This window comes from Pleurodeles waltl, chromosome 6 (assembly GCF_031143425.1).
Source record: "Pleurodeles waltl isolate 20211129_DDA chromosome 6, aPleWal1.hap1.20221129, whole genome shotgun sequence".
NCBI classification, from domain to species: Eukaryota; Metazoa; Chordata; class Amphibia; order Caudata; family Salamandridae; genus Pleurodeles; species Pleurodeles waltl.
Genome location: NC_090445.1, coordinates 883,595,019 through 883,739,197, shown reverse-complemented (window position 1 = coordinate 883,739,197; position 144,179 = coordinate 883,595,019).

Here is a 144,179-nt window from a genome sequence, read left to right as displayed (position 1 = left end):
CCTATTACACCAAGGGCACACTCAACCAGAAAGAAGGGTGCTACCATGGCCTTTCTAGGAAATATTCCAATGAACGAAATATGTAAGGCAGCAACATGGTCTACGCCTCATACATTTACCAAGCACTACTGTGTAGATGTGTTAACTGCACAACAAGCAACAGTAGGTCAAGCTGTACTAAGAACATTATTTCAAACTACTTCAACTCCTACAGGCTGAACCACCGCTTTTGTGGAGATAACTGCTTACTAGTCTATGCACAGCATGTGTATCTGCAGCTACACATGCCATTGAACGGAAAATGTCACTTACCCAGTGTACATCTGTTCGTGGCATTAGTCGCTGCAGATTCACATGCGCCCACCCGCCTCCCCAGGAGCCTGTAGCCGTTTAGAAGTAGATCTTAAACATTTGTACATTTGTAAATATATTACTTGAAACTTCATTATGTACATACGCATTCACTCCATTGCATGGGCACTCTTACTAGCATACACAACTCCTACCTCACCCTCTGCGGGGAAAACAATCTAAGATGGAGTCGACGCCCATGCGCAATGGAGTCGAAATGGGAGGAGTCCCTCGGTCTCGTGACTCGAAAAGACTTCTTCGAAGAAAAACAACTTGTAACACTCCGAGCCCAACACCAGATGGCGGGATGTGCACAGCATGTGAATCTACAGCGACTAATGCCACGAACAGATGTACACTGGGTAAGTGACATTTTCCATATATATTGTGTGTATGTATGTTGGATGGCGTGTAGCTGCAGATACACATGCTGTGCACTGTTCCTGCCATCTAGTGTTGGGCTCGGAGTGTTACAAGTTATTTTTCTTTGAAGAAGTCTTTTTGAGTCACAGGACCAAGTGACTCCTCCCTTTCGGCTCCATTGCGCATGGCGTCAACTCCATCTTAGATTGTTTTCTTTCCGCCATCGGGTTCGGACCTCTTCCTCTTCGCTCCGTAATTTCGAATCGGGAAACTTAGAAAACCATCGAAAATTTGTCTGTATTGTTTACGTTCGGCACTGGTTTAGTTTCATCACATCGGCACCGACATCAAGACCGCTTCGGCGGCCCTTCGGGGCTTCCGCACTTCACCAAGGCGTGCTCGGCCCCACCACACCCGTCGTCGAAGACGACTGGACTGGACCCCCTTCCGTTTCTGTCCTAAGTGTCACGCCAAGTATCCTTATACAGACCAGCACCGGGTCTGTAACCTGTGTTTGTTGCATGAACACAGAGAGGATACCTGTGAAGCCTGCCGAACGTTTCGATCCAAGAAGACCTTAAGGGATAGACGCTCAAGACGACTACAGATGGCGTCGAAGCCGAAACAACATCTCGAAGTCGAGGAAGAAGAGATGAGGATATCCATCCAAGGATCGGACTCGGAGGAATCCGACGGTGACCGACCTTCGACGGCGCGGCAAAAAGTGAGTACACCGTCCCCATCCCACACCCAAGGTCACACCAAAAAACTAAAGGCCACGGGGACGCCACTGCCAGAAGGCGACGGCTCAACCCACAGAAAAGAAGGTGACCAAGTAATATCGGCACTGAAAAAGGCCAAAGATTTGCCGAAGACTTCCGACTCCGGTCGAGAAACAGGCACCAAAAAAAGTCTGCATTGAGTAATCGAATCGAATCGAACAAGCCTTGAAAGAGCTTATCGGAACCGAAAAAGACAATTTTGATGGGAATTTCGGTACCGGAAAAAACGGCTTCTGGGCCGAAACGTTCTTCCTACACTGAAGAGCAAGGGCTTTCTCTGCAGCTCAAACAAAGGCACAGAAGATTTGAGCAGGAACTGGATTTAGAAGAACATGACCAAACACAGCAAAGGTTAGAAATCCAGAAAGACACAGGTAAGATACAAACCATCCCTCCACTCAAGACAAAAAGAAAAATGGCTTTTCACGAGACTGAGATGCAACCAAAAGCCAAAGTGGTTAGAGAAGAGTCACCACCACCACATTTCTCACCACAAACATCCCCACTGCAATCACCACAGTTGTCACCAGTGGGTACACCAATGGCGCAGTCACCCACACATACTGGGATGACTCAAGATGATGTGGATCCCTGGGATCTATATGACCCACCTATATCGGACAGCAGCCCAGAGAGTTATCCAACTAAGCATTCACCGCCAGAGGACAGAACAGCCTACACGCAGGTACTAGCCAGAGCAGCAAGGTTCCACAACTTAACAATGCACTCGGAACCGGTGGAGGATGACTTCCTGTTCAACACTCTGGCATCCACGCATGCATCCTACCAAAGTTTACCAATGTTACTGGGCATGCTTAAACACGCACAACAGGTCTTCCAAGAACCTGTAAAAGGCAGAGCCATCACGCAAAGGGTCGAAAAGAAATATAAACCGCCCCGTCAGACCCAGTGTTTTACTCAACAGCTCCCTCCGGACTCCATGGTTGTGGGGGCTGCAAGAAAAAGAGCAAATTCACAATCATCCGGGGATGCGCCACCCCCTGACAAGGAGAGTCGAAAATTTGACACGGCGGGGGAAAAGAGTGGAATCGCAAGCAGCCAATCAGTGGCGTATTGCCAACTCGCAAGCCCTACTTGCCCGCTACGACAGGGCGCACTGGGACGAAATGCAAGACATCATCCAGCACTTGCCCAAAGAACACCAAAAACGTGCCCAACAAGTGGTCGAAGAAGGAGAGGCCATATCAAACAACCAAATCCGGTCTGCCCTAGACTCTGCTCATACAGCAGCACGGACTGTCAATTCAGCAGTAACAATTTGAAGGCATGCATGGCTGCGAAGTTCTGGGTTCAAACCAGAAATACAACAGGCGGTATTGAATATGCCATTTAATCAACATTAGCTATTTGGGCCGGAAGTAGTTAACGCAATCGAAAAAATGAAAAACGTCACGGCCAAAGCCATGGGCGCGCTCTTTTCTTACTCACAATACCGAGAAACATTTAGGAAACCACAGTTTAGGGGAGGGTTTAGACAACAGCCATCAGAACCATCCACCTCACAAACAAAACCCACCTACCAATCTCAGTACCAGAGAGGGAGGTTTTGTGGTTCCTACAGAGGACAATTCCCAAGAGGAAGAGGGAAATTCCAGCCCTCCAAGCCAAGCCCTAGCAAACAGTGACTTCAGTGTCACACTTCCCCAACACATATCGCCCGTGGGGGGGGGGAGATTAACCAAATACAACCACCATTGGACACACATTACCTCAGACATGTTATCCAACATGGTTATTGCATAGAATTCACAACATTCCCTCCAGATGTTCCCCCAAAACCGCACAAAATGTCTCCACAACACTTAGACCTATTACAAATAGAGGTCCAAGCACTGCTACAAAAACAAGCCATAGAGCTAGTTCCCTGTCACCAGAAAGGAACAGGCGTTACTCCCTGTATTTCCTTATCCCGAAAAAAGACAAAACGTTAAGGCCTATCTTAGATCTCAGAACACTGAATCTCTTCATCAAATCATATAATTTCCACATGGTAACACTTCAGGACGTAGTTCCCTTACTAAAACAAGGGGAATATAAGACAACACTGGATCTCAAGGATGCGTATTTTCACATACCCATCTATCCATCTCACAGGAAATACCTCATACCTTGGTAAAAACATTACCAATTCAAAGTGTTGCAGTTCGGAATAACAACAGCCCCCAGGGTATTTACAAAATGCCTAGCTGTAGTAGCAGCTCATATAAGGAGACGTCACATGCAGGTATTCCCATATCTAGACGATTGGCTAATAAAAGCCAACACTCAACAACAATATCACGTTCACACGCAATACGTAATAGATACTCTACACAAACTAGGGTTTTCTATCAATTACCAAAAATCTCATTTACAACCATCCCAAATACAACAATATTTGGGAGCAACACAACACACAGAGCAACTGCCACTCCAAGCCCACAAAGGGTACAGTTGTTTCAAAGTATAAAATCAAGCATGCAACCAAACCAACAATACACGTTTAGGTTTGTGATGAAACTATTAGGCATGATGTCCTCATGCATAGCTATTGTTCCAAACGCAAGACTACACATGCGGCCCTTACAACAGTGCCTAGCAAAACAATGGACGCAGGCACAGGGTCAACTCCAAGATCTAGTGTTGATAGACCGCCAAACACACACTTCGCTTCAATGGTGGAACCATGTAAATTTAAACAAAGTGCGGCCTTTTCAAGACCCAGTGCCTCACGCCAATCACACAAGACGCATCCATGATTGGGTGGGGAGCACACCTCAACAATCACAGCATACAAGGTCAGTGGGACAATCAGCAAAAACAACTCCACATAAATCACTTAGAACTGTTAGCAGTCTTTCTAGCACTAAAAGCCTTTCAACCCCTTCTAGCCCACAAACACATTCTTGTCAAAACAGACAATATGACAATAATGTATTATCTAAACAAACGGGGGGACACACTCGTCACACCTGTGTCTCTTTGCACAAAAAACTTGGCATTGGGGAATTCACAACAACATTCGCTTATTAGCACAATATATACCAGGCATTCACAATCAGTTAGCTGACAATCTCAGTTGAGATCACCAACAAAGTCACAAGAGGGAAATACATTCACAGATCCTACAACATCACTTCCACCGCTGGGGGACACCAAACATAGACCTGTTCGCCACCAACCACAACGCGAAATGCCAAAACTTTGCGTCCAGGTACCCACACCCTCAGTCCAAGGGCAGTGCTCTATGGATCAACTGGTCAGGGATATTTGCTTACGCTTTCCCCCCTTTCCCACTCATTCCATTTTTGGTCAACAAACTGCGTCAAAACAAACTCTTACTTACAGCACCAACGTGGGCACGCCAGCCATGGTACACCACACTGCTAGACCTGTCAGTAGTACCACACATCAAACTCCCAAATAGGCCAGATCTGCTGACACAACACAAACAGCAGATCAGACACCCCAATCCAGCGATGATCAATCTGGCTCCTGAAGTCTTAGAGTTTGGCTATATAAATCTTCCACCTGAGTGTATGGAAGTCGTTAAACAGGCAAGAAAACCTACCACCAGGCAGTGTTATGCTAACAAATGGAAAAGATTTGTTTTCTACTGTCAAGCAAAACACATAAGACCTTTGGATGCGTCCATACAAGACATCGCAGGGTTATTTACTCCACCTACAAAAAGCAAATCTAGCTTTTTCATCCATCAAAATACATCTCACAGCAATTTCTGCTTATTTGCAAAAATAAACATACCAAATCCCTATTTAGGGTACCAGTCATTAAAGCCTTCATGGAGGGATTAAGACGAATCATACCTCCAAGAACTCCACCAGTACCCTTGTGGAATCTTAACATTGTACTTACACGACTTATGGGTCCACCATTTAAACCCATGCACTCTTGTCAGATCTAATTCCTAACTTGGAAAGTAGCATTTCTAGTGGCAATCACTTCATTACGAAGAGTTGGTAAAATACAAGCATTCACTATTGAAGAACCCTTTATACAGGTACACAAATAGAAAGTTGTACTTCGCACAAACCCTACATTTCTACCAAAAGTCATCTCACCGTTTCATTTAAACCAAACAGTGGAACTCCCAGTCTTCTTCCCACAGCCAGACTCAGTGGCAGAAAGAGCACTGCATACATTGGATACTAATAGAGCTCTAATGTATTACATAGACAGAAAAAAATCATTTAGTAAAACTAAACAGTTTGTCGCATTCCAAAAACCCCATACTGGTAATCCTATATCCAAACAAGGTATAGCCAGATGGATAGTGAAATGCATAAAAACTTGTTACCTGAAAGCTAAAAGACAACTGCTCATTACGCCAAAGAAACACTCCACTAGCAAAAAGGGAGCAACAATGGCATTTCTGGGAAACATACCAATGACAGAGATTTGTAAGGCTGCCATTTGGTCCACACCTCATACTTTTACCAAGCATTACTGTTTAGATGTGTTAGCAACACAACAAGCCACAGTAGGACAGGCTGTACTAAGAACATTATTTCAGACAACTTCAACTCCTACAGGCTGACCACCGCTTAGGGGAGGATTACTGCTTTATAGTCTATGCATAGCATGTGTATCTGCAGCTACACATGCCACCAAACGGAAAATGTCACTTACCCAGTGTACTTCTGTTCGTGGCATGTACCGCCGCAGATTCACATGTGCCCTCCCTCCTCCCCGGGAGCCTGTAGCCGTTTAAGTTATAATTTAAATTTGTACATATGTATATAAACATACCTTAATTTAAACTCTGTAGATACATCTCTATTCCATTGCATGGACATCTCTCTCTTTACACTCTATCACTCCTACCTTACCCTCTGCAGGAAAACAATCTAAGATGGAGTCGATGCCCATGCGCAATGGAGCCGAAAAAGGAGGAGTCACTTGGTCCCGTGACTCGAAAAGACTTCTTCGAAGAAAAACAACTTGTCACACTCCGAGCCCAACACTAGATGGCAGGACCTGTGCATAGCATGTGAATCTGCAGCGGAACATGCCACGAACAGATGTACACTGGGTAAGTGACATTTTCCATATATATATACGTTCGATGGCATGTGTAGCTGCAGATACACATGCTGTACATATCCCGCCATCCAGTGTTGGGCTCGGAGTGTTACGAGTTGTTTTTCTTCGAAGAAGTCTTTTCGAGTCACAAGATCGAGGGACTCCTCCCATTTCGGCTCCATTGCGCATGGGCGTAGACTCCATCTTAGATTGTTTTCTTTCCACCATTGGGTTCGGACGTGTTCCTCTTCGCCCCGTGTTTCGGTTCGGAAAGTTAGTTAAATCTCGGAAAATTTGACGGTATTGTTTGCGTTCGGTATCGGGTTAGTTAACGCAGATCGACACCGATTTCAAGAAGAGCTCTGGTAGCCCTTCGGGGCTTCTACCCCCGACGGGGCCTGGTCGGCCCGACCACGTGCGTCTTCAAGGCTCATGGAACGGACCCCATTCCGCTTCTGCCCCGAATGCCATAACAAGTATCCATACACCGATCAACACCTGGTCTGTAATTTGTGTTTGTCCCCCGAACACAAAGAGGATACTTGCGAGGCCTGTCGGGCATTTCGGTCGAAGAAAACGATACGGGACCGGAGAGCACGAAGGCTTCAAATGGCGTTGGCGCCGTCAGGACACCACAACATCGAGGAAGAAGAGACTTTCTCCATCGCTGACTCGGACGAGCCCGAAACAGAACAGACGCCGAAAACCATGAGTAAATCAGCCCCGGCCAAAACTCACGCAAAAATCATGAAGGCCCAGGGTACGCCACCGCCGGCAGGCCATGGCTTAACCCGTAAAATCAGTGACCGTCCATCGGTACCAAAAAAGGGCACACACGTGTCGAAGTCATCCGACTCCGGTAGAGATACCGGCACAGAACATACTCGACACCGAGACCCTGGTTCTGACCAAACTCGACATCGAGATACCGAGACCAAGATAAGTCTGCACCGAGAGATCGAAACACCCAAACTGAAAAAAGTGGCTTCGGAGCCGAAAAAGACTGTAGAAAAGGTCTCGGTACCGAAACATCCAGCTTCGGAGCCGAAAGCATGCTCCTACTCCGAGGAACAAGGCCTCTCAGCACAACTGCAAGGCCATAAATTTGGACAAGAGCTAGAAGCGGGGGAGCCAGAATATACACAAAGAAGGCTCCATATTCAAAAGGATACAGGGAAGATAAGAACTCTCCCTCCTATAAGAATGAAAAGGAAACTTGCTTTCCAAGACAAAAACAACCACAAGCAAAAGTGGCAAAAGCAGTAACTCCACCTCACTCTTCGCCACAACCATCGCCACACTACTCACCGCAACTGTCACCAATTGCAACACCCCCATTGATGCAATCTCCAACACACACAGGGATGAGCCAGGATGACCCAGATGCATGGGATCTCTATGATACGCCTGTATCAGACTATAGTCCTGACTGCTACCCAGCAAGGCCATCACCACCTGAAGACAGTACGCCCTACACACAGGTGGTGTCCAGAGCAGCGGCTTTTCACAATGTGGCACTGCACGCTGAACCCATTGAGGATGACTTTTTATTTAATACTTTGTCGACACACAGTCAGTACCAAAGTCTCCCAATGTTACCAGGGATGCTGAAACACGCAAAACAAGTATTTCAAGAACCCGTCACAGGCAGAGCCATCACACCTAGAGTGGAGAAAAAGTACAAGCCTCCCCCTACAGACCCCGTGTACATCACACAACAACTGACACCTGATTCAGAAGTAGTGGGCGCAGCACGAAAAAGGGCTAATTCTCACACCTCTGGAGATGCACCACCACCCAACAAAGAAAGTCGAAAGTTTGATGCAGTGGGAAAGAGAGTTGCAGCACAAGCGGCCGATCAATGGCGCATTGCCAATTCACAAGCTTTATTGTCAAGATATGACAGAGCTCATTGGGATGAAATGCAGCACTTCATAGAACATCTGCACAACAAGTGGTAGAAGAGGGCCAAAGTATCTCAAACGACCAGATACGATCGGCGATGGATGCAGCGGACACAGCCACAAGAACTGTGAATACTGCGGTCACTATTCGGAGACACGCATGGCTACGCACCTCCGGGTTTAAACCAGAGATCCAACAGGCTGTGCTTAATATGCCTTTTAATGGACAGCAGTTGTTTGGGCCGGAGGTGGACACAGCTATAGAAAAGCTGAAGAAGGACACTGATACGGCCAAGGCCATGGGCGCGCTCTACTCCCCTCAGAGCAGAGGCACATTTAGGAAGACACAATTCAGAGGGGGGTTTCGGGCCCAAAGCACAGAACCCACAACCTCACAAACCAGACCCACATACCAGGCCCAGTATCAAAGAGGAGGATTTCGGGGACAATACAGAGGCGGACAGTTCCCTAAAACTAGGGGAAAGTTCCAAAGACCCCTCAAACTAAACAGTGACTTCACTGTCACAAATCCCCAACACATAACACCAGTGGGGGGGAAGACTCACAGATTATTACCAGAATTGGGAGGAAATAACAGACTCGTGGGTCCTAGCCATTATCCAAAATGGTTATTGCATAGAATTCCAACAATTACCACCAAATGTGCCTCCAAGAACACACAACATGTCCAAACAGCACTTACATCTATTACAAATAGAGGTTCAAGCGTTGTTACAAAAAGACGCAATAGAACTTGTACCCAACCATCAAAAAGGAACAGGTGTTTATTCCCTGTATTTTCTAATACCCAAAAAGGACAAAACTCTGAGACCCATCTTAGATCTCAGAACACTAAATCTTTACATCAAATCAGATCACTTTCTCATGGTGACACTTCAAGACGTAATCCCCTTGCTTAAACAACAAGACTACATGTCAACTTTAGATCTCAAGGATGCGTACTTCCATATACCCATACATCCTTCACACAGGAAATACTTAAGGTTTGTAATCCAAGGAGTACATTACCAGTTCAAAGTGTTACCATTCAGGATAACAACAGCAGCAATGGTATTTACAAAATGCCTTGCAGTAGTAGCGGCACATATCAGAAGACAGCACATACACGTATTCCCGTATCTGGACGATTGGTTAATCAAAACCAACACTCAAGAACAGTGTTTTCAACACACAAAATACGTCATAGAAACCCTTCACAAACTAGGTTTCTCACTAAACTACCAAAAATCACACCTACAGCCGTGTCAAATACAACAATACTTAGGAGCAACAATCAACACAAAAAAAGGGATTGCCACTCCAAGTCCACAAAGGGTACAAGCATTCCAAAACGTAATACAAAGCATGCACCCAAACCAGAAGTATCAGGTAAAATTAGTGATGAAGGTACTAGGCACGATGTCCTCATGCATAGCCATTGTCCCAAACGCAAGATTACACATGCGGCCCTTGCAACAGTGCCTAGCAACACAATGGACACAAGCACAGGGTCAACTACAAGATCTAGTGTTGATAGACCGCCAAACACACACCTCGCTACAGTGGTGGAATCATGTAAATTTAAATCAAGGGTGGCCTTTCCAGGACCCAGTGCCACAATACGTGCTCACAACAGATGCTTCCATGATAGGGTGGGGAGCACACCTCAACCAACACAGCATCCAGGGACAATGGGACACTCAGCAGAAACAACTTCACATAAATCAGCTAGAACTACTAGCAGTGTTTCTAGCGTTTCAACCGCTAATAGCCCACAAACACATTCTTGTCAAAACAGACAACATGACAACAATGTACTACTTAAACAAACAGGGAGGCACACACTCATCACAACTGTGTCTCTTAGCACAGAAGATTTGGCGTTGGGCGATTCACAATCACATTCGCCTAATAGTGCAATACATCCCAGGAATTCAAAACCAGTTGGCCGACAATCTCAGTCGAGATCACCAACAGATCCACGAATGGGAGATTCATCCACAGATACTACAAACCTACTTCCAAAACTGGGGAACACCGCAAATAAACCTATTCGCAAACAAAAGAAAACGCAAAATGCCAAAACTTCGCATCCAGGTACCCACAGCCTCACTCCAAGGGCAATGCGTTATGGATGAGTTGGTCAGGGATATTTGCTTACGCTTTTCCCCCTCTCCCACTCCTTCCGTATCTAGTAAACAAATTGAGTCAAAACAAACTCAAACTAATACTAATTGCACCAACTTGGGCATGACAACCTTGGTACACAACACTACTAGACCTGTCAGTAGTGCCTCATATCAAACTACCAAACAGACCAGATCTGTTAACTCAACACAAACAACAGATCAGACACCCGAATCCAGCATCGCTCCTGAAGTCTTAAATTTGGACACCTAGACCTTACACAAGAATGTATGGAGGTCATCAAACAGGCTAGAAAACCTACAACAAGATATTGCTACGCAAATAAATGGAAACGATTTGTTTATTACTGTCATAATAATCAAATTCAACCATTACACGCGTTCGCTAAAGACATTGTAAGCTACTTACTACACTTACAAAAATCTAACTTAGCTTTTTCGTCCATTAAAATACATCTCACAGCAATTTCTGCTTATCTGCAAATTACACATTCAACTTCACTATTTAGAATCCCAGTCATAAAAGCATTTATGGAGGGTCTAAAAAGGATCATTCCACCAAGAACACCACCAGTTCCTTCGTGGAACCTCGATATTGTATTAACGCGACTCATGGGTCCACCATTCGAACCCATGCACTCTTGTGAAATGCAGTACTTAACTTGGAAAGTAGCCTTCCTAATAGCTATCACATCTCTCAGAAGAGTAAGTGAAATCCAAGCCTTTACCATACAGGAACCCTTTATACAAATACACAAACATAAAGTGGTTCTACGCACAAATCCCACATTTTTGCCAAAAGTTATACCATCGTTCCACTTAAACCAAGCTGTGGAACTCCCAGTGTTTATTCCACAACCAGACTCTGTAGCTGAAAGAGCATTACATACATTAGACATAAAAAGAGCTCTAATGTACTACATTGATAGAACTAAACAGTTTCGCAAAACAAAACAATTGTTTGTAGCTTACCAAAAACCTCATACAGGGAATCCAATATCCAAACAAGGCATTGCCAGATGGATAGTTAAATGTATTCAAACCTGTTATGTTAAAGCTAAAAGAGAACTGCCTATTACACCAAAGGCACACTCCACTTGAAAGAAAGGCGCCACAATGGCCTTTCTAGGAAATATACCAATGACAGAAATCTGTAAGGAAGCCACATGGTCTACGCCTCATACATTCACTAAACATTACTGCGTGGATGTGTTAACAACACAAGCCACAGTAGGACAAGCAGTACTAAGAACATTATTTCAAACAACTTCAACTCCTACAGGCTAAACCACCGCTTTTGGGGAGATAACTGCTTACTAGTCTATGCACAGCATGTGTATCTGCAGCTACACATGCAATTGAACGGAAAATGTCACTTACCCAGTGTACATCTATTCGTGGCATGAGACGCTGCAGATTCATATGCGCCCTCCCCGGGAGCCTGTAGCCGTTATAAGTTGATTAAAGTTAAACTTGTACATTTGAAAATTTGTAAATATAACACTTTTAGTCACATTATGTACATACATACTTACTCCATTGCATGGGCACTATTACTATATACACAACTCCTACCTCACCCTCTGCGGGGAAAACAATCTAAGATGGAGTCTACGCCCATGCGCAATGGAGCCGAAATGGGAGGAGTCCCTCGATCTCGTGACTCGAAAAGACTTCTTTGCAGAAAAACAACTTGTAACACTCCGAGCCCAACACTAGATGGCGGGATATGCACAGCATGTGAATCTGCAGCATCTCATGCCACGAACAGATGTACACTGGGTAAGTGACATTTTCCATATACATTGAAACACACATCTATAATATATACGCATAAATACACATACATACATTTAATTGAAGTAATATATACATTTGTTAAACATGCCTAAAGAGTATGTATATATTTTAAGATAAAATAGTTATTAAACGGATTTGTACAAAGTAATAGACATATCTAGATACATACAAATAATCCAATAACATTTACGTACACCGGGACAGGGGTGTGGAATTTATTAAAATATCTACTTGTCCAGGGGACAGGTTGCTTCTCAAATCTACTTGTCCTGTAAAAAGATCTACTTGTCCCTTTGGTGCCATGTATTGTGGCGACAAATTATGGCAGCAATCTCATTATGTAAGAGCTCTGATAATAGCCTCTCTGATTATGCCAGGGCTACTACCATAGTAGGGCTTGAATACTTGCAGTTTCAATCCCTACTGTAGCAATTTCCTTATTTTGCCACCTTTCTGCAGATCTGCATACTGGGGCTGGAGGAAGCAGTAAGCAATAGTTCCAGGGCTGGAATGCCTTTGAGTCTGCAAACCTACTAACCTGCATGTTTTAAAGATTTTCACCAGCTTCTCTCTAATATTTTCCCATAATAAGAAAGGTTGGACATTTACTCCTGACAATGGCAGAATTAGAATTTCTTCCACGGTTGGGAAGAAAGTGGCCGGAGGGAAAATGAACTTGCAAATGCTCAATAGATTTTCACATGAGCAAATCTACACATGCATATTTACCCATGCTAAAATACAGTTCACAAATATTTTATAGGGGTACGACATATACCATGGGTGCACTTTTGTGACTTTCTTTAAGAATTTGGGGCCACATGTAGGTAGGTTCAGATTTGCGACCCGCAAATTGCGAGTCGCAAATCCGAATGTAGGATGGTGTCCCTGACACCATCTGTGATTCGCAAGGGCTTCGCAAATGCCCACCTAGTGAATAATCATGAGGTGGGTCGCAATTTGCGACCCCCTTGCGAATAGCGGCCCTCACAGGGATGGTGGCCTGCTGGAGACAGCAGACCACCATGTCTGTGACTGCTTCCTTAAAGGAAAATGAGATGCATTACAAAAACGAAAAATGAAATGTTTTCGTTTCATTTTTTCCACTGCCTGCTCTGAAAAAATGTTTACAGTGACCCCTTCCCTTTTGCGAAAGTGTTAGCACCCATTTGAAATGGGTGCAAACTGCGATTGGTTTGCGCCCGCTGTCACAAAACAGTCCTACATTGCACTGCGAGTCGCAATTAAGAAGGGAACTCCCCTTCCTAATTGTGAGTCGCAAACCCGTTTTGCGATTCGGTAACCAGGTTACTGAATCGCAAAACTGGGTTTGTGCATCGCAATGTGCTTTTTGCACGTCGCAAACAGCGAAAGTCGCTGTTTGCGACATGCAAAAAGCTACCTACATGTGGGTCTTGGTCCCTAATTAGGTCTGGTGTTAACAAAGGCATTTTGGTTTTATTAAACTTCTATTTCTCTCTCTTTCGGCTGGCTTTACTGTGAGTGATCGCATTCTGCTCTTCCACAAGGAGCATATTGGCACACAAAGTAGTTTTGTTCAGTGTCGGGAACTACAGTGGCAATTAGTGACGTAACGAAACTGGAGAGTGCCCCTTTGCAAAGAACATGGAGGAGCCCCCTCTCCAGACTCACTCAGGGCAGGTGCTGTGCTGGAGGGGCCCCCTGGAGGGCGGCTGCAGGGCCTTTGTTATGCCACTGGTGGCAACGTGTGCTTTTAGAGTTCAAAAACGTTGTTTTTTTTTTTTGCCAGTGTTTGTTACAATGTTGAGGGCCTGGTAGCTCCCACAACAATAAAGTGTTACAAAAGCCATGTCAAAACAAGACACGCATTGATGAAACTAAAAGACTTATAAAAATATGTCAGACCAGTTGGCTTTGTCAGTGTTTGTTTATTTTCAAGCTTCCCATATTCGTGTTGAAAATGGTTACACTGATTTTCCATTAGAAATATTTTTGGGAAATACTAGCATCAACACATTTTACTAAATGACACTTCATTTGCATCTAATCAGAGAGCATTCTGGGAGCATTATACTTAGCCTCATAGCCTAAACCTTTCAAACATGTGTATACACGTTTTTTTTTTTTGTACTGGAACCAACGTCAGTAGTGAAGTGTGACCTTAAAACATTTATTTACAGCACTCACCCTAGTAATGAAGGCTTTCAAATAATGAACCATAAATGCAAGTTGGAACAGCATTAAGTTTTGGAAACACATTACCTCAACTGCAGAGAGTTCCACTCTCTGTAAACAGGCAGCCAAAGGGTGTTTGTGCTGCAGAGGGTTGGGCCTACTTGTCCCAAGGACAAAGTAAACATAAAAACTTGTTGCCCTTGACCCCAAACAAGATGTCCCGGGCATCGGACAATAGGAATTCCCCATCCCTGCAGGATATGCAGTCCATTGCTTTTTGAATATGGAGGTTATGTAGGAAAGAACCAACTCTTGCGTAGTATTCTGAAGATAAGATAGTTATCTGTGGATCTTATATTTGGGGGTAATGAATTCCATAGTTTGACCGCTTGAACAGAGAAAGATGTACCACCTATTGTTTTTTTTTCTTATATGGTAGTGTTTTGAGGCGCTGTGCCAATCTTGAGCGGAGGTTTCTTTGTTGAATGTCTTTGGTGAATTTATTCCTGATGAAAAGCGTTCCTGTTCCATGTATTGTTTTGTGGGTGATACAGAGCAGCTTGAAGGTGGATCTTCTGGCAACTGGTAACCAATGTAAGGCTCTCAAGGCAGGGTAGATGTGGCCTAGTGGCTTTACATTATGTGTAGTCTGGCAGCCGTGTTCTGAATTCGTTGTAGTTTTTTCATAGTAAATAGAAATTATCCATGGTAGAGGCTGTTTGCGTAATCCAGTTCATCAGATTTGTTCCATAAAGTTCTCAACACTCTATTGGAAGTGAAGAAAGCAATATTTTGGATACAGTGAGAAATTCTGCCCCCCCTCCCCCCCTTTCTTCTTAAAATTGTGTCAGAACTCCACATAAACCAGATCGTTACTTTACCTTTCATTTTTTCCCCATTCCAGTGACACAAGCACAATGTTTCCAGCACTCCTTAGTTGCAAGAACTGTTCTTCACTTTAATCTGGCCAAAAGACAGACCAGTTATGTATTAACTACAGCACGGTTCAGCAGGGTTTGCAAACACAAAACAAGCTTTTGCCAGACAGACTCTGGTATACATTTCAATGCAGTGCCAGTTAGCACCGCCAGAAATGTCCCTCTTGCAGACATATGTAAAGCAGCCAAGTACATTCACAGTGTAATATTGCTTTGATTCATATTCAGAGCCTGATTTTAAGGTTGGTCAAGCCACCTGGACAGATCTGTTTTGTTAACCAGATAACATTCTCAGCAATGTTGAGTGATTTGTACATCTCCTCTTCCTTCTGCCCAAGAGCCATAGTTCAAGATTGGCTTGTAGTTTGATAGTTAACCATAAGAATAGACTAGCAATGTAGATCCTATGGTGCAGAAGAAATGGTTACTTGTTGTACTGGTTTTGGATCATAGGAATCTTCACCGAAGTCCTGAACTAACTTCCTTCCTGGCACACTACTGTCTTTTGCATTTGAAATGGCAGTTGTGCCAGTCAGTTGGACAAGTCACATTTATAAATCCATTAAACCGAAAAAGAGAGTATGTGCATCAGCAAGTTAGATTACACTATACACAAAACCAAGCATAAAATTGGTTAAATGAGTTCACAGATATTTAAGGTTAATAAAAATCTTCTCACAGTACAAATAACATCTAAAAATTGCATATCAAATAAAAATCGTATAATTGTCAAGCGTCAGTGTCATACTTCATTAAAACATGTTTAAAAAAAAAAAAAAAAACTTTGTATTAAAGAATGTAAAAAACAAACCATCCAGCATTGGTACATTCATGCCTTTCCCAAATGTACAAATCACCTCCTTTTTTTTTGTAGGAGAATTACCAGCTCCGGCCTGGTGTAAAAGCATTTAAGCCAATTATAAATTTTAATATTGCATGCCGCATTTTGGATTAGGAGAAGGTAAATATATGGAAATACCATGTCTGCTTGCCACAAGTGTTTTACAGATATAAGCCCTCATGACGACCCTGGCAGTCTGAAGACCACCTGGGCCGCTGTGGTGGTGTCACTGCCGGTGGTGAATACCGCCAAATTAGGAGTTTGGCGGTTTGGCCGAAAACAAACCGCCGAGCCCCCACCCTTCCCGCCATATTACGGCGTTCCGCCGGGCTGGAGGTGAGCACCTCCAGCACGGCACATGGCGTTGTACCGCCAGGGGTATTGCGAAACAGGCAACCGACAGCATTTTCTGGCGGTCACATCACCAGAAAAAAGCTGGCAGTCTTGCACCATAGCAACAGGAAAAAGCGTTCCTGTCACCAGGATACACTCGCACACATGTCTGTATGCCCACACACATGCACTCACACACTTCTACAAACACACTCCCACGCAAACGCAACATACACACCCATTCATACTCACAAACACCGCACTCGCGTTCACTCCCCCTCCCTATGTGCAGAAATACATTCACACCCCCCCCTGCACCGCATACAAGCACTCACACGCTCTCCCCATCCACTCCCGCACTCAACCCCATCAGGGTCCACACACACTCATCCACCCACAAACACTCCACCCTACACACACACACACACACACACACACACACACACACACACACACACACACACACACACACACACACACACACACACACACACACACACACACACACACACACACACACACACACACACACACACACACACACACACACACACACACACACACACACACACACACACACACACACACACACACACACACACACACACACACACACACACACACACACACACACACCACCACCCCCCCCCCCCCTCCCTCCTCTACACCTACCTACCCTCCCATCCTCCTCAACTGTTGGACGATCCACTTACTTCGTTTGTCGAGGAGCTTGTCTGGGAGGGGACCGGTCCTCGCGCTTCCACCACCAGCAGCGCCTCACTATCTGGACACCGTCACACCGTATTACGGGTTGTAATACGGTGTGTGCTCTCTTTTTGTCATGTTGGTACCGCCTCTGCACTGCCGACCAGCAACACGACTGGTCTTGGAATTCCACTTGATTTCGGGCGAAAGTTAAAGATCAGTCGAATTAGGGCGGTCTTAAGACCGCCACCACTGGTGGTATTTCGGCATCCAAGGCTTCGGTGGTCTTTAGAAAAGACCGCCGAAGTCCTCATGAGGGCCATAGTTTAATTCTTCTTTGTTAAATAATTCAAAACATTTTTGTTAGAAACAACTTCAACCTTGGAACACAATTAGAGCCTTGAAGTTTACAATTTTGTATTTGCAGCATAGTTGTACAATGCCGTAGGTTAAGCTGTTTTTTACTCTTATTGATTGCACCATTGAAGGTTTAGGTAGACTCAGCAGAATGTTCAAGCATTGCTGTTAAATTGAATTCCAATCGTTTGTTTTTTTTGTTTTACTCGAGTAGGAGAATCTCCTCGCCATAAAACGTTTTGTTTTTCACAATTGTGTCAAAGGCAGTTTAAACTTGTGATAAGGGCTCCCGAAATCTCTTCTAAATATCCCTAAAATGGTTGATAATCCTTGGGATTTAAAAATACTGGTATGCATATTCCAAACCAATTTCGCATTAAAATGTATTCCCAAATTTTGTAAGGTGAGACATCCCCCACTTTAGTTTCACCAATGTACCAATGAAAGACTTTCACCTTGGCTCCAAACACCATTGCTTTATTTGTAACAATTTTGCAGTAGTTTTAAAACTCTAAAATTTCCTTTGGACGTCTGTTGGTGTCATGTCCATAAGTAGAAGGTAGTCTTCGTACTGAAAACACGCAACATACTACCTTCCAGTCTGGGTAAAAAGGAAGCTGTTCTTAAAAGGGCAGTGGGAAAATTGAATTGACCAAAGTGCAAATATTGTGGGGGCTAAAACACAGCCTTGATGTCGACTATTCAAAACTGGAAATTTATTTTAGACAAGGAGCCACTTAAATCTAATTCCACACTAAACCAGTTCCCTCTGTGGAGGTCTTGCAATATTGATAAGAAACCTCCGAGTATTTTCAGTTCCTTTAATGTCTTCCAAAGTATGTCACGGTTGAAGAAATCAGATGCTGCATATAAGTCGTCAAGTAAAACCAAATGCCTCCGATTTCCATCAACTTTCTCTGAATTGTCCATAAGTGAAAGCAGTGGTCCACTTTGGTCCACTGTTGAATGACCTGCTTTAAACCCATCTGACTCAATGAATGTTAACTCATGAGTCTAAATCCAATGTTTTTGAAGATTGTACGTTTGCATAAATCTTTGCACCCATGTCTATAAGGCATTGAAGTTGATAAGTTTTTGAGGCAGAGGGATGATATTTCAATAAGAATTGGTTTTTAGAACTGCCCCTCGGGTAATGCATAGTAAATAAATGCACAAAAATCATTGGCTACCGGTCACAGTGGATTTACAGTAATTATGATCGCTGAAAGACTGGGCCAGCTGCTCTGGAAAGGGTGAGAGAAAAGATAATCTTTTATATATATTATTGGAAATACTGTTAAACATTTTTTTTTATCACATACAAATTCAGTTGATGGGGATTCCGAGTTCTGATTAGTATAAATTTCTAAGACCTTGCAATTTACTGTGATGTTTCTTACCCATGCCATGGTGCACAGGCCTTCAAAACCTAATCCTGTCAGTTATTTCATCTGAAAAGACCATCTTTTTCCAGTTGCCCTTATAGAATGCCTATTTTTTTCTTTTTTTAACAGAGACTTCTATTGCAATTGTAACCAGAGAAATTTCTCTTCAGGTTGACCTTTTCACAGGCTATCCTCATCGTATGTTCCTTACAATTATTATTTGTTTTTATATATTTTCCTTGGCTGAACATGTCTGTTTTGTTCAATTCGACGTTTAATCAGATGACCATCTCTGTTAATACTCCATTACACCAGCCAATAAAACCACTGTGCCACATCTCCTGATTATTCAAATGCATACTTGCCTGGAGGTGTAAAGCACTGCCAAGAGCTCATCTCTTCAGTCTGACACCCACCTTGGAAAATTCACATGATGAGCAAGCACCTTTTGATGTAAACAAGTTACTTAGAGTTGTAGTATCATTCTTAACGTAAGGGGATCACTACCTTCCATATCGACAACCTGCATGTCTGAAATCAGTCTACAGGGAGTGCAGAATTATTAGGCAAATGAGTATTTTGACCACATCATCCTCTTTATGCATGTTGTCTTACTCCAAGCTGTATAGGCTCGAAAGCCTACTACCAATTAAGCATATTAGGTGATGTGCATCTCTGTAATGAGAAGGGGTGTGGTCTAATGACATCAACACCCTATATCAGGTGTGCATAATTATTAGGCAACTTCCTTTCCTTTGGCAAAATGGGTCAAAAGAAGGACTTGACAGGCTCAGAAAAGTCAAAAATAGTGAGATATCTTGCAGAGGGATTCAGCACTCTTAAAATTGCAAAGCTTCTGAAGCGTGATCATCGAACAATCAAGCGTTTCATTCAAAATAGTCAACAGGGTCGCAAGAAGCGTGTGGAAAAACCAAGGCGCAAAATAACTGCCCATGAACTGAGAAAAGTCAAGCGTGCAGCTGCCACAATGCCACTTGCCACCAGTTTGGCCATATTTCAGAGCTGCAACATCACTGGAGTGCCCAAAAGCACAAGGTGTGCAATACTCAGAGACATGGCCAAGGTAAGAAAGGCTGAAAGACGACCACCACTGAACAAGACACACAAGCTGAAACGTCAAGACTGGGCCAAGAAATATCTCAAGACTGATTTTTCTAAGGTTTTATGGACTGATGAAATGAGAGTGAGTCTTGATGGGCCAGATGGATGGGCCCGTGGCTGGATTGGTAAAGGGCAGAGAGCTCCAGTCCGACTCAGACGCCAGCAAGGTGGAGGTGGAGTACTGGTTTGGGCTGGTATCATCAAAGATGAGCTTGTGGGGCCTTTTCGGGTTGAGGATGGAGTCAAGCTCAACTCCCAGTCCTACTGCCAGTTCCTGGAAGACACCTTCTTCAAGCAGTGGTACAGGAAGAAGTCTGCATCCTTCAAGAAAAACATGATTTTCATGCAGGACAATGCTCCATCACACGCGTCCAAGTACTCCACAGCGTGGCTGGCAAGAAAGGGTATAAAAGAAGGAAATCTAATGACATGGCCTCCTTGTTCACCTGATCTGAACCCCATTGAGAACCTGTGGTCCATCATCAAATGTGAGATTTACAAGGAGGGAAAACAGTACACCTCTCTGAACAGTGTCTGGGAGGCTGTGGTTGCTGCTGCACGCAATGTTGATGGTGAACAGATCAAAACACTGACAGAATCCATGGATGGCAGGCTTTTGAGTGTCCTTGCAAAGAAAGGTGGCTATATTGGTCACTGATTTGTTTTTGTTTTGTTTTTGAATGTCAGAAATGTATATTTGTGAATGTTGAGATGTTATATTGGTTTCACTGGTAATAATAAATAATTGAAATGGGTATATATTTTTTTTTGTTAAGTTGCCTAATAATTATGCACAGTAATAGTCACCTGCACACACAGATATCCCCCTAACATAGCTAAAACTAAAAACAAACTAGAAACTACTTCCAAAAATATTCAGCTTTGATATTAATGAGTTTTTTGGGTTCATTGAGAACATGGTTGTTGTTCAATAATAAAATTAATCCTCAAAAATACAACTTGCCTAATAATTCTGCACTCCCTGTAAAATGCCAAGCAGGCTTAAAGACAATCAGTTGGGTAATTCTGCTTACCCTGGACAAATGTTTGCGATGCTGTTATATCGGACCTAAAATGACCATTCATGCACAGTAATCCCAAGTTTGTTTTGCATATTACAAGGAGGCTTAGATATAAGGCACCTTGTAGGATATTGTAGGCATATAGTGACTCATTCTGGTGTAAATGCTCCAACTTCGAATTCAGCCCAAGATTGAAATCACCCATTAGAACATGCAAACTATTGAGGTCCTCACTCACCATTACACACACACACATCGTTGCTTTAAAAACATTGTTTCTATCTGTAAAACTTTGTTTTAACGTCCCCCCCCCACCATATTTTTTTCTGAGATGAAACTTGAGCCCTGTGCTCAATATCTACTGTATACTATGGATGACTCAGTGGCTACATTCCGCTCTGATTATGTAAAATTCTCATATGCACAACAAAAGGAATTAGATTACATAGTGATTATTACAAACCTTTTAGTATGTGTCTTTCATGTGGTGCACATGGATTTCACAGAAAGCAAGTGATCTATTTAAAACAAAAATCTATGACCATTTGGACCTTGAGAAAATCCTGTGTGGGGCGGGTTGGATATTGGCTGTAATTAATGTTTTCATCCATGTTTCCTTTGGATGGAAAAGTACAATAGCGGAATTCAAATCAGACTTAAGTGCAAGAACTCTTGAAAATATTACTTTGATGGGCTCACGTTGGCTTGAAAGCACTGAGTGTATGAGTCTTGCTGAGTGCACACAAATGAGCTTAATACACTGAAATATTCTGACACATTGCGTCAGCATTTGGGAGTCTCCAGTATATGACCCTACATGATTGTACCAGCGTTGGTTGCTTTCTAAGTGTATGACAAATATGAGGGTTATCTACTTCTTTACATTGTTTGATCTTATCTCTAAATTCTTTTTTAAAACTCTTGTGGTTCAAATCGATTGTTCTTTTAGTTGGCTGTTTTCTTCTTTCAAATACAGGCAAATGTAACTTCAACATTTATCAGTGTGGTTGTTTAAATGATTTAACTTACTGTTTTTCAATTCTTGATTTGGAATGATTTCAAATCCATAGATAGTGAGCTTTTGCTCTTGCTCAGTGTGGAGTATCAGCGATTTAACCAACTGGGTGATAGGGATCTTTGTAACGTGCTATCCCATTGATTTTCATTACATTACTAGTTTCAAATCAGTAGATGAAATCACATTTAGGGAAGCAGAGTTATGAAGTATCTGCAAAAGGCATCCTTGATTTAGTGGTCTCAATTTGTTTTTACTTCTTTTGCCTGATCTGGCTAGGTCTCAGTACACCCAGAGACTATTCTACTTTACCTTATCCTGCTGCAAAAATATCTTAAACTTTACCTTATTTCCTTTACTTGTGGAGGGCTGTTGGATCTGTATATCTGTTGCTCCTTTTCCCTGCACCTTATTCTGTCTAGCCAAATTCTTTTTTGTTAGCATCTTAGTTTGAACGGTACCACAGCCCTGTGCCCCCCCCCCACTCACCCCTAATTTTGCGAGAGATCTCCTACAGAGTTAACTGAGAAACGTGTATAACTGCTTCTATAGAAACGCACTCCCAGGTCTATATGAAACATAAACTGACAACTTTTGAGCTGGTATTACCAGAGAAAAGTGTATTTTTTCTGCCACAGAAAATGATTCTTCCTTGGGTAACCAAGTGGGCGCACCTTGAAAAGGTAAGGGACCTTATTAAGAGTCACTGGTAGGTAAGGAACCTTATTAAAAGTCACTGGTAGGTCATTTCTCGGGACTTAGCTGTGTCTGCAGGAGAATGCTACTACTTTGGTAATACCAGGATACACATTTATTTTTATGCCTCAAGGTGATGAACGATGGAGAGCATCAGTCACTGTACTCCTAAAGAGACTGAAAACACATTATTTATTCATTTCTTCATGGTCAGCGGTGATTTAGTTCCTGGTAAAATTAGGCTTATACAAACATAAGGTTTTATAACGTAACAGATAAGCGACCTCATTTAATCAAGGCTTCTTGCAATTGGAAACATTTCCAGCTCCCCAAAACTAAAGTGCAAAGCAAAGCAGAAAAGATGAGTTTGCTTTCTTCCACTGTCAACACAGGATGAAAAGTACTGCACTAAGGGCCATATGTACGAACACTTTTTCCCATAGACACAGAATGGGGAAAAACCTTTGCTACATCTGGCCCTAAGCGACTGCTTTCCGACCTCTTAACGTGCACTCACATGCCACTAAACTCACCCAGACTGCTTTCCTTCACGTACCCATCTTACTGTGCTCATTTCTACACCTCAGCCTACATTCACACACCCCTCAAATACAACTATTCACGATACACACCACTCAGTTTCTACTCTCGCACTGCTCATTCCCAAACCTCACAACCTCAAGTCTCACACCACTAATCCTGGAAAGAGCATTCAATAATCAATTTAGGGCTTCTGTGAAGCTTCTTGATGTGCTAGATTAATCTTAATCTGACGTTCACATTGTCCACAACGCTGGTACCAGTGATATACAATTTGCTTAGATTTGCCTACAGGGTAACCACTTGGTACAAGTAGATCTTTAAGCCTCTTTTGACACTTTCATGGGAGGCTAAGTATCAGATTGAGGGAGATAGAGGTTCAAGATTTGGCTTCAAAATGGCTCATGAATTTACTGACTGGGAGAGAGCAGTCCATATGACTGCCCTCATTTCACTCCGAGTTCACGGTTCTGATGAGGCGTGCCACAGGGTTCATTCACAAATTATGCCACTGACTGACAACTGTCAGTCATGATTCTTGGAAAAAAAAGAATCAATCTGGAGTATGTGGAATTGCCAGTTTTTAAGGATTTTTTTTTTAAGCAACAGTAGCTGCTTGGATGCTCCAGTATGAGCCAAAGATCACACCAGCTATCAGGACTCGAGCAGTTGAACTTCAGTCCCACACTGGACTAAAAAAGCTGTTTGCACGGTGAATGGCTGAGAACCGTTTCAAACTATGTGCTTATCAATTTATACACAGGCATTTTTAAAAGTAACTGAATATGCATAGTTGAATGCAGGCATGAAATACCCTTGGGGGGGGGTGCATGTGTATATATATATATTTATATATATATATATATATGTTTGATGGCATGTGTAGCTGCAGATACACATGCTATGCATAATTCTGCCATCTATTGTTGGGCTCAGAGTGTTACAAGTTGTTTTTCCTCGAAGAAGTATTTTCGGAGTCACAGGATTGAGTGACTCCTCCTCTCGGTCATACTGAGTGTAGGAAGTTGGCTCTGTATGTGCTATTTCAAAGTAAGGAATAGCATGCACAGAGTCCAAGGGTTCCCCTTAGAGGTAAAATAGTGGTAAAAATAGATAATACTAATGCTCTATTTTGTGGTAGTGTGGTCGAGCAGTAGGCTTATCCAAGGAGTAGTGTTAAGCATTTGTTGTACATACACATAGACAATAAATGAGGTACACACACTCAGAGACAAATCCAGCCAATAGGTTTTTGTATAGAAAAATATCTTTTCTTAGTTTATTTTAAGAACCACAGGTTCAAATTCTACATGTAATAGCTCATTCGAAAGGTATTGCAGGTAAGTACTTTAGGAACTTCAAATCATCAAAATTGCATGTATACTTTTCAAGTTATTGACAAATAGCTGTTTTAAAAGTGGACACTTAGTGCAATTTTCACAGTTCCTGGGGGAGGTAAGTTTTTGTTAGTTTTACCAGGTAAGTAGGACACTTACAGGGTTCAGTTCTTGGTCCAAGGTAGCCCACCGTTGGGGGTTCAGAGCAACCCCAAAGTCACCACACCAGCAGCTCAGGGCCGGTCAGGTGCAGAGTTCCAAGTGGTGCCCAAAACACATAGGCTAGAATGGAGAGAAGGGGGTGCCCCGGTTCCGGTCTGCTTGCAGGTAAGTACCCGCGTCTTCGGAGGGCAGACCAGGGGGGTTTTGTAGGGCACCGGGGGGGACACAAGTCCACACAGAAATTTCACCCTCAGCAGCGCGGGGGCGGCCGGGTGCAGTGTCGAAACAAGCGTCGGGTTTGTAATGGAAGTCAATGAGAGATCTCGGGATCTCTTCAGCGCTGCAGGCAGGCAAGGGGGGGGTTCCTCGGGGAAACCTCCACTTGGGCAAGGGAGAGGGACTCCTGGGGGTCACTTCTCCAGTGAAAGTCCGGTCCTTCGGGTCCTGGGGGCTGCGGGTGCAGGGTCTCTCCCAGGCGTCGGGACTTTAGGTTCAAAGAGTCGCGGTCAGGGGAAGCCTCGGGATTCCCTCTGCAGGCGGCGCTGTGGGGGCTCAGGGGGGACAGGTTTTGGTACTCACAGTATCAGAGTAGTCCTGGGGTCCCTCCTGAGGTGTCGGATCTCCACCAGCCGAGTCGGGGTCGCCGGGTGCAGTGTTGCAAGTCTCACGCCTTTTGCGGGGAGCTTGCAGGGTTCTTTAAAGCTGCTGGAAACAAAGTTGCAGCCTTTCTTGGAGCAGGTCCGCTGTCCTCGGGAGTTTCTTGTCTTTTCGAAGCAGGGGCAGTCCTCAGAGGATGTCGAGGTCGCTGGTCCCTTTGGAAGGCGTCGCTGGAGCAGGATCTTTGGAAGGCAGGAGACAGGCCGGTGAGTTTCTGGGGCCAAGGCAGTAGTCGTCTTCTGGTCTTCCTCTGCAGGGGTTTTCAGCTAGGCAGTCCTTCTTCTTGTAGTTGCAGGAATCTAATTTTCTAGGGTTCAGGGTAGCCCTTAAATACTAAATTTAAGGGCGTGTTTAGGTCTGGGGGGTTAGTAGCCAATGGCTACTAGCCCTGAGGGTGGGTACACCCTCTTTGTGCCTCCTCCCAAGGGGAGGGGGTCACAATCCTAACCCTATTGGGGGAATCCTCCATCTGCAAGATGGAGGATTTCTAAAAGTTAGAGTCACCTCAGCTCAGGACACCTTAGGGGCTGTCCTGACTGGCCAGTGACTCCTCCTTGTTATTCTCATTATTTTCTCCGGCCTTGCCGCCAAAAGTGGGGCCTGGCCGGAGGGGGCGGGCAACTCCACTAGCTGGAGTGTCCTGCTGGGTTGGCACAAAGGAGGTGAGCCTTTGAGGCTCACCGCCAGGTGTGACAATTCCTGCCTGGGAGAGGTGTTAGCATCTCCACCCAGTGCAGGCTTTGTTACTGGCCTCAGAGTGACAAAGGCACTCTCCCCATGGGGCCAGCAACATGTCTCGGTTTGTGGCAGGCTGCTAAAACTAGTCAGCCTACACAGATAGTCGGTTAAGTTTCAGGGGGCACCTCTAAGGTGCCCTCTGTGGTGTATTTTACAATAAAATGTACACTGGCATCAGTGTGCATTTATTGTGCTGAGAAGTTTGATACCAAACTTCCCAGTTTTCAGTGTAGCCATTATGGTGCTGTGGAGTTCGTGTTTGACAGACTCCCAGACCATATACTCTTATGGCTACCCTGCACTTACAATGTCTAAGGTTTTATTTAGACACTGTAGGGGTACCATGCTCATGCACTGGTACCCTCACCTATGGTATAGTGCACCCTGCCTTAGGGCTGTAAGGCCTGCTAGAGGGGTGTCTTACCTATACTGCATAGGCAGTGAGAGGCTGGCATGGCACCCTGAGGGGAGTGCCATGTCGACTTACTCGTTTTGTCCTCACTAGCACACACAAGCTGGCAAGCAGTGTGTCTGTGCAGAGTGAGAGGTCTCCAGGGTGGCATAAGACATGCTGCAGCCCTTAGAGACCTTCCTTGGCATCAGGGCCCTTGGTACTAGAAGTACCAGTTACAAGGGACTTATCTGGATGCCAGGGTCTGCCAATTGTGGATACAAAAGTACAGGTTAGGGAAAGAACACTGGTGCTGGGGCCTGGTTAGCAGGCCTCAGCACACTTTCAATTGTAAACATAGCATCAGCAAAGGCAAAAAGTCAGGGGGCAACCATGCCAAGGAGGCATTTCCTTACACAACCCCCCCCCAAACGAAAGAGGATGAGACTAACCTTTCCCAAGAGAGTCTTCATTTTCTAAGTGGAAGAACCTGGAAAGGCCATCTGCATTGGCATGGGCAGTCCCAGGTCTGTGTTCCACTATAAAGTCCATTCCCTGTAGGGAGATGGACCACCTCAACAGTTTAGGATTTTCACCTTTCATTTGCATCAGCCATTTGAGAGGTCTGTGGTCAGTTTGAACTAGGAAGTGAGTCCCAAAGAGGTATGGTCTCAGCTTCTTCAGGGACCAAACCACAGCAAAGGCCTCCCTCTCAATGGCACTCCAACGCTGCTCCCTGGGGAGTAACCTCCTGCTAATGAAAGCAACAGGTTGGTCAAGGCCATCATCATTGGTTTGGGACAAAACTGCCCCTATCCCATGTTCAGAGGCATCAGTCTGCACAATGAACTGCTTAGAATAATCTGGAGCTTTGAGAACTGGTGCTGAGCACATTGCCTGTTTCAGGGTGTCAAAGGCCTGTTGGCATTCCACAGTCCAGTTTACTTTCTTGGGCATTTTCTTGGAGGTGAGTTCAGTGAGGGCTGTCACAATGGATCCATATCCCTTCACAAACCTCCTGTAATACCCAGTCAAGCCAAGGAATGCCCTGACTTGAGTCTGGGTTTTTGGAGCTACCCAGTCCAGAATAGTCTGGATCTTGGGTTGGAGTGGCTGAACTTGGCCTCCACCTACAAGGTGTCCCAAGTAAACCACAGTTCCCTGCCCTATCTGGCATTTGGATGCCTTGATAGAGAGGCCTGCAGATTGCAGAGCCTTCAAAACCTTCCTCAGGTGGACCAGGTGATCCTGCCAGGTGGAGCTAAAGACAGCAATATCATCAAGATAAGCTGTGCTAAAGGACTCCAAGCCAGCAAGGACTTGATTCACCAACCTTTGGAAGGTGGCAGGGGCATTCTTTAAACCAAAGGGCATAACAGTAAACTGATAATGCCCATCAGGTGTGGAGAATGCTGTCTTTTCTTTTGCTCCAGGTGCCATTTTTATTTGCCAGTACCCTGCTGTCAAGTCAAAGGTACTTAGAAATTTGGCAGCACCTAATTTATCAATGAGCTCATCAGCTCTTGGAATTGGATGAGCATCTGTCTTGGTGACAGAATTGAGCCCTCTGTAGTCCACACAAAACCTCATCTCTTTCTTTCCATCTGTGGTGTGAGGTTTGGGGACTAAGACCACTGGGCTAGCCCAGGGGCTGTCAGAGCGCTCAATGACTCCCAATTCCAGCATCTTGTGGACTTCCACCTTGATGCTTTCCTTAACATGGTCAGACTGTCTAAAGATTTTGTTCTTGACAGGCATGCTGTCTCCTGTGTCCACATCATGGGTACACAGGTGTGTCTGACCAGGGGTTAGGGAGAAAAGCTCAGGAAACTGTTGTAGGACTCTCCTACAATCAGCTTGCTGTTGGCCAGAGAGGGTGTCTGAGTAGATCACTCCATCTACTGTACCATCTTTTGGGTCTGATGACAGAAGATCAGGGAGAGGTTCACTCTCTGCCTCCTGATCCTCATCTGTTACCATCAACAGATTGACATCAGCCCTGTCGTGGAAGAGCTTAAGGCGGTTTACATGGATCACCCTCTTGGGGCTCCTGCTTGTGCCCAGGTCCACCAAGTAGGTGACCTGACTCTTCCTCTCTAGTACTGGGTAAGGGCCACTCCATTTGTCCTGGAGTGCCCTGGGAGCCACAGGCTCCAGAACCCAGACTTTCTGCCCTGGTTGGAACTCAACCAGTGCAGCCTTTTGGTCATACCAAAACTTCTGGAGCTGTTGGCTGGCCTCAAGGTTTTTGGTTGCCTTTTCCATGTACTCTGCCATTCTAGAGCGAAGGCCAAGTACATAGTCCACTATGTCCTGTTTAGGCTCATGGAGAGGTCTCTCCCAGCCTTCTTTAACAAGGGCAAGTGGTCCCCTTACAGGATGACCAAACAGAAGTTCAAAGGGTGAGAACCCTACTCCCTTCTGTGGTACCTCCCTGTAAGCGAAAAGCAGACATGGCAGGAGGACATCCCATCTCCTTTTGAGTTTTTCTGGGAGCCCCATGATCATGCCTTTTAATGTCTTGTTGAATCTCTCAACCAAGCCATTAGTTTGTGGATGGTATGGTGTAGTGAATTTATAAGTCACTCCACACTCATTCCACATGTGCTTTAGGTATGCTGACATGAAGTTGGTACCTCTGTCAGACACCACCTCCTTAGGGAAACCCACTCTGGTAAAGATACCAATGAGGGCCTTGGCTACTGCAGGGGCAGTAGTCGACCTAAGGGGAATAGCTTCAGGATACCTGGTAGCATGATCCACTACTACCAGGATATACATATTTCCTGAGGCTGTGGGAGGTTCCAGTGGACCAACTATGTCCACACCCACTCTTTCAAAGGGCACCCCCACCACTGGAAGTGGAATGAGGGGGGCCTTTGGATGCCCACCTGTCTTACCACTGGCTTGACAGGTGGGGCAGGAGAGGCAAAACTCCTTAACCATGTTGGACATATTGGGCCAGTAGAAGTGGTTGACTAACCTCTCCCACGTCTTGGTTTGTCCCAAATGTCCAGCAAGGGGAATGTCATGGGCCAATGTTAGGATGAACTCTCTGAACAGCTGAGGCACTACCACTCTCCTAGTGGTACCAGGTTTGGGGTCTCTGGCCTCAGTGTACAGGAGCCCATCTTCCCAATAGACCCTATGTGTTCCATTTTTCTTGCCCTTGGACTCTTCAGCAGCTTGCTGCCTAAGGCCTTCAAGAGAGGGACAGGTTTCTTGTCCCTTACACAGCTCTTCCCTTGAGGGTCCCCCTGGGCCTAAGAGCTCAACCTGATAAGGTTCAAGTTCCAAAGGCTCAGTTCCCTCAGAGGGCAGAACTTCTTCCTGAGAAGAGAGGTTCCCTTTCTTTTGCTGTGTTGCAGTTGGTTTCCCAACTGACTTTCCTGTTCTCTTGGTAGGTTGGGCCATTTTTCCAGACTCCAGCTCTACTTTTTCACCCTGTGCCTTGCATTGTGCTCTTGTTTTCACACACACCAGTTCAGGGATACCCAGCATTGCTGCATGGGTTTTTAGTTCTACCTCAGCCCATGCTGAGGACTCCAGGTCATTTCCAAGCAGACAGTCCACTGGGATATTTGAGGAGACCACCACCTGTTTCAGGCCATTGACCCCTCCCCATTCTAAAGTAACCATTGCCATGGGATGTACTTTTCTCTGATTGTCAGCGTTGGTGACTGTGTAAGTTTTTCCAGTCAGGTATTGGCCAGGGGAAACCAGTTTCTCTGTCACCATGGTGACACTGGCACCTGTATCCCTCAGGCCCTCTATTCTAGTCCCATTAATTAAGAGTTGCTGTCTGTATTTTTGCATGTTAGGCGGCCAGACAGCTAGTGTGGCTAAATCCACCCCACCCTCAGAAACTAGAGTAGCTTCAGTGTGGACCCTGATTTGCTCTGGGCACACTGTTGATCCCACTTGGAGACTAGCCATACCAGTGTTACCTGGATGGGAGTTTGGAGTGGAACCTTTCTTGGGACAGGCCTTGTCTCCAGTTTGGTGTCCATGCTGTTTACAGCTATGACACCAGGCCTTTTTGGGATCAAAGTTTTTACCCTTGTACCCATTGTTTTGTGAAGAGGCTCTGGGCCCACCCTCCTGTGCAGGTTTTTGGGGGCCTGTAGAAGACTCTTTACTATTTTTAGTTTTGGTTGTCTCATCACCCTTCTGCTGGGGAGTCTTTGTGACCCCTTTCTTTTGGTCACCCCCTGTTGAAGTCTTGGACACCCTTGTCTTGACCCAATGGTCCGCCTTCTTTCCCAATTCTTGGGGAGAAATTGGTCCTAGGTCTACCAGATGCTGATGCAGTTTATCATTGAAACAATTACTTAACAGGTGTTCTTTCACAAATAAATTGTACAGCCCATCATAATTACTTACACCACTGCCTTGAATCCAACCATCTAGTGTTTTCACTGAGTAGTCAACAAAGTCAACCCAGGTCTGGCTCGAGGATTTTTGAGCCCCCCTGAACCTAATCCTGTACTCCTCAGTGGAGAATCCAAAGCCCTCAATCAGGGTACCCTTCATGAGGTCATAAGATTCTGCATCTTGTCCAGAGAGTGTGAGGAGTCTATCCCTACACTTTCCTGTGAACATTTCCCAAAGGAGAGCACCCCAGTGAGATCTGTTCACTTTTCTGGTTACACAAGCCCTCTCAAAAGCTGTGAACCATTTGGTGATGTCATCACCATCTTCATATTTAGTTACAATCCCTTTGGGGATTTTCAACATGTCAGGAGAATCTCTGACCCTATTTATGTTGCTGCCACCATTGATGGGTCCTAGGCCCATCTCTTGTCTTTCCCTCTCTATGGCTAGGATCTGTCTTTCCAAAGCCAATCTTTTGGCCATCCTGGCTAACTGGATGTCCTCTTCACTGGAGTTATCCTCAGTGATTTCAGAGTTGTTGGTCCCTCCTGTGAGGGAACCAGCATCTCTGACTATTATTTGTGGAGTCAGGGCTTGAGAAGCCCTGCTCTCCCTAAGTAGGACTGGAGGGGGGGAATTTCCCTCCAAGTCACTATCTTCATCCTCTGAGTTGCCATCCTCAGAGGGGTTGGCCTTTTCAAACTCTGCCAAAAGCTCCTGGAGCTGTACTTTGGTAGGTTTGGGGCCCATTGCTATTTTCTTTAGTTTACAGAGTGACCTTAGCTCTCTCATCTGTAGATGGAGGTAAGGTGTGGTGTCGAGTTCCACCACATTCACATCTGTGCTAGACATTATGCTTCTAAAAGTTGGAATACTTTTTAAGAAACTAAAACTGGTTCTAGAATCTAATTCAAACTTTTAACAAACTTTTAAACTCTAAAAGAAATGCTAAACAGGATCTAACACAAGGCCCTAGCAGGTCTTTTAAGAATTTAGAAAACTTTTCAAATTGCAAAAATCAATTTCTAATGACAATTTTGGAATTTGTCGTGTGATCAGGTATTGGCTGAGTAGTCCAGCAAATGCAAAGTCTTGTACCCCACCGCTGATCCACCAATGTAGGAAGTTGGCTCTGTATGTGCTATTTCAAAGTAAGGAATAGCATGCACAGAGTCCAAGGGTTCCCCTTAGAGGTAAAATAGTGGTAAAAATAGATAATACTAATGCTCTATTTTGTGGTAGTGTGGTCGAGCAGTAGGCTTATCCAAGGAGTAGTGTTAAGCATTTGTTGTACATACACATAGACAATAAATGAGGTACACACACTCAGAGACAAATCCAGCCAATAGGTTTTTGTATAGAAAAATATCTTTTCTTAGTTTATTTTAAGAACCACAGGTTCAAATTCTACATGTAATAGCTCATTCGAAAGGTATTGCAGGTAAGTACTTTAGGAACTTCAAATCATCAAAATTGCATGTATACTTTTCAAGTTATTGACAAATAGCTGTTTTAAAAGTGGACACTTAGTGCAATTTTCACAGTTCCTGGGGGAGGTAAGTTTTTGTTAGTTTTACCAGGTAAGTAGGACACTTACAGGGTTCAGTTCTTGGTCCAAGGTAGCCCACCGTTGGGGGTTCAGAGCAACCCCAAAGTCACCACACCAGCAGCTCAGGGCCGGTCAGGTGCAGAGTTCCAAGTGGTGCCCAAAACACATAGGCTAGAATGGAGAGAAGGGGGTGCCCCGGTTCCGGTCTGCTTGCAGGTAAGTACCCGCGTCTTCGGAGGGCAGACCAGGGGGGTTTTGTAGGGCACCGGGGGGGACACAAGTCCACACAGAAATTTCACCCTCAGCAGCGCGGGGGCGGCCGGGTGCAGTGTCGAAACAAGCGTCGGGTTTGTAATGGAAGTCAATGAGAGATCTCGGGATCTCTTCAGCGCTGCAGGCAGGCAAGGGGGGGGTTCCTCGGGGAAACCTCCACTTGGGCAAGGGAGAGGGACTCCTGGGGGTCACTTCTCCAGTGAAAGTCCGGTCCTTCGGGTCCTGGGGGCTGCGGGTGCAGGGTCTCTCCCAGGCGTCGGGACTTTAGGTTCAAAGAGTCGCGGTCAGGGGAAGCCTCGGGATTCCCTCTGCAGGCGGCGCTGTGGGGGCTCAGGGGGGACAGGTTTTGGTACTCACAGTATCAGAGTAGTCCTGGGGTCCCTCCTGAGGTGTCGGATCTCCACCAGCCGAGTCGGGGTCGCCGGGTGCAGTGTTGCAAGTCTCACGCCTTTTGCGGGGAGCTTGCAGGGTTCTTTAAAGCTGCTGGAAACAAAGTTGCAGCCTTTCTTGGAGCAGGTCCGCTGTCCTCGGGAGTTTCTTGTCTTTTCGAAGCAGGGGCAGTCCTCAGAGGATGTCGAGGTCGCTGGTCCCTTTGGAAGGCGTCGCTGGAGCAGGATCTTTGGAAGGCAGGAGACAGGCCGGTGAGTTTCTGGGGCCAAGGCAGTAGTCGTCTTCTGGTCTTCCTCTGCAGGGGTTTTCAGCTAGGCAGTCCTTCTTCTTGTAGTTGCAGGAATCTAATTTTCTAGGGTTCAGGGTAGCCCTTAAATACTAAATTTAAGGGCGTGTTTAGGTCTGGGGGGTTAGTAGCCAATGGCTACTAGCCCTGAGGGTGGGTACACCCTCTTTGTGCCTCCTCCCAAGGGGAGGGGGTCACAATCCTAACCCTATTGGGGGAATCCTCCATCTGCAAGATGGAGGATTTCTAAAAGTTAGAGTCACCTCAGCTCAGGACACCTTAGGGGCTGTCCTGACTGGCCAGTGACTCCTCCTTGTTATTCTCATTATTTTCTCCGGCCTTGCCGCCAAAAGTGGGGCCTGGCCGGAGGGGGCGGGCAACTCCACTAGCTGGAGTGTCCTGCTGGGTTGGCACAAAGGAGGTGAGCCTTTGAGGCTCACCGCCAGGTGTGACAATTCCTGCCTGGGAGAGGTGTTAGCATCTCCACCCAGTGCAGGCTTTGTTACTGGCCTCAGAGTGACAAAGGCACTCTCCCCATGGGGCCAGCAACATGTCTCGGTTTGTGGCAGGCTGCTAAAACTAGTCAGCCTACACAGATAGTCGGTTAAGTTTCAGGGGGCACCTCTAAGGTGCCCTCTGTGGTGTATTTTACAATAAAATGTACACTGGCATCAGTGTGCATTTATTGTGCTGAGAAGTTTGATACCAAACTTCCCAGTTTTCAGTGTAGCCATTATGGTGCTGTGGAGTTCGTGTTTGACAGACTCCCAGACCATATACTCTTATGGCTACCCTGCACTTACAATGTCTAAGGTTTTATTTAGACACTGTAGGGGTACCATGCTCATGCACTGGTACCCTCACCTATGGTATAGTGCACCCTGCCTTAGGGCTGTAAGGCCTGCTAGAGGGGTGTCTTACCTATACTGCATAGGCAGTGAGAGGCTGGCATGGCACCCTGAGGGGAGTGCCATGTCGACTTACTCGTTTTGTCCTCACTAGCACACACAAGCTGGCAAGCAGTGTGTCTGTGCAGAGTGAGAGGTCTCCAGGGTGGCATAAGACATGCTGCAGCCCTTAGAGACCTTCCTTGGCATCAGGGCCCTTGGTACTAGAAGTACCAGTTACAAGGGACTTATCTGGATGCCAGGGTCTGCCAATTGTGGATACAAAAGTACAGGTTAGGGAAAGAACACTGGTGCTGGGGCCTGGTTAGCAGGCCTCAGCACACTTTCAATTGTAAACATAGCATCAGCAAAGGCAAAAAGTCAGGGGGCAACCATGCCAAGGAGGCATTTCCTTACACTGAGCATGGGCATCGACTCCATTGTTAGATTGTTTTCTTTACGCTGTCTGGTTCGGACGTGTTTCCTCTCGGTCCGAGATTTTGTATTGGAAACTTCAGAAAACTCACTCAATTGTCAGTATTGTTTCGATCGGGTTTCCACCTAGCCTCGAACAGATAGTACTGTCAGAATCTAGATTTTCGCCCTTCTGGGCACATGCGCACGTCTCAGGCCTACTGCATGGAAGCCTGATGGATCAGACTCCATTTCGATTTTGTCTTCGGTGCAACGCAAAATTTCCCTACACAGACCAACACCTTGTTGGTAATCTGTGTCTTTCTCCTGATCACAAAGAAGAAGATTGTGAGGCTTGTCGATCGTTTCGATCCAAGAAGACCCTGCGTGATTGGAGAGCCAGAAGATTAGAAATGGCGTTGAAGAGTACAGAACATCTCAACATCATGGAGGAAGAACAGGCGCAGGCAGCCGTCTCCATCCGAGACACTGACTCCGAACAAGAATCGGAAGAAGATAGGCCTGTCACTGCTGGACAGCACGTAAGTACGTCTGTCCCTACGCCCACATATATTTTAAAAAAAACATCTAAGGCCTTGGGTACACCACTGCCAGAGGGCCAAGGTTCAACCTGAAAAAAGACCCTCGTCGACCGACCTTCTGGTTCGGCGCTGAAAAGGGCCACTCCTCTGTCGACATCAAGGTCGAGTAAATCTGTAAATAGTTCTGCCTCGGACTCGAGTAAGCGTGCTCACTCCTCTGAGTCAAAGCCTCGATGGCCTGCTTTGAAGCCAAAACACCGAACTCCATTTCCAGGACTGAAAAAGCTTCCATCTTATTCAGAAGAGCAAGGACTTTCGAGCCATCTCCAACAGAGTTCGAAATCACTGCATGAACAATCTTATAGACCTTCTGATGAGGACACTGAGATTCAGCCTATCCTTGAGGTTATGGATGAGAGACAGTCCAGGATTTACATCCACAAAGAGACTGGCAGAATAGTTACTGCACCTCCTCTGCAAACCAAAAGGAAGCTGGCCTTTCAGGAACAATTAGACACTGCTCAACCACCAGCAAAAATGTATAAACCGAAGGAGAAGCCAGCACCTGCCCCTACTTCTCCACTCATTCACCACAGCTTTCCTTTTCACCTCCACCCACTAGCCCACCACCTTTACCTTCACCAACGCATTCGCAGTATTCACATGGTGATACAGTGGATCCTTGGGATCTATATGACCAAGATCCTATTCCTGACAATGACCTTGATTTAAACCCCACAAAGCCATCTACACCAGAGGACACTACTGCGTACACGCAGGTTGTTTCTAGGGCAGTTGCTTACCGTGTGCTTATCCACACTAAACCCCTAGAAGAGGATTTCCTGTTTAACATTCTATCCTACACCCACTCTAGATATCAGTGCCTTCCTATGTTACCTGGTATGGTTAAACATGCAGATCAAATTTTTAGTGAGCCAGTCAAAGCTAGAGTAATTGCTCTGCGTATTGACAAAAATTACAAACCTGCTCCTACAGACCCTGATTATATCACACACCAAGTTCCTCCAGACTCAGTGGTAGTGAGTGCGGCCAGAAAGAGGGTTAATAGCCTATCAACAGGGGCTTCCACCCCCGCCGAATAATGAAAATAGGAAATTTGATGCTGATGGCAAGAGAGTGGCCACACAGGCGGCCAACCAATGGAGAATTGCAAACTCACAAGATACGATAGAGCCCACTGCGTCGAGATGCAGGAACTCCTACAGCATCTCCCAAAGGAACATCAGAAAAGGGCACAGCAGATTGTAGAGGAGGGTCAGGCTATAAGCAATAATCATATACGGTCTGCCCTTGATGCTGCAGATACAGCAGCCAGAAGTGTCAATACTGCCATTTCATAGATGGCTACGTTCCTCTGGTTTTAAAACAGAAATCCGGCAAGCATTACTCAACATGCCTTTTGATAAAAAGCATTTGTTTGCCCCTGAAGTTGATACGGCCATAGAAAAACTGAGGAAAGACTCAGACACTGCCCAAGCAATGGGAGCATTATACACAACACCGTATAGAGGCAAAGCAAGGACAGCGATCGGTATTTAGAGGATCTTACAGAGGCCAATAATTCAGAAACAGAGGCAAGTTCCAAACTTCAAAACAAGCCACTACACCATCTAAACAGTGACTTATTTACCATCCCTTAACCCCACACCTCTCCTGGTGGGGGGGGGAGGGGAGAGACTGCAGCACTCCATTCCCATTTGCAAAACATCACCACAGACAATTGGGTGTTGTCAATTATCTGCAATGGCTATTGCCTAGAGTTGATTTCTACCCCTCCAAACATACCTCCACGTTACCACAGGCTGTCCCCGAAACACAATGTTCTATTACAAGAAGTGTTATCACTACTACTAAAACAAGCAATAGAACTGGTCCCACATTCTCAACAAGGAACAGGAGTATACTTGCCATACTTCCCTATTCCCAAAAAGGATGGCACTCTCAGGCTCATCCTAGACCTCAGATGTCTAAATCTATATATCCTGTCAGAACACTTTCACATGGTAACTCTCTGCAGGATGTCATTCCACTACTCCAAAAACAAGGTTACCTCAAAGATGCGCATTTCCATATATCCATCCATCAACCTCACAGAAAATACCTCAGGTTTATCATAGCAGGAAAACATTATCAGTTCAAAGTTCTACCGGCATAACAACAGCTCCAAGGGTATTCACAAAATGTCTAGCGGTAGTAGCAGCCTACCTAAGAAGGCAACACATACATGTCTTTCCATATCTAGATGATTGACTAATAAAATCAAGCAACTTTATACAATGTCAACAACGCACTCAATACGTAAGAGAGACCCTACATACACTAGGGTTCACTCACCACTACCAAAAATCTCATCTTCAGCCAGCACAGATACAACCTTACCTAGGTGTTCTTTTAAATACGCAAAGAGCTCTAGCATATCCGAATACACAAAGGATAGATGTTTTCCAAAATCTCATACCACAAATCCAGCCAAATCAACAATACACTGTAAGATTTATCATGAGAATCCTATGAATGATGGCATCCTGCATAGCAATAGTACCACATGCAAGACTTAACATGAGAACAATACAACAGTGCCTCTCACAACAATGGTCTCAAGCACAGGGTCAATTGCAAGATCTAGTGTTGTTGGACTGCCAAACGCCCAAGTCCCTTCAATGTTGGAATCTCAGCAATTTAATGAAGGGGCGGTCATTTCAAGACCCTGTGCCTCGGACCACAATAACAACAGACATATCAGTGATAGGTTGGGTAACTCATCTTAACCTTACCATTCAAGGGGAATGGGAGTCGAAACAGAGAAAATTTCACATAAACCATTTGTAGGAGGCTGGCCTGGCTTGTAGTGGGTACCAGAGGTACTTACACCTTGTGCCAGGTCCAGTTATCCCTTATTAGTGTAGAAGAGGTGTTTCTAGCAGCTTAGACTGATAGAAGGTAGCTATGGCAAAGCAGCTTAGGCTGCACTAGGAGACATGTAAAGCTCCCACTATACCACTGGTGTCATATGCACAATATCGTAAGAAAACACAATACACAGATATACTAAAAATAAAGGTACTATATTTTTATGACAATATGCCAAAAGTATCGTAGTGAGTACCCTCAGTATGAGGATGAGTAATATACACAAGATATATGTACACAATACCAAAATTATGCAGTAATAGCAAAAGGAAGTAATGCAAGCAGTGTAAAGTTACAATAGATTGCAATAGGAGCACATAGGTATAGGGGCAACACAAACCATATACTCCAAAAGTGGAATGCGAACCACGAATGGCCCCCAAACCTATGTGAGCTTGTAGAGGGTCGCTGGGACTGTAAGAAAAGAGTGAGGGTTAGAAAAATAGCCCACCCCAAGACCCTGTAAGGTAGGTGTAAAGTGCACCTACAACCCCCAGAGAGCACAGAAGTCGTGATAGGGGAATTCTGCAAGGAAAACCAACACCAGCAATGCAACAACAGTGGATTTCCGGACCTGAGTACCTGTAAGACAAAGGGACCAAGTCCAAGAGTCGCAACAGTGTCGAGAGTGGGCAGGAGCCCAGGAAAGTCCAGCTGAGGGTGCAAGGAAGCTGCCACCGGATGGAAGAAGCTTGGTGTTTTGCAAGAACGAAGAGGACTAGGGACTTCTCCTTTTGGAGGATGGATGTCCCACTTCGTGAAGAAGCTTGCAGAGGTGTTCCCACGCAGAAAGACCGCAAACAAGCCTTGCTAGCTGCAAGGGTCACGGTTAGGGTTTTTGGATGCTGCTGTGGCCCAGGAGGGACCAGGATGTCGCCACTTGGATGAGGAGACAGAGGGGGTGCCCGGTAAGTCAGGGAGCCCTCACAGAAGCAGGCAGCACTTGCAGAAGTACCGGAACAGGCACTTAGAAGAGGAGTGAACCAGAGTCCACGCGAAGTCACAAAAGGGAGTCCCACGACGCCGGAGGACAACTCAGAAGGTGGTGCACTGCAGGTTAGAGTGTCAGGGACCCAGGCTTGGCTGTGCACGAAGGAAATCCTTGAAGAGTGCCCAGGAGCCGGAGCAGCTGCAAATCCCGGGGTACCCAGCAATGCAGTCTAACGGGGGGAGGCAAGGACTTACCTCCACCAAACTTGGACTGAAGAGCCACTGGACTGTGGGAGTCATTTGGACAGAATTGCTGAGTTCCAGGGACCACGCTCGTCGTGCTTAGAGGGGACCCAGAGGACCGGTGATGCAGTCTTTTGTTGCCTGTGGTTGCAGGGGGAAGATTCCGTCGACCCACGGGAGATTTCTTCAGAGCTCCTGGTGCAGAAAGGAGGCAGGCTACCCCCAGAGCATGCACCGCCAGGAAACGGTCGAGAAAGCCGGCAGGATGAGCGATACAAGGTTGCTAGTAGTCGTCTTTGCTACTTTGTTGCGGTTTTGCAGGTGTCCTGAGCAGTCAGCGGTCGATCCTTTGGTAGAAGGTGAAGAGGGAGATGCAGAGGAGCTCTGGTGAGCTCTTGCATTCGTTATCTGAAGAATTCCCCAAAGCAGAGACCCTAAATAGCCAGAAAAGGAGGTTTGGCTACCTAGGAAGGAGGATTGGCTACTAAGAGAGGTAAGAGACTATCAGAAGGAGTCTCTGACATCACCTGCTGGTACTGGCCACTCAGAGCAGTCCAGTGTACCAGCAACACCCCTGTTTCCAAGATGGCAGAGGTCTGGGGCACACTGGAGGAGCTCTGGGCACCTCCCCTAGAGGTGCAGGTCAGGGGAGTGGTCACTCCCCTTTCCTTTGTCCAGTTTCGTGCCAGGGCAGGGCTGGGGGAATCCCTGAACTGGTGTAGACTGGCTTATGCAGAGATGGGCAGCATCTGTGCCCATCAAAGCATTTCCAGAGGCTGGGGGAGGCTACTCCTCCCCAGCCATCACACCTATTTCCAAAGGGAGAGGGTGTTACACCCTCTCAGAGGAAATCCTTTGTTCTGCCCTCCTGGGCCAGGGCTGCCTGGACCCCAGGGGGGGCAGAAACCTGTCTGAGGGGTTTGCAGCAGCAGGTGCAGTGGAGACCCCGGAAAGGCAGTTTGGCAGTACCCGGGTTCTGTGCTGGAGACCCGGGGATCATGTAATTGTCTCCCCAATGCCAGAATGCTTAGACATGTTACATGGCCATGTTCGGAGTTACCGTTGTGATGCTATAGATAGGTAGTGACCTATGTATAGTGAACACGTTTAATGGTGTCCCCGCACTCACAAAGTCCGGGGAATTTGCCCTGAACAATGTGGGGGCACCTTGGCTAGTGCCAGGGTGCCCACACACTAAGTAACTTTGCACCCAACCTTCAACAGGTGAAGGTTAGACATATAGGTGACTTATAAGTTACTTAAGTGCAGTGGTAAATGGCTGAAATAACGTCCACGTTATTTCACACTCAGGCTAGACTGGCAGGCCTGTGTAAGAATGGTCAGATCTCCCTATGGGTGGCAAAAGACATGCTGCAGCCCATAGGGATTTCCTGGAACCCCAATACCCTGGGTACCTCAGTACCATATACTAGGGAATTATATGGGTGTACCAGTATGACAATGTGAATTGGTGAAATTGGTCACTAGCCTGTTAGTGACAATTTGGAAAGCAGAGAGAGCATAACCACTGAGGTTCTGGTTAGCAAAGCCTCAGTGAGACAGTTAGTCATCACACAGGGAACACATACAGGGCACATACTTATGAGCACTGGAGCCAGTGACACATAGACTAAAACAACATATATACAGTGAAATGTGTGTGTGGGGGGGGGGGGGGGGGGTGGTAACATGCCAGGCAAGATGGTACTTTCCTACACCATTTAGAATTATTAGCTGTGTTCCTTGCCCTAAAAGCATTTCAATCCCTTCCCAAACACAAGATTGTTCTGTTAAAAACAGACAATATGACGACCATGTATTACCTGAAAAAAACAAGGCAAGACACATTCATCTCAACTGTCCCTTTTAGCCCAGGCAATATGGAAATGGGAAATTCACAATCACATTCATCTATTAGCAGAATACATTCCAGGAATACCCAATCAGCTTGTGTATCTCCTAAGCAGGACCCACCAACAGACACACGAATGGGAGATTCACTTTCAGGTACTTCAAAAGTACTTTCAAAAGTGGCGAACACCAGAAATAGACTTATTTGCAACAAGCAAAAACGCAAAATGTCAAAACTTCGCATCTAGACACCCACATCCTCTATCCAAGGGCAATGCTCTATGGATCAACTGGTCAGGGATATTTGCTTACGCTTTTCCCCCTCTCCCACTATTTCCCTTTCTGGTCAACAAACTACATCAGACATCTCTCACCATGATACTCATAGCCCCAACATGGGTGCGACAACATTGGTACACCACACTTCTAGACCTGTCAGTAGTACCTCACTCAAACTTCCAAACAGGCCGGATTTGTTAACACAAAACAAAGTTCAAATCATGCATCCAAACCCCAGTGCTCTCAACTCTGCGATTTGGCTCCTGGAGTCACAGAATTTGGATACCTAAAACTTCCATTAGAATGCACGGAAGTGCTCAAGCAAGCATGTAAACCTACCACTAGACAATGTTATGCTAACAAATGGAAAAGATTTGTTTACTACCCCTAATCTAAAAATACTGATCCACTTACAGCATCAATACAAGATATTCTATGGTATCTCCTTCATTTGCAGAAATCAAGTCTAGCTTTCTCTTCCATTAAAATCCATCTTAATGCAATATCAGCATACTTGCAGACTATTCAACATACCTCTCTATTCAGAGTTCCAGTTATAAAAGCCTTCATGGAAGGATTAAAACTTATTATTCCAACTAGAACGCCACCTGTTCCTACTTGGAATCTAAATATCGTACTCACCAGACTCATGGGTCCACCTTTTGAACCCATGCATTCTTGTGAGATTCAATGTTTGACATGGAAGGTCGCCTTCCTAGTAGCTATTACTTCATTGTGAAAAGTTAGTGAAATCCAAGCATTCACTCTTGAACCTTTTTTCCAAGTACACAAACATAAAGTTGTATTTATAACAAATCCCAAATTTCTGCCAACAGTGGTATCATCTTTTCATATAAACCAAACAGTGGAGTTGCTAGTCTTCTTTCCACAGCCAGACTCAGTTGCAGAAAGAGCCCTTCATACTCTTGACCTCAAAAGAGCTCTAATGTACTATGTAGATAAAAGTCAAGAATTTAGAAAAACAACTTTTTGTTGCCTTTCAACAACCACATAAAGGCAATCCTATCTCTAAACAAGGATTAGCTAGATGGATTGTAATATGCATACAAACTTGTTACATTAAGGCAAAAAGACAACTTTTGATCACACCTAGAGCAAATTCCACTAGGAAGAAAGGTGTGTCTATGGCGTTCTTAGGAAACATACCAATGGCAGACATATGTAAAGCTGCCACATGGTCAACTCCTCATACGTTTACGAAACATTATTGTGTAGATGTATTTTCAAAGCAACGGGCCAATGTGGGCCAAGCTGTTTTAAGAACATTATTTCAAACAACTTCAACTCCTACAGGCTAGCCACTGCACCTTTTGGGGCAAGTAACTGCTTTGTAGTCTATGCATAGCATGTGTATCTGCAGCTTAAACATGCCATCGAACGTAAAATGTCACTTACCCAGTGTACATCTGTTCATGGCATGTAGTGCTGCAGATTCACATGCACCCTCCCTCCTCCCTGAAGCCTGTAGTTGTTGCAGTTTTATTATTTGTACATATGTGGATACGTTTGCATGGACATCTATTTTTACTTACTAATTTTATAAAACAGTTATATTCTTACACTCTATCACTCCTTCCTACACCCTTTTGTGGGAAAACAATCTAACTATGGAGTCGATGCCCATGCTCAGTATGACTGAGAGGAGGAGTCACTTGATCCCGTGACAACGAAAAGACTTCTCCGAAGAAAAACAACTTGTAACACTCTGAGCCCAACACTGGATGGTGGAATAATGCATAGCATGTGAATCTGCAGCACTACATGCCATGAACAGATGTACACTGGGTAAGTGACATTTTCCATATATATATATATATATATTTATATATATATATATATATATATACATACATACATACATACATACATATACATACACACATATACACACACATACACACCCTTTTTTTAACAATAGAAGTCACAAATATGTAGCGACCTTGTTCTTGAACATGTAAGCTGTTTACAACATTTACGACAGGACTAAGGAAGATGTAATTCAGTGCCCATTGCCCAGGATCACACCATGCGGGCAAGTATGGATAAGAAGACGTAATTTCTGAAGCCACAGTGAACAACTTAATCGTTCTGTCACCCTGGGAAGTACAGCTCACACAAACATTTCAGCAGCTTCTGAGTTAACTGGCCGTGATTGACATGCCAGGCTATTATAAAGCACATATATTTTTATACCCTTACTTATCGACTGCAATGTTCATTTTTCAACAAAATTGAATCGTCTTTTGCTGTAGTGGAAAAGCTGCCAATAATTGTAAGAAATTATATGTTCCACGTCGATGAGAAAAATTGGGTAGTGGTATTTAAGTGTGATCAGAGATACTTGGTAATTTCCCGGGAGCGCCTGCATCATTCATTTAAAAAAAAATAAAAAAATGTTTTTCTACTACTTTGTTGGTAATTGTACTGCTGGCATGATATTATGAACACGGTCATGCTAAATGATCTATTTATTACCCAGATGCCTTGAGCACCATTATACTCGTAATAGTAAAACTCCTTACTTCAGTTTGCGATGACAGAATTGTAGAAAATTAAATCGTGGATGAACGGTGTAGAATTTGTGCCTTGATGGAGCGCTTCAAATATTAGAGGTGAACTTGTGCTTATTAGTTGAACAGCGGATAAATAGTGCAGAATCGACTGTTTAGCCAGCTAGCTTTCTAAGTAGGGTATCTGGGTTATTTCACAGGGAATCCAGATAAAAAAAAAGGTTGTGCATCTTTGGTATTTAACCCAACGCAAAACTAATTTTGAATCTGTGCTGTTTTTGGAGGACATTTGGGGGAAAATACTGCACAAGCTGTGCTGTTTAACAGAACGTCCGGATACGTAGTGCGGAATGTGTGCTGTTTAACAGCACCTCTGGACGAGTAAGGCACGAGAAGGTTCTGTTTAACGGGACATTGAGATAAAAAGCCGTTACTAAGTTTAATGACTCGGAGGAGAAGGATGCATGGTGTTTATGTTGATTTTTAAGTGCTATATGTGTCTCTGGGCTGTATGACGCTGTAGGAAGAACACAACTGCAATCTGAAGTTGAAAGTTAATGATGGAAGGAGGTGGGTGCTGGAACTAGAAAACAGCCTCACTTTACTCCTCCTATCTATGCTAGTGGCAGAGAAAAACAAGCACACAAGTTATGTCCTTACCTGAGACAGTTTAACAGCATTACTGTGCCTTGTGTCTGCTCCTTGAAAGATCTTGCTACATTCAGTTGTAAGCATGATACCTCTCAGTGAGCCTTCTCTAGACAGCCATTCTGCTGCTGGCTCAACCTGCTGGATAAACACACAAAATATAAAATTAATCACAGCTATGTGGAGGACCAGCATTCTCCCTAAAGCGTATCACTCCTGCCCAGTCAAAGCGTATATTCCTAGCTACCAAACATGTAGGGGGATCCAAAGCCCCTCTCTGGTACTCCTGGGCCCTTATTACACATATGGTGCACTTTCCTATTTGCGCCATGGGGCACCTTTAAATAGGAGCGCCATGCACAAACATGAAAAGGGCACCCTTTTACAGAGAATGTTCAAAGTTAAATATGGAGCAGCTGCAGTTTAAAAGCTGCTTGGGGTTTCACACTGCAGGCGGCAACCTGTCTGCACTTTGAAGAGGGATTAGAGATTCCCTTACAGGCGGTTGCAGTGAGTCACTGCACCCGACTGCAAGTGGAGGTCTAGGGGTCCATCGGCCCCATTTCTATTGCACCAGAGGGCTACTTTTAGGAGGTGACCTGAAAGTGTGCCACCTGTATGTGGCACACTTTCATTACACCTCCTAAAGACATGTTTGCCTCTGCACCCACGTCGGTAATACAGAGAGGGATTGCACCAGTCTGCAACGGGATGTCTGGGGAGTCCATGGGGCCCGCTTTGCTCCCCTTCCCCCCCCCCAGAGGGCTGCCATAGGAGGGGGGGAGAGGGTGCACAGACAGGGCTCCACCTTTTTGTGGTGCACTTTGTGTGCCTCCTTACAGCATCTTTGCCTACGTGCCCATGTCCATAAAATGCTACTGCATTCTGCGTGAATCTGCTCTACACCACTCTAAACCATTCTGCATCACTGCACTCTATGCCACTGCACTCTCCCCTGCACCACTCCACTGAAACAGTCTACGCCACTGCACTCTAAGGCACTCTACTCCACTCTACTCTACTCCACTTTACCTCACTGTAATCTACACTGTGTCAGTCCAAGCCACACTACTCTGCACCACTATACTCAACGCCACTGCACTCTACACCACTTCACTTAAAACAAATGCACTCTATGCCTCTGCCCTCAATGCCTATCTGGTCTGCATCACTGCACTCTACGTCACTACACTGCGCAGCTGCAATCTATGCCACTACACCATTGCACTGTCACTACACTCTTCGCCACTGTATTCTACTCTGCACCACTGTACTCTTCGTCACTGCAGTCTACTCCACCTTGCTATACACCATTGTACTCTATGCCACTCTACTCTGCAACACTTCACTCCACGACACTCTACTTCACTCTATGCCACTCCAGGACACTCCACTCTACGCCACTCCACTTGAATCTACTCCACTAACTTTTAGCCATGCTGAGCAGCAGCCACGCTGGTGCACCACATGGGTAAAACACATTGGCAAAGCCAATAACTTTATGCATAAACGAGACCTATTGGCCTTGCCAGTGACTATCCACTAGCTTCCCTCGTTTCACCGTTTGGTTGGTCATGTGATCTCCAGATTTTCTTCTGCTTCCCCAGAACCTTTTCCTGGGGACACTGGTGACAGCAGCACACTTTCCTAACCGAAAATTGGTTATTTCTGGACCCAGCAACAGTTTCTACCACCTTTGCCTTAAACATTTATACTTTTGGTGACCCGTAAGCGTATATATGTTTATATATTTGGCAAAGCAATATGTAAACTCCCAATTACAAGCCATCCCCTTGCCCGCCCGACCACATCCTATTCTTTTGCAACCTGGTATCAACCGAACCCGACTTTCACTTCTGTTTACAAAGACTCTCGTTTGATTTGCTTCTGCTTCAGTAAAAAGGTTTAGTGTGAAACGCTTTTCCGCTTGGAGATGGGTTGATATTTAAAAAAAAGAAAAAAAAAAAAAAAAGTGACACGCATACACGAGAAATGGAGGAAGAATAAGGAAAACGTGAAGCAAAACATGCCGGACACAGTCAACCCAGTTTAATTTCTTTAAACAATCATATGCTTTTAGGAAGAGAAATGTATTATGGGCTTGTTTTAATACTTCAGTGTTATGTCTACATTTATGTATGTTACACAGTTAACTACTTCATGAGTACATCTTCCAGGATGCCACGTTAGTTTAGCATTGTTCGTATTTCTTCACTATTTGTTGTGTTAACCGAAGACAACGACCTTAGACGACTGAGCTAAACTTTTTTTTTTTAACCTACAACTTCCTATTCGCTATTTGGAAGCAAATAGGTGGTGAAAAGCATGCTGGTCTGCATAGGTCTTATATTGCATTATTCATGCTTTCCTTTGGTCGCCTCGGTGATTTAAGAGTGCCACCTCGTGGCCAACAATGGACGCACAATCACATTTGCGAATTAATTAATCACATGTACGGATAAATTTTAGAGCCGAAGTTTCACTTTTCAGGTCAAAGCCGTCTGATTCGCTAGCGACGCTTTTGAGACAATAGGGAAAGCTTCTAAGTGAAATACATTTGGTCCGTTGCTCACTATTGGCTTTTTGATTTGTAACTTACAATTTCTTGCTATCTGCTGGCTTTATTTGTTTTAGGCTGTCCAGCTCTAGCGTGTCCCTTCCTTTGCCCAAACCTTACTTAAAGTATCCTACAGAGTGCTCACTTTCTGTAAACAGGCATTTAAATCTTGTTCTTATCCTGACATATGTGCTGTATGACAAAGGTCAAATGTCATGTTCTGTCTTCTGAGAGAGCTTGTTTTTAACTTTTCTTTCTCTGACTTAAGTTTGAGACGATTTATGTGACAATCATGCTGGCTACTGGGGCTATTACTGCAGTGTGGCGGAAACAAATATTTTTATACCAGCAAAACAAATCACTATACTAGGTGGCAACATTTCTACATTATAGTTTGTGTGCCGTATACTTTTATCATTTATCACTAGAACTGTGTGTCTGTGCAAGTTTAATGGTCGTTTCAGTTCAAGGTGTGTTGTCTGTTATAGCAATGCCCTACCACACAATGCATACTCCACTTTAGCTCACTCCACTCTGCACCATTCCACACTATGCCACACCACACCACTCTACTCTATACCACTCCAAATTGGCACTGTCCTCTACTCTGCATCATTCCACTCTATGCGACTTCACCCTACACCTCTCTACTCTACATCACTCATCGCCAATGCACTCTACCCCACTCTACTATGCACCACTGCACTATTTGCCCCTTCACTCTACACCACAACACACCACTGCACTCTACACAGCTGCACTCTATACCATCTACTCTATGGCACTCTAATCTACTCTTCACCGCTGCACTCTGTCATTGAACTCTATGCTACTGCACTCTACCCTGTACTACTCCACTCTATTTTGCACCATTCCACTCTATGCCACTTTACTCTGAAACAGTATACTCTGCCTCACTGTACTGCAATCTATGCTGCACAACTCCACTCTGCGCCACTCTACGCCACTGCACTCTACTCAAACCACTGCACTCTATGCCAATGCACTTTATACCACTTACTCAAAAACAATGCACTCTGCCAATCTACTTTGCACCACTGCACTCTATTCTGCAACACTCTACACCACTGCACTCTACACTATTGTATTCTGTCACTGCACTCTATGCCACTGTTCTACTCTGTACCACTGCTCTCTACACCACTGCACTCTACATCACTCTACTCTACTACACTGTGCACCTTTTCTCTGCATCCCTCTACTCTGAACTGCTCCACTCTATGCCACTACACTGTAGGCCACTGGCCTCTCTCTACACCAATCCACTCTGTCACTCTAATCTACTTTGCACCACTTCACTCTACAACACTGTATTCTACACAACTCGATTCCACCCTACTCCATTCAACTCTAGGCCACTCTGCTTTACACCAGTGCACTTTACGTCACCTTACTCAAAACAGTACACTGTATGCCAGTGTACTCTAGGCCACTGCACTCTTCATCACTGAACTCTATGCCACTCTTTTCTACAATGCACCACTTTACTCTACACCACTCTTCTCTACATCAATGCTATCTACACCTCTGCACTCTACAACACATTATTTTGTGCCACTGCATTCTATGCGACACTAATCCTGTGTGCCACTGCACTTAATGCCATTTCACTCTACACCTCTCTACTTTATTCCGTACCAGTATGCCAACACACTCCACTTTGCTACGCACCACTGTACTCTAAAACACTCCACTCTAGGCCACCCCACTCTACACCACTCCACTCACTCCAAGTGCAATATCACTACTATACGCCACTCTACCATGCACCACTCCACTCTGTTCCACTTCACTCAATGCCACTGGACTCTGTGCTGCACCACTGTACACCACTCTAGTCTACGCCACTGCACTGTATGCCACTGTACTCTAAACCACTGCCATCTACCCAGTGTACTCTACACCACTTTATTTAAAACCAATGCACTACACTCTGCAAGGCTGCACTCTACCCACTGCACTCTGCAAGGCTGCTCTCTACACCACTGAACTATATGGTACCCTGCACTCTATGCCACTGCTCTCTATTTTGCAACACTCATCTCTATGCCAATGCACTCTATGCCACTACACTCTACAGCACTGTAATCTACTGTGCATCATTAAACTCCACACAACTGCACTCTGCGCCACTCCACTTTCCCCTGCACCACTTCTCTACTCTGAAACAATCTACTCTACGCTACTTCACTCTATGCCGCTGCACTTTACTCTACCTTGTGCTTCTCCTCCTTGTGCCATTCCACCCTGCGCCACTCCATACTATGCTATTTCACTCTAGTCACTGCAGTCTATGGTGTCATCCTACGCTGCACCCCTCTACTCCTATCTACTCTGTACCATTGTACTTAATGCCACTTAACTCTAGATCACTCTACTCCACAACACTCCACTTTATGATGCTCTAATCCATTAAAGTTTACTCTACTTCTCTATATGCCCCTCCACTCTACAACAGTCTGCTCCACTCTACAACACTGCTTCACTCAGACATTCTACACAACTTTCTTCTACACCAGTCCGTGCCATTTTACTCCACTCTTATTCTGTGACACACTATTCCACTCCTCAGTCACTCCAGTACTCCACACACACTCTGTGCCACTCCACGACAATCTAAGCCACTATGCAACACTCTACGTAATTCCCACTATGCCACTCTACTCTACACCACTCCACAACACTATGCCACTTCACTCTGACACTCTACTCCACTCTCACAACTCAACAGCACTCAACTCCCTCCACAACACTTTATGCCACTCGACTCAACTCCATGACACTACCACTTTATTCCACTACACGATATTCTACTATGCTCTACCCCACTCCATGAGTCTCTGTGCCACTCCATAACACCCCCAGATATTACACAACACTCTACTGACACTCCACACCACTCTCCTTTATGCCACTAACCCTTAGCCATGCTGAACAGCTGCCAAGCTGAATTACAACATGGCTAAAACATATTGTCAAAGCCAGTAGCTTTTGCATAGGCAAGACCTATTGGTTTTGCTAATGCTTATTGTTTCCACTACTTCTTATGAGCCTCACACAGACCACTCAAACACACCATGGGCACATAACAATCTTAAAGAATCATAATTTAAAAAATCGCATATAAAGTGTTCAAAGAATATACTTACATGTTTATGCTGCATATGTTATTTGTAATGGACAGATTATGTACTAGTAATTAATGGTGATTATCCAAAAAGTGGTAAACTACTGATGCTTATCAGATACAGTACCGACACCCCTTGCTTCCCCTACTATGCAGTGTTAATGATCGCATGCGAGTCTGCACTCATGACATCACATCACTGCTTTTATCATAGTCATCACATATGACATCACCTCTTATAATATCACATATGACATTACCAGTTTTACCATAGATCACCTTAGCGGTGAGAACATGTAATGCAATCTAAATATGGTCTTTCCCTTATCCCCACTTGAAAACATCACGATTTTCGTTGATCACCATCCCTCTTCTCATTACACTTGTTGACGAAGAGTGAAAAAACAAAAATGTGACAAAATGTAATAGTCAAATGAGAGGCATGTAAAAGAAACATTACCTTCCATCAGGGGCGCAAGTAGACCCAAACTTCAGAGAGGGGCAGCTAACACGTAGACCATTGTGGGTGGAGCCATCTTCAGAGCTGAATCAAAATCACTTGTGGGGGCTCCATTCAGTCGTCTGGTACAATACATGATATAGTGTGGCTGTTCTCAGTGATACATGGCCAGTAATCCATTTTTCATCACACTTGGGCGTAATGTTGGTTTTCGGATGACAAGTTTTAATAACTATGGGGTTAGGGCTCCTCCTCAAGAAACTTCAGAGGGATTAATTACAAATGTTGCTTTGACTTTGTCCATATTAAGAAATTAGTCTTTGTAAATACAGAATTTCAAGTTCTAGTTTCTGACACAAACAGCCTCTAGTGGTGCATTCTGTAACATACTCTTCTATTTCCATTACTATCACCCTAATCAGTCTTGAAGCCAGTGTTTACTCCTTTGGGTTCTTGCCACCAAGTTAGGCTTTGCAAAAATGACACTTGTTATGCATAAGTTTGTAGTTATTTTTTCTGTTTATACTGTATTTTCTAGCATATAAAACATTATTTGCAGGACAGAAGTAAGTACATGAATGAACTCTGTTGTAGCCACAGTGGAAAATTCCTTGTGTCTGGCCTCGATAACACACAGAACGTAAAAAAAAAATGGACCCCACATTATGAAATTTGAAAATATTTTGATTATACAAACACTTGTGAGAGACAAAAAACGAGCACAACCTGTGATTTGTTGAGAAAAAAAATATCCATATGTATGTACCACATAGATATCATACTTTCGTTCCAATTCTCCTCCATTATCTGAATCCCACTAAGCTATTTATTCATGTGTCTGACCAAGCTGCTTGCTCATGTGCTCCACCTATCATTCACAGAATGGTTCCCCTTGACCACATTACTATTTTAGCACTGCCCCAAGGTCCCCGCTGACCTCTGACACCTAGGCCAGCTGTGCAAACAAACCTCTCCAAGCCATGTTAAGTTTAGCTTTGTCTTACACATTAAGTTCATCAAGTCAGGCCAACCTACAAGCAAGGTCACAGCTTCCTTTTGCCTGCAATCAGTCCACCTGTTGTCTGTTCACTTGTTTTTGCCCACACTGCATTATGCATAATTTTACTCTGTGGTCTTGAAGTTTGTGTATATGCAGCATTTCTAATTTGTATTAGCTTGCTGTTGTGGCCTTTCAACACTTACAAAATAGCTGGTAGTAAAAATGGGGATTGATGTATTAATACAAATATAGCTGGCAATTAAACAGGGGACTGAGGAGTAACTAAGTTATCCATATCATTAAGTTAAATGGTAGTGGCAAATTCTTTTGGAGAATAACAAGACCAAGCAGGCAAGCCTGTTTCAGAGAGAAGAAAACAATTTATGTTGTTTTAAAGGGAACCCCAGATAGAAAATATATATACATATACATAATTAAATGAAAACCTTCCCAAGGTGTAGCTTGGGAAACATTTTATCAGCTGGCATTGGAACACAAGGAAATGATTTTGAAATGTGCACAAACAAAATAACCTGTCATTGATCAATGGCTGTGTTTGAATTATGTGTTGATTAAGTGTAAATGTGCCTCTCTGTTTCATTGCAATGGTTCTTTGAATTATATGTAAAGTAGAGCATTACTGCATTAGAGAAGAAAAACTGTTTATGTTGTGTCTAAGTTGTCAACAGCTCTTTATTTTATCCATCTCTATATCCACCACTGCATAACAATTTTTTATTGCAGGATACAACTGTTGTGTTTCTCTTTCATGGTGTAAAATTGTGAGGGAAGGGCACAATGTACAGCGGCAAGTCTAAAGGAAACTTAATGGTGGTAAGCCCAGAATGCTGAAAAAGACTAAAAAGTTGTTTAAACAGCTGACAGGAGAGAGAGGTTTTAAATTAACACCAGGTAACTCTGCAGCTCAGGTTCTAGAAGCATCAAATAGTCTGGAATATATAATACCTTTCTGTGCGAAGTCTGGACTTAGACGGGGAATAACGGGAGGTGGCCTAGATTTGGTTCTCTTGAGATAGATGATATTGAACACTTGACAGACACTATAGAGTTACGGGGTGACCCGTCATGGGATTCACACTATATAAGCAATTGCTTGCAGCAGTGGGTTTCCATTACTAAAAAAAAAAAAAGGCCAGTAAAATGTCTCCATAGAGTCCAGAGACTGTTCTGCAGTAGCAGTGGTGAACAGGGAGTGTGAAAAACCCTAATGAAAAGGAGCTAGAACTAGCAAAGGATTGGCCTGCAACACATAGCCAATGTTTATTAGAATTAAGTAACTGTGCAAACAGAGCAGCATTTTTGTCACTATGTAACCACTGTGGTTTGACGACAGCTGAAGTAGACAGAGTTAAAGCAATACCAAATGCCACTACTTCTAGAAGGGCTGCTGCTCTGCTGTGTATTTTGCTTCACCTCCAAGTGTATACTGACATAAATAAATTGAACAAACTGTTTATCACATTGCCTTTATGTTAACCCCTTAAGTGCGGGCGTCGGCCACTGGCCGATGCCCGCACTACCTCCCTGGTGCGGGTCACGACCAGTGGCCGACACCGGGGAGGCAATTTGAAAATCCTTGGGTGCGTTGCACCCGATGATTTTCTTTTTTTATCCCCAGGAGACACGGAAGAACTTCCGTGTCTCACCCCCCCACTCCCCTTTGTGACGTCAGCGCCCCGCGAGGCGCGCTGACGTCACTGTTGTTTTCCCCATTGGAGCAGGAAGTGGCCGTAGGGCTGCTTCCTGCTCCGATGGGGAGAACGGCCCCAAACGGCCTTCCCCACGTTTGGGAAGGCCTCGTATGAAAGGGGAGATTCTCCCCTTTCATACGAGGCCTTCCTGAACGCGTTTCCTGGCCCCTGATCGCAGCACAGCTGCGGTCGGGGGCCAGGAAACGCCACTAGACGCCAGGGATTTCACTTGGGGGGTTGGTCCCCCTAGGAAAACGGCCAATTTGTTTTGTAGTAGTTGTAGGGTTTCCCTGGGGGCCGTTTTGGCCCCAAGGAAACCTACAACTACCCAAAGAAAAAACCCATAAATATATATATAGATATATCAATCCATGTAGATATGTCTATCTACATGGATATATCTATAGATATATCTCTATATGGGTTGGTGGGAAGAACAGATTTTGAATAACTCCCCCCTAGAGAAATGGAATGATAATATTGTCATGTGACTTAGATACATCGACGATATTTTTGTAATTTGGAAGGGTGATTCAACCGCCGCTGACAAATTTATCAAAGAAATCAATAATAATATGTGTAATTTGAGATTCACAGGCAAAGTCGATGCAGAAACAATTGAATTTTTAGACATAAAAGTGATCATCACAGATAATAGAATAGAGACAACACTATATAGGAAAGCCACAGCTGGAAACAGCATATTGCATGCTAAAAGTCATCATCCACAATCATTGAAAAATAACATCCCATATGGAGAGTTATTGAGAGCAAAACGGATATGTAGTACAGAACTGCATTATGCAAATGTAGAGAGTGAAATGATAGAAAGATTGCAACAGAGGGGTTATACCAATGAGATCTTAGAGAACACTAGTACAAGAGTGAAATCCCGTATGAGGGAACAGTTATTGTTCACCACCGCAAAGACCATGAATTTGTCAGAGTCTAAGAAAAAGAACAAACGAAAAGACACAGGGATTGTGAGATTTATTACCACATTTAACAGTGCCCACGACTCTGTAAGAAAGTTACTACAACAGCATTGGCATATGCTCAAGAGCGATCCAGTCATAGGCACACTAATAAGTAACAGACCCATGATAACCTATAGAAAAGCAACATCGATGAGGGATATTTTGGTCAAAAATGATGTGAGACTAGAGAAATCTTTGAAAATGAGTTGGCTAAAGACACAGGATGGATTCTATAAATGTACTAAATGCAAAGCATGTAAGAATGGGGAAAATATTAAAACGATTGAATACCCATACAAAAGAATACATACCATCAAAGGCAGATATGACTGCAAAAGTGATTACGTAATCTATATTCTCAAATGCACATGCCCTAAGCTATATGTAGGTAGTACAAAACTTCAGGTACATAAACGAATTTTACAACACCTAAGGGCTATAGTTAATAGAGATGAGACTTATCCGGTTGCCAGACATATGCATGAGTTTCATGGAGGTCGTGTAGAAGATGTCAAGTATAGTGTAATAGATGGCATCAGAAAGGACATCCGTGGAGGAGATAGGGAAAAACATCTGAGGAAATTAGAGTCCAGATATATATTGGCATTAGATACCAGAGAGCCAGGAGGATTGAACTCCAGTGAAGAGTTATATATTCATTTAGGCTGATGTGGTTGATTAATGTATAGTAATACAGCAACTAAAACATACACATTACATAGATACAGTCATTGTACGATTTTGCTAGTATATATGAGATTTAACTTATTTATGATTGTTCATAGCAATAATGTCTAATGTAACATCTATGCTTATTGATTGGACCGAGTTGGCCTCTCCAAGGAGATTTATTTTAAGATTTATACGTAATTAGTTTCCTTGTCATCAATTCTAATTTACTCAGATTTATAAAGATTTAGTTAGATTGGTAAATAACATTTTGTGTTTTAGCACTATACACTGGCTTATTTCGTTACATTAATTTATTTTGTTATATGTATCATATATATTTTTTCACATGTATGACATTACAGAAGTCAGTATGTTTGAAAAGGCAGTGTATCACTTTAAATGCATGGTAACACAAGGGATATATAAAGGGTGCCAAAATGGCGGCCCGCAGGTTGAAGAAGGCGGTTACGCCGAAACGCGTTCCTGTTTTGTTTATAATAAATCCTTGAAACCTTCGTGGAGTGCTGGAGCCTTAATGATTGGTTAAGGAATTCTGTATATTAGAAAGACGAGGTGGCGTGCGTCCCACTCCAGCACCATTGACGATTAGGTGCAGAGAGTAACGCTGACCGGAGTGTTAAAGATATATATCTATATATATATATATATATATATATAGATAGATAGATATATCTATATATAGATATATCTATATATTATTATTATAGATATATCTATATAGAGATCTCATATATATATATATATATATATAAAATCACTTTTCTCAGAGCACGTGTGGTTTCCCTGGGGGCTGCAATCGGCCCCCAGGAAAACCAGACCCACATATAAAAGTGATCTATATATATCTATATATATATCTATATCTATATATATATATATATCTTATATATATATTTGCCACCAATTGCCTTGCAGTTGCAGCTTGCGTCTTCAAAGCAGTGCACATACTTCAACTGACGCATTTCAACTGTAGCTTTTAGGCAGCAATAAAGAAGTCAAGTAAGTCTTGTGATTATGTTTCTGCTACAAAAGGATCAGACTTTTGTCTAGTGGCAGTTTTAGTGCCATAAAGAAGCGCAGAAGATTTATATGACTACTGCAAAGAGCAAATCTGTATTTTAAGTAAATAGCTGAGTACGTTAGTAAAGTCAGCCACTACCTGCGCTATAATACAAATGAAATGTATGTGCGGGGTGGCTATGGAGAGATGAAGAGCACGGTTGCTGGGTGGTAATGAGGGAATCCGAGGAGGAGGACATGGGAGTGGGAGCACCAATAATGATTGTTGGACTGGGCGCAGGAGGTGCTAAAGACTGTGATGAATGGTATGTGACAAGGTGTTTGAGTGTCTTGAAAGAACGTGCTGATTGAGGGAAGAAGCGCAGGTAAGGTGGCCTCTACTGGTGCACGTATCACACACACACACACCAGCAATTTTGTGACTGTCTATGTAGGCTAGTGTTTTAGAGCAAGAGTTTAGCCAATAGCAGAGATGGCATCTTGATGGATGACTGCTGCTGACGTCACTCTGGTTACAGAGGACAGATCTGACACAGGATCAGAGACTGAGACAGCAGATACTGAGACAGCATCTGAGGGATAGGACAATGGCGCAGACTCTGGGAGTGATTTTTCATTTGGAGCAGTCCCATTGGATAACTCCTTCCAGCAAATTGAGAGGGAGGTGATGAGGGCAGTCCTGTTGTCCCTTCGCAAGCACAGTCTGTGCAACCCAGACCGCATTCCCCTCTCTGTGGGTTAGCCCAACCCAGAGAAAGGGGAATGCGGGGGCAAGCACAGAGAGGGTGCTCTCTTGGGAGCTCCCCAGTTTAGTTCAGCCTGAATTCCACTGCCCAAATTGTATTGTGGAGACATCAAAATTATCTATCACAAAACAAACTGGTTTTGTAAGTCAGGCACCTGTGTTTTTGGTCCTTGGTTCGGCAGCTATATAGGGAAACATACTAAACCCAAACATTTCTGGAAACTAGATATCCGGGGGAGTCCACAGAGGTGTGACTTGTGGATTCCCCAAAGTTTTCTTACCCAGAATACCCTGCAAAGCTGAAATGTTGAATAAAAACTCTATTTTTCTTGCATTTCTGTCACACAAACTACAGGAATATGCTGCGATCCACAAAATTCCTACCACACAGTGATTCCTCACCTGTCCTGATAAAAACACTACCACTTGAGTGCCTATATCTAGTGCCTGCGTATGGAACGGATCACCCCAGGTTCAACAGTTGCCTCATGTAAGTACCAACATTGACCGTTGTGTGATCTATTCCTGTCGCGGGCACTAGGCCTACCCACACAAGTGAGGTACCATTTTTATCGGGAGACTTGGGAGAATGCTGGGTGGAAGGACATTTGTGGCTCCTCTCAGGTTCCAGAACTTTCTGTCACCGAAATGTGAGGAAAAAGTGTTTTGTTTGGCCACATTTTGAGGTTTGCAAAGGATTCTGGTTAACAGAACCTGATCAGAGCCCCACAAGTCACCCCATCTTGGATTCCCCTACGTGTCTAGTTTTCAAAACTGTGCAGGTTTGCTAGGTTTCCCTAGGTGCCTGCTGAGCAAGAGGCCAAAATCCACAAGTAGGCACTTTGCAAAAAACAGCTCCGTTTTCTTTGTCAAAATGTGATGTGTCCACGTTGTTTTTTGGGGCATTTCCTGTTGCGGGCACTAGGCCTACCCCCACAAGTGAGGTATAATTTTTATCGGGAGACTTGGAGGAACGCTGGCTGGAAGGCAATTTGTGGCTCCTCTCAGATTCCAGAACTTTCTGTCTCCGAAATGAGAGGAAAAAGTGTTTTTTTGGCCACATTTTGAGGTTTGCAAAGGATTCTGGGTAACAGAACCTGGTGCGAGCCCCACAGGTCACCCAATCTTGAATTCCCCTGGGTATCTAGTTTTCAAAATGCGCAGCTTTGGTAGGTTTCCATAGGTGCTAGCTGAGCTAGAGGCCAAAATCTACAGCTAGGCACTTTAAAAAAAACACATCAGATTTCAATGTAAAAATGTGATGTGCCCATGTTGCATTTACTGTTGTAAGCGTTAGGCCTACCCACACAAGTGAGGTACCATTTTTATCAGGAGACTTCGGGGAACACAGAATAGCAAAACAAGTGTTATTGCTCTTTGTCTTTCTCTATATTTTTCCTTCCAAATGTAAGACAGCGTGTAAAAAAGACTTCTATTTGAGAAATGCCCTGTAATTCACATGCTAGTGTGGCCACCCTGGAATTCAGAGATGTGCCAATAACCACTGCTTCTCAACCCCTTATCTTCTGCCCATTTCAGAAATACAAATGTTTTCTTGATACCTATTTTTCACTCTTTATATTTCAGCAAATGGATTGCTGTATACCTGGAAGAGAATGAAAACCCATTGCAAGGTGCAGCTCATTTATTGGCTCTGGGTACCTAGGGTTCTTGATGAACCTACAAGCCCTATATATCCCTAACAACCAGAAGAGTCCAGCAAACGTAATGGTATATTGCTTTAAAAAATCTGACATCGCAGGAAAAAGTTAGAGTAAAACGCTGAGAAAAATGGCTGTTTTTTTCAGCCCAATTTCAATATTTATTTTCCAGCTGTTATTTTCTGTAGGAAAACCTTGTAGAATCTACACAAATGACCCCTTGCTGAATTCAGAATTGTGTCTACTTTTTTCAGAAATGCTTAGCTTTCCGGGATCCAGTATTTCACACCTATTCCTGTCACTAACTGGAATGAGGCTGAAAGCACCATAAATAGTAAAAATGGGGTATGTCCCAGTAAAATGCCAAAATTGTGTTGAAAAATGGGGTTTTCTGATTCAAGTCTGCCTGTTCCTGAAAGCTGGGAAGATGGTGATTTTAGCACCACAAACCTTTTGTTGATGCCATTTTCAGGGAAAAAAACCACAAGCCTTCTTCGGCAGCCCTTTTTTCCCATTTTTTTGAAAAAAACTAAATTTTATGTGTTTTTTGCCTAATTTCTTGGTCTCCTCCAGGGGAACCCAGAAACTCTGTGTACATTTAGAATCCCTAGGATGTTGGAAAAAAAAGGCGCAAATTTGGCGTGGATAGCTTATGTGGACAAAAAGGTATGAAGGCCTAAGCGCAAACTACCCCAAAATAGCCAAAAAAGGGCTCAGCACTGGGGGGGAAAAGGCCCAGCAGCTTAGAGGTTAAATTAGGGGAAAGAGCAAATAATGAGCAAATAACTGGAAGTGCATTAACCGAGGAAGAAATACTGTTGTTAACAGAGTAAGAAAGGAAAAGACAGAGATTGGATGTAAATAGTGAATTCTATTCCTGGAGCGCAGGTAGAGATAAGAGTGAGAGCAGTTCCCTAACATTGGAACAAAGCATCAATTCTGCAGAGCCTGCTCTTCAATATACCCATCACTTTCAGGCCCCTACTTACATTATAAAAGAAATAACACACAAGCAGGCTCTGGGTCCAAAACCAGGCTTACCACGTGTCTCTTATTCCCAGATATCCCTGGAAGGTGATTTAAATGGGGTATCTGACAGAGAAGGGGGTGCCACAACACCGGTCCTGAATAGACACCTATCTTTTTTGGGGAAGGTGGGGGTGGGAAGAGTGGGGACATACTGCTTGCTTTTGAAACCCCTGCCCCAAATTCCACTTTTGGTCTAAGGGAGGATTTAAGGCTGAGTGCACAAGAGAAAAACAATGAGGAGGTATGCGAGCAGTTAACTAAGGTGAGAGGCAGATAAATTCCAGGACTGAAAGGGAGAAAATACAATGCTCCATTAATAAACTTCAGGATAAGATAGATAGCAGAGAACGGCTAATACTTGCACAGTCATGCACACAGGCGCTAAAGGGAAAGTGTGAGAAATCATATACTGATGATGACTATTAAACCCTAAAATGACTGCACCAAAAATAGTGTTGGGAGGGACAGCAATGTTAAAACCATTGACCCCCTTGGAAGCAGCTGAGATGGCTAAGGATGCCCCAGACCTATTCACAGCCAGCGTGAAATATTATGAATAGCTTCATAAAATATGCATTGCTTACACCCCACTTCCTAGAGAAGCAAAAGTGTTACTAAAACTAGGATATGGTAGCAGATGTCTTTGGTAAAGAGTGCATTCCAAATTCCACAGGAAAGAGTTTGGACAGTACTGACTAATAATATGGATGTCATAGAGGACAGATTGTTGAATTGGTTAGAGTCTGTCAGGGCCACAATACATGGCTTAGCAGAGAAACATGGTGATTAATTTCAAGTCACAGCCATGTTGCAGAAGTCAGGCAAGTCAGTGGCTGATTACATCCTAAGGTTCAATGAAGCATTGGATGATAATGCAGGGGTACTGAGCATGACAGAGGCATATCAGATATTGGCAACTCAGACACTCCTGAATGAATTATTAGCATCTGTGACCCTTTGTTGTAAACTGCGCCCCCCTGACTTGCCTACTAAAGGATATCAAGATTTGTGCACACTTCTGGCAACTCTGACAAGGCATGGTATTTACAAAGTAAAGGGCTCAGCTAAAACTTACAAAGAGATGATGTTGCTGCAAGTACAAAGAGAGGAGGAGCCAGAGGGGATGTACTGTCAGGGTGCACAGCATAGACAGGATGCAGGACAAGGATACCAGAGTCTAGACAAGACTAGTGGTCAGTGCTTTGTTTGCCAGAGGTATGGGCACTGGGGCTGAATTTGTAAAAGTTATAGAGGTAGAAGAGATAGAAATGACTGGTATGAGAGAAAAGATAGAAACAACAAGTATGACAGGTTTGACAAGGATGAGGTCCAGCCATCTGAACCACCCAGTCCTAGAGACATCAAGAAAACACAGCACTCCCTGAGGAACCCTTTTAGGAACAACATGGATCTGCATAGGACCATGCGGAGAGAGAGAGAGAGAGAGATGACCAAAGTAGCATTAAACTGACTAGCTCAGTGCTTTTTGATGAAGGTATCTGGCATACCTGAGGAGAATCCCATGCTCCCAATTAAGATATGAGGTAAGGAAACTGATTTCCCTATAGAGAGTGGTACAACTATCTCAGCAGTAAGAAACAAGTTGAGTCCCAGTAGTGGTGAAACAGTAACTGCTGTAGCTGTAAGTGGAATCCTGATGCATGAAGAGTTATCAGAACCCCTACCAGTTTCTGTTGAGGAATTCACAATGACCTGTCAGTTTCTCCTGTCACAATATGCACCCATCAGTTTGCCAGGAAGGGATCTCCTCTCAAGTAATGCATACAACATTATGTTTTTCACAAACTGGGATTTACTTACAAGTACCTGAGGACAGGTTAGAATTGGCTAATAGAGCGCCTACTGCTTGCACATTTAGGTGGTCATTCTGACCCTGGCGGTCTTTGACCGCCAGGGCGGAGGACCGCGGGAGCACCGCCGACAGGCCGGCGGTGCTCCAATGGGGATTCCGACCGCGGCGGTAAAGCCGCGGTCGGACCGGCACCACTGGCGGGCTCCCGCCAGTGTACCGCCGCCCCATTGAATCCTCCATGGCGGCGCAGCTTGCTGCACCGCCGCGGGGATTCCGACCCCCCCTACCGCCATCCAGATCCCGGCGGTCGGACCGCCGGGATCCGGATGGCGGTAGGGGGGGTCGCGGGGCCCCTGGGGGCCCCTGCTGTGCCCATGCCACTGGCATGGGCATTGCAGGGGCCCCCGTAAGAGGGCCCCTACATGTATTTCACTGTCTGCTGCGCAGACAGTGAAATACGCGACGGGTGCAACTGCACCCGTCGCACAGCTTCCACTCCGCCGGCTCGATTCCGAGCCGGCTTCATCGTGGAAGCCTCTTTCCCGCTGGGCTGGCGGGCGGTCTGAAGGCGACCGCCCGCCAGCCCAGCGGGAAAGTCAGAATTACCGCCGCGGTCTTTCGACCGCGGAACGGTAATCTGACGGCGGGACTTTGGCGGGCGGCCTCCGCCGCCCGCCAAGGTCAGAATGAGGGCCTAAGTGAAGATTCTGTCTTATAGCCAAACCCTGTCTCTCCCCAACACGCTACCAATGGACTCCGTTACAGGGAGATTTCTACAATGACGTGTTTCAAGAACTGTTTAAATACAGCCCTGACATTGAGAGTGACTTTGTGACTAAGTTAGTGTAGTTGACATTAGTACCTAGGCCCATACACTGTACTGCAGCATTTGTTTTTCCCCAGGCCCAGTGCCTGAAAGGTACACCTACGTGGCAGACGAATATTTGTACTGGACAGTGGAGTTGCATGAAGACATATTGTATATAGGCAAAGAAGGGTGTGCTGTGAACATTGAGCTTTGACCACAGGAAGAGAGGTTATTTCAAGTGTCAGCTTCAGAACCACACGTGTCTGTATCCGTGGCACCAGGATTATACCCAAAAGATTTGGGCCCCATGGTTAAACTCTCAGGGACTTACCAAGAACTAAAGATTTTACATTTCCTTTGGAAGTTGTGTCTGTGTTGGGAGATTGAGAAGGATAGTGTTGGACATTGTGTATGCTCCGAAACGACAGGGCTGCATTTTTTGACAAGCTTGAAAGGAATATGGCTTTACCGCTGACTAAAAACAAGGTCCTAGAACAAGTGAACTCAGAGGTTTTGGCAATACACACAAATGAGGCAAGATTGTTGAAAACATGCGCTCCACTAGGTGACACTTAAGGAAAATGCAGAACTTCCTTATATGCATCAGTATAGAATGTCACCTCAGGCAGAATAGGGAATAAAACCTGTGATTGAGTCTCTTTTACAACAGGGTATCATTAAAAAGACCAATAGCCCCTGTAACAGTCCAATAATTCCATTGCCGAAAGGCAACACAGGGCAGTATCGATTCATACAGGATTTATACCAGATAAACAACATCATGGTTCCTCTAGCACCTGTTGTGTCTGACACCAATACTATATTATCTTCTATACCTGCAGAAGCAAAGTACCTTTCAGTTATAGATCTTCCAAGTGTGTTTTTCAGTATTAGAGTCTAGCCAGAGAGTGAGTACCTCTTTGCCTTCACAATAAAAGATCCCCAGTTCACTTATACAAAAAGTCTCACGGTCTATGCATAGGCAGTAAAGAGAGACCTGGACAGCCCACACCTGGAAGGCAGTAGTGTCATCTGGCTGATGATCTCCTCATTGCATCTCCATTACTTGAGGCTTGTGAAAAAGACTCTGTGGCTCTGCTGAACCACCTCTAGGAGAGAGAGGGCACAATGCCTCATTGCCAAAATGTCAGTGCTACCAAAACGAGTTGACTCACCTGGGTTACGTGATATCCAAAGGTAAACGCTGCATATCACCTGACAGAATAAAAATGATTCAAAACATGCAGGCTCTGTCCACCAAGTAAGGAATGATGTCCTTCCTGGGGATGATGAACTACTGCCGCCAGTAGATCCCTGAGTACAGATCCTATCATGAAATCTTGAGGAAATGCACACTACAAGATACACCCAACAACATTGTGCGGACTAATGAACTTGCAGAATGTTTCAAGAAACTGAAAAGGAATTTGTGTACTGTGCCAGCATTGGGGCTGCCTAATTACAAACTGCCCTTCCACCTCTATGTGGTAGAGCAAAATGGCATTGTAAATGGTGTGCTGACACAGCAGCATGGCTCTGGAAAAAGACCTGTGACGTATTACTTTGTGACTTTGCCTTCAGCAGCAACTGGGCATCCAACTTGTTTGAGAACTGTGGCCGCAGCCACTGTGATGGATCACCCTTGTATTGTTTAAGTGCCATATTTGGTACAGTAGTTGCTGTCATCCTCAGCTACACAGTATTTTTTGGTGGCCAGGTGCACAAGTTATGAGGTCACGTTGTATCACAATAAAAAAAAAAAATGGCCATCTGATAATTTGGCAACATTATTACCTGCAATAGGTGATTCTGATGAGACCCATGACTGTAATTGTAATAGTATTTATATAGCGCTTATTAGCCCTGACGAGGCATTGAAGCACTTTTCGGCGAGTAGCATGCTACTCCGGAACCCAACAAGAATTAGTGATGGATTAGTATTGGGAAATATGAGTACAGTTTTAGTATTATTATGAGTTAATTTGAGCTGCAGATATGAGAGTTTGTTAGTTAGATTGACTGGAGTAATGGAGGGGTGGAGGAGGAAAGAATCCAGAAGGGTTAATTGGGAGTATATGGGAACAGGATTTAGGCTTGGGATGAGTAAAGGAGGATGGAGGAGGGAAGAGTCTGTGGAAGGGGTTAGGGAGATCATGGTAGCAGCGTGAGATAAATGAGAGCGAATTTAGTAGGGTTGTTTGGGAGGTCATGGTAGTAAAGTGAGGTTTGGTGAGTTAGATGTGGAAGCAGAGGGAAGAGCTTAGGCAGAGTTATTTAGGAGATGAAAGTAGTAGAATGGATTTGGGATGAGTCAGAGTGGGAATGGAGGATAGATTGATAGAGACATGACATATGATGACGCGTAGATAAGTGTGATACAAGATGAGAGCAGGGATTCAAAGATATCTAGTATAAAAACCCACCCAGGAGCCATGCAATGACTCACGAACATGCCAATCACAGAACAACATACACACACACACACATGAATACACACACATATGCACACATATGTACAGACAATACATATTTAGAACCATGGGTAAATATACTTATATATATATTTGCTAGTTAAACAGGTTTAAAGAGTGTGTGTGTAGTTTATTGTTATGACATAGTAGCGATACATATTTTCTAAAGAACTATACATAACTAGAAATATACACATAATCAGAAAAAAATATTTGTCAACATAGGCATATGCAGTCCATAGTTGTTAGAATATGGTGGTTATGAAGGAAAGAGCCAACTCTTGAGTAGTTTTCTGAAGACAAGAAAGTTATCTGTGGCTCCTACAGTTGGGGGGTAATGAATTCCATAGTTTGACTGCTTGAACGGAGAAGGATGTACCACCTATAGTCTTTTTCTTGTATGGTGGTGTTCTAAGGCGGGGTGCCAATCTTGAGCGGAGGTTTCTTTGTTGAATGTATTTGGTTATTTTGTTTCTGATAAAAAGCGGCCCTGTTCCATGTATAGCTTTGTGGGTGATACAAAACAGCTTGAACGTGCATCTTCTGGCAACGTGTAACGAGTATAGTGCTCTCAAGGCAGGGGAGATGTGGGCTTGTGGCTTTACATGTAATAGTAGCCTGGCTGTGGAGTTCTGAATACGTTGTAGTTTTTTCATAATAGATAGAGATGATCCATCGTAGAGGCCATTGGCTTAATCCAGCTTGGACAGTACAAGCGAGATAGGAGCTTGCACCTTGTGTGGAAATCCGAGGTGGGGGAAGATGCGTTGTAGAGTCTTCAAGGTGATGAAGCTTGTTCGTGCTAATTTGTCCACTTGGGCATTCATAGTTAACTTGGAGTCCATGGTGATTCCAAGGTTTTTAACTTTCTTGGATAATTGAGGAGGTGGTCCGAGATCGTCAGGCCACACGCACAGTGGGTCATAACTTTTCCAGTCACCACATATGAGTATTTTGGAGGTATTTAGTTTGAGATGGCTCCACGTCATCCACTGTTCAACGGCTCTGAGGCAACTGAAGATTTCTGAGTTTTCAATGTTTTTGGGGCATTCTAATTTAAGTAGTATTTGTGTTTCATCTGCATAGTTGTAGCATGTGAGATGAAAATCATTGATCAGTTCTGGTAATGATATCATGTAGATGTTGAAAAGCAAAGGTGAAATGATTGATCCTTGGGGGACCCCAGCTTTTGTGAGGTAGGGTTTGGACGAGAAGGGGGGTCGAGTGGATGGTATTAGATCTTTTTTTAAGATAGGAAGTAATCCAGTCGAGAGCAGTCCCTTGTATGCCGGCTTCGTGGAGTTTTTGAATTAGGGTGTCATGGTCAACCATATCAAAGGCAGCCGAGAGGTCCAATAGAAGTAGTGCAGCAACCCCATTGTGGTCAACTGTGTTTTTAAGATCATCCCAGATTGCTATGAGAGCTGATTCAATGCCTCTTCCTGGGCGGAATCCAGTTTGGAAGTCTGAAAGTATAGAATTGTCTTCAATGAATTGTGACATCTGGGCGAATGCTGCTCTTTCTATCAGTTTGCCTAGGAAAGGTCCATTTGTGATTGGTCTGTAGTTGTTGGGGTCCTGCGGCTCTAGGTTTGTTTTCTTTAATAACGGTCGTATGTATGCCTTTTTCAGGTCTACAGGAAAAGTTCCTGTAGTTAAAGAGTTGTTGATGATTCTTCTTACAGGTGTGGCAGCAGAAGTAGATAAAATAATGTTCTTGAAGATTTGTGATGGACAAGGGTCAGAAGGGCAACCGGAAGGCCTGCTTGCTTTGGCCAAATCCATAAATTCACCTTAGGATATTTGTTGGAAGGACTGTAGAGGCTGGGTTGGTTTATTCTTAGAGGGTATTTTAGGAAAGGGGTTGGTGCTGATTTTTTTTTCTGTTTTAAATAGGAGTCCAATGTGTCTGCCTTGGTTGTGTAATGAGTTGCCAGTTTGTGAAATCTTGAGTAGCGGGATGACTTCCTTCCATGCATGTAGGTTTTTGAAACTCATTGAGAGTTTTATAAAATTCCTTGGTTGTCGATTAAGCATTTTGAATTCTGTCTGAGTAGTACCTTTATTTTGCTTTTTTGATTGATGATTTGTATATTCTGTTAAGTTTGTGTAGCTGCAGTTTGTCTTGACTGTTGTTTGTTTTTGAGCCAGATCCGCTGCAAATTTCTGATTTTTAAGTTCTGTGTTTCTCCAAGGTGTTGTTTTTCTTTTATCGTGTTTAGTTTTTCTGAGTGGTATTAGGATATCAAAAGCTTCCTGTAGCCACTCATAAAGTTTTGGAAGCAAATTAATTGTATCTAGATCTGTGTTGGCTGTTAGTTGTGTTTCTAAGTCATCAACATTGAGTTTGCTCCATGGTCGATAGGTGCATGTATGTAAGTAGTTGTGGGGTGTGTTGATTTGTGGTGTTTTATGTTGGAAAATGATCAAATGGTGGTCTGACCATGTGATTGGCGTGATGTTATGAACGGTAACTAGTTCAGGTTTAGCAAAAATGACATCTAAGATGTGTCCAGCAATGTGGGTGGGATTGTGTACAATCTGATGTAGGTTCAATGCGACTAGGCCAGTGGTGATAGCTTTTGGATGGGGCATATTGGGATTGTCAAACCAAATGTTTAGATCCCCAAGAATGCATAGGTTGGAGTATAGTGTAATAAGGGTTGAGACTGTGTCTAGAAAAGCATCTGGGAATGTGGAGTTGTTAGGTGGAGGTCTGTAAAGGAGGAGAAATTTACAGGAGGAAGTTGGAGTAGGGTGGCTTCTGGTGAGGAGGGTTTCACAACCTTGTATGGAAATGTATCTGTTTTACTGAGGTTATTGCCTGTTTGAATATAATAGCTAGTCCACCTCCTCTCTTGCCTATACGGTTTTGAGTGATGGTTTGATAGCCTGGAGGAAGGGCTTCGTGCAACACTGGGGCCATGTCATCTCCCAACCAAGATTCTGTTATGAATAGTAAGTCAGGTTCTGTGTCTGTGAGCATGTTGTAGATGTGTGGTGCTTGTTTTTTGAGAGAGATCAAGCATTTATGAGCTGGCAGTTTAGTAAAGGTGTGTTAGTGGTATTGTTGTTTTGTTTAGGAGAAGGGAAAGCAGTATAATATCAGCTTGAAGCAGGTGTGTTGTGATAACTGTGTGAGGCTCACAATTGTCTTGCTTTTCAATATAGTGTTCCTCTTCCAGCAGGTTAAGGAGGCATTTTGTTGGGTCAGTGTGTGTGGGTGGTGGACTTGGTGGCTGAGAGAGACATGAACAGTGTACTGTTTTTTGTAGGGTAGTCTTATTATGTAATAGACAAGGGGATGCGAGGTTGTTAAGAGTGGCATGGTGTTTATTTTGTTTGCGTCTGTTTAGTGTGGATGGAGTAAGGGTTAGGAGTGGTGGAGGAGCATGTGGATCATGATGTAAGGCTCAAAATTGTGCAATGGAGGAGAGGCGAGTGAATGAAAGTTGCTGGGTTGGGGTGCTTGTGGTAGGTGTTTTTGAAGAGTGAGAAAGTAGGGGTAAATATAGGACCGACTTGTATTCTTTGTGTAGTCCTGAGGGTGGGAGTGGGTGTGACGATAAGTATAATGAAAGTTTGTGTTGATTTGATGTGCTGATGTGTGTGGTCTGGATTGTGTTTGTGGAATAGTGAGAGGGGATATTGATGTAGTTGTTTTTGGTGAGGGATTTCTATGTAAGTTAGTGCTGGTGAGTGGAATTAGAGTGTTAGAGGGGGTGTTGATGTGTTTTGGAGATAAATGTATGAGGTGTGTAAGGGGATGGATGTGTGTCAGGGGAGTTAGTGTTAGTAGTAATGACTGGAAGAGGTAATATGTGTGGTGGAGTGAAGTGTGGGGATTGTATGGTTGTGTGTAATTGGTGAAGAGAGGGGAAGGGTGTTTGTAGATTGTGTGTTGGAAGACTGGGTTTGGGCATTGTTATGATGAAAGGTGGTCTGTGTGGAGCAAACAGAGGATAGTGTTGTTGGTTAGTATGAACAGGGAGTGTGTATCTGGAAGGCTGAGAGAAATGTATAGTGTAGTTTTGTGTTGTGTGGGTGATGGCAGGTTGTGTTAGAGGGTGTGGACAGAGTAGTGTTTGTTGTGAGAATGTAGGTGTTTGACTGTTGTAGTTGTGGAGGATATGTGTGTATGTGTTGCTTGATGGGTATTGTGTTGGGTGATGGAACATTTAAATCTGTCTGCGGTCAGTTTGTGATGCATGAGTTGGATGTCTTTGCAGATAATGTGTTTGCATGTTGATGGATGTGTAGGGACTGAAATCATTCCTGGTCAATTGAGAATTGGGCAGCATTTCTGGCCCTAGGCCCTATTCCCTAGTCCCCACCAGGCCCAAACAGGCAACTGCCCTTGTCCTCTCCGCCCGGGCTGAGACGCCCTGAGTCCTAGGCTTAAATAGCCCTACTGGCCAATAGGAACCTAGTCCAAACCCTAAGTAATCAGATTTGTAACCCTGATTCAAATTACTAATGGGAGACCCAGCCCTAAGCACCATTCATACCCCTAATCCTGACCATCAATCACAGCCCCATCCCCAGAACCAGCAACCAATCAGAATCTCAGCCCTATTTATCAATCACAGCCCTAGAACCAGCAACCAATCAGAATCTCAGCCCTATCCACCAATCACAGCCCCAGAACCAGCAACCAATCAGAATCTCAGCCCTATCCACCAATCACAGCCCCACCCCTGGAACCAGCAACCAATGGAAAGTCCAGCCCCCAACAACCTATCACAACAACATATGCAACAACCAATAGGAACTTATATAAGGAGCAAGTTAACTGAAGTCCAGTCCCTGTGGGCAGGGAGGAGGCAGCTGCTGCTCTATTCAGAATCTCCTGGGATACAGACAGGCTGAATCCACACTTCCAAGCTAGCAGAGTCTACTTTCCAGGTAAGGGAGAGATTGTTTAAAAACAAACACTGGTATACTGCTTGTCGCGCACTCTGAAATGTGGCTTCTTAAGGAAAAAAACAGGGGAAGCAGACAGTTTCTAAACACAATTTAAATCACAGAAACAGATTAAACAGTCTCCTTAACACACACTGCAAGATGTATGTAGCCTTTTTTACTTAGAAAAGGTGGGGGTGGTGGTTATGAGGTCACGTGCCACAAACTAGAAAGGTAATTCACACAGTCATGGCAAAAATTTTTTTTTTAAAACACCACTTTAAAAGGTCAAGCTTCCTGAAACACAGAGAGTCTACAGTAAAACAGGCATGGGTAGCTGAAAAAAACACTTTTGAACAAATAATACTATTTACCCAGAAAAGTCTGGGGGCTCCTTACCTAGGTCTTTTAGCAATCCTTGAACACTGGGCTGTATTAGGACACAGGGAAGACGCTGAGGCTCACAAAATGGAGGTGGCTGTCTTGGGCTTCCCTCCACAAACTTAAGGGGCCAGAGCAGGTGTGAGCGGGAGGGCCCAGGTTGCCAGGGACTCAGAGAGCCAATCAGCTAAGTCCAGTCCCTGTGGGCAGGGAGGAGGCAGCTGCTGCTCTATTCAGAATCTCCTTGGATACAGACAGGCTGAATCCACACTTCCAAGCTAGCAGAGTCTAGGTCTTTTAGTCTAGGTCCTCAACTGTGTTGAGGTTGTAGAAACATGCACCACACCCAGACCAGATTTACAACAGACACCATTAGAAAAGGCAGACTGAGTGGAGCACTGTTCTTCCAGCAGACTAACAGACACTGATTACAGAGCAAGGTATGCTATAACAACAGTAGACACTATAATTGAAAGTGCAGCTCTGCCCTCTAGCACATCCGCCCAGCAAGCTGAGCTGTATGCTGTAACAAGAGCATGCATCCTAGCTGAGGGGAAAACTGTTAACATTTATACTGACTCACGTTATGCCTTTGAAGTTGTCCACGATTTTGGCCAGCTGTGCAGTATTGTGGTTTCATAACAGCTGCAGGGCGCCCCATTCAAAATGGCCTTCTAGTAAAGAACTTGTTAAAAACAATACTACTACCTAACAGCATAGCGGTCATAAAATACGAGGCCCATACAGAAGCTAATATCAAGATAGCCAAAGGAAATGCCATGGCTGACACAGCAGCAAGAGAGAGCATGTCACAGCCAGTACGGATAGTGCCCCTAATGGCAAAAAGCATTCCAAAAATGCAGCTCATTCAGAGACAATTTTTGCTAGCTGATGTGATGGAAGCACAATGGTCGGCAACACCAGGTGAGGAGAGAGTGTGGATTGATGCTGGATGTGAGCAAAATGATGAGGGATTGAGGGTCCACCAGGATAGGAGACCTGTGGTCCATGCAGTATGTCCATTACCCTTACAAGACTTGCTCATGGACCCACTCACATGGCACAATGGGGGGGGGATGAATGAGCTAATTAGACAGGAATGGTTTGCACCAGGGATAACAACCTTCACTGCACAATTCTGCTCCCAATGTCTGGTCTGTGCCTGGCATACTAAAGGCCAGTCCCCTGCTACACCTGATCACTTGCCAGTACCACAGGGTCCCTTTACCAACGTCCAAAAAGATTTTGCCTATATACCCCCAGTGAATGGATTCCAATATTTCCTGGTGTGTGTGTATCAATTTTCAAAATGGGAGGAGGCGTTTCCCACAAGGAAGAATAATGCGGCAACTGGTGGCAATGCTTGATGAAAGATAGCATACCCCGATTTGGGGTCCCCAGGTCATAAATAGCAACAGAGGGAGTGAACGTGTGGCTGCACTTGTCCAAATGATGTGTGAATGTTTGGGAATGGAGTGGAAACTGCATGTCCCTTACCATCCCCAAAGTTCAGGACAGGTAATGAGGATGAACTCCACAGTAAAAAAAAAATAGATTAGCAAAGACAGGTGATGCAACAGGCCTGAAATGGCCTGATGCGTTGCCTTTAGTGCTGCATGTCATAAGGGCAACACCATCCAAAACAACTCTTTTGTTCCCCCATGAGGTACTGATGGGGCGGCCTATGTCTGTGGGGTTGAGGTTGCCTCTCCCAGCATCTCAAGCTGAAAACATTTCTGGTTATGCTATAAAGTTGTCAGCAGTCTTGAGGCATCACCATCACAAGGTGAAAGAAGTTTAGCCCCATCTATCCTCAGAGCCCACACACCCTTTTAAAGCTGGAGACATGGTCATGGTGAGAAAAATAAAAGATGGTTCTCTTAGTTCTAGGTGAACTGGACTACACATCGTTTTCCTGGTGACGCGGTCAGTGGTGAAGGTACAGTGACGTCTTGAGTGGTCTCACTGCACTAGGTGGAGATCCACATCAACACCAACCGAGACAGAGGTGACTGCAACGGATGAGCACCTGCAACCTGTGGAGCAGCACAACATACCAGAAAAGGAGGAGGCAGACCAGACCATTCCTAGGAGCCACACTGAGGACCCCTCATCAAGTGTTGGGTGACAAGAACTGATGCAGTTGAGTGAAGCACACAACATAGTCTTGAAGAAAAGTGATGGTCGCACCTGCAGAAAAATAGACGGAAGAGGACACGGCAGGGTAGGTCCGTGAAACTGCCCCTGAACAAGACAACTGCAGACCAGGAAGAGAAGCAGAGGACAGCACGCTGCATGCCACTGCCTTACTGAGAAAGTGGCTTAGAACTGAGTAGCAGAAAGACTTAATATCCATATCTATATCTTTTGAAAAGAAGAAAGTGCATCAGATTGTACAAATAATATTTGTTAGTACCTTAATTTTTTGTGTGGTACCTATATTTAGACAACCCTCATTGCAGTACATGAGAAAGTAGCCCACGTCTTACATCATGAAAATTACTGGATGTGTAGAGAATTATCCAGACACCCCAATGACACCATTGGCTTACACGTTGACACATGACTATACTGAACTAGGCACAAGGAAAGGGATGCCTTATACCAAATGCAACTTGGGACTGTGGAGAAGGAAGGGTTGGATGGTACCCACATTGTACCATACTGCCAAATATTCAATATGAATACCCAGTGTCACCTATGGTGGAAAACAATGCAGAGGACAGTGCTTTTCCTGTATGTATAAAGCATCAAGTTTCAGGGTTTAACCCAGCTTCCCGATGCTTAGGATATCTAGCAAATAGCCTAACAGATTTTGATGATACCATGGATAACTGGATTGTAAGGGACAGATAGTTAAAAGGTAGGATTTGGACAACTAAGATACAAGGAAAAAAAGTTAACTACACTTTACATTACTGGAACATCACTATATATGGATAGACACTGTTGATAAAACATGATGGTCTTCTATATGTATGTATGTATAGTGTATTTGTAAAGCGCATTCCGGCCCGAGGGCATCGAAGCGCTAACTGGGGTGAGGTTGTGCTAAATCTGCAAGAAGAAAGAGTCAGAGTCTGGACTTATCATGGGAAAAGCCAGATCTTAACCCGTTTCCTAAAACTGAGATAGTTGTGCTCTCTCCTGAGTTCCAGCGGGAGTTAGTTCCAAATCTTTGCAGCCGCAATAGTGAAGGCTTTGTCACCCCATTTCACCTTCTTGGTGCGAGGGACTTGAATTTGATAGGTGCAAGCAGAACGCAGTAGTCTTTTAGGTCTATACCACTGTAATTTGGCCATCAAATACTCAGGTCCAATCCCGTGGGTGGCTTTATGAGTAATGCAGAGGGCTTTAAAAGAAATCCGTTGGGCTACCGGAAGCCAGTGTAGACTTTTAAGGCTCTCCTTAGCAGAAGCTGAACGTGGGAGATTCAATAGTATTCTGGCAGCTGTGTTCTGCATTAGCTGCAGTTTGTTAAGTGATCCTTTGTCCAGATTGAGCAAGAGAGCGTTGCCGTAATCCAATCTGGACAGGACAAGGGCCAAAGTCGCAGTGGTTCTCCATTGTTTCAGAATATATGGAAAGATTTTCTTCAATTTCTTCAGAATCCACATACAGGTTTTAACGGTCTGATTGACCTGGGGTTTAAAAGATAAGTGGTTGTCAAAGAGAAGTCCTAGATTCCTTGAGGTAGTACCCGGGATAGGAGGGGTGCCGCACTCTTTAGACCACCAACTAGAAGACCACTGTTCCCTTCTTGTGCCAAAGCAGAGAATCTCAGTTTTTGCGCAATTCAATTTTAACCAGTTGGCCTTCATCCATCTGTTTACAGCTAACATACAGGCATTAAAGCGAGCCGCGACTTCCTCCACATTTTTATTGAAAGGAATGATAAGTTGTGTATCATCTGCGTAGGAGGTTGGAATGAAGCCAAACAAGGGTATTAATTCTGCCTGAGGGGCCACGTAAACATTAAACAAAGTAGGGCTGAGCGACGAGCCCTGCGGAACCTCACATGGCAAAAAATAGGCAGGAGATCTGAAATCTCCACTGCTTACTGTAGACCATCTGATAGTTAGAAAAGATTCAATAAGCTTAAGGGCTTGATCCCTGACACCTGTGTGGTGTAAACGTTCTAACAAGATGTGGGTTGCAATGGTATCGAATGCAGCTGATAGGTCCAACAAAACCAGAAAGACACCCTGTCCCTCATCTACCAGTCTGCAGATAGTATCTGATGAAGAAATACGCGCAGATTCAGTACTGTGGGACTTCCGGAAACCATGTTGAGAGATATCTAAACCCCCTGAATCTAGCAAGAAATTTACCAGTTCTTTATTAATGTATTTTTCAAAAGTTTTGGCCGGATAAGGAAGCAGAGCTATTGGGCGTAAGTTGGTTAAATCATCATTCTTTCCAGTATCCTTCTTTTTTGGGGAAATAATAATGGTCTCTTTACATTCAGTTGGGTAAATACTGGTGGTGAGGACCTCCTGAAAAATGGGGGCTAACACAGATGCCGCCGACTCTGGAACCAGTTGAAGAATGGCAGGGGGGCAGGGATCTAGCAGGGAACCTGATTTACATTCGTGGAGCAGTTTACAAATTGAATCTTGAGAGGCAGTTTTGAACTTTGAGAGAGAACAAGGATTATTGAGGGTGGCAGTGAGTGAAGCAGAGGTGAGCAACGGCATAGCATCCATGGGGGAAGAGTTCCCCTGAGCCTTGTCCGAAATAAAACTAGAGTGAATGTTTAAAATTTTGCTTTCAAAGAATTTAGCTATTTTGTTGCAAAAGTCTTGAGAGTTCTCCAACTCAGATGTTCCTAGGGGAGTAGTAAGAGCATTAATAACTCTAAACAATTCTCTGGACGAGTTGGCCGCCTCTCTGATTCTTAACCTGTAGTACTCTGATTTAGCCATAAAACGAGCCTCTTTATAAGTATTTAAAGCGAGTTTTAAATTAACTTTTTCACTGGCACTAGGACTACGTTTCCAGCGGCGCTCCTACTGTCGATATTTCCTCTGAAGTAATTTAAAACCATGGTTGGCTAGGTTTTTTCCCAGTACGTGGAGCATAGACCTTCAGAGGGGCTAATGAGTCAATAGCCAAGGCGATTCCCTGATTAAATCGGGCAAGCAGCGTCAAAGCGGACACATTTGGATCCTTCCAACTGTGTTTTAATGCCGTTCTCAAGGATTCGGCTTTAATGCTTTTCCATTGTCTCATCATTTTATTCGGGGGTTTGGGTATAATGAAAGGCTGTCTTACAGTGAATTTAAAAATCAAGAGCAAGTGGTCAGTCCAATCTAACGGGGTAGTCGTGAGCTTTAGCTCCTCCTCAGGACGGGTGAAAATACCGTCGAGGTTATGGCCAGCTGTATGAGTAGCCGGACCCCCTTTTATGACCCAATCCAAAGAGGCCATAAGATTAAGGTATTCGGTGACCAGCAAATTACTCATATCATCAAAATGAATATTAAAGTATTATATGTTCCATTAACCCGATGACCGCCACGGATGTAATGGTTACATCCGTGGCTGCTCCTCTCAGCCTCTCAGGTGCCACGGACGTAACCATTACGTCCATGTACCAGCCCTCAGGGAAGCGCTAGCGCTCCCCCGAGGACCAAGGTCAGGGTTGGAAGGGGAATCGCTTCCCCTTCTGACCCCCCCCCCTAATATAATTAGGCCGATCTGACCCCAGGGGGGGTAGAAAACCCCTAGACACCAGGGATATGTGGGGAGTGACCACTTAGGCAAGAGATGTTCCCCTGGGGTGGGCAAATAATGTTTAGGCCATTTCTGCCCCCCGGGGGCAGAAACCACTAGACACAAGGGATTTTTTTTTTTAATATACTTACGCATAAGGGGAGCGGCCCCTTGGGCAAGAGCCGCTCCAGAGGGTGGCAAATTATTTTTAGGCCATTTCTGCCAGATCGGCAGGGGGGGACAGAAAACCCCTAGACACTAGGGATAATTTTTTTGGTGTTTTTTTTGTTTTTTTTTTATAGGTGGGGAGCAACCCCTTAGGCAATGGTTGCTCCCTGAGAGGCCAAATTATTTTTAGGCCATTTCTGACCCCCCTGGGGGCAGATCAGCCTAATGTAATTAGGCCGATCTGCCCCCAGGGGGGTCAGTAACCACTAGACACCAGGGAATGTTATTTTTTATATATTTACGCATAAGTCGAGCGGCCCCTTGGGCAAGGGCCGCTCCCCAGGTGGGACAAAATATTTTAGGCCATTTACCTCTAGACACCAGGGATATATATATTTTGTACTTGCTTTATGTTTTTATGTATGGGGAGTGACCCATTAGGCAAGACATTTTATTATTTTCGGTTTTGGTTTTACATTTGGGCCGTGAGAGCTTTGTAGTTCTCAAAATCGTCACACTTAGAATGGTGAGGGCTGCACTTTTTTGACTTTGGGACGCTGCCATGTAGAAAAATCCACGAGACCTAGACACATCTGAAAACTAAACATCTGGTTAATTCCAGGGTGGTGTGTTTCACATGCACCCCCCATCATTTTCTTACCCACAATGCCCTGCAAACCTCCAACTTTGTTGGAAATCCCACATTTTTCCCACGTTTTTGTGATGGAACCTTCCGGAATCTGCAGAAATCCACCAAATTCCTACCACCCAACATTGTCTCATCTATACTGATAAAAGTTCTGCTGCACTTGTCAGCCTAAAAATGCTTTTTTTCAAACTGCCTTTTTGGATCCGCTTTTGTTCCCCCTCAAGTTCGACATGTTTTTGGCTCTTCCCTGTCACAGGCACTTGGCCCACCTACACAAGTGAGGTATCATTTTTACCGGGAGACTGAGGGGAACGTTGCGTGGTAGGAAATTTTTCCCAGTGCGGTGATCCCACAGAGAAATGTGTGAAAAATGTGATTTTCTTTAGCTAAATTTGAGGTTTGCTGAGGATTCTGGGTAAGAAAACATTGGGGGATCCACGCAAGTCACACCTCCCTGGACTCCCTTGGGTGTCCATTTCTCAGAAATGTGTAAATGTGTGGGTTTGGTAGGTTTCCCTAGATGGCTGCTGAGCCCAGGACCAAAAACGTTGGTGCCCCCGCAAAAACAGGTAGTTTTGTATTTGATACATATGATGTGTCCAGATAATGTTTAGGGGCATTTCCTGTCACGAGCACAAGGCCTACCCACACAAGTGAGGTACCATTTTTATCAGGAGACTTGGGGGAACACAGAATAGCAAAACAAGTGTAATTGCTCTTTGTCTTTCTCTACATTTTTCCTTCCAAATGTAAGGCAGCGTGTAAAAAAGACTTCTATTTGAGAAATGCCTGTAATTCACATGCTAGTATGGGCACCCTGGAATTCAGAGATGTGCAAATAACCACTGCTTCTCAACACCTTATCTTCTGCCCATTTCGGAAATACAAATGTTTTCTTGATACCTATTTTTCACTCTTTATATTTCAGCAAATGGATTGCTGTATACCCGGTAGAGAATGAAAACCCATTGCAAGGTGCAGCTCATTTATTGGCTCTGGGTACCTAGGGTTCTTGATGAACCTACAAGCCCTATATATCCCTAACAATCAGAAGAGTCCAGCAAACGTAATGGTATATTGCTTTAAAAAATCTGTCATCGCAGGAAAAAGTTAGAGTAAAATGGCAGTTTTTTCACCTCAATTTCAATATTATTTCAGCTGTTATTTTCTGTAGGAACCCTTGTTTGATCTACACAAGTTACCCCTTGCTGAATTCAGAATTGTGTCTACTTTTCAGAAATGTTTAGCTTCCTGGGATCTAGCATTGGTTTCACACCCATTTCTGTCACTAACTGGAAGGCGGCTGAAAGCACAAAATAATAGTAAAAATGGGCTATGTCCCAGTAGAATGCCAAAAATGTGTTGAAGAATGTGGTTTTCTGATTGAAGTCTGCCTGTTCCTGAAAGCTGGGAAGATGGTGATTTTAGCACGGCAAACCTTTTGTTGATGCCATTTTCAGATAAAAAACACAAGCCTTCTCCTGCAGACCTTTTTCCCAATTGTTTTGAAAAAAACGAAATTTTCACTGTATTTTGGCAAATTCTTGGTCTCACAAAGTTTGGGTACCTCTAGAATCCCTAGGATGTTGGAAAAAAAGGACACAAATTTGTTGTGGGTAGCTTATGTGGACAAAAAGGTATGAGGGCCTAAGCGCGAACTGCCCCAAACAGCCAAAAAAAGGCTTGGCACCTGAGGGGGAAAAGGCCTGGCAGCGAAGGGGTTAATTGAGCAAGAAAATGATTATGCTATTGCACAAAATGTGATTTCTAAAATATTAGAATATCCTTTATGGTCAGCTTGCTGCTCTTTCATGGCACAGTGGGCAAATGCCACACTTATAAATTCTGCATGGATTGATTACAAATGGTGTTATCAATTTCAGAACTGTCCCTGAGGGTAGGTAGGGCTTCTTCACAGTAAATATCACACATTAGACACACAGTTACAGGGCGGTATGTATTTTATTTGTGGAAGTAAGGCTTACGAGGTGCTTCCCCGGCACTAGGAAGGCATATGTACTATTTCTTATCTAACACCAAACATTTCAGTTGTTGCTGCATATTGCAGCACATAAGCCATTAAATTTGGGGAGGTTCACTACAGTAATAGGTATAAAAGAGATATACATACACCTATTCTGGAGGCTAGACAAGGTCTATTTTTTGAGCTAGTGTGCATATTAATCCCTGGATATGGGGTATATGATTTGAAATTGGCCCTTGTTAACATGTCTGCTGAGCTAGTCGTATCAATCCTACAAGAAATGCACTTCAAGAGTTGCAGGTGGAATTAAATTTAGTGGCTGACATGACTATTCAACATAGAATTACCCTTGACCTCCTGACACAACAACAAGGAGGACTGTTCTTTTTATTGAATTCCTCCTGCTGTTATTTTTAAAAATAAAGTGGAAACATAGCAAGGCATGTGGCCCAAATTAAGAAAGCAGTTAGACTATTTAATGGAGCAGAGAAAATTACAGATTATGATGATTGGTCCTGGCTGTGGTCGTGGTTACCTACAGGATGGTTAAAGAGCTTAGTTCTAGCACTATTTGGTATCTTTATAACAATAGTGGTACTTTTGTGTTGTCTTCAGTTTTGTTGCCCAATGCTCCAGCAATTCTGTAGTAAGAGCATCTTTTCAATTTCTGCAGGTAAAGTTCTACCTCCTACAGAGCAGGAGCTATCCCACAGATATGTTAGAATGCAGCAATATGAATAGGAAGCACACAAATAAATGTTTGATTTAATGGCTATAGACCTATAACACATGAATGCATTGGGGTATTAGCATATCTTATGTCTTATAAAACTTTATTCCGGCATCTAGTGCCATAAGTCACATAACACCACAATAAATAATAAATGAAGACTGCATAAAATAGAAACTTGCTGTAAAATAAATAAAACAATGCACAGAGTGATACATTCAAAATACAGTTCCAAATTGCAGTGTGGGAGCTAGAAAGTGCAAGTAGGACTACAAGGGACATAGGAGCTAGGCAATCTTGACCAGTTTCCTTCTGATGTGCCACATTCCTCCGAGGGATTTGGCAACTGCAAGGGCAATAGGCAGGTTAGAGTCTGATTTTAAAATCCTCATGGCTGCAGCATGATCTCGAGTCCCCAGCCGTTTGCAGGTTGGAGCAAGCTATTTCCTGCGTAAAGGAATGTAAGATGGGCATACGAAGAAGACATGGGCAGTTGACTCCTGAAACAGGTTGCAGCTGGGACATAACTTGTTGGTAGGGGCCCTACTCTGCCATCTTTTAGTAAACATTTTGAGATGGAGGGAATCAAATCTAAATTGCATATAGAGCTTCCTGTCAGTTGGGTCTAGAATGCTCTCCAGGTAAGGCTCTAGCAACCAGGTAGACTTAAAGTCCAGAAACGTGCTAGTTAGTCGCCCTAATGAAAGCGAGTGAAGTATAGACTGAGTTACCCACTCCCAGTAACAAGACTTCACTCTTTCTTTGGTCGGTGGTGACCATGTGAATGAGGAGTTCCATGAGTCTCCCATCCCAATGGCAATCAATGATGACTTGGCTGAGTCCACTGGATCTTGTTGGAGATATCCAAAAAACAGAGTTCCCTAAATGCAGTGACATAGTAGGAAAGTTCGGGAGTTGCAAAGATTTTCCTCCAAAACAGCATGGGTCTAAGACCAGCTATGGCAGCCAATGGTTTATGGGCCAGATCCAAATGCAAAGGAAGAAGCAGGGTACTCAGGGGCAACGAGGTGAGCTTTCTCATGAACGTGTTTTCTTTATGGGTGAACTCCTTTACATCCTCGAAGCCCCAGAGTACAGCCCTATAAAGTGCTGTGCTGACAGACTTCATGTTATAGATCTGGAGAGCAGCAGCTACTGGTCTTGTAGTGGATGCATAGTGCTCTTTTAGAAGGATACCTACCAGATGGCTAAATTGTAATGATATAGAATAATATGGGTTTTCCAGGAGATTGAGTCTGATAGTTTGATCCCCAAATATTCAAAGGTGTTAACTCTTCCTAATTAAGACCCACCTTAGCATATCATTTTGTCTATGAATAATGATTATCTCATAGGTGTATATCTATGTGACAATATGTGTATTTTATTACAAAAACTGTGTAATGGTGTAATGCTATCCAAAGATTTGTATTTTATTGAACATTTGTTAGTCCTATGCTTCTATCACATATATCCATTTGTATGTACCACATAGATATCATACCTTACTTCCAATTCTCTCCGCCATTATCTGAATCCCACTAAGCTATTTATTCTGGTCTCTGACCAAGCTGCTTGCTCATGTTATTCCCCTCTCATTCACAGAATGGATCCCCTCATCCACATTACTATTTTAGCACTGCCCCAAGGTCCCCGCTGACCTCTGACACCTACGCCAGCTGTGCAAACAAACTTCTCCAATCCATGTTAAGTTTAGCTCTGTCTTACACATTAAGTTCATCAAGTCAGGCCAACCTACAAGTAAGGTCACAGCTTCCTTCTGCCTGCAATCAGTCCACCTGTTGTCTGTTCACTTGTTTTTGCCCACACTGCATTATGCATAATTTTACTCTGTGGTCTTGAAGTTTGTGTGTATGCAGCATTTCTATTTTGTATATGCTTGCCCATGTTTGGACTATGTTCCCTTTTGGGGTTTTACTGTGACAGCAGTTTTTAACACACATAACTGCCTGACTTAAATGACCCCGGCAGAAGATGCTTCTTTGTAAGACGTAACACTGGGATGTGCGACTGCCTTCTGCCTTAGCCTGCCAATAAACCTTGGTACCTCAACGAACATTTAATTTGTTCCAGAGCCTTGCCTGGTGTTTGTGTTTTCTTTGTGTCACTGTGAGGAGGGTTGTAAAAGATGTTTCCCTAACATGATTATCCAAAGTGCCAGCACAAAACAAAATTCAATACTAAAACTTGCAACGCACACATAAGCACTGCTAGCTGTCTAATATTTAATACTAAAACACTTTATGAACCAATTTGGCAGCATTGCTTGAATTTACCAATTTAAGTCTGTAGAATTTTTACAGATTATATCATGCATGTATGTAGCCAGAGTGATGGAGCTAAATCAGAAATGGAACTCGAAAATGTTCCGGACAATGAGGGGTAATTAGGGTAAGGAAAAGAGTAAGTAGACCTATCAGGTTCTAATGCGTTGCAGCTGACAAGGAAGCGGACACAATAGCTAGGCCTAGTAAACCTAATCCCAACCTCATTTGAATTTCACAGGTAAAGCACAGGTTATCTGTGAAAGAAACGCGTACTGTACGACAATAGGCACCCCCTCTTGGCACTTGCAATTAAAAAAAAATGCTCTTCTTCATGACTGAACCCATGATCATTTCTAAACCTGGTCACTTTTTCTATATCACCATTTCCTGTCACTCGCTGACCTGCTTCTTTTTCGAACCACCTTTCTCTTTCTCTGTTCATTCTCTCTTCTGTTCTTATCAGTCTCTCTTCTTTTATGTCTTTCTCTGCGTATCCTGCTTTAGCCTCCCTCTCATTAATCTCCTAATTCACTTTCCTTTCTTCGCTTCTTCGCCCTGATTAGCTCTGGTCTATTTGTATTATTCATTTTTTCAATTCTTTAGCTCCAGGTCAGGCTAGGCCCCCTTCTCTTTCTCCTTTCTCCTCCTGGCTTTGTCTATCACCCAGCTTTTAATTGTAACACTTTCTCAACTCTTCTGAGGAGATCATGTGCTCTGAGAACCTGTGTGTCCTGCAAAATGTCTCCAACAGACCTAGCGCGGACTGAACGTCGCCACATGGTAAGTAGAGAAAGCTGCACATTAAAGAGTCTTGCAACTCACACTTATTGTTCAAGCCTGAATTGTCGAATCCAGCTACAACCGGCTCGGCAGCTGTCACAGGCAGGGCTACTGTTCACAGCCTTTGCCTTTAGTGCATGAGGTGTGAATGTTTAGGGTGGCAAAAATGACAGTTAAATGTTTTTGATCATAATGCTAGTTTTAGAAAATCACACGGGAATGGTGTTTATAAAATGTATTACTTATTCTTCATAGTTCAGGTCTATTCCATATGGATTTTAACCATATTAATCCAGGAGGCAAGCATGGTATTTTACAACATATATAGTATTCGGGACCTATTGCTAGTGGTGGTGTGTGCTGAAATAACAGTCATTTTGAGTGAGCATCTGAAAATGGTGACGTGTTCCGGGAACTTCTGTTTGTGGTTTGTGACGGCTCAAATAGGAGGCCCTTACATAGGTAAATGTTTATGTAGAAAATATCCTGTTGCTCTTGCCTAAAAGATCACTCATTTGACCTTATCTGAGCAATTCAGTTCGATCCAGGACAGTTAGGTTTCAGTTCTGAGGTTCCGCTGAATTTAGTGCGAACATTTCTTCACAATTTTCTAGTATAATTCAGTTTGACATGATATTATTATATCTTCTCTGGAACTAATCAGTAAAACCGCAGCCGAATTGTTCCTGTTGTGTAAACGTAGTGCATTTGTACTCTGCATCATCTTGGATGCCTGAGTGCAGCTGAAGATACAGCCTCATCATCTCCGGGCAAAACACACTTGCACTCTGCTCACTACAAGTGTATGAATTCACCAGAGCAACAGCAAAATCATTCTCACTTTCATTTTTCTAGAATGATTGGCACCCAAGAGTAAACCTTGGTTAACTGAAGCTTTTTCTTTTTTGGCCGAGCACTCCGATGTCTGCTTCTGTTGATTTTGAATAAACTATAAATTAGAGTTCCATAGAAAACTTGCAAGTAATTCACCAATACTGACAACACATGAGAAATGTATGCATGACTGAGGAAAGGTTTGGGCCTGGCAAAGGTTTATTTTGCCAGGTCCAAATTGCGGTTTAAAAGTGCACCCACAGGCTATGTAGTGGCAGGCCTGAGACCTGTTTGAAGGGCAACTGAAGTGAGTGGCACATTCAGTATTGCAGTCCCCATAGTAGCATTTAATTTACAGGCCCTGGGTACATGTAGTACTGCTTTACTAGGGACTTAAGTAAACTAAATGTGCCAGTATGGGATACGCCAAGGTTACCATGTTTTAAGCAGAGGGCACAAGCACTTTAGCACTTGTTAGCAGTGGTAAAGTGTGCAGAATCCTAAGGCAGCAAAAACAGGTCTGAAGGCAAAAAGTTAGCGGGGAAACCATGCCAAGGATACCAGATGTAACACATTTATATAGTGCTTACCATCCCTGATGAGATAATAAAGCAGTTTATAGTGAATAGCACACTACCTCTGGAAACTTGCTCAACAGTTAGTGAAGTGGAATATCAGTGATTATATTTAGATTTTGGCATCCAGAGAAACTGTTCCATGCATTTACTTCTGTTTCTTTGTTTCTTATACAGTATATATATATATATATATATATATATATATATATATATATTGAGAAGGCAAATCAAATGGAATAAGATAATAATGCTAGTAAGGACTTTGTGGCATCATGAAAGTGATCGAAGAGATGAATAGAAAGGTAGAAAAGACAAGGTCTTGGTTTTAAGGAAGAGAAGGTTTTGTGTTCTATGGAATGGAGTGTAGCCCATTAGCAGAGATACTAGTGCTTACTATAGTAGGTTGTGTCATTTTACAGCAGTGAAATGACATTTTCAAGTCAACTTCCATCAAATCCATGGAACACATTTAATTAATCTTAGAAGGATGAAAGACTGAGATGTCGTTCAGGGGATTATGAGGACACGTTAATGGTCATTATACTCATACCATACACACAAACATGCCTGTATGCATGCACACAAACACACATGAGCATTAATACACAGATTGATAGAGCAGTCTTATATATAACCCAAGTCAAAATGCAACATTTCTATAGCTCTATTGCCATTTAAAAAGAATTGCACGTTATGGATGGCCTCACAAAGCTAATGAAATAAAACAGATGGCTAAGAGTTATAGAATTATATTCATACACTTTTAAATTTTATTGAGAAAGCAAACTTCGTATATAATACTATGAACTTGCGTTCCCTGTTGTGGTGTTTCCTGCTGAAGTCACACATACACGGGCTGCAGTAGGAATGGGGAGCCATGCAAGGAGATCACGAATGGTGGATGAGCTGTATACGGCCTGTAGAGGATAGGATAGAGTAGCGCCATAGGTGTGATGATACTCGGTGTTCTGACTATCAGTCTCGCCCAGGAGGATGATGGCGGTGGGGGTTGAGAGGGTGGTTAAAGACTCTCGGCCCAATGGGTGTGTGCTACTGCCTTCCATGCAATATGGATACCTGAAGTGAGTGAGATAAAGGAACCTGTACATCGTATATGTTGTGTGACTGCATTAAAACCACACACAGAACAATGCTGCAGAAGACAAAGTTCATAGGTAAGTGACTGCCTTTGGAGACCTTATTACTAAGACAAGTAGTGAGAAGGAAGCTAGCATGTTGCATTGCATGCAAGCAGTGCACGTAAGACTGAGAGATGTGTGATTAGAGTACCTCAGTGTCCCAACTTGTCTGGGAGTTGAGTGTGCACATCCTTGCACCCAGTGGCCCCAGTGCTATGTTCTCCAGAACAAAGGCCACAGATGACATAATAGTCAAAGGACATGATAAGAAATCACAATATTATATACTGACCAGCTGTTCAAGGTTCAGTGTCCATTCCTAAAATTGTGAAGTCTGAGGACTCATTGGGTTCACCTACCCAGAGATGAGTAAATGTTTTTTAAACTGTAGGACAATTACGGAACAGAGTTATGGTAAATTTGGAAAAGCACTCGGGAAAACAACTCTGCTCCCTTTGCATGCCAAATTCAGGGTCATTTGATCCAGCTGCTTTATTTTCTGTAGCACAATCCTAAACCCCACACAAAGTTGAAAAGGAGGAAAAGTCATATGGGTTAAATCCTTAAATCCCAACTGCAAATTGGGTAAGATAGAGGGGATCTTTAAAATTTGACGCCAAAATTTGCATTTCCCAATCACACTTGTAGCGGATATCTGCCCAAATGCCCAGCAAAACACACTGGATTGAACTTGACAGGAGGGCACAGTTTGGTGCAACAAAGACCCTTTGATTTGTGGGGCATAAATCAGTTCAGTAGTTTCTGAGAAACTGAAAGAAGGAAAATGCAAATATTTAGTGATAACTAGAGTAATGAGTTCATGAATTGTTTTCTCAAACTGAAATTTCGGATGGCAAACTGAATTTGTTTTTTTAGATGCTTTTTTCCCCTCACTAGCTTTCTACTTCAATATGTTGTTCACATAGCCATTTGTGGTTCATAAATTTGTAGGAAAACTTTATTGGGTTCCATCTGTTAGGATAATTCTACCTCTTCAAAATTCTAGTGCAAAACAATTTGGAAGAAGATGATTTCATGTGCCCTTAGCGCACATCTTGTTGTGACTAAAGGTTTGGCTTCTTGGATCTTTTCCTCTACCTATGAATCTTGTATTACAACCTCATTAGATGCTGTAGTGCTCCCTAAACGAATACAAGTGCATCATTTCACTACTAGCTACCCTTGATAAAACAATTAATTCTCAGTATTGAAATATTGTAAAAACTGCACCAAGCCTGCCAAACTAGTTATTCCTTTGCCCATAAATAAACGGCTAGAGCTTCTCGAACCTCTTAATATGCTTCCTGTGTTCAGAAGCTAATAACTCAACTAAAGCTTTTTTTATTAGTACAGTTGCATTGCTGATCACCTCAGAATGTTGCAACAGCTCTGTTACACTTTCAGGATAACTTTCTGAAGATCTGTCACACTTCCACAACAAATTTGACTACAAACAACTAAAGACATAGCGAAATTGGTTAAATAAGAGTCCCCGTTGCACCATATCCTGCTTCCATCTTACACCAAGGTATTGATCTTCTTGGTGCTACGTTAATGGAATTTAGTCATATTTCCTTGACTACAGCTCTATATCCAAAGGTGCTTGGATGCGCCTACTCAAAAAGCCATCAGGTGATCCATCTATACTGAGTAATTTTTTCCAGATCTCTAAGCTCACTCTGGGTATAAATTATTTAGAAATACACATTAATACTAAGCTGTCTGTCTTAGAAAACAATGATCTCCTTGATCCCGTTCAGTTGGGTTTTATCCACTTCATTAGCATTGTAGCTGGTTTGATTTCCGTTCTGGTTGAACTGATGAAGATTGTGGATGCTTTGATTTTACGGATCTCTCTGTGTTCAACACAGTGTCCCTTGATATACTATCTCACTGTAACATCAAAGTGGGATTAGGGACAACATTTTGTCCTGGATGGTCTCCTATTTAGTAGATTGTTCACAGGCTGCCCATCTGCCACCTTTTCAGTCAACCGTTAGATCATAGGCCTTGTGGGCACAGCAAAGGGCCTTGCTGGGCCTGTCTCCAAAGTATAGGTCACCCCAAGCTCATTAGGTTGTTCGGCATCACTTGAGTTATCCTTGTGGATGATATACTAATTATCACAGATTCAGACAATGCCTCAAATCACAGCCAATTGAATTGCCTAAGCTATCTTTCAGCTTTGGCCATATGGATGAGTTCAAATGGATTAAAATTATGCAGAGAAAATCTCGGGGGTCCTCATTGCAGGAGGTGATACGTCTTCTTGCGGCCAGCTAATTTGGGTGTCTCAGCAGAGCGATCCATTGTGGATGGTTTGTAACTTGCAATTTTTGTCAGAAAGTCCATTGTCACTCCAGATAAACAAGATCTCCTAGATTATGGCAAATTCTTCATCCTAGAGGATCCTAATTATTTGCTGGATGAGATGCACATACTGAATAATGTGATAGCTCATTAATTCTGGGTATTCATCGCCTCACCTGCATTACTTGGATGCTCAGCATTAGGTGCCTACTGCTAAGACATTCAAATTTAAGAATCTGTGTCTTTGTCACAAGACCATCCATTTCAGGGCCCACATCACCTTCAGTCTAAATTCGAGTCTTAACTCTTAAAAGGATTAATGAGCTCCAACTACATAAAGATGCAAACACACCAAATATCAAGTTCATTAGTTACTACTAGGAATGTTTCAAAGCATGATGACAGCAAAACGTTTGATCCAAGTTGACTTACCTCCCCTCTCTTGGTAAGTGTTCTTGCTTAACATAGATCCTCTTTGTTAACTTGTAGCAGTCTTCCTGCCGCCAACTCATGTTGTGTCATACAGGCTTAGGCTAAACGACTTACTAAGGATTTATCAGTTTCAAAGTTATACAGGCTCACATATTCTTTACAGTATTGTTAAAAACATCTGAAATGCATAGAGTATCTATGATGTTCAAGCAAAATATGTTTCCAAGTTGGCAGCTGCAGGCTGTACTAGTTGGTAATGCTTGTATATTAGGTGAACACTTGACAAGAAATAATTTTTAATAAACTTGAATCAAACCTTTTGCTGTGATCAACTTTTGGAGACATTCAATGTTGAATAACTAATGGACCTGTTGTTAGTGTGCAAGTGTCTATATGTAATTTGTGCCAAGGATTACAATAACCTTCTAAATTGGATACCCAAAGTTGTGGGTTATTGCTTCTGCTTAGCACATAGCACTTACTTATTGCTACTTTGATTTCTGATACCATTTGCATTGCACTGTATGTGGTGTGCACTAATATTTCCCTTTGTCACCCACGTTTTGTTTTCTCAGGATTACTGACCTCATCTTTCAGTTGGCTATTTGTGATTTTTTATATCTGTAAGGTGAGCTCGGAAGCACAGAGTGTGGGTGGCAGTGGGCGTGGGCTCGGCAGTGGCTTGGGGCTCGGAGCTCCCTCGAATCTCTGACCTCACCCCCAGCCCCCTCAGCCTCGGCCCCCTCAGTCTCTGTCGACCCCCCACCTAACCTCCCGCACTCAGAGGGGTAGGGGAGAGCAGTGCCCCACTGTGCTCTACGGAGGCCCAAGGAGTGCGGCTTGGGAGAGCTCGGAGTGCGAGGCGAGAGAGGGGGGCAAACCCCAAGGGCACGTGGACTGCAAAGGGCCCGAGAAGTGCCGGGTGGAGCGCGGACGGAGCAACACGGTGGGGCAGACATCAAGTGTCCCTCTACACACTCAGCAGCAGCGAACGAGGCATTGTTTCAGGTACCCACAAGCACACACAAGCTCTCACCTGTGAATTGTTGACTGTTGTGCTGCTGTGTTGTTGTGCAGTCTTGCTGTCATGCAGTCTGCATTTTGATTTCAAAATACTGACACAAGCATTTAAAAGCTCTCACAAGTTTCCATAACCAACTAGAGCATCAAGAGCCCTCACAGTGAACTTGTAAGTGAACTGCTGTGCTTTTCAAGCACCGACTCCAGGGGGGCAATAAGTGAGGGTAAGGCACAAGGCAAGGTGGAGTGGTAGAGTGGTAGAGGAGCACAGAATAAGGCATGGGGAGTGCATGGTGCACTAAAGATTAAAAGATTGAGGACTGTGGATTGAGCATGGAGGTTGTAGTCAGCCACACCAAAAGTGTGCCTGGGAAACCTGCGGAAGCAGCCCAGCTAGTGCAGGGCGCAACTTATAGGAGGTCCAGTGAGCCCCGATCAAAGAGTCACAAACACACTAAAGGGAAAAAAGGAAAAAACTAAAAACAAAACGACACCAGAAGCTCTCAACCCAAGAGCAGATCCCCTAGTAAACTTTGTTAAACTCTTCCAAAGGACCACTGCACCACCGCTCCACCAGCAGTGAGCACTAAAAACCCTAAATGCCAAGCTCCAACGCAGCCAACTGCGGACCACCCAAAATCACAGGTCAGTCCTATCGGACAATCACAGTAACTTAAACGCAACCATGCCTAGCCCGCACTACACTCAGGGCAACACAAGGAGTCTAATGAGTTCTAAGGATCTAAAGAGCCTAAATAGACAATCAAGTCCAAAACAGAGAGTAACTCGGAGACTAGTTCAGCTAAGGCCCAAGCCAAAATCAAAGCAAACAGGTCCACATCTATACCTGCATGCATGTAAACCTATTGTTGTTTCGCCGATTCATCAAAGCAGTAGCAAGGTATTCTAGAAACACCCGTCTCTCATCCTCAGAGTGGTACAGAGCATCATCAATCACACATCAAAGGAAGCAATAAGGACTGATGCGGGGGACTCGCCCTCACAACAACATCAGTTCTACACCTGGGTTGATTCAGCAGCCATTTGACCCATTTATGCTCCAACAGCTCCAACAGGGGCCACAACTCAATTACATCAAAAATCTCACTGGAGAGATAGCTAGTATAAAAGGCAGAGAACCAACAACCTGCCCAGTACTTAAAGCGACTGACCTCAGCCAAAAAAAGTCTCAGCAAAAACTACGTCAACACTGGGCAAGCGAGTAAAAGGGACTGCCCAAAAGTCAGTTTTGGACTTTTTTTATAGAAGCACAGACACAAATCCCATCACCACTTGAACACCCCTCCATAGAGGACAATCCAACCCTTAATAAAACTCCAATGAAAGGCCCGGCAACTGGTCGGGATCTGAGCCAGAATGGTTGGGTCCGGCCTAGGGATGACACAATTATAGAAATATCATCATCAAACAGTGCTACAGATAATAAATTAATGAAACTAATTGAAAACCAAGAAGACCTAACTCAAACATGGTAAAGGTAGTGTCTTCACTCCTTCCATATTACCCAGACTAGCCCCCCCAGGTGACATTCGTATTGACTCTGCATTTGACAATCAGGACTGTGGTTCAACTGATGCTTACTTCTCTGCACTGCAAAAAGGCAGCCCTTATTCAGAAAGAATTAGCCCTCACCACATCAGGGGACAACTAGGACAGCTGTTGCAGGAACACGTTCCTGACACTACAGCGGAAACCAGACAGTTGGCCAACGGCGCTACAAGGCAAAGTGGCTGGCATGGTATACAACAACATCCACTCCATAACTTAAATCAGTCGGACTCCTCAGGAACCCAGAAGAACTCAATCTTGTATAGATCAGGGTAACCTATTGGCATCAATTAGCTCAACTTTGACAGCAACAATTAATGCTCTTACCGGCAATCAGATAAATTAGAAATGCAATTGGATTTGATACACGCAATGGCCACTTCCATCAATAAAATAGAAATGAAGCTTTCAGCTTTGGAGCAAAAAGGGCCACTTACTGATACTACAATGGCGATATGTGCTTTCAAGCCATTAGTGGATAAACTGTAATCCTTATCAGAAGTTTTGACCATCATGATCACTGAATGGAAATCAGCCCTGCAAAGTTTAAATTTCACTAAGGAGCAAATCCCAGACAAAGTGTTGGCCAGACAAGCAAATCCAGCACTAACGATAGACCAGAATCAAATACATTTCAGCATGCACACGTCTTCTCCGCTCGAGCTGGACAACCTGCCCGCCAACTCAAAAGTCAGGGAGCATGCGTCCACTGAATTTGCGAATAACTGAGAACATTTACTTATCTCATCCCACCGAGCCACGGAAACAGAAAAGAGTAAAGCAGCATCAAATGACCTATCAAACACCAGTGCCCCAGCCCGGCCAACACTACTCTCAAAGAGAGCAAGAAAAAGGCTGAAAAAAGCCAAGAAAAAAAAGAAAAAGAGACTCACTCCAGATGCTGCAAAGAATCAAACACTTGGCGGCTATCCCTCACAAAATAAGCACATACCCCATCTTTAAGCTCAGGAAGACAGGTAGAAACATTGATGAATCGCTAAAGCACTGACAATTATTTGACAATCAACATTCGCAGCCATTGGTCCAAGCCGGTGTACACAAAAAGAAGAGCACTAGCATAGAACCTATTGCACTCCATGCTGATATAGCTACTGAACCTGTAGTCTATCAAACGACGCAACCATTGGCCCAAGCTAGCCCTCACGGTACAATAAGTATAACATCAAACAAGATCAGGGGCCCATGAACAACATCATTAAAAGAAAATAAACTGGCTGCTCCTCTAGAGGCTAGCGTTGGGCTTCTACAATACATCCTGGAAAGGCCTGGGCCTTCAACCCTACTACCCGATTCACTACTATTGGATCCCTTGAGTAGGAAGAAACCTAGAGCGCCAAAAGATATTTAGGGAGCAATGGAACCGGCGAATATGACTCCAACGGTCAACCATGATATTTTGAATCAATCAAATCTCCTAATGCTGTTTAAGGCACTTCCTGAGGCAACCACCATAGTGTTGGACGACATTAAAAGAATAGCATTCAAAGTGATACCCAAGCACAGCACCCATCGAGAATCCACCATTATGAATTTAAGCTCCATGGCATTGGCGGAATCGGTGCTAAAAAATAAACGGCTTCTTGAGGAATGGGGTATAAAGGTGGAGCTGAGGGGCCACCACAAATATCCCTTCCCTCTAAAAATATCTTGTGAAACCCAGCCCCAAAAAACAAGCACCCCAAGCATTATAAAAGGAGCAAGTTAAAACAAGACAGATGAGCGGTACACCAAACTCTCTATATTCTGCGCCTACGATAACCCAATGACCTACACTAGAAAAGTGCTTATGAATCAGGGGGACAAAATGTGCCCAAATGGGAGTATATCCACTTCTGTCAGAACATATCAGCAGTATGCCAAACAACAATAGTCAACTCGAGTTCAGCAAACATCATTTGACAATTATCTCCTGGAATGTTGCGGGTCTGAAGCGACTTTTAAACTACGACGTTGCAAAACAGCTATTAATCAATGCGGCTATACTATGCCTCCAAGAAACCTGGCTAACCCTTCCACTGGCCATCCCCGGTTATTACGAAATACAACAATTAGCAATAAAAAGAAACATCTTTGGAAGACCCTCTGGCGGCCTATCGATCTATGTAAATGTCAACCTTGACTTGAAAGTCAGTACAGTACCCAATCATAACCAATTCCTACAAATAATAAGAGTAGAAATTCCTACACTAAATAGTATTTTGTCAATTTTATTTACTTTAATACCTTCGGTCAAGCAAGAATAGAAAACATGGCTCAACTCGTAGACACTCTGGATGAGGTACTTTACAACCAGATAGACCATAATATCATAATATGCAGGGACTTTAACCTTAGATTCTTAGGAACAACCGCAGGTCAGGACCACTCGATATGACAGGCCACCAAACAACTTCAACGTTTCTTCAACATGTATGGCCTCATTTCAATTTAGCATTCTTAAAAAGCAAGTTTCTGTGCACAATCATTTCACAAAACCTTCCAGGGTAAAAGCAGTTTAGAGTATATCTTTGCTACTGAGGAAGCCATAAACCAATCGGCATCTTTTGAAATTTTACAACTAAACACCAGTGATCACCTCCCGCTCATAACACACTTTGAGACAAATCTAAAGCGCATGGAATGATATATGCCTTTAGGTCATTCGCGGGGAGGTGAAGAGTCACAAATAATTTAGATGAATAAAATGGGGTCCTTCAGCACTACAAGCTTATACCTCCTGGTCCAGTTCTAATGGCCCAACTCTATTGTCTCTGTCGGGCGACACACTCCGAGCCACCTGGCGAGATATCACCAACAGCCTTTTTTTAAAAAGCCGGCTCCATTCATTCATAGCAACGGCATCCCGTAAAGCCCCTCTCGCATCACTCCATGAGGGAAAGCATGCTGAAACTGGGCAGATTGAGAAGATTACAAGCCAAAACAAGAGATCCAGTGACAAAAAAAGAAATAACGCTAAAATTACGAACATACAAAAAACACATGCAACTGATCTGGTTGTTAAAACGCCAATTATCAGAAAAGGAGTCTGTTTACATCCTCTCCCTGACAAGAAAATATAATCATGGTGACTTATGGCGTTATATCAAAAATAAAATGGGCCAGAGTGTACAACGATTTAACTCAATAAATTAAGCTACACGGATAAAACATGTCACAAAACTATATGCAGCTGATCCATTTCTTCTGGAACAACTAAAGGATGATTTGGACACATATGAATCCGAATCGATCATAAGCTTTGATCCCTCGCCAAGCGAAACCGCTAGCATTTTGCTGAAAATGAGGTCATCGGGGGCCCCTGGCCCGAACGGAATCCCTGCAATAATCTTCAAAGACAACCATGAGCTTTGGTCCCCAGTTCTCTCAGCCCTATACCGATCCTGCCTCAACTCACAGGAGGTTCCAAAGAGCCGGAAGGCTTTATACTCCATCCCATTTACAAAAAAAGAGAAGAACAGGATCCAACTAATTACCGTCTTATCGCTCTCTTGGATGTTGAAGCAAAAGGCTTTGCCTCAACAGTCTTGGAAGAACTACAAAACTGGGCAGAGGCCAACGAAATAGTGCCATTAAATCAAACTGGCTTTCGAGCAAACACCGCAGCCACGGATAACATAATAGTCCTCTCCTAATTAATTCAAGAGGCTGCTGCCAAAAAATCACTACCACTGTTTGCCTGCTTTGTGGATTACACAGCAGCATTCGATGCAATGGATAGGAATTTATTATGGAGCAAGCTAAGAAATTGGGACATCCCAAATAGGCTATTAAGGGCAATAATCCTATTGTATACATCCACGTGGGTAAGGGTAAAGCTGTCAAACTAAACCATCAGCAAGGAGATACCTGCCACCAGAGGGCTTAAAAAAGGATGTGTCCTAGCTCCCTTATTATTTAATCTATACACTGCAGATATGTCGCAGGCGCTGATACAAGCAAATCTGATTCCACCCAAAATTGGAAATCTAAAACTCACCTTGCTTCAATATGCTGACATGGTCCTGTTGGACCACTCTAAAACTGGCCTACAAAAAGCTCTAACAGCCTTGCCTAGCTATAACATGACAAACAAAATGAAGACAAATGTTACGAAAACAAAAGTCGTTATAGTCGGTAGGTCATTGAGACATCAGCACCTATGCTGGAAGCTGGGGCCACTTATCATCAGCACCACGGATACGTACAACTACTTAGGCTTCCGACTAACAGGTAAGGGAACGCTAAAAGCTCAACTCATGTATTTGAAGACAAAGGCCGCCTCTATAACAACAAGAATGTGCCAGTTAAACAAGCTAACAGCCAGCCCTTCGGCAAGTTTAATACTTCAAACCATGAAAGCTGTTTTTCTACCAGCTTTGAACCTACGGTCATGAAGCCTGCCCCGGCAAATTCTCAGCTCTGACTGAAAAACTTTGGGTTAAAATGTATAAACGAGTTTTCAGATCGCCGCAATACAATAGAAGTCATTTAATAAGACTAGAATTCCGATTGGAAGGTCAGGAATGGGCTTCAATGGGGGCTTTCCTGAAATACTACCACAGGATAGTCATGGCACCTTACAACACCTTGAAATCAGCTCTGCGTTATATTTTTGAAACAAAACAAACCCCTGGTCACGTATCTTGAAACAGCTCTAAAGAAACTTCAAATTGACCAAGCAGCATTGATCAAATTAGCACTGCTACATATCACCATTAAACCTATTCTGAAAAGACAGATAAAAACTCTTTCATAAGCAAGTGACCTGGGAAAATTGAGTAGCTCTCCAGGGCAGGTAGCGCTGGTGCAGTCCTGTATAAATACCACTCAATATCTGGCTCCACAGCCATATCTCAAAAGTACCATCAGGAAAGCTTGCATATCTTAAATTGCCTTTGCAAGACTTCTGGGCTTAAGGACAAAGGAGCTAAATCCGAAATGGACTTCCCTAATGAATATAAAAGGCTGGAGGCTCTGTAACTACAAATCCGAGTCTTTCATCCATCTACTATGCTGTTGCCTGTCTCTGTTGAACGCACTTTATTAAGATCTCTTTTTCTCTGCCACGGCATAAGAACCTGCACTGAGACTGGATCACTGGTGTTCTCTTTCAAGGAACCAGTCGATCTTGCCAAATTCGGGAAATTCATCATGCTGCTTCAAGCAAATATGAACATTCATCTGACATCTATTTAGATTCCTTTTAAAATACTGTGACATTTTATTTTTGTTTTAAATAGAATATGTTTATATGAGTTCTAGTTTTAATTCTCCTTTGGACTTCCTTATGGAAACGATTTGCACTCAGGCAAAGTTCAACTAACAATACTTATTTTCACAGAACTTTATAGGGACGAATGTCCGTTTGTGTTACACTCCATATACACATGTATCTTATCTCTTATTCTTCTTGTATTCATACTGTGATTTTCTTTTTGCAATGATTTTAAGTAATCACACAATTAAAATAAAAAGTTACTTACTTACTATATCTGTAAGACCACAGTGGGTTGCTGTTCTTTTTTCTACAGGGCAGCTAAATAGTGGAACCATTTGCCATATAGCGTTGAATTGCAAGAAAACCACTTTCACTTTCAGTTTAGAAAAGCTCGTGAGACCTGGCTATTTTGCGCTAAGGTTCAGTTGGTTTTCTAAGGAAGTTTAGCAGGTTCAATCCGTGAGGTCAAGCATTGTTTTAGTGCCAAGACGCCCTTATGGAAATTGTTTACTCTAGAAATCTTAGATCTAAATAAATCAATTTTCTTGAGTGCAATAAAACTAAAATACAACTTGGGTATTAAGCAGGAAGATGCAACTCAAAGATAGGGCTGTGTCGAATTTTACTTTCACAAGCAAAGTATTGCAAAGTTCAACTTTTTAGGGATTGTAAAGTTTTGTGAATGTTGCAAAACCTCGCCTGTGGGTGAAAATTCTTGCAAAAAATATGCAGTAGAAGTTTTAAAGAAAAAAATGTTTTTGATATTTCTGCAAAACATACTTTTGTGAAATTTATTTTTCCATTTTAAACTTTGTTGCAAAGTGTGGTATGCTTTCTGAGCTTTGCAAATACCATTACAAAGTTTACAAAGGAAAAACTTTGCAACTTCTCACAATGCTACTCATAGCAAAAGAAAGGGAAAGGATGGAGGGGTCATTTCCGGTTCCATGCCTTAGCCCTCTGCCTGGGGAGTCACAAACCCCCACTGGTCTAGCTGCCACTCACTCCTGACCCCCATGCTGAGTAGAGAAGGACAAGATTAATGGTTGTCTCCTCACTCTCTATGCAAAGCTCTTGACCATCTGGGTTAATCAAAAAGTCCACGGCCTGGTTAAGGAACTGTGGAGTGCTCCCACTAAGACCAGACTCTCTGCATCCACACATTGCACTTCCGCAGCAATGTTTGTGCAGTGGTATATATTAAAAATAATACTGCTGCACTTGTAAACGTCCTGTCCTACCTGGGTTCTTGGCAACGGGTGCTGGCTCAGGATACCAGGAAAAAATTGGGACTCTACCCATTCTGCTTGTCTCCCTCAGTAAAAAAATAAATAAAACAGAACAGCTCTTTATGGGCACGATTGCTACTGTAGAGAAAAATCAAATCTGTTTGCTTAAGAAAATGGCAAAGCAAGCCTCTGCCACACCCTCGATTGCCACTCTAAATTACATGAAGACAAGCCTTGGCAAATCCATTAGGTTTGGCGTTGGCTTTTAGCTATGTCAATGCTTGTTTTGTTTTTTCATGAATTTTGGAAAATTTTATTGTTAGACCACCTTTCACACCCTCACCAATAAAAAGAAAAGATTGGTTTAAAGCATAACATATTTTTTGGTCGGCAAAGCACACATTCTCACAGTAGTCCCTGGCACTTGAAGGAACTACTTTGTGGGTGGGTGTGCTCCACATGATAGAGCAGAATGCCATCACTCACAGTGAGGTTAGCCGATGGCTACGGTGGACGGACCCATTGCCCCATGCTGTGTGGTGTAGTAGGTGGAAGAAACCAAAAAACATATTAATGACACAACCAACTAATGGATGAAGGGAGTTGACTGAAACTCCTATAAGTAAGTATATATATAATTTTAGTAAAATCAATAGGTCTTGGATAATGCCAGTCAAGAAAAGGCCAGCCTGTGTACCAAAATTCACCCAAAGCTTGCTGGTCAGGGCCAGGGGCTGTACCTGGTAGGCTCTTGGGACAGGATGGCAGAGAACAGGTCGTTCCTTATAACACAAGCTTATTTGGTATGACAGGCCTTGGGAACAAGGACGCTGTGTGCAGGGAATTCCTGGAGGCTTTTACCATGAGCTTTAGGGAGAGGGAAATAGGGCAAAAGGTATAGAATACAAAATCCACTATGTAAAACGAAAGACCATCTTCTTCTGGACTTTGCAGGTAGGGGCTGATGCGAGGGAAATGGATCCAGGGTACAGCTTAGCAGTGGCTTAAGGCTGGGCCCAGTGGCTCTGAAGCAGCGGTAGAGACACATTTCAGGCACCTATTCAAATATTTCTTAACAAGACCAGAAGAATTAAAAAATGAAACCTTTGTTTAGGGACGTTATGGATCTCCAATGGATCTCCAATGGGATCAGTGAGCATCTGACACTAGATAAAGTCCCTTTGAATCTTCAAGTGAAAGGGTGTAATGGATATATTTCAAAACTTAAAAATGCTACTCAGTTACGGTGTGCTTTCGAACTATAACTTCTCCCCAGTGCACTGGTTGCAACCTCACGCCCAGTGCCAAAGATGACATCAACGACATCACTGATGACTTCACAAATCATATTACCGCTTACATCACAAATACCATCACTGAAGCCACAGATGGCAGCTCTTATGCACATCTTAATACCCCTTTTTTCTATAGGAATCCATTGTGGCATTTCGGTTAGTTGAAAGTGGTTGTGCAGTCTTTTACCTTCAGTTAATGTCTATGAACATATACTGTTAGTGTATGTTGCAAAGGTTTTCCTATGTCTCATCATTTATTAGGTAGTGCATGTATATTATATGATTGGTGATATCACATCACTGTTAACTTTTTCAGTGGCATCACTGAAGTAGCAAATAATTACCATGAATTGCCCTGTGAGAGGAGCGCTGTATGTTGATAGTGGTTTGCAGCTTTGCAACTGCAGGTATTAATATACATGCCATACATTACTAATGAATATACTTACCTTCTTTACACATTCTTGACATGGACAGCTAGTCAATGACAGTGGTATTTCACCTTAATAACTACATTTAAAATCGTAATGCCATATATGATGTTCCATGTGATAGCTCAGTGAGGCACCATGCAATACTATGCCCTTTACTTCTTCTGACATTTACCTCTGTCATTAATTCATCAGCATATTTACTTGTCTGCATTTAAGACACTCTTCATTGCTTCGTTTTAATTTGACTTGGTGGGAGGGACTACATTGCCCAAGCTGCATTTGTGTTTGCTAGTTGAGGGGAGTAGTAGGTGGCAGGAGGAAAATCACCTTTTCTCTTGGTTCTTTGTTAATTATCCACTCTTGGGGAAAAGAAATCAATTTCACTGGTGAGTTTGGTGACATGACTGTACTTCATTCTGTCGCTGGCCATGAAGATGAGGTCAAGAATGTGTTCTGAATTGTGCGTGGGGCTGGTGACTAGTTGGGTGAGGTTGATGTTGATGCTTTTGAGGAGGTCGGTGGTGTTGGTATCCTTGAGGCCTTCAAGGTGGTAACTGAGAACTCTGAGGGAGATGTAGTCCTTGTATTCAATGGCGAGCAGGGCGATGAAGTCACGAATGGCATTGCAGAAGCTGGGTGTGGTCCTGGAGGTCTGTACTCAAGGGTGCCACTGATGATGGATTTGACATCTGTTTGGAGTTTAAAATTGAGGTGTTCCATGGATGCGGTGGTATTGTTGGCAGTGATGGTGCAGTGGATGTTTTCTTTATAGATGATGACGACCCCACCGCCGTATTTGTAGATGTGGCCCCAGTGTGCCATGTTGCAACTGTTGAGTGTTGCTGAGGCGATGTTGGGAGCAGATGCAGGGATGAGTTAGGTCTTGATGAGGAAGATCCCATTGGGGTGAGGGTGGTGCTGATGTTTCAGATTTCGGTGGCATGCTTACAGATTGATCGTGTGTTGAGGAGGAGGCAGTCTAGTTGCTCTCAAGCAGTTGTGGTCGGCTTGGTAGTGGTTGTAGCCTCCTCCCCAGCATGGTACCTGCTGAATGACTAGGCTACACACCGAGCTGTAATTCACACATCTTTATTCCTCTGCGTGCATCTGCGAATCCCAACATTCTAAAGCAGACGCTACTACATTCTAGTATAGCCATTACGTCACACACTGATACTGAGTCCTCGCAGAGTCATAAAGGTTCTGTTCATATCATGCAGGACACTACATTTCCCCCGATGTTAAATGGAAAATTGCAAAAAAAATTAAATCATTAGACGGACACATAATAAATATAACTTTGTCCAGATAGAATGGAGTACCCAGTTTAAGTCAAAACAAAACCCTCTCAGAGTTAGAGTGATGCATAAATTATGCAAAAAAGAAGAAGGAACTCTGGGTAGTTCCCAAGTTTAGGTGGAGAGCAGCTCCAGTAAGGAGCTCCCTGCAACACCAATGACACTCTCAATTTGCTTGACTCAAATGTCAGTTTTTCTAGCAAAGTTTTTAAGCATAGGATTAGCAGAGTGCCATACATGCCGAGCTTAAAAGGGACAGAGGGGGTCATTCCGACCCTGGCGGTAAAATCCGCCAGGGCCGTGAACGACGGAAAGCACCGCCAACAGGCTGGCGGTGCTTTCCTGCCCATTCTGACCGCGGCGGTCAGAAAAGGGGATCCGGCGGTTTCCTGACGGATTTCCCCTGTCTGGGCTGAATCTCCATGGCGGCACTGCAAGCAGCGCCGCCATGGATATTCCGACACCCTTCCCGCCATCCTGTTCCTGGCGGTTTTTACCACCAGGAACAGGATGGCGGGAACGGGTGTCGTGGGGCCCCCTAACAGGGCCCCAGCATGATTTTCACTGTCTGCTTAGCAGACAGTGAAAATCACGACGGGTGCAACTGCACCCGTCGCACCCCTGGAACACCGCCGGCTCCATTCGGAGCCGGCTTCTATGTTGCAGGGACTTTCCCGCTGGGCCGGCGGGCGCTCCTTTGGCGGGCGCCCGCCGGCCCAGCGGGAAAGCCAGAATGGCCTCCGCGGTCTTTTGACCACGGAGCGGCCAAATGGCGGTGACCGCATGGCGGGCGGCTACCGTCGCCCGCCGCGGTCAGAATGACCGCCAGAGTCTTTTGTCATTTGTACAGCAAAATCTTTAAGCATGGGGATTGGCACAGTGCCACCCTTGCCAAGCTGTAGGATGACAAAAGACTTTCACCACAGTAACGCAGCTCTGGATTGGTATAATACCATCCACGCCAACTTGGAATGAGCAAAAGCAACCCTGACAGGTGTTTCGCTATCATTCTAGCTCATCAGAGAGGTTTAGCTTTGTATACAGAAACATGTACAACTATATCTCTTCAATTAATCTTCTTGGTGCTTTGATCTGTCTACTTGATCTGGTTACTGGAAGCTGTGAATCAGTATCAGAAATTGCCAAGGTTGGTAATGAGTCAGCAACAGTCATTGATTTTTCACAATCAGTCTTTCTTTCACTATCTCAAGCTGAAGATCGATGAAATACAGGCCTGAAATTAGAAAAATCTCTGGTAAGGGACTTCACAGATAAGTGGGCATTCACCATGTGTCCTTTGGTAGACACTACTTGAAATGGTTTCGCATCAGGAGAAACATATTTTCTTTTCCATAGTTGTCAAGTGATCACCAAATCTCCCTCTTGGAATGAAAGCTTTTTTGCATGTCCCCTCTTGTCTGCATACATTTTCATTTTCTATTTGTGAACCAAGTCCCTCATATGAATCAAGTTTTCTTGGTGGTCCAGTGGTTGCCATTGCTCTCCTGAACATCAAAGTCACAGGACTTTCACCTGTGGTTGAGTGGGTTCTTAAATGATAGGCACGTAGAATAGAGTTCAGCATTTTTCTTCTCAAGAGTTTTACGCTGCACTGCTTTTTTTTTTAGCATACTCATAAAAGGCTCAAAAAGTCCATTGCCTTGTGGCCAAAAGAGTATGATCTTTGATGTCTCACATTCAGATGCTCCAGAAATTCCTTGAATTATTTGCTATTAAAGGGTGTACTGTTGTCCAACTTTACAATGAATGGCAAACTCCATGTTGCAAATACGTTATCAAGTGTCTTGATCACTCATTATTGTGTTGTGGCTGAAACACCTTCACCCAATGGAAACCATAAATATTCATCTATTATCATGATTAAATAATGTCCATTATGAAGTGGACCAAAGATATTGATGGTTACTTTCTCTCAGACATATTTGGGGAGTTTTAACATATTTAGCTTATTTTGAGTGACTGTAGTTGACAGGCAATTGCATATGTGACAGGCTTTGAGCTCCCCTTCAACCCGTTCATCCAGGTATGGAAACCAAACGTGGTTTCAAAGAGATACTTTTGTAGCAGCAATACCACAATGTCCTTCGCGACCCACCTCTATCACTTTTTGTCATAAATTCTATGGAATCAGGATCCTCAATCCTCGCAGAATAACGCCTTCCTGAGTTATAGATAATTCATCCTTGACATTCTTGCACTTTTGATATTCACATCATTACTTAGTGGTCGATCATGTTTATTCCACAGCTGATGTGTGATTATGTCCTTTTACCTAAACAGGCCACAATCAAGACTCGTAGCAGTGACAATCTGGACTAATGATACAGCAGCTGGTGTGCTAGACTGGACAATGAAATTGATGTAGGCGTCAGCCATTTTGGATGGACTGCCCTGACCTTTAATAGGCACTCTTGAAAAGTAGTCAGCACAATTTTTATCCTTTCGAGGTCGATGCACAATTGTGTATAGTTGTACACCTGCAATCGTAGACCCCATCTTTCAATTCACTGAGGCATCTGGGCATTTGGATTGCCAAAGATAGTCAGAAGGGCTTCATTGATCAGTCAGCAGCGTAAAAGGTTTTCCATACAGAAATACATGGAAATGTTCACAAGCTAATACCAAAGCCAAACTTTTGTTTTCGGGCTTTGAGTAAGCACATTCTGTTTGAGATAAACCTTGACTAGCATAGTCCACAACATGTCTTCTTGCAGTTGGGCATTCAAATGCTGTGCATGTATAGTGCCTAACCCAACAAAGCTAGCATCAACCACAATCTCAATATGGAGCTTTGGATTGAAGTATGCAATTTCTGTAGTATTTTCTATTGCATGTTTGATTCTGTTGAAACTCTTTTCACATTCTCTTGACCATTGGACCGAAAAACATTTCCTGGTTATTTCTCTTAGTGGAGCACTAACAGTGGCAAAGTCCTTTATGTATCGTGAACAGAAGCTAGCCATTCCAAGAAACAAGTGTACCATTGAAACATCCTAAGGGGGTTCAACGTTTTGTGAAAACTTGTACTTTTGCAGGATCAGGCATCAAGCCCCCATCAGAAAATAATTGGCCAAAGAATTTCAATTTGTTTTATTGAACTCACACTTATCAGCATTAAAAGTTAGACCTTCTTCACTGAGTTATTGACATACTTGTGTGAGGGCACTGTTGTTCTCCTTTTGTGTAGCTCCAAAAAACAATATGTCCTTGCTATAGTTAAATGCAGGTTGTATTACGTGTTATATGAATTTTTGGAAAAGTTTTGCAGCCAATGACACACCAAAACTAAGGGCCTCATTACGAGTTTGGAGGTCGGGCCACCAGACCGCCATGTTGGCGGTCCTAAAAAGAACTCCATGTTGGTGATCTTACAAACCATCCTATTATAAGTTACACTGCCAGGACTGTCGACCGACAACGTAAAAAGGCAGACCGCCAGTAGCGCGGAGGCCTGAAAATAGGCGGTCCGACCTCCAGCACCGCAACCAACCACTGACTGTATTACAAGCACAAAGTCATCGTGACGGACACCCATGGCGATCAGCCAATGGTGGTCTGAACCACAGCGGTCCGCAGTCACCAAAGTAATACAGAACTGCACATTGGATGGATCTAAAAACAACACAACTGATACACATTGCCACACTTGACACACCTGCAAAGGACACTATAAAACATACTCCTTCACTCACCACTCTGCATTTTAACAAGACCCAGCAAGACAGAGCACATTTACTAATTCACACACCATAAATTAGGCACCCCTTTTTTTCAATATCCCATACAACACCCTGCACACACTTCACTCCATTCACACCCTATTGAACTACACTGTTTAGTAAGTCACTTTCACCCATTTTTATCATTTTTGTTGTCTTTCCACCATCTCATGTTCATAAAAGTCCCTGTTTTTCAGATGAGGTGAGAGTCATGGTGGATGAAATCATAAGAGTAGAGTCACAATTGTTTGGAGCACAAGTCCAGCACACTTCTCTCAGTAGGAAAATGGAAATGTGGGGCAGGATAGTCAACTGATCCAATGCTGTAGGCATCACCCTGCGCACAAAGGAGGACATTAGGAAGAGGTAGAACGACCTCAGGGGCAAGGTCTGTTCCCTGGTCTTCAGGCACCATCTGCAGGCCAAGAAGACTAGTGGTGGCCCTCCCAGTGCCCCATTACATCTCTGTCACTCGGTGGAGAAGGTCTTGGCCATCCTGCATCCTGAGGGCTTGACAGGAAAACCTGGGAGAGTGGAGTCTGGTAAGTCATAACACAAAAAATGTCACCAAATGCATGCTCATAGCTCACCTTTTGCCACATTTACTGTCACTCCACTCACCAGCCCAGTGTTCACTTGTCCAAAGACCCCTTTTTATATACTCCCAATCAAAGTGTACTCACCTGGGGGGAGGACATTTGTCAAGTGTGTGTAGTGCAGGGAGTTACATGTCCACAACTCCCAGGAGGCACTGTTACTGTTACTCAAACCATCAGCCCAGTGCTTCCTTCTCTAAATACCCTTGTTTGTTAACTCCCAAATTAAGTGTACTCCCCTCGGGTGTTAGTATTTGTTTAGGGTGCGTAGTACAGGGACTGACATGATTGCATCCCCCAGGAGGCACTGTTTTAATAACTCCAACCACCAGCACGGTGTCCTCTTCTCCAAATATTCAGGTTTGTGAGCTCCCATTTGAAGTGTACTCACCTGGGAGGATACCATGGGCTAACTATTGGGAAGTAGAGAGTGTGACATGGCTACAACTCACAGGAGGCACCATTACTGTTACTCAAACCACCAGTCCAGTGTTTTTTGTTCTCCAAATATCCTTGTTTTTTAAACTCCCAAATGAAGTGTACTCACCTGGGAGGATACTATTGGCTAACTGTTTGGAAGTAGAGGGAGTGATCTGACTGTAAAGCATAATAGCCCCTGTTTCTCCAAAACCAACCACCAGCCCAGTGTACACTTGCCCAAATACCCCTGTTTGTCATCTCTCTAATGCCCTTTATTCACCAGGGACAATACCATTTCTCAAATGTTGGTAAGTAAAGGGAGTGACCCGACTCCAAAGCCCTATAGGCACTGTTACCCCAAGTCCAAACCCCAGCCCAGTGTTTCCTTCTCCAAATACCCTTGTTTGTCAACTCACAAATGGAGTGTACTTACTTGAGGGACAACATATGGATGGTGTGTGTAGTAAAAGAACTGACATGAATGCAACTTCCAGGAGGCTCTGATACTGTTACCTCGACCACCAGCACAGTGTCCTCTCTGTCCTCCTCTCCAAATACCCTTGTTTGGTCACTCCCAAACTTATGTTTACTCATCTGGGGGGATGACATATGTATAGTTTGTGTAGTAGAGAGAATGACCTGAATGCAAAGCACAATAGGCCCTGTTCCAGTAACTCCAAACACCAGTGCAGTGGTCCCTTTGTCAACTCACAAATTAAGTTTACTCACCTGGGGGGAAAACATTGGTCAAGAGGGTGAAGTAGATAGAATACCCTGACTGCAACTCACAGGAGGCACTGTTTCAGTGCCTCAAAACACCAGAACAGTGCACAGATGACCAAAGAGCCCAGTTTGGCAAATCACAATGTAGGTTTACTCAGATGTGAGGATATCATGTGCATAGTGTGTGTAGTCAAAGTTGCGACCTGACTGCTAAGGCCAGGAGGCTCTCACTCCAGACAAAAGCCAAGGGTCCATATGCCCAAATAGCCATGTCTGTCAAATCCCAATTGAAGTTCACTCACCTGGGAGGAAACCATATGAAACATGGTGGGAAGTAGAGGGAGCGACCAGAATGCAAATCCCAATTGGCCCTGTTTCCCTAACTCCAACAACAAAATCAGTTTCACTTGCCCATCTCCATCTAGCAGAGAACTCCCAAATGAACTCTACACACCTAAGAGGATGAAAATTGTCAAGTGTGTGCAGTAGAGACAGTGACATGACTGTAACTCCCAGGAGGCATTGTTTCCCCTACTCAAAACCCCAACACCAGTGGTCACTTGATCAAATACCCTTGCCTGCTAAGTCAGGTTTGGGGTTTACTCATCTGGGAGTGACCAGGATGCAGATCACACCCAACTATGAGATGTGTCTGGCTACCTAGCTCCATCTTGCCCTGCTTACTTAAGATGAAACTAATGAGGACAGGCAGGATAGCTTACCCAGTGTGCAAAACAAAGATCCCAAAGGCCTTGAGATGCATCATCAGAATAGTATTGGCAGGAGACAAATTAGCACTGCAGTAACCACATAATGATGCCTGTCACATATGGTACAAACTTCTGGGGCTGCCTGGGTCACATTTGACTGGGCCTTAAGATGGACCAAAAACCTAGCTTTCCTAGCCACTGTTTAGCCTGCACTGGTGGCAAGATGACATTCCCAGGCCACCCCCCAAGGGATAATGTTTTGCACATCTCAGCAGCTGTTACAGGCAAGGCGGGCTGGCATGCTCCACAAATCTCATGTCAATACAACCAGTACCATGTGTACATGTCACAATAGGATTGCCTGCAAATCCACTACGTACATGGTCTTTGAAAAAATGTCACTGTAAACTTTTGGAGGTAGATGTCACAATACAACAAGTAATATTGCATCTTTCACATCAACAGGTCGAGCTGGCACTGGGCACACAGAAGGCCCTGAAGAGATTGCTACTACCTCCTGGATAAAGCCCTCAGTGATGCAGATACTCACGAACAGGGAGGACGGTCCTGGCTCATCTGAGCAACCTGGTCAGACACCAACAGTGAGTCTCACGGTGGCCACTACATCACCTCACAGCCCAGTTGCCTCAACAGCAAGGGCAACCATGTGTCTACCAACCTGTGTCCCTAACACAGTGTCAACCATTTTATGCCACCCCAGTCCCGGATCTTGAGTCGCAGCACATCACCTCTGACAATGATGGTCCAGGAACCAGTGGGAGAAGGCACCTTGTGGCAAGGGGACAGGCCTGTGGGGTTAGGATGCATGGGAGGGATGCTGTGGGCCAGCAGGGTGAGGCAACTGGGACTGCTCATGTCCAGGACAACATCAGCCAAGACTTGGGGGTCTATCAGGAGTCCCAAGGCGTAAGGGGCCAGGTACTCTCAAAACTCTGGGAAATGAAGCAGCTGCAGAGGGACTTCCACTGGGAAATGCGTGAACAGTGGGAGGCTCACAATGCCAACATTGCCTCCCTAACAGGGGTGCTGAGGGACATTCATGCCACCCTGAGAAGGAAATGACAATAACACTCTACCCCTTCCTGTGGTGCATCTAGACCAGGCCCTTTATCGGTACTAGCCACTGGAAGGGAGGCCCTGTTAGGGGAGGAACCCACTCCAGACATCCCTGCATCTGTAGCTGCAGATCTCATTCCCTAACGCAAGTGGAGATGTCCAGCTAAGAATCCAGGAGGTGCAGATGGCAAGACGCCCTCCACTGCCAGCAAGCGACCTCTCCCAAAATGACCTCCTTTGTGTGCGACATATTCAGGCTGTTGACTGTTCTTCAACCACCTTCCATTTCCAATGGGAGGAGTACACTGGACTTTGGACTTCTAGTGGTGTGGCATCTACTCCAATGATTTCATCCACCATTACAAACCCCTTCACTTTTCTGTTCCATCATGCCCCAATTTTATTTTCTGTTCAAATTTTCAATAAATCCACATATCACAAAGTCTTTGTCTGCTTGCCTCTGTTCCACATTTTGCTATGTAGAGATGTAAGACCATGTGAAACAAATGAGGAAGACACTCAATACTAATGCAAGGAGGGATATGCTACAGGTACAGTGTCCTCCTTAGGAACACATTGCTACAAGTGTCTGGTCACGCCAAACATTTTATTGCACTCTACAGCACATAGGCTGTTGAAATGTCTCGACGGTCATAGCCAAGAATGGCTGACTCATATTTAGACAAAATATACATGCCAAGGTACAGCCCCCCTGACCATGGAAGAAAGGGCCTTGTCAGACACTGTAGAATAGGCAACAGAAAAGTGGATAGTGTCACCAGCTTTAGCTTTATCACATACCACACCATAGCAATCCACCCATCACATAAACCAAGGTACAGATAGTGGGCAGTAAAACAGTCCCTGATCAAAGGCCCATTATTATCCAATGACCATGCATCTGGTGGTATGACACACACATATGTCAGTGTTGTGGCACAGGCATGGTGACCTGCAATAATTAAACACATCTTAAGCTACATACAGGTCATACAAGAAAAGTGCTTAGCCAATGTGTACAGTGAATGACTTGCTTGCAATTGATGTCTAAATATTTCATGCCCACATGATTACTCACATAATGCAATCTGCCCAACACAGCACACAAAACAAGTCCAGTGGCACTTCAAACCTTCCATCTAAACACTGTGCAAGCTGCCTTAGCACAGGTCTCATACACCCCAAGTTTGTGACCTACATAACCGGGAACAATCCATGTCCACTCTGTGTGTCAGAACATCAGATACCTGCCAATGTCACAACTCTGAAATGGCCACATAAAGATGTCATGGTGAAGGTACCTGTCCTAAGAGAAAGCAAGGACTATAGGTTTGGAAACATACCTATTACACAAATCACATAGCAAACATCTGGAAAGCAAATTGCATTGCAATGAGACTGCCACAAACAAAGCAGCATCATCAAGGTGGGGGATATGTCAAAGGCTAACTCTTCAAACACCCTTTGGCTGAATATTGCAGAGTATCAACTCCCTAGTTGTTGCCAAAACAACTCAACTCCACACATTCTCAGACCTACGGTACATTGTACAGTCACAGTCATTACATCACATGACATACTTACCCTCATGTAAAGTAGCTGTTGATGAGATCTTTCAGCAAGTCAGCTCCTTCTTCACCACTGTCATCCTCTCTTGGCATTTCAGGAGTCTCATCCGGTGGCACTGCAGGCTCCCCCTCCTCTGAGACGTATGGGATATTCCTCCACAGGGCAATGTTGTGGAGCATGCCACAGTGATCTGACACACTTTTCCAGGTGAGTAGAGGAGGGCTCCAAAAGTCTGGGCCAGACACCTAAATCTGTCCTTCAGGAAACCAAATGCCTGCCCCACTACCTGCCGTGTTTTTCCATGGGCCTCATTGAAGCAGACTTCCCCTGGCCTAGTTGGATACCTTATTGGCATCAATAACCAAGGATAGTTTGGATATACAGAGTCTCAGTTATGTAATGGGACATATGTGCAACAGTGAGTCATTTACTTCATGATTGTAGCACTAGACATTGCATACACCCAAACAGGACAGATGTGACTTATCAACCAGCCAGGCCCTCTCTAGGTGCATTTGTGACATCAGCTAGGGTATGGTGATGTTCTGCATTATGAAGGAATCATGGGCTGAACCCAAATAACGGGCACACACATGTGAAATGTAGAGATCTGCCAAACATACAGCTTGCATGTTGATGGAATGGAAGTTCTTTCTTTTATGGTATACTTGTTGATTGGTCTGCGGTGGGACCAAGCCTACATGTGTGCCGTCAGTGGCCCCCACCACACGTCAACTGCATGCAAAACCATAAGTCAACCTTCACATGGGCTAAATCCTCTCGTCTGGGAAATTGGATATAGCTGTTCAGGTGTTTCAACATTGCTGAGAGGACATCCTTCAACACCAGACTGAACATAGATTGGGACATGCCAGCTGATAGGGCCATTGTGTGTTGGAAGGACCCTGTGACTAGGAAGTGCAACATGGTTTGTACAATGGGTGGTATGCTGGTTGTATAACTAATAGCTGGCATCGGATCTGGCTCCAACTGATGACATAAGTACACTACTGTTTGCCTATTCAGATGGTAGAACAGGATTATGTGGTGTTCTTCCATGGTCTGAAGGTCTGGCAGTGAACGGTAGACAGGAGGTCGCCACATGCTCCCTCTTCCTGGGTACCTATGTATGACTAATCATGACTCCTAACATTAGTCATTTTGTCCACAGCAACATACATAATGCATATCACTGATAGCATGTGATGAGGCATTTCTGAATGGATGGACACGGCAACCAGTACACATCACAGCTGCAAATAACACAAGGGTCACAAATGACCAGCATGGTTTTCTACACATTTGGTCACAACATGTATATGGACGAAACTCAAAGATATTCAACACAATTGCCCCTCGAAATGTGCTACCGCAAAAAAGACCTACAGCGGTGGTGGAGTGTGCCCCACTGTTAAATGGTATCTGTGCCCTGCAACATACAACAATGGAGTTTGAGTAGTAGGACCTACATGACAAAACAGGATATGCCTCTTTGGGAGGTCAGAAATATGTTTTTGCAAGTGTGAGGCAGTTAATTTAGCCCAATACAGCATTTCAGGCCTCCAAAATGACTGCTACCTGACCTATTCCACTGGAAATTAGGAACCGCCCGCAACCACCGGCAGAAGTTGACATGGCAGTAGGTGAATGCAACTGTAGCGGACACTGCCATAAGCTAAAGTTGTTGCCTGTGGCAGTCACGGGCCAATGGCTGTGTCTGACAGCTGTGACGACCGTGTCCATAGCCGACATGACCGCCATGTTCTGCAGGTTCACTCACTTGACTCATGACACTGCTGCCAGCAACACCTACATGACCTAAGCTGCTGTGTGTCACCTCTGGGAACAATCATGCCACGTCCATCAGGTGATAGTGCCCTTGCCTTCTCTCAAGAAGAGCTGGAGAGGCTAGTGACTGAGGCCCTATCCCTGCATGAACAGCTCTATGGCTCACCTGAGGAGCAGGCAAGTCCCTCAGGTGCGCAATTTTCTCTGTACTTCGCCATCCTTTCCCTTCTCACAGGCTAGATTTTGCCCATGTGTGGCAGTTTTACTACTCATGTGCCTGCTGTTGCAGCCTGAGTGGCATCAATGGGAGGGACAATGTGCAGGTATTGGTGGCCAGTACCGTATGTTAAGTTCAGCCACATTGTGTTATGTGAGGTTTTTGGGGTCCTAGATCCTCCTTGTGTTAAATGCACATAGCTAGGTAAGCAGACATTACTGCTATCCGCTGACATCTCTTTTCTCATGATTGTTGTAAATGTCAGACAACATGTATGTGCGTGACAGCATGAGCTGTTTATGCATGTTGTATGAGTCAGTTGAGAGTCATGTGAGCAATGTGTATAGTGCCACAGATATTGCAAACCACATCTGACCTTGCTAAACTGTTGTTTGGAAGGCATATCATGACTCATTATGCCCTTCAGGTTGCCACACGCACTACATGACAAATTGGTGTTGGCTACATGATGTACTGTCCTGCATGGAAGTGATAGGAATGGAGTGCCATGTAGGTTTTGTCAGCTCAGCCTACAGAGACCAGGGCCTATTATGTGTATCTCCCCATATGGGACCTAGTACGGGATGTGGGGGAGTCACTGTGGCTATGCAAAGGTGGCACTTTGCCCACACCTTGTACCCCAGCAGCTCCTTTCATGTGGTCAGTATGAGCCTCTGCTGGTAAAACCTGGCCTGAAGGCCTCATTGTTTAGACTAGATTAGGAATGTGTACAGAGGTAAATCATTAATCTAGTCCATATGTGCACTTAGCATCATTGTCAGTCTGTGCCTTAGACTCATGACAGCTCCCTTATTCCAACAGCTCTGTTGTCACCTTTCCACATGTCATATTTGTCCTGTACAGTCTTATTGCAGAACAGACAGTACCCCACACTTCAGACAATGTGTTGATTCTGGGAGGCCATGATAGGTGACTCAGTGGCTTGGTCACATATCATAAACTGTACAATGCATGCCTTTGTTGGTTGGATGCCATCTCTGTAGGATGAACACATATGTCCAAAGGAGTGTTCTGTGGTAAAGGTACATGACATGAGTCTGCATTTGTTATTCCAAATGTCCACACATGGACAGGGAATACACTTTCTGTATCCACCATGCCAGCCCCTTCATTGTTACTAATGTGGAATGTTTGAGTTTGTACTCTGGCAGTTGCCTGTAGAGACTCCATGCAGTGAGTCATTCTCAGGGAGTGTGAATGTGTTGGTCCAGTCAAGCCTAAGGAATTTACCCTTCAGAAGTCACAGAGGTGTGTAGTGTTTCATAGTGGCTCACATCATAGTACAGGTTGCTAGAGCATGGGTTACCGGATGTCAGTAAGCTTGCTACGTCATTGTAGGCCAGGCGCAGGGTAGTGGGTTCCTCTGCAGATGAAAATATATGTGTGTAGTCATGTCCCTGCACTTATTGGCTTGTGTGTGTCACATTTGGGGAGTATTGGCAAATAGAAAAGTCCTAGCTTGATTTTACTGACATGTATGTGACTCAACCATTTGTGATGAAACCTGTGATCATGATATCTTAATTTGTCCTTTGCATCCATGCAGGTCAACGCCCATTAAAAGAAGACACAATGGAGAGCCATCGCCATGAAGGTGTGGACCATGGGGGTCCGCAGCCACCGAAGTGCCCACCGCAAAAAAAGTTGGGAGGACCTGAGACGCTGGCCCATCAAAATCACTGAGGTCCAGCTGGGGATGTCCTTCCAACATGACCTTTACCCCTCCAGTGGCCTGCATTCTGGAGGTGGCCTATCCAGAGCTTGATAGGCATTTGAGGGCAGCACAGCAGCCAAAAAGAGGTGAGTACAGGGCATATTTGTGCCTGTCACATTACCAAGCGAATATGTTAGTTTTTGTCAACTCCCCCTGACAATTAGGGACGAGCCATGTGTAACACAGTAGATGAGCAATTGTTTATGTAGACATGTTATGTGTTGTACACTGATGTGCCTTGCTTATTAGCCCTGGGACCTAGGACACACAACTCTGTACATTTCACAAACCACTTGCTCTCCAGGGGCAACATATGACTGTGTACAGTGATCAATCAAGTATTGTTTGTTGTTGTAGTATGTTTAAATTCTATGCAACAGATCACTACTTCCCAATGTTACAGGCTAAAGATAAGTAAGTGATGGATCACTGTCCTCAAACATATCTTGGCGAATGAGTAAATTGGCATCTGCCACCCAGAGGCTAGTTGTCTTCAGCGTATGATGGGTGCTGATACCTCACTTCAGTCTGTAATATGAAGATATGAAGATGGCCATCACACTTGACAGAGACTACATTGTACTTTGGGTGCAGCTATAGATCACTACTTTGTCTTGGTAAGTGGGGAGTGTCTATTGAAATGATTTATGTGCCATCACTGTTGCCAACACCCTTTGTGCATACTTGACAGCATGTGTCCCTTTCTCTTTTGGAAAATATTTGTAAACTGCTGAAATATTTGTAACTGCTGAACTGCTGATTCATGCATCGTCTACCTGTAATGATGAGATGATGTCTGTATTCCGTCACATATATGTGCATGTCAATTTGTGTGTGGGCTAAGCCATTTACAATGGAGGTACATTTCATGTTGTGCCTCATACAAGAGTATGTCACATTGTTTATTGGCGGACACATTCCCTCATGCGTCATTTGGCATGTACAACTGTAGTAGTAATGAGAGACATAACAGGTAGGCCTAGAGATTTGAGTCACGATGTGCATTCCTATGCCCTTGATGTGGCGGCATGTAGCAAAATGCACTGCACATGTTTGATGGGTAAGGTTTGTGACCTGACTATTGGCATGCATTATCTAGTGACTTTCAGTTGTGTTGAAATCACGTGTCTGCGTACAAGCATTCATCCACAGACCAACACCTGGGTCTGCATGACCATAATAGAAACATTGATGTAGCTTCCAATTGGGCAACATGTTAATGGCCTTCAACACGTGCTTGCAAACCTCTGGGCCTCTAGAACATCCAAGGGACTAATGGCTTCTAATGATGCACTCAAAGTATGTCATTGTAAGGGGTGCCAGGCATCAGTGGTGATTACCCTGGGGCTTTCTGATTCATTGTGTTTTGGATTTTGGGGACATCTCTCACTGACATACTGCACATGAGGTCTACAGTGTACATTTCCAAGCCACATGTGTGGCCTAGGGGAGCAACATTAGCACTAGCTCCATGACTATACTGGGACAAATATTACTTGCTGAAGTGTGCACTATTAATATATTTTCAGGGTGAGTACTTCCATACCACCTTCTCCAGGCTATTATACTTTTGTCAGCAACAGGCAGGATTTTTGAGCATCATTTCTTGTTTTTGGGTCATTATGTATGTAACAAATAGATGTATGCATGACCTTGTGTGGGATCTGTGTGATGCATTTGTCATTGGTCTATGATTGTATGACGACATGTAACTGAGGTCTGCTCCGTGGGTCAAAGCTTTGAGGGTGATGAGGGCTCCTACTTGTTGAATGGTTACTATGATTGCACAACTTCAGCCATGCAATTGTAGTTGTCTGAGATCCTTATTTTACTGTGGGCAACTGTTGTCAGTTCAGATAGCATGCATGTATATGTTATTGTCAGAGTCACCAGATCCTCGGGGTCTGTGCACGTTCCCAACACGTCCACCACTGAACAGCTCCAAGACTCTGATAGATAAATCACAGAGACTGAGAGAGGTCAAGAGGGGAAGAGGGGATTAGGAAGGGAACAGCTGGGAAGGAGACCTGTAGTAAGAAAAAGGTTAGAACACACAATATGAAAATTATATCTTCTGAAATCAATACTAGACTATGATTCTAAGCCTAGTCACTCTGAAAACATGAACAACCTAAGAGTTAAGTTTAAAATGAATAAGTTTCAAGATGGCCGGATACCTGTAAGGGAATCAAGATGAATTAAATGAAAACTTTCTTATTCAAGTACTTTCCTTTACATGAGAATCAGAAAAAACATTCTGACTAAATTTTAAACCAGTCATATAAATCCTGTTTTGAGAATGTATACTAGGACCATACAATATTGCATCTAGAAACTCTGGCCTTCTGTGTACTCTTAAAATGTTTCAACACAAATTGCGCATTCTGCAGATATATATATATATATATATATATATATATATATATATATATATATATATATATAGTAAACACCATAAAAGGATTGTGCACCATGAATAACACAATATGGATTCAGGAAACAAATCACATAACCGATTCGAGTGTCACCATGTAAATTACCAAGAAATGGTAGCACGCAATGAATATCAAAGTCAAATCATCATTAATCGAATCGCGCGTCTTGCCGATTCGTAAAACACGATGTAAATGTCAAGAAATAACAGCTCACAATAAATAACAAGATCAAAGTACAATGAAACGAATCGCGCTTCTTTTGCCGATTCTTAAGCCACCATGTAAATGTCCAGAAATGGTAGCGCGCAATGAACAACAAAGTTAAATCCTCATGAAACGAGTTGCGCGTCTTGCCAATTCGTAAAACATCATGTAAATGTCAAGAAATAGTAGCGCGCAATGGACAACAATGTTTAAACACCATAAAACGAATTGCGCGTCTTGCCGATTCTTAAGCCACCATGCCAATGTTAAGAAATGGTAGCACGCAATGAATAACAAAGTTAAACCTTTATGAAACAAATCGCGCGTCTTGCCTATTTGTAAACTACCATATAAATGTCAAGAAATGGTAGCCCGCAAGTAATCTGTTACTCATTTAAGAATTAAACCAAGAATATGAAAATTCTCAATAACGGTTTCGGAACGGTCCAACCACCGTCTTACCACCTGGAACAATGATCACCAATGAAGGATGAAGGGCAGAAGACTGGAAGATCCAAATAGGCCGCTGGGACAGGAGCTCAGGAAGAAGCTGCTGCTCTGCACCGGGACCTCTGAATAGTGAGCACTGGGTGTTGGGCTGGCTCTCTTTTATAGAGTCTTGGCCCAGCCCAGAACCACACCCAGGCATGTTGCAGGGAAAGTCTCTGGAAGGCCCTGGAAAGGGGCCACACCCTAACACACTCTGAAAACCTGCAGCAATACATTGCAAAGGAACAGTATTTGTAAGCATATTAAAAATAAGTTTTCAGGATTGAACTCTGCAATGCAAATGGTTAAACCACAACATATCAGCACAATGCATAAATTATGTTGTTTTGAGAGTGCTGGGTTTTTGCATTTTTGTCGCCAATAGAGCGCGTACTGCTCTGGTGTTGACAGCTATGGCACATGTAAGGGTTACTTAGGTGGAGCTTTGTTCTGGGGCCTACTTGATATCATGGTAATGTTTGCTAATCACAGCTGTTGTTCAAGTGTGATCATAGACATGTGATTACCCTGTTTCCCTTTGCATTTGCGATGCGCCAGTCCCAAGCGAAGTAGATGGGGCACAGCTGAGTGGGGATGCATCTGGCCTCAGAACTTTGGATCAAGACAGCACAGGCACAGAAGGGACCCAATGGCCTGGAGGTTAAGGTGAGTGCCATGGGGGAGACTGGAACATCCTCTTCATTATCGGATTCTTTCTCCAGGGAACACTCACTAGTGGTGGCGCACCCATCGGGGCATACCCTGTGCTATCTTTGTCTGCCAACCCGTTCTATCACTGCCCTCCTTGTTGTCCCCCACCCAGTGGGCCTTGCCAGCTCACCCAAGAGGTTGGGCGTCTCCTTTGGCGCGGGCACCTCTGCCCCAGCCCCTGCTGCTCTCTGTGAGGAGGCTATTGACCTCCTGAGGCTTATCTCTGTGGGTCAGACAGCCATTGTGAAGCCATCCAGGGATTGGCAACCCAACTTTGACAAATGAATGCATTCCAGGAAGGCATTCATGTTGCAATGTCTGGCCTACAGAGATCCTTTTAGGCTCTGGCCTCCAAACTGATGGCAGCACAGTCACCCCCCCATCTTTCGCCCCCTCCACCTCTTTGTTCCCAATCCAAATCCCCCTTCACCCACCTACCCAAAGCACACAGACGATCCACATGCATCCACCTCAACACACCTCAAAAGCAGCGCACAGACACAAGCACCACAAAACACACCAGCATGCAAGCAAACAACAGACACCCACAGACACAACAGTTACCACGTCCCCAGGCACCTCCACCACACCCAGCATAACACATACGATATCCAGCATACTCACAGGCACCACCACAGCAGTCAGTGACCCACCCAGCATACATGCAGACACCATCCCAACAGACACCCAGACATCCACCACTACCACCATACCCGCAGACAGCACCCCATCAGACACACACACATCCACTACTGCATCCCCCAGCACCTCCACCTCCCAGAAACCCAAGACACACAAACGTACTCACTCACCCATGCAACAGACACCAACCAAACACAAGCATACCTCCCTGAAGCACGCACCCAAAACATCCACAACAAACGTCAGACAACCACTCTCTCGACTTCCAAATCCCCACCCTCTTCTGCCAACTGTCCCTATGTCCCTGAGAAAGTGTTTTTGTTGGACCTTGACCTTTCCCCAATTCCATCCACCCCCGTCCCAAACCCAAGAGGCTCCACACCACCTCCCAAACCCTCCCTCCCACTTCCAAGACCTCCCTTGCAAGCACCTATACCCCTCCCCCCAAGAAGAAGTCCACCCCTCCCAAAAGCAGCCCACCCCTCCCAAATCCAAGAAGAAAAAAACCCTCCCGAGTGCAACCTCCCCAAAGATGATCCCTGAGGTGCCTGCCTGCCAACTTGATGCCCCTTCCTGTGGAGATTCCGTGGCATTTAGGAGGCATGTGATGGCACCATGATGTGCCTCTGCCATTGCATATGGATAGGCTAATAGCCTTGGGCTATTGAAAGTTGGTTTAAATAAACCCAAACAGTTGTTTTCTGGGGTATACATTTGTCCTGCAATTCCTTTTCTACCTATATGTTTTTCGTGTGTGACTTGTGTTGTTTGCCTACAGTTGTGTATGTTTCAGTCTGCTTGCTGATCCATTTGCTGTTGTTTGCAGTGTCTGACTTTGTGGGCAGTGCTGGTGTCTTCCAAGACAAGGGTATATGTAGATTTTATGGATAAGTGGGTGTAAATGCAATTGTGGTGTCATGGCATTGTATACTGTTTGTTATGGTAAGTATTTCATCTTGTGTTGTCCAATTTGAGTATGTATGGTATTAGACTTGTCCCCCTGGTATGTCTCTTGGATTCATTATGTGGAAGTTTGAGTTTTGTTTTTGCAGACATGGAGTGTGTTAAATTGTGTTAGCTTTGTTTGCTTTTGTTTATGCATGTGTCCATTTAGCAGCTAGTTCACGTAGAGGTATGCCCCATGAAGTTGGAGTTGTATGTGCTTAGTTGACTTGCACTTCCACATGGTTCAGGTAGGTGTGTCCTTTGGATCTAGTATTGTTTGTCCCAGAGATACCTGGAGGTCAGACCTCCAATGCTGCCATAGTGGTCCACGGACCGCCTAACTCGTAATGAGGCCCTAAGTCTCTTTTATCTAAACAAGCAAACATGTGTAGCAAAAGTTGTAATATATCAAGTTTTCTTCTTGTTCTAACTGATGATAACCTTTATTCAAATCAAGTCAGGAAAAAACCTTGGCACCATTTAATTGTGTAAATATGTCTGCTATGTGAGGGTTTGGATGTCTGTCTCGTTCAACCGCTTTGTTCGCTTGATGCTTGTCAACACATATGCAAACAGATCCTTCATGGTCCTTTTTAGGTACTATGACTACGGGAGAAACCCATGGTATTGGACCAGTGGAACTTTCAATGATGTCATGTTTTAGCAATGATTCTAGTTCTTTTTCAACAGCTTCTTCTAAATGAAAAGCATCTTGCCTATATCTCTGAGCAACAGGACGGGCATCCTCATTAATATGCAGTTTTACTTTCATAGCCTTTAACTTTCCAAACCATGAAACAATGAAGGGAATTGACTTAGTATCTCATGATGAGCATTCATGTTATAATTCCCTGAAATCAGTCCTATGTCAATGTCAGCAGCCGTATTGAAACTAAGCAAACAGGCACTTGTTGCTGTACTTTGAAGTATGTGTATTGGTGCTTGAACCTTTGTTTTCTTATGCTTTACTGCCACTATTAAAGAACCTTTGCTCTTCGTAGGTGTTGATGAAGCCCAAGAGCATAATGTGGTCTTTGATGGAGTGAGCCACGGTAGTAGAGACAGTTCATTGTATTTTTCTTCTGGCATTATAATTATTGAAGCACCACTATCGATGTTGAAAGGTATTGAGCAGTCCTTTATTTTCAGTGAAATCTTTGGACAGTGTTTATATGATTTTGTTATTTTGACATGCCGACTTTTCTTTGACTGACTTTTTGCCTCACAGGCAAACAGTCCAACATGTGCACATTTTTCTGAGGTAAGCATTGGAATGGCACTATTGCTTTCTTCACTTTCACATATTATTGAGGCTGAAGAACTGTTTGACGATGATTTAGATGACTATTGACTTTGTTATGTATCTATTTGCCTCAACTGATGTCGCCGCTTGGCCTTGTGGGAGTGCATCGAACGTTGCCTCTGGAACATTCTGGTGGCCATTTTGTCTTCGCGTTGTGACGCACTTATTTGTTCCTTCGCTCTGTACATCATCACAAAATGGTTCCCTTTACCACAACCTTTGCATATCTGGCCAATGGCGAGACACTTTTCTTCATACGGAGGCACAAATCTACATATGAAACAACTTCTTTTTGCATGTACACATCACTTTGGTCTTTCGTTCTGAATTACTTTTCACACTCGTGACCAACTTGCTCTGGGCACCTCTGGCCTCCATGTTGGCCTTTCTCTCAGCAGGTTCTCAGCTCTGACAGCAATCAGCACTCACTCTAGACTTAGGGTTTCTCTCAACATTCATCTTCTGAATTAATCGACAAGCATCCATCAATCATTCTAAGCCGCACAGCTTGTTCATCATTTAATTCATTGAATTTACAGGGTTTGATAAGGGTATTGAGTCTTTCCACGATTTCATCAGTAGTTTTGCCAACCCTTTGATGTTCCTGACTGAAAACATGCTGTCCATAATCAACGTTTGACACTGGATTGAATTTGAGAATTCAACACATACTTAATCTGACTATGAAAGGACCTGATGCATTTCTTAATATGATTACTATAATGCACGCCTTCACCATGCACTGCTTGTATCCTCACATATTCCATCACTCATGACATGTTCAATGACTGTATTGTTAACATCCCCAATGACATCTTAAATTACATTATTGATAACACAGTGCATGGCGAAGGGATGAGTTATAGTCTTTCTAGGGCATAAGATTTAGTTACTTAACTACAACGTGTGAATTTCAGTGGTTTTGTTAGTTTAAAATTGTATGGTTTACCTGCAATGGTCTGGCAGTTGGGGCTGGACTGCTCCCATGGGCACCGGGTCAAGACGATGGATTTAGGCCCACATCTCTGTACTGGGTGTGAATGTTTGACATTGTTCAGCTTTCCAGCCATCACTTGTTTTTTTTGCATCTAATTTAATTAAAGACATTAAAAATAGGATTAGAGTTAATATAAGTGCATTTTACTTTACCATATGATTTACTCTAATTTGAAGTTGACATGTGGATCAGTTTAAAAAAAAGGTTTTATTTCACTTTTCTTTAATGTACATATTTATTGTGTTAATCATTCGCAAATACAACATATAGAGGCAAAACCCCACCCGCTACAACTTGTGAACAGTGGCAGAATGAAATCCATAGTGATTGCAGTCCCATTATTCAAGACAGCATGTCCATGTAAGATTTTATTTTACTTAATTAAAAATGGAAGTTTATTTAGGGTTAAGGTAATATTTAGTATTGATGAAAATACTTGTAATTAAATTAACTTAAATATATGGTTAAGGAAACAGTCATCAATATTGTACCACGTTAGGGATATAGAACAAGGTAAGGGTGTGGCAGTAAGTGGGGAAAAGTAAAAGTAGTAAAATCGAAAGGCTCAGTTGTACAAAATAAGTGTGCTGTGGTGTGATATGGTCTGCTCGAGTAGCTGTCTATCCCAGTCATTTTTCACCTCGACTGCTAACCATCCAACACCCACTGACCTCCAAAGCAAAAGCACCGAAATGCCACAGATAAACCCTTATACCGTGAAGTAGCAACAGACTACTGAGGAACAGCACAGCAAGCCACGCCTTGCCCAAGTCAGGCACGTGTGCACGGATGTTACACAAATGATGCTTCCTCGCGTGCACTGGCCTCCCAGGCAGTTGCTGAGCGGTCACTTCTGCTCTTTATCTCCCCCAAAGAAAGTAATTGCTGGCCTAAAGGCCAGGCACTGTTTGGGGTGGCAAAGGCTGAGCTGTCAGGAGTCACAGCAGGGTAAGGGTGCACTGTTGGGAGTAGCAGCTTGATAGAAACACTTATAGAAACACTGCCATAGCAGTGCGGTAGAAGAAACTCTGCAAGGGTTATGGACCCTCCATTTCAGATAAACAGAACCTATCCTCTAGGACTGACTTCAGATCTGTTTTGATGTCATTACCTCAATTTGGGCATGAATAGCTCTGTATAGGGGCCGACAGACAAACTAAAATTTTAAAACGAATTAAACAATTAGTAATTATCGAATGCATGTCGGAACAACGCATGCTGGAACAACGCATGCCTGAACAATGAGGTCGGAACAACGACCGCGTTGTTCCCACTAATGCCTTTACCACTAATGCCTTAACAACGATTTTTCGTTGTAAAGGCATTCCTGGTAAAGGCATTAGTGATAGGCATGCATGGTTCCAGCATGCGCCCCTGTATGCCCCCACCCCTAAAAATTACCACGACCCCCCCGCCCCCTTCCCTAAAACCACGCCAACCCCCCACCCTTGCCCCTATAACTACCCTGACCCCCCACCTCGTCCCTAAAATTACAGCGACCCCCAAACTGACCCTTAAACAACCCCAACCCCCACCCCATCCCTGAAACCTAAAGTACCCCAACCCCCATCCCTTAAACCTAAAACCACCCCGCCCCTAAAACTACCCCGAGCCCCCACCCCGCCCCTAAAACCTAAACCCCCCCAACCCCCAGCCGCCCCTAAAATTACCGACCCCCAACCCACCCCTAAAACCACCCCAACCCCCACCCCTAAAACAACCCCAACTCCAACCCCATCCCTAAAACCTAAACTACCCCAATCCCCACCCCTAAAATTACTGCAACCCCTCACCCCGCCCCTAAAACCTAAACCACCCCAATCCCCCACCCCACCCCTAAAAACCTAAACCACCCCGACCCCCCACACCCAAATACTAAGAATACCTGACCCCCCTGCCCGCCCCTAAAACTAAAAATACCCCTCCCCCAAACCTAAACCGCCGACCCCCCACCCCTAAAACTAAAAATACCCCGACCCCCCACCCTCGCCCCTAAAACTAAAAATACCCCTTCCCTCCCTCCCTGCCCCTAAACCTAAACCGCCCTGACGCCCCCTCCCCTAAAGCTAAAACCCCAACCCCCCACCTCCGCCCCTAAAACTAAAACCCCACCCCGCCCCTAAAACTAAAAATACCCCAACCCCCACCCCGCCACTAAAACCCCAACCCCGCCCTTAAAACAAAAAATACCCCGACCCCCCCACCCCGCCCCTAAAACTAAAAATACCCGACCCCGCCCCTAAAACTAAAACTCTGACCCCCCACCCCGCTCCTAAAACTAAAAATACCCCTCCCCTCCCTCCCCCACCCCTAAACCTAAACCACCCCGACGGCCCCTCCCCTCCCCTAAAACTAAAACCCTAACCCCTAAAACTAAAAATACCCTGACCCCCCACCCCACCCCTAAAACTAAAACCCCAACCCTCCACCCCCGCCCCACTTACCTGACTCATCGCGTCGTCCTCCTCAGCTGACTCCCTTGTTCTGTGCCTTAACCACGCATGTGCGTTGTTCAGCACATGCGTGGTTAAGGCACAAAACAATGAAGTTGTTGGTTAACGAAAGCGTTGTTCCGCTTTCGTTGTCCACGACTTCGTTGTTACGGAGTTGGCGTTCAGGGCGTTTCCCGTAATTATCATGAAGCAACCATAAAACATAGGATTTAACTCAAGAAGGAAAACTACATTTTACAAACTGCTCAAACAAAAAATGGAATAGCACTTTTTTAATGTCAGACTTTTTACACCATCCTCAAAGTGGTTTCGGACACAATTGTGCTTGCAAAACACATGTTGCCGCAAATGAAGTGATTCCCCTTCTTCGTATTGGTAAGGCTTTACGAGAATTCTCGTAGACTTAAATATACTTCAGTGATTATCGGTGACAGTGTTTGATGCTGAATCACAAGTGGATCCCACTATTATAAGTGAACTGACTTCTGAATATCTCAAACTCCAACAGGTTTAGTGTTTCAACCACAAAATGAAGCACACAGAAACAGGTGACACTGGATTTCATGATCCACAACTCAACATATGTGCAAGTTGTAGGTTCACACATTCTAAAAATAGATCTTCAAAACGTACAAAATCTCGATTACTTACTAATACGCAGGTTTTAGTGTATGAAATTAAACCTTACCAAAATGTCTGTGAATTGCTATCATGAAGCCTCGTGGCGTACACTGCACAACTAAACATTAACTTATATCCATATGTGACAAATAAAACAAAAGGCGACTACAAACCAAGTTAGCACTCAGTTCTTTTAAGAGGTTTGTGTGCCCTTATATGTAGATGTCAGCCCAATTCAGAAGATCATAATACATTGATTTGTTGCACACTCATTGCCTGCCTTTCATCTGCATCTTTCAGCCATCGAGTTTCAATGAACAGAGCCATGGAACTCCTAAGTTCGCTACTTCTGGTGGCACTTAGGAATGCAGACAATGTAGAAGCCTAGCATAGTTTATTTGCAAGTACAATTAACATCGTGAAACACTTTTTTGCATTCAATCTTTAGGGATTTATGAGATATACACTGACAACAGACTGCTAGTACTATGCTACGATATTCCAACTAAAATAAAAAATTGTATGGTGAGAACTAGTCAATTCAGAAGAAGTAAAAAAAGCCCTCTTTCGAATACCAGCATATAGTTAAAGCAACACAAAAATATATAATTATCAAGACATTAATCTGACACTGTGGATGCTACAGACTACTAGTTACAACCACACTGACCCAGCCATGCTGCTTTTGCATCTCGCCCCTTTCCAGTGGCACCATCAGATTGCAAGCAGGCACTGCACACCACCTAAGTGCCTGGCAGATTGTCGAGTCAGGAGAAGGCTACTTTCTTTGCAATTTTATGTACACTGCAAGAGTCCAAGCCACGAGTGATGTCAGGATTAACATCATGGGGCCTATTTTCTAACATTTCACACAACGCAGGCCAGCAAGGAAAGTTGTACTGTGTTGCGTGTAAAGGAGACAGCAGACATGCATCATATCTACTAAGATTTCTGCTGTCTCCTAGCATTAGCATACTGTTTGCTGCCTAGAATCAAAACAGTCACCTTTGCGCCAAGATGGAAGAGTGTCTGCTTTACAGGCAGGATTGTTTTTGTGAACAAAGAAATACCTTCCTGCACAAGAACAATCTTTAGAAGCAATTCGGTCTATCAACATGCATCAACATAAGGGTCTCATTCTGGGTTGACCATAATCTCTGTGGGGAGATACAGAGGTCGGATTTAAGGATACAGGCCAGTGTCTCCCTGGGCAATAACAAAGATTACAAGTCTCCCCTTGCATGGAGATTAACATGCAGACCTGGTAATACCAAATCAACCTCTGCATGTTTTCCCCACTCCTGGGGAAATAACAGGTCTTCATCAGTTATATTTACCACCTGCTCTGAGCAGGAGGTAAATGCTGTGTGGGGGGGTTTCTCAGCTATGGGTCGGTTTCTGACAGAAGGGGCAGTGTGAGAGCAAAGATCCTATCACTTCAACTGCAAGGAGCTTTTTATGCCCACCAAACCCCAGATGAAGTATAAGGCAAGCAAGGGCCATGAAAGTAGCTATCTATAGGCCCCGCTGCTTCTCAGAGGTCTCCGGGTCTGGTGTCTCTGGACCTACAATTATTAGGTCTGAAGGTTAAGGACCCAATAATGCCATCCCTAAAGACGTGGATATCCCTCCAAGTCAACTCCTAACGAGGGCATCACAATAAATTCTGAGATAGCATTGATAATGTAGTCCAGCAGAGATTTAATCAGTTATGTGCAAATTTGTATTTTTACTGGACAAATGGGCATGTTCATATTATGGTACCTGTGATTTAAGAGTAAATATCACACTCTATGCCACCCCCTGCTTGTAAGACATTATTGTCCCATCTATGCATAATGTTTGTGGTCCATGTGTACCACGGCCACCAAATTGGCCTGACACAATTGTTCCACCTATCTTTGAGGTCTGCTGCTGCATTGATCAGGCATTTTCTCTCTGCAGCATAAATATAGTAGTAACATAGCCACTGTTTATTTAATCGGAGGCACACAGACAGCTTCAGGTGTCCTCTCACTGTGATGCGCTCTGTGATGGGCACTGATCGCTTCACCATAGTGGTATGCTAACTCAGCTGTTTGTACCCTGAATACTAGAGTGCATCCTTGTTCTGTGACTGTACAGAAATGTGTATGTATGTATATATATATATATATATATATTTTGAGTTATAGATTGAGTAGACTACTACAACAAATACAGTTGCTTACTTTAACGGAGAGCTCAATGTATCCTGTCATTTTGTACATTGTCCCCTCCTTTTATGTCTGGAATATTCATACTGATCACTCTCACTCCAGAATTTTCCAGATGGGTAGGATGAAATAATTATCACCACTCAGTAGTTATAGTTAGGACCTAGTTTCAATAGAAAAAGTGTTTTTTACTTGCATATATCTTAGGCGCCAGTTGACAAATCTTCCTGAAATTTCCCCAAAAATACAAAGCTGATGTCGGCTGTTGTCTGGAAAGTTTTGGGGTGATCCGTCAAGTGGCGGCCAGATAAAAGGAGGTGTCCCAAAATGTGTTTTCTCCATGTTAATTTCCATAGAGATTTTTGAAAAGGAATACCTGCCAAACCACTGGCGGATTTACACCTAATTTGGCAGAAAGCTAGCTCTTGGTTCAGAAAGCGACCTTTTTTATGATTTGGTATAAATCCGTTCAGTAGTTTTTGAACTATTAAAGAAAAATCTAATTTGTGTATATAGGGACGCAATGGCTCTGTGAACCCTCCCGATCTTGTGATAAGATCTGATGGGCTGCCAACATTTCAACCTGGAATTGTTGGCAGACATCTTGGGACTCGACTTCAACTGAGTCCCAGTAAAAAAGGTGAAAAATAAGGAAAGGGGCCAGGGTAGGGACACCCTGACCCTTTAGATCTGGTGCAGGGGTCCCAGAGGGCAGACAAAAAAGCATTTTTTTAAAACGTTTTTTTGAAAATTTGTAAATTTGCTGCGGGCCCACCCATAACCTCAGGGACTGCCACCTCCCCAGGGCTTAATTTCCATTGTTTGTGGTGGGCAGCCCCAGTGACCACCACATCCCGGGGGCTGAATTTAGATAATGAAGGGGGGTTCATCACGGACCCACGGGGACCACAACCTCCCCAGGGCTACTTAAAACTAAGGGGGGGCCATGCGGCCCCCCTCGAGGAGCCATAGCTGGCCCTGGGGACCACCACCCAACAGGGCTGGCTCCTGCTATGTCCTGGAGTGCTCACCCCTGAGACATAGCTGTTTGCTCTGACTTAGCGGGAGCTGTCAAACAGTTCTCACTTGCTGCAAGTGGAGGTTTCCTCTGCTTCCTTGCCTGCAGACATTTGAGCAGGGAAACAGAGGAAACAAGAGAGGGAGCTGCATGTTTAGCAGCTCCCACTCTGTGACAGAGGTGCTGGTTCCCGCAGGAGGCGGGGATCCAGCTGAGACCACAGGGGCCTTCAGGCTCACCCCGCATCCCATTTTACACAGTGGTTGCCTTGTGGGGCACCCAGCACGGATGGTCGGGCCCTGGGGGATGGGAGCCCCGGGCCGATTTTTGACCTGGGGAGGGAGTGCCTCCTGAAAAAAAAAAAAAAAATCTTAAGACTGGGCCCTGGGGGATGGGGTCCCCGGGACCGAAATTGGCTAGGAGAGTACAGCCGTGCCACCCCTCTCTTCCCAAATTTTTTTTAGAAGGCTGGCCCCTGGTTGATGGGGTCCCTGGGGCCGAAATTGGCTGGGGAAGGGCAGCCAACTCCTGCTGCGCAAGGCCAAAGGCCCTGCGCAGCATGGGGTTGGGTGGTTAGGGGGTGTTGGCCAGTCCCTGTGGACAACCCCACCTGCCCGGCCTAAGGCCATGTGCAGCGTAAAGGTGGGGTAGTTATAGGGGGTTGGCTGCAGGTCCTGTGGCCAACCCCCGCAGCACATGGCCAAATGCCATGCGCAGTGGTGGTTGGATTAATTAATAGTAATGAAAATTACTTTCCGTAAGAAAAAAATTTGAAATTCAATGAAAAAAGCAAAGGTTACAGGGACGTTATATAGAAATTCACTTAAAAAACATATGTTACAGGGAGGCTATCATTAGGCTCACATTTTAAAAGTACCAAACCATAGAAATTCACCAGTTAGAGTTCTCTCAAGTAACTAAAGTAACTATACCTCGCCCTCGACATGCACTGCTAATTACCCCACATTGTGCCAAATTACGGCACTCAGACATCTTTGATGACATCATTTATAATATCAATGTAGTATTTGCAGTAAAATTTTGCCGAAGGGGACAAGCGGGCTGGGGGTCCACGCTTTACAGAGACATTCGATCCCAACATGTAATGACTTTGGCGGTCATTCTGACCCTGGTGGTCAAAGACCGCCAGGGCGGAGGACCGCGGGAGCACCGCCGACAGGCCGGCGGTGCTCCAATGGGGATTCCGACCGCGGCGGTAAAGCCGCGGTCGGACCCGCACCACTGGCGGGCTCCCGCCAGTGTACCGCCGCCCCATTGAATCAAGCTGCGCCGCCGAGGGGATTCCGACCCCCCCTACCGCCATCCAGATCCCGGCGGTCCGACCGCCGGGATCCGGATGGCGGTAGGGGGGGTCGCGGGGCCCCTGGGGGCCCCTGCAGTGCCCATGCCACTGGCATGGGCATTGCAGGGGCCCCCATAAGAGGGCCCCTAAATGTATTTCACTGTCTGCTGCGCAGACAGTGAAATACGCGACGGGTGCAACTGCACCCGTCGCACAGCTTCCACTCCGCCGGCTCGATTCCGAGCCGGCTTCATCGTGGAAGCCTCTTTCCCGCTGGGCTGGCGGGCGGTCTGAAGGCGACCGCCCGCCAGCCCAGCGGGAAAGTCAGAATTACCGCCGCGGTCTTTCGACCGCGGAACGGTAACCTGACGGCGGGACTTTGGCGGGCGGCCTCCGCCGCCCGCCAAGGTCAGAATGAGGGCCTTTGTATTTAATTGAATGTGATGTGTAGGTATCCAAAAAAATAAACATTTTCAAATAAGTTAGTGGAGTTGAGATTCTGTGACGTTCCGACGGTTGCGTAGCTCGAATTTTGTACCCGTTATACTACCAGATGTTTTAAATTCGTATACATATATACGAATTGAGGTACCAAGATATGATCTGGCTGCCAAAAAGACGCTCGATAACATATGAGCTTTAGTGTTTTTTGGCCACGAGGCCACTAGCTGCTGAATGTAATTACGTTAATTGAGTTGCAATTACCATCTAACGGACCTTTTTAAGAACACGTCACAGTTGTAGTTCCAGCAGAGGGAGCTCTTTGACAAGTCCTGCTGCAGGCCCGGTTCCACTTACTAATCGAAAAGTAATTTGAAACGACGAATCATTAGCCTCTTTTCTGCGCAGCGGCCACACATAAGGTATACTCTGTGTCTTTAGGGAATACATTTGGAGGTGGGCGAGCCAACAAATAAACGGGGAGCCAGAGCCGAGCCAGATGTGAGTTCTGGCTCAAAGAACCCCTGCACGAGCCGATCCTTGAAAATATTTGGCATGTAAATTCCTCAACAAACGTGTGTTATAATAGGATAAGATGCCTACAAAAATGCAAAACGTGCCTTTTTTAACTCACAGAAGCGACTCACCTTGGTACCTCAAATTACATCTTTGCATTGAGTATTATTTGACAAAGGTGAGAGTTTTTAGACATAAGCTGCCCTTACTCTGTGAATTAAGAGACACATCTATTATCATGTGAACCCTATTGGTAAGCTGGAACTGGTCACAGATGGAGAAACATTATGGGCTTTTAAATCGAACACGAGAGGTTTTGTATAGGCACATCCTGAATCACATGTTTGGAGGTATTCTAATATGATAATGAACAAAAAGGAGGCTCTGTGAAACAAACTGTTTGTCTAGGATCACACAATTTGGTTAAACAGAGAAGCCAGGATTGAGCTCAGATTTTTCTGGTTTTACCCTGCAGTTCAGCTACTTGATGAATTTCTCTGACGTCAACGATTAGTGCTTTGTCCTTAATTTTAGGAGGGTGGGATTGGAGTGTGGGTGCAGGCAGAATCCACATGTTAGTTTTGTCAGTTTTACATAGCATGAACCTTGCCCAAGGATATAAGAGAGGTTCACTCTAGACACAAACTGTGTTGCAGATGTTTGTTTCTGCACAGAGAGAAGATTCACAGGCTGCTTAGCCAAGGCAGCGATTCAAACTGGTTTCCCTTGTTACAAGATCACCAGCTGTGAGGCAGAGCATGGCATCTGTCCTACAGCCTGACTAGAGCTTTTCAGTGGCTTGCCCGCCACTGCATATATAAAATCGAAATATTTTCATAGCTGGTGTAAGTTTTGTTGTTAACAAATGTTGGAAACACATGGCAGTAATTGCTCTGCGACCCATTGTCAGCAAAACACGCACCAACTTGGAGATATTTTGAGTTAATGTATGAGATCTAGATACAAAGCATAAAAACGGAATCATGATACAGCCCCTGCTCTGTTTTCTTGGCTCTATCTTGGTGATCATTGACTGTTATTCAGATAACAATCTTGAACGCAGAAAGGCGGTCCGAGGCTCAATTTCCTTGCAAGAAGATAAAACCATGTCACATTCTTTTCAGATCATTTATGATATATTAGCACATGTTCCTAAAGAAAATGGTGAACATACCTGCTAGCATTATTGGTGCAATTAAGTTGCTTATTTGTAAGCCACTATGGCATTTTGAAGGTAAATACACCTAGAACATTAAATACATGTAAATCTGTAGTCATTAGAACAGTGTGCATCTGAGACAAATCATCGTTCTTCTAGGCACAACTCATTTGTGTCTGGCATCAAACTAAGGTTACCGAGTAACTCTATGTCTTAAGGGCACACTATCTTGTCATGGGTTTTCCTTTTGCAAATCATTGCTTTCAGGTGTAGCTCGGGTGATTCAACCAAGACTTAATTACAACTCAAAGAAGGCATTAGGTTGTTAATTGAAAACCAAGCACTTGGTGTTCCTGGTGACATGGGGCCATCTGGTATCCTTACATCTAAGAGCCTGATTTTCAAACATTTATTTATTTATTTTAATCTCTTTATTTAGATTTATGTCAATCCTCATTACACAAATGCTCTCATAGTGATAAGCAACATAACAGATACTGTAGAATGTGAATTTGCTTCTTAGTTGCAGAACACACATGCACATTGCATAACAAATAAAGGATATATCAATATGGAGTCCTCTCAGGAGAAATCAGTAGTACTAAAAAGTGAATGGTGGGAACCGTTGATCCCAGTCTGCTGTGTTGCAAATCAGTCCTGGAGCCAGTTGTGAGTGCATAAATCCTAAACTAGAACAGAAACCACAAAAACAGTTCGGCTGACTGATTAGCGGGAGGTTTCTGGCCACGGTGGAGGGTCGACCCTGGAAGGCCCTCATATGAGAACCACATATAATCCAACAGTGAGGCACCTATGGAGGGGGGGCTGATTTTCAAACATTTATTTGTGCATAAATTCAACGTAGGTGTTCAAAGAAACATAATCTGCCAAAACAAGTTTCCCTTCTTCATTCGCAGACCAAAGAAGTGTGGGATTTTATCCCTACAAATGACATTTCCTTACACTGAAATGCTGCCAGTGGTGGACTTTTGTGTGAGCAAATCCATTACCAGGATTACGTTTATGTATGATCCTGGTGGGTCTAGCAGCAAACTGAAGACAATATCCAAAAACATCCAAAATTCGGGTGTTCAGCAAATAGCTTTCATGTAAGTTCACCCCTCCTGGAACCGCTCGGTAGTTTCATTCCTGACTAAGACCAAAGTAAATGCATTTTACGGTTGAATGGAGAAGAAATATCCTCAAAATCCTCAAAATTGATAAAGGCGTTGGGGTTTTCTCCAACTAGAATAGTAATAATCCCCCATTGACAACTGAAGAAAATATTTTTTAAACTGAAACTTCCCGTTTATGTCAACATTTCACATGTGTAATTGTATAACTGTTACACTTCTGCACTCCGAAGAATTGCATAGTTGAGCAGTCCTGGATATTTACGTCTTGGGTACATATTCAGAAGAACTCCTGGTATTCATTCAGAGTTTGCAGAAAGTCAGAACTTTACTGCATATCCTAGTGCAGCGGGTTTAACCTACACTACTAGAAGCTGTATACTCTCTATGATTCGAACCTCAAAACAATACAGAAACAACTATACAGGAAACCATTACACACATTACAAACAACTCAAAAACAAAAATGTGCAAAAAACAGAAGTTCATATTTAATTGGATGAGGAAATGATATGCTAAACTCCAGCATATCACTTTGGCTTTCTTGCTGTTAATGCATGCTCTCTTTTTGTCTCTGCATACCAGGGCTTCATTTGAGGCCACCAATCATCTACCCTAGATTCAGGCCCTCATTATGAGTGTGGTGGTCCTAGGACCAGCAGATTCGCAGTGGTGGTCAGGCCACCACCAATGTGGCAGTCCGGTCTCCACATTATGACCATGACGGCACTTTTTCGCTGGCCAATGGCTTGGCGTGCCGGCAGTCTTAATCCGCCAGGGCAGTGCTGCCCTGGAGATTACGAGTCCCCTCTCCACTGGCTTTTACATGGAGGTTGCACCACCATGTAAAAACTGGCGGAGACGGGTGCAGAGGGCCCCATGTTAGCCCCTGCACTGCCCATACACTTGGCATGGGCAGTGCAGGGCCCCCCATGGACAGCCCGTCGCGCTTTTCACTGTCTGCCTAGCACCTGATGCACCGCAACATTGCCGCCTGCTCAATTACGAGCCGGTGTCAATGTTGTGGGCTGTTTCCCACTGGGAAATGGCCCTCTCAGACCCAGCGGGAAACTCGTAATAGGGGCTGTGGGAAGGGAGTTTGGCAGGTGACATTTTCCACCTGCCAAACTCATAATGAGGGCCTCAGTTTGTTGTATTTATGCTGCTCCCATGAATTAAGGTAATGCCACCAACGTAATTTTCGGTTTCCAAATTATAACTCCTTCACGTTTAGAGATAGTTTTAAATTTTTCGTTTTTACATTTTGCTTTTTTATATATACATACTTTATTGTTTTGGTAAACGTATTTAATTTTCTAAATATCCGTGGACCCCTTACTAGGTATCACAGAGCACCAGGGTTACACAGACCTCTGGTTATGAACCACTGGCCTAAAGGAATAAACTGAATTTTGTTCCCTGGCAGTTTTATGAACTGTCCTAGGTCTCAACAAATGATAAGGAAATACCATTGTGCTTCTGACTTACTGTTTTGTATGTATATACTAGCTTTCAACTCCATTCATAAGAGCTATATTTTCAACTTAGTTATGCAAAAAACACGTTGGGACATCTATTCCACATCCTAATTCAGGTCTATATTCATAGTGTGTACATATGAAAGCTGTAAATATGAAAGACTTGTATTATTTTGTAGGTTAGAGTCAGAGATGGGATTTAAAAGTCTAGGGTCCTATATTTAAGATAGCCCTTTTAAGTGTTATAATGTCAAATGATGGGCCTCTCTTCAGATCATGCGAGGGACCCCCTGAGACTCCTATATCTCACAGATATTTATTGGCCTTGTGCTGAATGGGGCCCTATGTATGGTAGGGGTGCCCCTGAAAAGTTGGGCCCTCCCTGTGCCACAGAGGCTGCAGGGGCCTGTGATTCACTGCTGCCTGGGATGGACTTGCTGGCCTAAACTCTTCCGGTGGCACATCTAGGTTAAGCTAAGTAACCTTGCCCAGCTTAAAGAAGGATACACTTCTGCTTTTAAATTTAAGTTTTCAAAAGAATGCCCATATATTTGTGCATTCTAGGGAAGGATTTCCAAGGACATAGCTTTGGGGGAGGAGGGGTGTTTGGGGTGTTACACCCCTCTAAAAAGTATTCTGTAGTAAATATTTGAGCATAGGTGCCTTCAGTCGAATATGGTGAGGTGTCTGTTGAATTTCATCCTGGACTTTTACATGCCCACACTGACAAAACACACACACATACAAACACACTTTCTCTTGTCTCTGTTTTGAAGGCCTTAAAACTTGGTTAGTTTGAACAATATTGTGTTTTAAGTACTCCTAACAATCCACACTCCTCTCTTTTTCCACTGCCCTTAATTTCCCCTCATGTCCTGCTTCTCATATAATGTATTTAAAGAAGATGTCCCAGCGTGATTGTTGGGAAATCTGAACTCACACCCCTCAATTTTACTTCGCAAGATACGCCCCTATTAACCTATTCAACATACTGAGGTGTATCCAGTATGGCAGAAGTGGAAGGAGGTAGGAAAAGAAGGATGATGGGAAGGTAATCCATGGAAAGAAACTGACAACAGAGGTACAAAATGGCTCATTAAGACAGTAACAAAAGTTAAAGAATTATAGATTAAAAAAATTACATTCAGGAGCAGTTTGTGGATCTCCCAAAATGGATTGTTTTCCCAACTTTTTTGCAAAAGGACCATTTTTAAGTTTTCCAGGGGACAGACCTTCAATATTACCTCATCAGGCTTAAGGACTTCAATGAGTGCAACCTGCACTGCTGATTCAGTTCTGAAAATGTTCCTGTAAATCGCAAGGATAGCAAACAGTACACTTCTTAATTACTGAGAATTTGCTGTTGTAACGTTGCACAAGCATTTTGCAAATGTAAGTGTAATAATCTCATGGTCCCATGTCAGAGCGGCACCAATGATGCCCCGCCAACGTCCCCTCTGGCTACACCAATAACAACAAATGAACTTGAGTCACAATGAGGGAAATTCTAGCTGCTTTCTACAACTGGTTTCAAATGTTACATAGACTTTTCAGGTGCTGGCTGAGACAGCACATGTGCTGTTGTTCTCTTGTAAACAAACACAAGCTTAAAATGGGCCTAGTAACCACCCCTTTCATGTCGTTCATGGAATATTGACCAAAACAAGCTTCCTGTCAGTGGCCCATGTCCTTCCACTAGCCCCATCCATGCAGAGGTACTTTAATACAATTTTTAGTCTCACACTCCATATGACTGCATATGTTTGCAAGTCCCCTCTCGATCCCTCCCGTGTCATAACACTTTTTAGGAATTTCATGTGAATGTTTTATTGTCTACAAATTAATGTGTTTAAAATCTGGTCAGGGCACGGGCCCCTTTTATTCTTTTTGTGTGTCATTGTGAGTTTGGGCATAATATTACATTTCTCTAGTGCCTATGGAGATTTTCGCAGTCCTTTCTTTAAAGTGCTAGGCAAAGTGCTCTATGCTCTTTATGGAAGACACCAGAACAGACTTAATTTGAGAGGCAGGCAATATGAAGCAGCCTTGGGGTTTATTTTCACCTGGCTTGGGCATGGGGTTGGTGGGCCTTGAGGGTATTACTTGGGTTTAAGTGGGGTTCGCAGGCACGAGCTGTCCAGTCAGAGGAGAATATGTCACTTGTGGCACTGACTGGGCAGGCGATTTACACATGTCGAGGACAAGTTTTTTTAGCTCAAAATCGGTACGGAATCGCATGCGCAGCGCGCACACAGACACACAAACAAACACGGACCAAACATTGACACACAGCCATGGAAAAACACACAGACAGAAATGCACACATATACACCATAAGGACACACATCCATGTCCATGTTAGCTGGGCGATCCTTAATAAGTAAACTTACAAGGGGACGCATATAGGTCGTTGAACCTTTTGTCTTGTTTAAGATATTCTTACCATAGCTCCAGAGGGAAACAATAATCAATACACAATAATCAATAATCATTAGACAAATCAATAATCAAGGGAGTCAGTAATTATCACACACCATGACCTTTCAGACATGAATAACCACACCGTTAGCAAAAGTTTAGTAATTTTATTTCCCTTATATTAACAATGCTAAAGTCATGTAGATTAATCTCAATATCAAATGATACACATACAGTATAAGAACAATACAGGTTGGCCAAAACGACAGAAGAAATGCAATCTAATCAAAGCTTGTATCATGACACATTCTAAAGCAACAATACAAATCAATAGCACAGACAGCTGCAATAGTGATATATGACACCTAGAATTTAGCAAGATAGCTCGTCAGACATTTGTCCCTGTAGAAATTGTCAGTCTTCATGTGAATTGCCTCAACTAACCCAGATTAGCATTAGCATGTGGGGCTTCATGCAAAACAATTTAGAACACAAATTTAGGAACATCTAGCTAAGGAAAACTATTAAGACAGTGCAGTTGGTACCTAGAAAGAAAAGGCATAAAAATGCATTCAGTCACATTGTCATATCTACCTATCCACGGTATGGGTCAGCAGCAGAATCGGTCTTGGTCCTCAGGTCATCAATCGATCAGCAAAGCATCAGGTACACAGTCAAAGAGTACGAGCCCAATGACAGAATCTCGAATCTCTTCTAAAGTCTCTTCTTCTCTCCAAATCTGCATAAGTCTAATCTGATTCTTTCTCCTCTGTCACGTTGTTATATCAAAGTCACCTAAACTATCCCCTAATTCTCTACTATTCAATTAATCATACGTTATTACTCCACCCAATAATATTTCTATACCAAATCTATGAATTCTAATATTTCCCCCTTCACACAACATTGATTTGTCAGCATTACGATGTTCTCATCATCTGGCTCGTCAGGTATCAAATTTGTTGCATCTTCTTCTTTAGTCAGTCTCTTCATTGTTCGCGTCCTTGGAAAGTACTTCTCACACATAATACACACAGTTGTTACAAATTTTAGGACACTTTCTCCTGTTAGTTTGTTCTCATGGAAACCTTATGCTAAGCATTTTATTAAAACAATGAACATCTCACTGTTAGTTTACCCTGTCAGCATTTTCTATTAAACACTAAGAAATACAGCTTCTGCATGAGGCCTGGCAAATGTAGGCCAAGACACTCACTACAATAAGGCATACAATTTATCAACTAAAGCATACTTCATAACCTTCAATATGACATATTACTAAATTAATCTTATACATTTTCAATATTTCATAAGTATTAATCATTAACTAGTTCATTTCGTGAACACAGGTGGCCATTCTTCGAGGTCACTTTTTCAAGCATGTGCATTATTTTTCTCTATGTTATTCATTTTCTACATAATTCATTCTTCAAAATACATAAACACTCATTAATAATTTCAAATTTAGACATCTGCTTCAGCAATCCCTCCTCGGATGACTGTGTCATCACACCAAATTTACCACCCACAATTTTATAGCTCTATTTCTTCAAAATGTTGTCTCTTCTCTGAATTTTCCCTATAAGTTCTTTCCCTTTTCTTTTCTTCCCTCCTCTGATTCTTCTTAGACCTTTTCAATTTGATTCTTTTGCACAATTTGCATAATCCCCATATTCCTAATAGACAACCCACAACAATTAGAATTCCCTGTATAATTTTCAATAGCACCCCATTTCAAATACTACTAAGCCATTTTCTCACTGAGGCAAACCCCTTACTAACCTTTTCCCAAACACCTGGATCCTTCAAATCACTGCTTGCATTAGTCAGATTAGTAAGTAAGGGCCATATGTACGAACACATTTTCCCATAGACACAGAATGGGCAAAACTGCTTGCTACATCTGGCCCTAAGTCTCTTATCTCTTTACTGTTGTTAGGAATGTACGAACAACAATGCCCAGAGTTAATCATTTTACAAACTCCGCCATCCTTCGCTAAAAGAATGTCTAAAGCAAGACAATTTTGAAGAGTCATAGCTCTATCTGCAGCCAATTCAGTATCTATCAGGATTGTTGCCCCTGAAAAATTTGTCAGTATGTTATCCACAATAGTAGACAATTTTCAAATCTTGATCGAATTCAGGATGACTCCCACTGAAGGAATCACTGCACCAAATATATCTCCCACTATTGCAGAAGAGGACTCCCTCCTCTGTCTCTTATGCTGTAATTCAGTCACTTTCGGAAACTTCTTCAAATCCTCCATCTGGTAAATCTTTGGGAATACTATCCCCAAATAACATGTCCCATACCATCCTCTGGGAAGACGGTAATAAGCATTAAGTCCACAGATATAATACAGCACCGGAATCGCAGGGTCCTGCCCATTCAACATAAATGCCCTTTACTCTGAAACAAAAACACATGCCTGCATTCACTCATACCCACAAATAAAGTATCAGTGTGCAACTTTGGCCTATATATACAAAGCTCCATATGTGTAATGCATCTTAAGCTAATTTCTCTTGTTTTTTAATCGCACCATAAGCATAATCATTCTTGTAGTTTCTCTTCTCGAAGCCTTTTTCAAATTTTTCCTTCAGCCCCTTTCTTCTGTCATCAGTATGATCTAAAAAGCCCTTCTCTAAAGATGTAAGCAAGCGTGTTAGGTTGTTCTAAGCACAAGCTGTACCAAACGTTAGTGTAGGTTCAAAGAATCCTCTAACTAATACTATGTCATTTTCCTTAGCTACTCTACTCAAATACCTAATAATAGGAACAAACGAAAACACAACATCATGGTTAGAATAGAAATACTGAATATACTCCTGGTTATAGAACCTTGTTAGTAGCAGACTACAACTTATCCCTTACGTTAGTGGAATACTATGATAAAAGACTCCTTCCTCAACTGATGAAGGAATCTGTGTGCACGCGACACAATCCTTTGCATCCATCGTCTCAACATACTCACTCAATAAGTGATAGAAAACATTAGAAGAAAGTTCTCCTTGAGCGTTAGTATAATCATGCAAATACTTCTCATCTAACTTAAACCTCTCTAAAGCCGTTAGTGTAATAGTCTCAAAAGTAGAAGTATGGTTGGCTCCTTTCGCATCAAGAACAGACATACCCACAATCAATACTCTAAACAAAATTCCACACATAACTGCCAAACCAATAATCATATATTTACAGCGCCTAGCATCTCTAACCTGCTTATCAAAGTCAGCATGTTCGGTAAAGAATCAGAAAGCAGAAGTAACTTTAGAAAAACTTGCATCAAAAATAGACAACTCTTCTTTCAGCAGTTCAGTTTCACTTCCAGTAAACCTTCTTCCTTGTCAAAAATCGGTTAGCAGCTTGTTAAATCAGGTTTCAAAAAGTCAAATCAGGTTATCAACGTCTTTTCTGGTTACTTTCAACAGTTTCTTTTTCAAAAATGTTTCTCAAATTGTTTCAAGAGTTCAGTTCATCAATCTTCTTCACGTTACCTTCCCTATCAAAACAAAAAGACATAAACTCTTGTTGCCATTCGTTTGTAGTTGCATACACCAATTCAGGACCTGCGTATCTTCGACTTGCTATTCTCTTTCTTTTAAACTTTCGATCACCATTCAGATCTCCTTCACTAAGTGTAAAGATGAGTCTTCAAATGTAGTTTATTTCCATCCTTCCTTTATTTCATCAGTTGTATTTACAGCATCTCCAGCATAGCAAAGTACAGCACCAACAGACAGCAGTTCCTTCTCCCCTCCTTCACCTTTCTCACTCCCAGCCTTCTATCTCCATTCTAGAATTCCATCACGCTCATGGCATTCTAGCATTGGCCCATCAACACTGCATGACCATCTCTACACTTCTCCCCCCTATATGATATACAACGCATAACAAAACAAAGAAATAAATAAATAAAAAGATACTTATATAAAAAAATATAAGTCAAAGTCACAACTACAAGCACTAGCTTATACTAAAGGTATTACCAATATTCAAGAAACATTGCATTCTAATATATCAACGACGAATTTTGCACACACTTCCCATACTCCAGGAAGAACCATCCTCCAAAACTACCACATTTCGTTTGACTTCCTTCACCAGATGAGGAGCAGAGTACTTACTGTCCCCCTTCACCAGCACTCCACTTTTCCTTGTCACTACCCAATCACCCTTATCTATGTGAGTATATTTCACCCTCATCCTTTTGTTATATTGTTGGATATTTTTCCATTGCATCTCTTCTGCGTTTTTTCTTATTGCGCTCCTGTCCACTTTTACATTCCTTTCCGTTTTCAACCACACCGGGCATTCTTTCACACCAGGCATTCTCCCCTTCAGTGACACAAACGGTGCCACTCCAGTGATTGAATGAGGAGTTGTGCGATAAGTCCACATCCTTTTACATAACTCTTTTTTCCAAGAAAGATGATTAGCTAAGGACAACTGTATATTATCCATTACCACTCTGTTCACCCTTTCGACCAGGCCATTGGCCTGTGGCCGAAAGAGAGCAACTCTCTCATGATTAATACCCATCCTCCGAAAATATTCCACCATATCATGTGACACAAACTTTACCCCATTATCAGACACTATAGTTTTTGGAATACCTTCTTCTAAGAAAACTTCCTCAATGAATTCTATGACTTTTGCTGTGTTCACGTGGTCAACTATTTTGACCACAAACCATTTCGAGTGATAATCAACTAGCACAATAATGAATTTACTCCTAGCACCCAACCTGTGGATGGGACCAATGAAATCCACAGCTAATTTTTCCCAAGGTCCTGCTGGAAAACTTATGGGGGCCAGAGGAGTTTGTCTTAGAACCTTTGTTTTGTCACTATTACCACAAGGTACACAATATTTCACTGTCTCTTCTACTTGTTTGTCTAATCCAGGCCACCAAAACAATTGTCTTATTTTCCTTTTCATCACTCCACATCCTAAATGTCCCTGGTGAGTTATGTCAATAATGTGCTTTCTAACACCCTCTGGAGGAACAATTTGATTCTTCCTATATACCCTTCCCTCCAGTATACTCAGTTGGTCCTTAACCCTATAGTAAGAATACACATCTTTATCTTGTTCATCTTCATATGTCCACCCTTTGATTATTTTATTTTCCACCTTATTCATAACCAAATCATTCGCTTTAGCATTCGTCCACTCCTCCTTGCTTATAGCCAGTTCACCCAAGATGGTGCCCACAAAATCCTCAACTACTTCATTCACAATTTCACCCACATCCACAGGCATCCTAGATAAATAATCTGCCACCGCATTTCTATTACCTTTTACGAATTCCACATCGAAATTATATTCCATTACAGATAATAACCATCTTGAAATTCGCGGTGTTACGTTCCCTTCCAAACCACGCCCCCCTTTAAAAATATAAATCAAGGGCTTATGGTCAGTCTTCAATGTAAAAGGCACTCCCCACAAGTAAAACCTAAAATGATTGATTCCCCAGCAACAAGCCAAGGCCTCCCTTTCAATTACTGAATATGATAATTCCGCACCCTGCAGTCGTCTTGAAGCAAACCCAACAACATACTCATTACCATCCTTTCTTTGTGTCAAAACAGCTCCTATTCCAACATTACTCGCATCCGAAGTCACATATGTCTTTGCTGTCACATCAAAGACACCTAAAGTAGGAGCACTCAAAATAATTTTTTTTACATTCTCAAAAGCATATTTGCAGTCATCAGCCCACTCATATGCCACTCCTTTCTTCATCAATTTCCTTAAAGGTTCCACCATCTCTGTAAAATTCCTTATGAATTTGGCACAGTATTCCGCAAGACCCAAAAAAGATCTCAATTCATCCTTGTTAGTTGGTTCTGGCGCCTTCTCAATAGCAGCCACAATGCTTTTCTTGGGTCTAATACCGTTTCCACTCACAGAATGTCCCAGATAGGTTACTTCAGATTTTCCAATTTGACACTTCTCCTCCTTAATAGTTAAGCCCTTTACTTTTAATCTGGACATCACTTCTTCAAATAAGATGTTATGTTCCTTTTCGTTATTACCCACGATCAGAATGTCATCTTGAAAGCATAATACCTTTTCCAAATCCCCGAAAATCTCCTCCATTAATCTTTGGAAAACAGCTGAGGCCGAAACTAATCCAAAAGGCATCCTCTTATAGCGGAATGCCCCCAGAGGTGTTACAAAGGATGTCAAGTGCCTAGACTCTTCATGTAAATTAATTTGATGATATGCTGATGACATATCCAATACACTAAAAATGCATCCTTTCCCTTTTACAGACAACATCTGGGAAATATTAGGCAATGGTTGTCTGTCCACCCAAATGTTTTTGTTCAAATCCCTAAGATCGATGCATAGGCGAATTCTCCCCCCTTCCTTAGGTGTTACAACAATGGGAGCGAGCCATTGGGAAGACTCAAAAGGTTCAATAATGCCATCTCGCAACAATTTATCCAATTCATTCCTCAACGGTTCTCTCATTAAGTCAGTTGTATTTACAGCATCTCCAGCATAGCAAAGTACAGCACCAACAGACAGCAGTTCTGCCTCAACGGTTCTCTCATTAAGTCAGTTGTATTTACAGCATCTCCAGCATAGCAAAGTACAGCACCAACAGACAGCAGTACGAGCCTTTCTCGTAGTATCTACTTCTTCCTCTACTATTGGTTCTACATCCACCTCCTTCCTTTTCTCCACTTGCGATGTTGGCCACTTATCTCCTTTTCGTGAACTTTCTGTCAGTATTCTCTTCAGGATTGAACTTGAATCCTTTTCTTTCTCTTTGGTGTTTTCTCTTGATGGACCTGCAACTGGTTCAGCAGGAGTCGGACCACCTTGACTTTGATCCAGCTCAACTGCTTTCCCTTCTGGGTTTGGCAATTGCTCTGTCTTCCTCCCAGAATTGTCTGCTTCTGGGAGAACCCCCTCTGTACTAGGCTCTCCTGCTGGTTCAGTTGAGATAGGTTCTCCAGCACCCTCATGAAAATCTCCATCTTCGTCTCTCACAGGAGTGATGGAACCGTCTTCAACGAGCTCAAGTTCAGCTTCAGTTCTTCCTTGCTCCTTTTCCAGTGCTACACTTTGTTGCACAGTTGTTGGTACTCTCAACAACGCTTCTTCATGATCCAGTGGACATGGCACTTTCTTCGCATGAGTCGCGTGAATCCAGTTCGGGATCCCAGCACACTTCACAGCTGTCGTAGTCGTTAGGACCACCTGGTACGGCCCCTTCCAACGTGGCTCCAAACACGTCTTTCCCACATGCTTCCAGACAACAACCCAGTCTCCGGCTCTTAGGTTGTGCCCTGGATCATGGATCGGTGGCAGTGTGGTAGCCTCCACCTGCTGAGTGAAAGAGCGAACTACATCAGCCAGATCCTTGCAGTAATCCAACACCATATTATGTGTAATGTTGACAAGTGCATTTGCTGGAACTGCTGGCAACCTCATTGCTCTGCCCATGACAAATTCATGGGGAGACAATCCTGTCTTCCAGTCAGGTGTATTTCTCATCAACATTAATACCAAAGGCAATGCATCAGGCCAATTCAAATCCGTAACTGCACACATCTTTGCAATTCTTGACTTCAGAGTACCATTCATCTGCTCCACTAGTCCTGATGCTTCAGGGCAGTAACTACAATGCAATTTCTGCTCAATGTTCAATGCTGCACACAGTAGTTTAATCGCCTCATTATTGAAGTGAGTTCCCCTATCTGATTCTAAAGAGATCGGAAATCCGAAACGCGGTATCAGTTCCCTAAGCAACAATTTTGCTATTGTGAGTCTATCATTTCTCCATGTAGGGTACGCTTCAATCCAGTGACTAAAGATGCAAACAATCACCAACACATATCGCAAACCTCCACACACAGGCATCTCGATAAAATACAATTGCATTCTGCTGAATGGACCTCCTGCTCTTCCAATGTGGCTCAAATTAACCACAGTCCCTTTCCCCGCATTTTATTGCTGACAAATGACACAGCGATGGCATACTGCTTCAGCTGCTTGCCTAAACTTGGGGTTGAACCAATCAATTTTGAACAAACGAACCATGACATCCCTCCCAATGTGTGCCTGACCATGATAGTACCTTGCCATCTGAGACAACAGGCTATTTGGCAAAACCAATTGACCCTCCTCAGATACCCACAATTCATCTTGTCTTTGAACACATTTCATATTACTTCATGAACGTTTCTCCTCTTTGTCAGCATTACCCTGCAATGATTTTAACTCTTCCATAGTGTCAATCCCCTTTAATGCAAAACTCGTGCATGTTGAGTTTTCTTCAGGTAACAGTTCCCACCTGTCCTTGAACGATATACAGTTCCATGCACAAAACCTTGTGACTTGATCCGCATAACCATTCCCCAATGATACATAGTCCTGCGACTTCAGATGTACACTGCATTTTACCATGGCAATTTCTTCAGGCAGTTGATTCGCATATAACAACTCCTTTATTATCTCACCATTTCTTACTGGTGATCCAGTAGAGGTCAGAAAGTCTCTCTGCAACCACAATTGGACAAAATCATGAACTATTCCAAATCCATGTTGACTATCTGTATAGATAGTGACTCTCAGTCGAGCAGAAACATGGCAAGCCCTAGTAAGAGCGACCAATTCTGCTACCTGAGCAAAATACTCTCCTCGAAGCCAGGAAGCTTTTAAGGTACCTGTAATTGTGCACACAACATATCCTGCTCTGAGTGTCCCTGTGTTGTCTCTCAGTCAAGAACCCTCAACAAAACAATTTGGTCATTTTTTTCAAATCGGGTATCTCTAATGTCAGGTCTCGGTTTTGTGCTCAGCTCAGTTACTTTGAGACAATCATGTTCCACATCTTCCTCTTCTTCAATTTCAGTAGTACCACTTGGAAGTAAAGTTGCTGGGTTCAGGACTGTACATCTTTTCAGTGTCACATTTGGTGCACCCAAAATACTCGTCTCATATCTAGTCAACCTGGCACCAGTCAAGTATTAGGTTTTCGTCCTTGTCAGTAAAATCTCAATTGAGTGAGGGACCATTACAGTCAGGGGATATCCCATCACCACGCCTTCACACTGTGAAAGACACTGACCAACTGCGGCAACTGCACGCAAACAACCCGGTAAGGCTGCTGCAACTGGGTCCAAGGTAGCTGAAAATATATTACTGGGCGATGAGCACC